General features: G+C 35.5%; 8 protein-coding genes and 2 long non-coding RNA genes across 27 annotated transcripts; 6 read left to right on the top strand and 4 right to left on the bottom strand.

Annotated features, from left to right (window-relative positions):
* Window positions 1–9,328: 9,328 nt before the first annotated feature.
* Window positions 9,329–10,892, top strand: LOC139820141 (putative odorant receptor 85d). The gene is made up of 5 exons (XM_071790164.1): window positions 9,329–9,877; window positions 10,020–10,136; window positions 10,224–10,314; window positions 10,469–10,605; window positions 10,724–10,892. Exons 1-5 carry the CDS (start codon window positions 9,735–9,737, stop codon window positions 10,875–10,877), a joined length of 642 nt encoding a protein of 213 aa, XP_071646265.1. The 5' UTR covers window positions 9,329–9,734; the 3' UTR covers window positions 10,878–10,892.
* A 7,332-nt stretch (window positions 10,893–18,224) lies between these two features.
* Window positions 18,225–23,832, top strand: LOC139820057 (odorant receptor 4-like). The gene is made up of 9 exons (XM_071789988.1): window positions 18,225–18,561; window positions 20,730–20,849; window positions 20,917–21,034; window positions 21,572–21,836; window positions 21,904–22,026; window positions 22,477–22,567; window positions 22,984–23,120; window positions 23,248–23,380; window positions 23,456–23,832. The coding sequence occupies exons 1-9, from the start codon at window positions 18,406–18,408 to the stop codon at window positions 23,504–23,506; spliced, it is 1,194 nt and encodes a 397-aa protein (XP_071646089.1). The 5' UTR covers window positions 18,225–18,405; the 3' UTR covers window positions 23,507–23,832.
* LOC139820064 (uncharacterized) lies at window positions 23,267–37,213 on the bottom strand. Its single transcript, XR_011733891.1, has 3 exons — window positions 36,662–37,213; window positions 23,872–23,930; window positions 23,267–23,387 (listed from the first exon to the last, which is right to left on the bottom strand). It is a non-coding gene; the product is annotated as an uncharacterized lncRNA (long non-coding RNA).
* LOC139820055 (odorant receptor 9a-like) lies at window positions 23,872–37,367 on the top strand. Of its 8 annotated transcripts, none has more exons than XM_071789981.1 (10): window positions 23,872–24,012; window positions 24,115–24,291; window positions 25,247–25,366; window positions 25,892–26,009; window positions 26,217–26,490; window positions 26,648–26,764; window positions 26,850–26,940; window positions 27,118–27,254; window positions 27,386–27,518; window positions 37,231–37,367. In XM_071789981.1, exons 1-10 carry the CDS (start codon window positions 23,974–23,976, stop codon window positions 37,270–37,272), a joined length of 1,248 nt encoding a protein of 415 aa, XP_071646082.1. In that variant the 5' UTR covers window positions 23,872–23,973; the 3' UTR covers window positions 37,273–37,367. The 8 variants fall into 8 exon arrangements, with proteins under 8 accessions (XP_071646082.1, XP_071646086.1, XP_071646083.1 ...); XM_071789985.1 differs by lacking the exon at window positions 37,231–37,367 and adding an exon at window positions 27,589–28,157 and having other exon boundaries at window positions 27,211–27,254; XM_071789982.1 differs by lacking the exon at window positions 37,231–37,367 and adding an exon at window positions 27,589–28,147 and having other exon boundaries at window positions 25,913–26,009.
* Window positions 37,368–37,372: 5 nt separating this feature from the next.
* LOC139820058 (odorant receptor 67a-like) lies at window positions 37,373–46,052 on the top strand. 5 transcript variants are annotated; one of them, XR_011733885.1, is made up of 10 exons: window positions 37,373–37,528; window positions 40,842–40,961; window positions 41,050–41,167; window positions 42,080–42,350; window positions 42,563–42,679; window positions 42,759–42,849; window positions 42,923–43,059; window positions 43,284–43,416; window positions 44,502–44,657; window positions 45,913–46,051. XR_011733885.1 is itself a non-coding variant. In XM_071789991.1 (9 exons), exons 1-9 carry the CDS (start codon window positions 37,373–37,375, stop codon window positions 45,925–45,927), a joined length of 1,158 nt encoding a protein of 385 aa, XP_071646092.1. In that variant the 3' UTR covers window positions 45,928–46,052. The 5 variants fall into 5 exon arrangements, 2 of the variants coding, with proteins under 2 accessions (XP_071646092.1, XP_071646091.1); XR_011733884.1 differs by having other exon boundaries at window positions 44,502–44,688; window positions 45,913–46,049; XR_011733886.1 differs by lacking the exons at window positions 44,502–44,657; window positions 45,913–46,051 and adding an exon at window positions 43,486–43,498 and having other exon boundaries at window positions 42,923–43,016.
* Window positions 42,881–48,935, bottom strand: LOC139820059 (odorant receptor 13a). Of its 2 annotated transcripts, XR_011733887.1 has the most exons (10): window positions 48,631–48,935; window positions 48,057–48,182; window positions 47,858–47,978; window positions 47,294–47,555; window positions 46,684–46,806; window positions 46,289–46,379; window positions 45,963–46,099; window positions 44,633–44,765; window positions 44,396–44,562; window positions 42,881–43,032 (listed from the first exon to the last, which is right to left on the bottom strand). XR_011733887.1 is itself a non-coding variant. In XM_071789992.1 (9 exons), the coding sequence occupies exons 1-9, from the start codon at window positions 48,772–48,774 to the stop codon at window positions 44,512–44,514; spliced, it is 1,188 nt and encodes a 395-aa protein (XP_071646093.1). In that variant the 5' UTR covers window positions 48,775–48,935; the 3' UTR covers window positions 43,685–44,511. The 2 variants fall into 2 exon arrangements, 1 of the variants encoding a protein (XP_071646093.1); XM_071789992.1 differs by lacking the exon at window positions 42,881–43,032 and having other exon boundaries at window positions 43,685–44,562.
* A 5,156-nt stretch (window positions 48,936–54,091) lies between these two features.
* Window positions 54,092–58,533, bottom strand: LOC139820063 (uncharacterized). 3 transcript variants are annotated; one of them, XR_011733890.1, is made up of 5 exons: window positions 58,324–58,533; window positions 58,011–58,123; window positions 56,659–56,901; window positions 55,293–55,448; window positions 54,092–54,963 (listed from the first exon to the last, which is right to left on the bottom strand). It is a non-coding gene; the product is annotated as an uncharacterized lncRNA (long non-coding RNA). The 3 variants fall into 3 exon arrangements; XR_011733888.1 differs by having other exon boundaries at window positions 58,011–58,530; XR_011733889.1 differs by lacking the exons at window positions 58,011–58,123; window positions 58,324–58,533 and adding an exon at window positions 56,971–57,033.
* Window positions 58,534–77,294: 18,761 nt separating this feature from the next.
* LOC139820060 (odorant receptor 13a-like) lies at window positions 77,295–80,734 on the bottom strand. Of its 2 annotated transcripts, XM_071789993.1 has the most exons (9): window positions 80,453–80,734; window positions 80,171–80,290; window positions 79,832–79,949; window positions 79,498–79,747; window positions 79,296–79,418; window positions 79,022–79,112; window positions 78,254–78,390; window positions 77,814–77,946; window positions 77,295–77,598 (listed from the first exon to the last, which is right to left on the bottom strand). In XM_071789993.1, exons 1-9 carry the CDS (start codon window positions 80,594–80,596, stop codon window positions 77,548–77,550), a joined length of 1,167 nt encoding a protein of 388 aa, XP_071646094.1. In that variant the 5' UTR covers window positions 80,597–80,734; the 3' UTR covers window positions 77,295–77,547. The 2 variants fall into 2 exon arrangements, with proteins under 2 accessions (XP_071646094.1, XP_071646095.1); XM_071789994.1 differs by lacking the exons at window positions 77,295–77,598; window positions 77,814–77,946 and adding an exon at window positions 78,648–78,711.
* On the top strand, window positions 77,482–89,119 carry LOC139820061 (uncharacterized). 3 transcript variants are annotated; one of them, XM_071789997.1, is made up of 7 exons: window positions 77,491–77,621; window positions 77,700–77,760; window positions 83,886–84,214; window positions 84,424–84,568; window positions 85,266–85,601; window positions 85,690–85,894; window positions 86,127–89,109. In XM_071789997.1, exons 4-7 carry the CDS (start codon window positions 84,504–84,506, stop codon window positions 86,403–86,405), a joined length of 885 nt encoding a protein of 294 aa, XP_071646098.1. In that variant the 5' UTR covers window positions 77,491–77,621; window positions 77,700–77,760; window positions 83,886–84,214; window positions 84,424–84,503; the 3' UTR covers window positions 86,406–89,109. The 3 variants fall into 3 exon arrangements, with proteins under 3 accessions (XP_071646096.1, XP_071646098.1, XP_071646097.1); XM_071789996.1 differs by lacking the exons at window positions 77,491–77,621; window positions 77,700–77,760 and adding exons at window positions 81,159–81,289; window positions 81,453–81,609 and having other exon boundaries at window positions 85,266–85,609; window positions 86,127–89,119; XM_071789995.1 differs by lacking the exon at window positions 77,700–77,760 and having other exon boundaries at window positions 77,482–77,621; window positions 85,266–85,609; window positions 86,127–89,119.
* Window positions 89,120–129,422: 40,303 nt separating this feature from the next.
* Window positions 129,423–131,302, top strand: LOC139820765 (uncharacterized). Its single transcript, XM_071791274.1, has one exon. The coding sequence runs from the start codon at window positions 129,754–129,756 to the stop codon at window positions 130,747–130,749; it is 996 nt and encodes a 331-aa protein (XP_071647375.1). The 5' UTR covers window positions 129,423–129,753; the 3' UTR covers window positions 130,750–131,302.
* The last annotated feature ends 6,313 nt before the right edge of the window (window positions 131,303–137,615 follow it).

Genomic DNA, 137,615 nt, shown 5'->3' with positions numbered 1-137,615 from the left:
TTTATGGAACGCCGTTTTACTTTTTAATAGCATAAATAATATTCTACATAATATAAAGTTTCAAAAAATAATGTCTTGAGAAAAATAGCTATTTGTACTAATGAATTAAATTTATGTCAACATAATAAAAATTGGATAAATTAAAATTATGTCAGGACATAATAAAAATTCGGAATTATTTTTATGTCCTGACATAATTTTAATTTCACGAAATAAAATTATGTCTGGACATATATAAAATATAATTTAATTTCAAATTTTTATCACGTTCCGACATAATTTTATACATCCAATTTTTATTATGTTTGACATAATTTTAATTTGATGAATTAAATTATGTCGAGACATAATAAAAATTGAATGAATTAAATTATGTTGAGACATCATAAAAATTGTATGAATTAAAATTATGTCGACATCATAAAAATTGTATGAATTAAATTATGTCGATACGTAAAAATAATTCCGAATTTTTTATGATGTGTCGACAAAATTTTAATTCATTCAATTTTTTATGATGTCTTGACATAATTTTAATTCATTCAATTTTTATGATGTTTCAATTTTTATGACATCTCGACATAATTTTAATTCATTCAATTTTTATGATGTCTCGACATAATTTTAATTCATTCAATTTTTATGATGTCGACATCATTTTAATTCATATAATTTTTATGATGTCGACATAATTTTAATTCATACAATTTTTATGATGTCTCGACATAATTTTAATTCATTCAATTTTTATGATGTCTGAATTTTTATGATGTCTGAATTTTTATGATGTCTGAATTTTTATGATGTCTCAATTTTTATGATGTCTCAATTTTTATGGTGTCCGAATTTTTATGATGTTTGAATTTTTATGATGTCTCAATTTTTTATGATGTCTCAATTTTATGATGTCTGAATTTTTATGATGTCTCAATTTTATGATGTCGCGACATAATTTTAATTTCGGAGCTGGTGATTTTCATCCCACAATATTGGCAGCATTGTGTAAGTAGTGCCAACAGTTCTTACAGCTTGAAATCGATGTCTACGTGTCCCAGGTCGGCGATGACGACGTCCAGATAGTGCGCTGCGTAGTTTTCGGTATCTAGGTGTATTAATTACCTTGAATTCGATGTCTGCGTGTCCCAGGTTGCCGACGACGAGGTCCAGATAGTGCGTTCCGTAGTTTTCGGTGTCTAGGTGTATTAATACCTTGAATTCGATGTCTACGTGTCCCAGGTTGCCGACGACGAGGTCCAGATAGTGCGCTCCGTAGTTTTCGGTGTCTAGGTGTATTCATACTTTAAATTCGATGTCTACGTGTCCAAGGTTTTCGATGACGACGTCCAGATAATGCGCTCCGTAGTTCTCGGTGTCTAGGTGTATTAATACCTTGAATTCGATGTCTACGTGTCCCAGGTTGCCGATGACGACGTCCAGATAATGCGCTCCGTAGTTTTCGGTGTCTAGGTGTATTCATACTTTGAATTCGATGTCTACGTGTTCTAGGTTGCCGATGACAAGGTCTAGATAGTGCGCTCCGTAGTTTTCTAGGATGTAGGTGTCTCTGTAGGTGTCTAAGTGTATTAATAACTTTGAATCCAAATCTAGGACACGTAGATATCGAATTCAAGGAATTGTTTTAACAACTAGACACCGGAAACTACGGAGCGCACTGCCTAGGTTCCGTCATCGACCTGGAATACATAGATATTACGTATAAAAATAATTAATTAAAATAAAATAAATAAATTTTTCTTGTAAAAAAACTTGGCGCTGCTTTTTGACTCCCGTTGCATACTTCCCTAAATTATTTTTTTATTTAATCAAAATTTTGGGCTTTATTAAATTCAATCCAAATTTTAATACTTATTAAATTTCAAGGTCTAGCAGCGCCAAGTTTTTTTAAATAAAAATTATTTATTTTATTTTAATTAAATATTTTTATTTTGTACTGTTATCTTTTTAATTCTTTGTGATTAAAATAATTTTTTGTAATATTATAATTTTGTTAAATATAATGTACATAAAGTTAAAAATATATATATCTATGTCTTATAATCGCAATCGAAAGCTTGTATTCACATAATATAATAAAAGTGCCGTTAGATTTGTTTCTGATTAATTAAAAAGCACCATTAACTAAAAACTTACAATTAGAGTTAAATATATATAATTTTCCTATATCTATGTATTGCAGGTCGATGACGGAACCTAGGCAGTGCGCTCCGTAGTTTTCGGTGTCTAGTTGTTAAAACAAATCCTCGAATTCGATACCTACGTGTCCTAGATTTGAATTCAAAGTTATTAATACACCTAGACACCGAAAACTACGGAGCGCATTATCTGGACGTTGTCATCGGCAACCTGGGACACGTAGACATCGAATTCAAGGTATTAATACACCTAGACACCGAAAACTACGAAGCGCATTATCTAGACCTCGTCGTCGGCAACCTGGGACACGTAGACATCAAATTCAAGGTATTAATACACCTAGACACCGAAAACTACGGAGCGCATTATCTGGACGCCGTCATCGGCAACCTGGGACACGTGACATCGAATTCAAGGTATTAATACACCTAGACACCGAAAACTACGGAGCGCACTATCTGGACCTCGTCGTCGACAACCTGGGACACGTAAACATCGAATTCAAGGTATTAATACACTTAGACACCGAAAACTACGGAGCGCATTATCTGGACGTCGTAATCGGCGACCTGGGACACGTAGACATCGAATTCAAGCTGTGAGAACTGTTGACGCTACTTACACAATGCTGCCAATATTGTGGGATGAAAATCACCAGCTCCGGAATTAAAATTATGTCGCGACATCATAAAATTGAGACATCATAAAAATGAGACATCATAAAAATTGAGACATAAAAATTGAGACATCATAAAATTCAGACATCATAAAAATTGAGACATCATAAAAATTCAGACATCATAAAATTCAGACATCATAAAAATTCAGACATCATAAAAATTGAGACATCATAAAAATTCAGACATCATAAAAATTCAGACATCATAAAAATTCGGACATCATAAAAATTGAGACATTATAAAAATTGAATGAATTAAAATTTTGTCGAGACATCATAAAAATTGTATGAATTAAAATTATGTCGACATCATAAAAATTATATGAATTAAAATGATGTCGACATCATAAAAATTGAATGAATTAAAATTATGTCGAGACATCATAAAAATTGAATGAATTAAAATTATGTCGAGATGTCATAAAAATTGAAACATCATAAAAATTGAATAAATTAAAATTATGTCGAGACATCATAAAAATTGTATGAATTAAAATTATGTCGACACATCATAAAAATTCGGAATTATTTTTACGTAGCGACATAATTTTAATTTATTCAATTTTTATGATGTCGACATAATTTTAATTCATACAATTTTTATGATGTCTCGACATAATTTTAATTCATACAATTTTTATTATGTCTCGACATAATTTTAATTCATTCAATTTTTATGATGTCGACATCATTTTAATTCGTACAATTTTTATGATGTCTCGACATAATTTTAATTCATCTAATTTTTATGATGTCCAGACATAATTTTAATTCGTGAAATTAAAATTATGTTAGGACATAAAATAATTCCGAATTTTTATTATGTCCCGACATAATTTTAATTTATGCAATTTTTATTATGTTTGACATAAATTTAATTCATTAGTAAAAATAGCTATTTTTCTCAAGACAATTATTTTTTGAAACTTTTATATTGTATAGATTATTATTTATGCTATTGAAAAGTAAAACGGTGTGCCATGCAATTTTTATTATGTATATCAAATTTTAATTCGTTGAATTAAAATTATGTCGTGACATCATAAAAATTGGTTGAATTAAAATGATATCGACACGTAAAAATAATTCCGAATTTTTATGATGTCTTGACATAATTTTAATTCATTGTAATTTTTTTTAAGACTATTATTTTTTGATCTTTTATATTGAATGGAATATTTATTATGCTATTAAAAAGTAAAACGGCTTGCCGTACAATTTTTATTATGTTCCGATATAATTTTAATTGGATGAATTACTATGATGTCGGAACATAATAAAAATTCGGAATTATTTTTATGTCCCGACATAATTTTAATTCGTCCAATTTTTATTATGTTCGACATAATTTAAAATCATTAGTAAGAATCGCTATTTTTCTTAGAACAATTATTTTTGGAAACTTTTATATTGTGTAGAATATTATTGATGCCATTAAAAAGTAAAACGGCGTGCCATAAATAAGGGTGGACCACTATCAGTCGAGGAGTTGCAGCAAGCGGAGCAGACGATCGTCAAAATGACGTAACGAGAGGCGTTCCATGAAGAGATAGAGAATTTACAAAAGGAGCGCGAAATATCACGAAAGAGCAAGTTACGGGGGTTAGACCCATTCCTGGTCGGCGATGGATTGATTCGAGTAGGAGGAAGGCTCCGGCATGTAAGTCTGTCAATGGAGTGAAAGCATCCGATGGTTTTACCTACAAAACATGTAATAACGGGATCCATTATCGGTGAGGAGCACGTCAGACTGCATCATTGTCCGCAAGAACAGCTGCTTAGCGCGGTGCGACATCGTTTTTGGCCGATTAGTGGTCAAAGAGAAGTCAGGAAAGTAATTAAAAATTGCTTAAACTGCTACCGATTCAAACCGGCAATCCTAGACATCAAGATGAGTGACTTGCCTAAGGAGCGTGTCAGTGCTTACGCCAGGCCATTTATTTGCACAAGAATAGACTACGCAGGCCTTCTGCAAGTGCGAGAGAGCAGGCGTTGAGGAAGAGTCAATGTATCGAAAGGTTACGTGGCCGTATTCACGTGCCTCAGCACAAAGGCAGTACATTGGAGCTGGTATTTGACCTTACCACAGAAGCCTCTTTAGCGGCGATGAGTTGTTTTACAGCAAGACAAGGACTGTGTTCTCAAATTTTCTCTGACAATGAAACGAACTTCGTGGGAGCAGCCCGCGAACTGAAGGAGATTTTCGCCTTTTTAGAAAAGAAAAAGCGCGAGATCGAGACAAGCCTAGCTCAACAGCGCATCGTATGAAACTTTAACCTTCCGCGAGCACCTCACTTTGGAGGCATTTGGGAGGCGGCCGTTAAGATAACCCTTACGAAAAAGTAGTACTAGCAATCAGTACTCAGTACTGAGTGATCAGTACTCGTAGTATTAAGAGTATTAGTATGTTAATACTCATGAATACTGCAGAATGGTCAGTACTGTGTCTGTAAGTGCTTACAGTACTGGCAGTACTACAAGCAATAATACTCATTAGTACTTCAAAGTATTGAAGTGGTCAGTACTTTATCAGATTAATATTCGGAGTACTATCATGATAGTACTGCCAGTACTGTAAGAACTAATAGGCACAGTACTGACCATTCTGCAATATTTACGAGTATTAACATACTAATACTGTCAATACTACGAGTACTGATCACTTAGTACTGAGTACTAATTGCTATTACTACTTTTTCGTAACGTATCTTAGAAATACTAAATTAATAAAGAACTAATAGGCACAATACTGACCATTCTGCAATATTTATGAGTATTAACATACTAATACTGTCAATACTACAAGTGCTGATCACTCAGTACTGAGTACTAATTGCTATTACTACTTTTTCGTAACGTATCTTAGAAATACTAAATTAATAAAATACTAAATTAACACACTAAACTATCAATATCATCTTTGTGGCGGTCACGCCACCAGTGATACACGCCCGCGCGGAAACACTAGTAAAATGGGCAGTTTGCATCGACGCCGCTAAGCGTGGCCTCGCCCAAGCATTCTCTCGAGTTCAAGATTCTGCACCGACTTGTATAAGAGGAGACCCCCTACGGGACCAAATCAGATATTTTCGGGCGCTAGTCGCCTAAGGCAAGAGTTCCTAAACTCTAAGCCTACAATTACACTTTTTGTTCTATTTGGATAGTACTGCGCAAGTACTGCGCCTGTGCCACACGTTAGTATCCCACGAGTATTCAAGAAGTACTAAAAGAGTACTAGAGGAAGTATTGGAGGGAGTACTGGGGGGAGTACTGGGAGAGTACTGAGGGAGTACTGGAGAAAGTGCTGGAGGGAATACTGGGGGGAGTACTAAAAAAAGTACTGAAGGGAGTACTGAATGAGTATTGGATGAGTACTGGATGAGTACTGGGAAGGAGTACTGACGAAGTCAGTATGGTCGAATTTAGTAGTACTTTGAGTACTTATGTTTTCACCAATACTTTTTCCAGTATTAAAACCAGTACTACTTTTTCATAAGGGAACTAAGCGGCATTTGTACACAGTTACACAAGGCAAGGTGCTTACTTTCGAGGAATATTGTACTTTGCTGACAGAAATTGTAGTAATCCTCAACTCGAGGCCCCTTACTCCCTTATCCAAAGATCCCAATAATTTTGACGTATTAACCCATTGGCTGTGTAAGAGAATTTTACTATTTGGGCCAAAAGTGTTGAAAAAAAAGTTTATCGGATTATTATAAAACTTGATACCCTTATGTTTTTTGGGTCTCTGAATCCGAATATGATGTCAGATTTTCAAAATTCTAAATGGCGGATCCAATATGGCGGATCAAAATTACAAAAAATGGTTTGATTTTCATGAAATTTGGTGGTACCCTTATGTTTTTTGGGTCTCTGAATCCGAATATAATGTCAGATTTTCAAAATTCAAAATGACGGATCTAATATGGCGGATCAAAATTACAAAAAATGGTCTGATTTTCATGAAATTTGGTACCCTTATATTCTAGGTAATGTCTAAATTTTACCACCGCACGGCTCTGACACGACACAAACATCTAACGAAGTATGCCGTTTAACGAATATTTTATATTGTATCGTTTGATACCGACGCACAAATATTTTTTAGATTCGGCGTAGTTAGGGCATTATGCCTGACTAATATATTTGTGAGAGGTGTATTTGCGCTTGAAAAGGACCGGATCCACGGTCGAAACGTAGCGTTTTAGATCAATAAAATTTGGCTAGTTGGGTCGCTTACAATATCTCTGTTACTTTTTATTCTAGGTAAGTTGTAAATTTTGGAATTTTTATATTATATTAAGATCTGCAATCTAAAATACTTAAAGAATCCAAGTTTAATAGATATCAATACATTTTTTATAATTTTAAAGCGCCATATTGCATCCGCCATTTTTTAATTTTGATGACATATTTGGATTCAGAGACCCAAAAAACATAAGGGTACCAAATTTCATAAAAATCAGACCATTTTTTGTAATTTTGATGCGCCATATTGGATCCGCCATTTAAAATTTTGAAAATTTGACATCATATTTGAATTCAGAGACCCAAAAGACATAAGGCTACACAATTTCATGTAAATCTACCAACTTTTTTATTTTTGATCCGTCATATTGAATCCGCCATTTTGAATTTTGAAAATCTGACTTTATATTCAGATTCAGAAATCCAAAAAATATAAAAATACCAAATTTCATGAAAGTCAAACCTTTTTGTGTAATTTTGATCCGCCATATTGGATCCGCCATTTTGAATTTTGTACATCTGACTTCGGATTCGTAATCAGCGACCCCAGAAACTCCCGAGTAACAAGTTTCAAGCAAATTCAAAAAGTTTTACTTTGTTTTTTCTACGTTGCGGCTATAGCCATCATACACACTCTTGGCCACTTTTGTTTTTGCGGCTATAGCCGTCATACACAGTCAACGGGTTAACCCCGTCCCACTTCCTGGTATGCGATTCACTAGTACAACTGGTCGAGAATAATTATTTAGAAACACCAGATAACCGATTGTCTCGGTGAAAACACATATGCAAGGTGCGACAGCAGTTCTGGAGCCGATGGAAGTCAGAATACCTGCAAGAACTTCAAAAGCGAAACAAGTGGACCGAGTCCGGCGAGAACATCAAGATGAACACTATCGTGTTGTTGAAGGAAGACCATGTGCCCTCCTTTCAATGGTTGATGAGTAGAGTTACTAATTGTAAGCTATATTCTGGTAAAGACGGAGTAGTGCGAGTGGTCGCGGTAAAAACTAAAAACGGAGAGTTTAAAAGAGCGGTGAGAAAACTGTGCCCGATTCCGGTAGAAGATTCTACTATCGATTAAATAACGCGAGAAAGTGTAATCCGAAAGATTAAAAGACTGAAAAGATTGTTTGCGCAGTTTAGATCATTATAGGTTTAAGACATTATACGTTTAAGAATAAGTAAAGCTCAGTTTCACATATTTTATTCTGTTCATTTATCGTGAGGCGAAAGACAGATTGCTTAATTGTTCTGTAGCCTAAAAAGAAGTTTATTTGAGTTCTAAAATTAATATGTTTCAATTTTGAGTTGAATTTTTGTACTGTATTTACAAGATTGTATTTTGAAAGGTAATCCTTCCAAGGGAGGCGGCATGTTAGCGCTCTCGATCCCTCTATCGATAGATAGGAGCGCGCAAGCTATCGACTCGCGAATCGAAGTGTAGTTGAGTCGAGTAAGAGAGGTGAAGTTGATGTAATGTAAGAAACTTAGTATGGAAACTTAGTATGTCATTACTGACACCCAAACAAAGAGATTAAAATTTTTTGCAGCTTTGTCCTAATTAGTCGATTTATTTGTTATTTTTAACGACGTGCCGACTGGACATTATACTTTGGAAAACATTATTTTGTATATCTATATCATCGCAGCAGTGTTGAGTGAACCTTGCGTTGTATTGCTGGCAAAGATATGTCTTGCGAATGTCATGATTTTGCTTCGCCAAATGCCTGCTTATTGTATTAGCAACTCAATCCTTAATTAGCTTATATTAACATATATAAACCTTAGCACCCAAAGCATGTACTTACGAGTTAGCCTTACCATTATGCGCTGCCTAGCGGCGTCGTTGCAAACTAGCACGGAAAGGTGCATCTTAATTAAAAATATTTTATAATATTTCAAAAATATTTAAAAAAAAAAGATTATAAAACCAATAATAAATAAATTTAAAATATTTTTTTAAACATTTTGAAACGAGATTATAAAACAATAAATATGTAGATATAAATTAATATTTCAAAAATATATTTCGAATATTTAAGAAAATATTGTCTGGGTGATAAAGAAGAACATTTTTAAAAATATTTTAAAAAAATTCTTAAAATATTTTTAAAAATGTTACCACAAAAATTTTTTAAACCGTTTTAAAATATTCCTAAAATCACTTAAAAATGTTTTTTGCAATATTTTTACAGAAATGTTTAGAAATACTTTTTGAAAACATTTTGTGCTGTATAGGCTGATTATATGGTCTCTAGACAAGTATATATACGTGATAAATTTTCAAAATTGTTTATTTCGAAAATAAAGCTTTTTACGAAAAAAATTATCCTACAATTTCGATTTGTTTTGGCATGAGGAATCATCTCGTCGCTTGTACTACGATTTCGCACTCACCCTGTATATTACAGTAGCTTTAAAAAATGTTTGAAAACGTTTGACGCTTTTTAAAATATTAAAATATTATGTAATTTTTTAACGGCAATAACTGTCAATTATGTAACAATTATTCTGTAAATTAGGTTTCTTACTAGGTCACAGTGTCCTTTATATACTTTCGACATTACTGACAAGAATTTTATACACGGAATCCGAGAAGACTAAGACATTAAGTAAAGTGCAAATAGGACTACCTCATCGTGTTAATTATATGGTTGATCTAGACACATATTACGTTCCAATTTTTATACACAGCGCCATATGCGATTTTTCTTACACAGTCTTACTAGTAGTATTCGATGTTCTGTATCTAACACTTGTCGAATACTGCTGCGGTTTGTTCGCGGCTTTGAGGTGAGTCTAATAAACGATCATGGTTTAAGTGCATGGATTCTATAAAGATGCCACGCGAATAATGGGATAGTTTATTTGTTGCGGAAATACTTTTATTCCAAGAGGCGTCATTAAAAAATTTTTTTGATAATATTGAGCTTAGATACCGGTTGGAAACCGCGTTAGTCCTCAAAAACGACAGATTGACGATGACGACTGCAAAAGATAAATCTTATGCGAATATCGCGTACAGTATTCGCAGACACACGGAAACGATGCAGTGAGTATACGGTTGAACGCTTGGCATTAATTATCTTTGTACAAGCAACAAAGTAACAAAATGATATGTTTGTGTATATTATATTAGATTTGTTGCCGTCATAGAATCAGTATATAGCTTACCTCTCTTTATACATATTGGACTGACCGTACTTATTTTAAGTGTCCTGGGATATCAGGTATATCTGATGAAAATTCTCACAAAATTTTAATAGTTTTTGGATGTGCTTTTACATCGCATGTATAAATTAATAAAATATTTAGTAAAGCTAATTTATTTAACTATATTTACTATATTTCATTAATTATATATCTTGTCTTTTTGTCGTGTAGGTGATAACCAACACAGAAAATATTAATCGCCTTTTAAAACCCACTGCTTATCTAAACGGACTTTTAATTAACGTTTTCTTCGAAAACTGGCAGGGTCAGAAAATCATAGATTCCAGCGAGAAAGTGTTTAAATCTGCGTACGTTTTGTATAATATAAGCAGTAGTTTGCTAAATCATATAATCCATGAAAGCATAACAAAATAGCAAGCGGATAAATAAATAATGAAATTTTAAAATTTCTTCCAAAAATTGTAGGTATAATTCAGAGTGGTACAATATGCCAATAGCAGCGAGGAAGCTTCTTATAATGATGATGATAAGAAGTGAGAGGCCATCAATACTAAGAATGGGTAAAATCATTGTACTGTCATATGTAACTTTCAATACGGTAAGTGTAATTGTTTTATAGAATTTATATGTGCAATTACCATAGACGTATATAATAGACTGAGCATTCCTATTGGAGAGCTGTAGAGAAGATATCAAAAACATAGATATGTTTGCTGAGACGCTTTTCTTGTCTAATTGTGTAGTTGGTGTGAAGAAGGTAAGGTGGATGTTGTGTGAGCGTGTTAACATGTGCGCGCGTCCCCATAGGTAGCGCGCATTACCTAGCTGCGCAGTCCGATGCGCAGACGTCTTGATGCGGGGCGACACGCGAGTCGCCAGGGAGCATTGTGCAAGCAACCGTGCCACGTATTACACGTACAATATAAAGTGTTCTAAAAGAAGATGTAGTGTACATTCATTACCCGCTTTTCCTTACCATTTACTGGATCCACACCAGTACATGTGCGGCTTGCCTCTGAAAGGCGGCACATACACAACAATTGGCGACGAGGACGGTCTAATTCAGCGATCAAAAAGTGTCTCAAGATTGCAATTTTCCAGTACCGCGACAATTACGCGCGGTTATTTTGGGAGACACACGTGGCACGAACGCAAATTCTCGTACGTTCAAGAAGTGAAGAACGTACTGAAAACTTTCGCGAAAGATAAGTACAATGGCACATGCACCGAATACGTTTACAATCGAGCCTTTCGATCCTACGGTAGGACAGTTTTCGAAGTGGCAAATGCGTTTGGAAGGTGCATTCAAGATTTTCACTATCGCGAACGCAGATCGCGTACCGTATCTCCTGCATTATGTAGGCCCTACAGCATTCGGAATGCTAGCGGACAGATTGAGTCCAAACAATCCGTATACGACGGATTATGAAGACATTATAAAAACATTAAAAGATTTTTACGAACCAACCCCACTCGAGATCGGGGAAGTGTACAAGTTTTACCAGAGAAAACAAGAAGAGGGGGAGACTGCTCTCGAATTTTCGGCAGCGCTACATAAAATTGCGCTCAAGTGCAATTTTGGCGAGCACATTAAAGTCGCCATAAAAAACCAGTTCGTCTGTGGGCTCAGGAATCGACGGGTTCAAGGCAGATTGCTCGAAACCAGGGATCTGGATTTGGAACGGGCGGTCCAAACAGCGGCTACTATCGAGTTGTCCGAGAAGAGGACAAAGCAGCTACAGGGGGAGACGGAAGTTACCCAGGTACATGCAGCCAAGAAGGCAACGGGCAGCAGCAACGGCAGTTTCAATAAAGATAAGCCAAAAAATTTTAACAAGAAAAATGTTAAGCCGCGTTTTCAAAATTTGAGTAAAATTACTTGTTACCGGTGCGGTAAGAATCACCTTGCATCTCAGTGTTCGCTAGATAAAGCAACGAAATGTAATGCGTGCGGTAAAGCCGGGCATTTGCGTGTGGTTTGTCGTACTAACATAAGAAATGTAAATAAAGTAGATTGTTTACCCGTAGAGCACGTGCAATTTAGAGATAAGTTTTTCACAACGTTATTAGTTAATAATAAGAGTATTAAGTTCGAGGTCGACAGCGGTGCGGCCGTTACTTTAATTTCTCAGTCCCTTGTGAATAGATTATTTCCAAAAAATAAAATTCACGAATCGGATATACAATTATTTTCATATTGTAAGCAATTAAAGTTTTCTCGTGAATTAAATTTGTACGTTTCAATGCAAGAATGCAAGCCATTGCTGGGTCGAGAATGGATCTTGCAAATAAAAAATAATAAAGTAATGCATCAATTTCGGGGACAATTACATACATTGCACACAGTTGATGACGCGAAAGTTACAAAAAGTTATTGAAAGAATTTCTAATTTACATCCGTGGAATATGCAAGCAAGGCTTACAAAAGATGGTAAGCAAAGCCTGTGTTTATTAAAGCGCGCCAAGTTCCTTTTCGTTTACGTTCTTTGGTGGAGGAGGAATTAGATAGATTAGTTTCTGAAGGAATATTAGAAAAAGTCGATCATTCCGAATGGGCTACACCCATAGTTCCGGTTATTAAAAAAAGCGGACAAGTACGTATCTGCGGGGATTTCAGCGTAACACTGAATCCACAGTTATTGATCGACGAACATCCGTTACCTACGGCGGATGAATTACTGATTTCCATGGCCGGTGATACAGTTTTTTCTAAAATAGATTTGCTACAGGCCTATTTACAATTAGAGGTTCGGCCGGAAGACCGTTCCCTGTTAACTTTGAGCACGCACAAGGGTCTCTATAGATTTACGCGTTTAATGTATGGTGTCGCAGCAGCGCCAGCGATATGGCAACGCACCATTGAAAATATATTAAAAGATATTCTGGGAGTAGTAGTTTTTCTCGATGACATACGCGTCGCAGGCATTGATACGAAAGATCATCTACAAAAGTTGCGTTAGTTTTAAGTCGTTTGGAAAAATACAATATTCGCGTAAATATGGAAAAGAGTGAATTTTTCATGCCGCAAATTTCGTACTGCGGATACATATTAATAAAGACGGATTACATAAAGATCCGGTAAAAATAGAAGCGATAAATCTCATGAAGAGATCTTCCAATGTTTCGGAAGTTCGTAGTTTCTTGGGGATGATTAATTATTGTGGGAGATTCATCCCTAAATTGAGTTCAATCTTATACCCATTAAATAATTTGCTTCGTAAAGATACTAAATTTCAATGGACTTCTCAATGCGAGAAGAGTTTTCAAGATGCAAAGAATGCGTTTATTAGTCCTAAATGTTTAGTACATTTTGATCCACGGTTGCCAGTAACGGTAGCTACAGACGCGAGTTCTTACGGGGTAGGTGCGGTTTTATCGCACATCTATCCAGACGGCTCAGAGAGAGCTATACAGTACGCCTCACAGACACTTTCGCCTACTCAGAGACGATACTCACAAATTGATAAAGAAGCATATGCAATTATTTATGGGGTTAAGAAGTTCCACCAGTATTTACAGGGTGCTAAATTTATTTTGATTACTGATCATCGTCCACTTACACAGATTTTTTCGCCAACAAAAAGTCTTCCGATTTTTACAGCATTACGTATGCAGCATTATGCATTATTTTTACAAAATTTCAATTACGAAATTAAATACAGAAAATCGGAGTTACATGCAAACGCGGATTGTTTATCTAGATTACCCATTCCACAGGAAACAAATGAAGTTGATTCGGTAGATAGTTTTCAGTCAGGTACATTTGATTCATTGCCAGTAAAAGCGTCAGAGGTAGCTACAGCTACAGAAAAGGATAAGGAATTATCCACAGTTCTACAATTTTTGAAAACGGGAAAAATTACAGGGAAAGAAAGAACTTTCCATTCGATTAACTTGAACGAATTTACATTACAGGACGGGGTTATTTTCCGGGAATCTAGGGTGGTTATTCCATTTAATTTACAAAAGAAAATTCTGCAGGAACTGCATACAGGTCATTTCGGCATCGTCCGGATGAAACACTTAGCTAGAAGATATGTCTGGTGGCAGAAAATTGATAAAGATATCGAGAAATTAGTTGCAAACTGTAAAGATTGCAATGCGTTTCAAAACAATCCTTCAAAGGATGTTTCGCATATATGGGAACCCGTCTACAACGCCGTTCGAGCGTGTACATGTCGATTTTGCAGGACCATTTTTAGGTCAATATTTTTACATTCTGGTCGATTCTTTTCAAAATGGCCGGAAATACATATTGTTAAAGATTTAACGTCACGTACGACGATAAATCTTACTCGGGAAATTTTTGCAATGCACGGTTTACCTAGATATTTTTGTTTCAGATAATGCTAAGACTTTTACGTCTAAAGAATTCAAAGATTTCTTGTTATCCAATGGGATTGCACAGAAGTTAATAGCCCCCTACCATCCTGCGACCAATGGCCAAGCGGAGCGTTACGTACAAACGCTTAAAAATTCATTAAAGCGAATGCGATGTACTTCAGCGAATGTACATGTAGAATTGCAAAAATTGTTGTTACAATATAGAAATACGCCTCATGCGACAACAAATACTTCGCCGGCGGAAATGTTATTTTCGCGGAAATTACGTACTAGGTTAGATTTATTGCGACCTTTCGAAGAAAAAAGTTAAGTATAATACGAGTAGTACGCCTGTAAATTTTGAGGAAGGGAGAAGGGTCAGTTGTCGAGATTATAGAGGTAAAGATAAATGGGTTTTTGGTACAATCGCGCAGCGTTTAGGAACGCTTAATTATAGTGTTAGGTTAGACGATGGACGTACGTGGAAACGTCATGTTAACCAGCTGCGGAAAAATCGGTAAAGACACACTGGTTAAAGAGAAAGAGTACGACTCTTCTTTTGCTGATAGTACAACGGAAATGACGGATACAAACTGGGAGCCGTCCAAGGTTTCAAATTCAAGTCAGGTTGCGTCTGACGAAACCGTTAAAGATCAGAATGTGTCTAATAGTATAGTTAGTGATTCGAGTACGATTAAGGCTCCTCCGTATTCACCCCTTACGGGTTTAGAAAGAGCAGATTCGAGCTCTGATTCGTTCGCGACGCCTCCAAGCGTGATAGCAGCGTCTACGCCTATACAGGCACCTGCAAGGATTGTAAGTGGGACTGTTGATAATAAAAACAACATTACGCCAGTTCAGCCTTCACGTGTACCACGTAACCGAAAGCTTCCGTTATACCTGCGTGATTACTTCGTCCTGACCAGGCATAGTTCACCATCTTTGGGTCCCAACGTGTACGCTCTGGGTGCGCCTCTTCTCGCGATGAGAACGAGACGCCCCGGGAGTGCGGAGCCGCATCGCGACGCGGCCCATCCTCCCTCGGTCGACAACCAGGGACGACCTTCACTTTCATTACGCCTTTAGGTGTCTCGCTCAAGTCCCAATGACTCGCGTACATGTTAGACTCCTTGGTCCGTGTTCCTCTCGGGTATTCCGTAATAGATTAAGATTCGTAAATCACACAAACACCCCGTACATTGTATTCATAAGCAAGGGGAGTGTTGTGTGAGCGTTCACATGTGCGCGCGTCCCCATAGGTAGCGCGCATTACCTAGCTGCGCAGTCCGATGCGCAGACGTCTTGATGCGGGCGACACGCGAGTCGCCAGGGAACATTGTGCAAGCAACCGTGCCACGTATTACACGTACAATATATAGTGTTCTAAAAGAAGACGCAGTGTACATTCATTACCCGCTTTCCTTACCATTTACTGGATCCACACCAGTACATGTGCGGCTTGCCTCTGAAAGGCGGCACATACACAACAATGGAGAAACAAAGAAACAATCTCAGGGTTCATTGGTTGATACTGCGATAAAGCGTGTTTTAGCGTGTACAGAATTGAGTCTCAGCAAGCATCTCTGTCCTTTAGATTTTGCCTATAGCTCTCCAATTGTAATGTTCAGTCTATCCATATACGTCTATGGCAGTTACTTTGTAAAAATAAAATTTTGTTTAAGGTGTGGTTGCGTACATCATCGTCATACTTCATGTTGCTACGGTCTTTGTAATGAAAATTTTAGAATGTAACTAAGAATATCTACATTTATCTATTATCATTTATCACACGCTAGTAACAGATAAAAATAAAATCTTGTAAGATCGCACATTTGTAAGCTAACTTTCTTTCAGTGCCTTTTCTGTAGATAATTAAATAAAGCTATAAAAACCCATTAACTTCTAAAGTAAAGAAAATTCCTTTTCTTATGAGGAATCCACGATCCTCTGTCAAAAAACTATCATACAAAATATTTATCAATATAAAGAAAACATTTTTTTTTACATTTTTATTATTAAAGAACTACGCGCACGCACACGCACGCACGCACGCACGCACGCACGCACGCACGCACGCACACGCACACGCACACGCACACGCACACGCACACGCACACGCACACGCACACCGCACACGCACACGCACACACACACGCACACACACACACACACGCACACACACGCACACACACACACACACACGGACACACACGGACATTTTTTTAAACGCAATTTTTTGACGTATTAGAACATTCTGAACATATTGGCATCAAAAACTCAAAAAACAATATTTTCTTTGGTTTTTTTCTACTCCTATTTTATAAGTATATAATTCTTTTAAATTCGGTTAATTAAACCCAACTTTACATACGCAATCAAAGGTTCATGTACAAAGTTTACGAAAACAAAGCTTTCTCTATAAGGAAGCAAAATAAGCCTTTGCATGACATTGTGACAATTATGAATTATACGATATTAAAATAATTTTATTCATATTTTCTTTATTAATTTACAAATTTATTAATGTAATTTAAAAATACCTTATTTGATAAGAAAATCATTAGATTGCATTTTATATAATTATTAAATTTAATTCCATGTGCTAAATAATTTTAAACCGTTATGTCACGCAGATTATCACTCAATTACTATATTTATTTATCGTGTACTAGTTGGGGCAAAAAGTAATGGATCATAACGATCGCGTGTTGACATTGACGTAGTTAAAACATACAACTACTGCCCAATAATTTAATACAAATTGAACAAATATTTTACACAAAATTAAATTATCTCCTTTGTAAGAAATGTTTGACATACATAATAATACAGTTCCGTTTGTACAAGTTAAGAAAACGAATCAATTCTAAATAATTTTTTAAAAAACATATAATAATACTGAAGAGCACTTACCTTGTACGTGTTGAAAAAAGTATGATAAAAGCTCTTTCTAGTTTGAGTACAATAAGACTTGTCATAATTTCCTTTATATGATCATTTCCTATTGATACTTTGAGTAATTTTACTTTCCTTTTCTAAGTTGTACGTGCATCTGTTCCGTATTTCACAGTCTTACGATTTGTACGCTAATACAGAATTTTCGAAATTTTTCTTCTAAAAAATGTAAAATTATTATTAATATAAAAATAATGTAGATATATACTATTTAAATAATAGCAGAGCGTTGTCTATATTTACGCGAGAAAATAATTAAATATAATAAGAATATCAGTACTCATGCTTGAACTTTTATCTTATTGATAAAACATCTTTTATGTCTATCTTTAATTTTAAAAACAAGAAAAATCTTTAATAATGAAAATATGTAATACAATAGACACATAGACCTTTGATAAGTTCATACGTCATAACTATTATTTTCTAATGTAACCAATTTCAAAGCTTTTCGTAACAATCCTGTCTTAGATCGACCTCTACTTGCAATAAAATTTTCATACCTCTTTTGTCTGCGTCGAATCCACGAAGACGATATTTTCAGCATGACTGTTTCTCTTCTCTATAATTGCGTAATTTCCATAAGATAATCTTGCGACTTTACAATGTGCCGTTTTGGTTTCTGCGGCATAAACACGTTAGCGACAAATATGCATTTTAGATTTTACGACAATCAAACATTAAATGGAATTCTCAAGAGACCGACAATCTATACCCTATAATAAGTAAATTTCGCTTTTGTAATAGTAGCAGCAGGAGGTAAGAGACAGAATGAGTGATATCGAACAGTTCTACCGAATTTTTTATTAGACTGAAAGTTGTTAGAGGCGATATTGGAGCAGTGCAGTAGTCAAAACCGAGTGTTGAAGATGGATACATCTAAGGATATCTTTCAGTCTCGATTATATAAACTCAATCGTACGCTACTTTCGTTGCTGGGGCAATGGCCCTTTCAAAAGAACAAAGACAGGCGGGTTATCTTTGTGACGGTGTCGGTTATCGGTCTAACACAAGTCATCGCGCAGGTATGTTTTCTACATTGTGATTCTATTAACCCGGGAACGGTCATTTGGAGTGATTTTTGCACTCTTGTGTCCAAAATAAAGCTCACGTCACAGTAATTTTAATGCTTCTTTCGATTTTTAAATATTTTTTTGTTTTTTTCTTTTTCAGAAAATATTGATATTATTACATATACTGTCCACAAATACTAATAAATTATAGAACAATTAAAAATATGCAATATGTAATTAATAACAGTGACTTTTGATTAGGGTCTAAAAATCATCCCCAGGTGACCGTTTATGCAAAAAAAAAAAAAAAAAAATAAGATGACATGGTTTCCAAGTTAATCATCAATCGATCAATATTTTTAAAAAGATCATCTTCTATTTTAATAACATCGGAAATAAAACTTAAAAAAAAGAGATATGAAAAGACACATAAATACTAGAAATTCGAAGTTAAAAATATTTGAAATTATCAGTGTAGGTCGAACATCTATATATATATATATATATATATATATATATAAGTCACGTCTGTCTGTCTGTCTGTACGCGAACTACTCATTCGTTAATGGACCAAATTTTTACCAAAAGTATATGAAATAAGGGTAGAATTTACCGGGGATGAACCGATCTTTTTGGAAACCGGTTCCAAAATTTTTCAAAATTTACGAGAATTAATTGACCAAATCTTAAAAAATTGTATATGAAGTAAGGGTAGAATATATATGTCCCAGAGAGTGCCATAAAGTGTACAATTTTTCGTTACCAATCTTTTTGGAAACCGGTTACAAAATTTTACCAACTTTTCGGGAATTAATTGACCGAATCGTAAAGAATTGTATATGAAGTAGGTGTAGAATTTCCCGAGAATTGCCATAAAGTGTATAATTTTTCGTTACCGATCTTTTTGGAAACCGGTTCCAAAATTTTTCCAATTTTTCTGGAAATAATTGACCGAATCTCAAAGAATTGTATATGCTGATTTTTTTGAAACCGCGAGTTTAATTTTTCATTAATGTGCTGATTTTCTTGAAACGTTTCCGATTTTTGTTTAAAAAAATCTGTGTGATTTTTTAAAAAATGTACGTTAGAAGACGATCAGGATGATCTATTGCTAAGAGCAGCACTAAATTATGAAATAAAGGAAGCTGTAAAGGCCAAAAAAAAAATAAATCTTTTTTTTATAATAATTTTCGGGAATTAAATTGTTTATAGGTCGATTAGTTTTAAATGAAATATGTTGTATGTAGGATTTGTTACCGATTTTCTGGAAACCGGTTTTTCCAATTTTTCGGGAAATAATTGACCGAATTTCAAAGAGTTATATATGAAACAGGGGTAGAATTTTCCGGGGAGTGCTATAAGTGTATAAATTTTTGTTACCGATCTTTTTGGAAGCCGATATCAGAAATTTTTTAAATTTTTAGGAATTAACCAGTTACTTCAATTCGTGACTGTCGCGAGCGATTAAGACCGGTTTTTGGAAACCGGTTACGAAATTTTTCCAATTTCTCGGAAAATAACAAGTAGTTCGCGGTCAGACTGACAGACATACAGACGTCAGGTACTTATATATATAGATAGGGGTAGAAAGAACTAAAGAATGTAATAGAATTAGAAAAATTGTTAATAGAAAAGTGGTTTACAATTTCTGTTAAAAAAAATATATACGTGATTGCTCCAATTTCCGCAAACTTTGAGATATCAAGCTGAATTTTTTTTATGGATAATTGTTTTAATGGATAATTTTTATGGATAATTTTTTGTTACCAATTTTTAGAAACCGGTTTGGAAATTATTAAAATTTTGAGAAATAATAAGTATTAATTGACCGATTTTTTTTAAACCAGTGCCAAAATTTTTTAAATTTTTGGAGGATAAGTTTAATTTTTTATTAATAAATAATTTTTTATTAATGGATCGATTTTCTTGAAACCGGTGCCAAAATTTTTCTAATTTTTTGTTGATGATTTTGATGAAATTGGTACCAAAAGATTACTAATTTTATGGAGATGGCTACTATGGGATTGAAAATTGGGTTTTATGGGGTTCTATTGGTGCTCCTAATTAATGAGTGAGTTTGGGGAGAGGGGAATAGATTTTGAGAAAAAACCTAGTACTTTTATATTTTGCGAAACGTATTTTTCGATCTCATTATTTTGCCGGGGAATGTTGGATTCAAGGTACTCGCTTTAGTGACATTACGCGGCGATCTTGATGCAACCATCGAATGTATACCACCACTCATAATAGATGGTGTGTGCATCGTTAAGCTGACGAACCTGGTGTGCAATATAGAAAAGGTATGCAGAAAATCACGATATTAAGTGAAATCACATTTATTTAAAAAATATGAATTTCAAGTTGTAGATCAAGATACTTCTTATACACATGCAAAGGGATTGGCAATCGTGGACCATCCAAAGCGAATTTGAAATTTTGCATAGGTTTGCGGAGAGTGGAAGAAGCATTACTATCGGCTATGCTAGTAAGAAATTAATAGAAATTAATCACTATTATATTATGCGTTAAAACTGATAGTATATATACAATCATAAATAAATAGTATATTGTACAACTAATGGGAAAAGTGGTCGCTTTTGAATGAGTGTGAAGTTGGTCGCACGAGCGAAGCGAGTGCGACCATCACACTCATTTGGGCTCGACCACTCTTCCCACGAGTTGTTCATACTATTTTTCCTAACAAGAGCGTGAAACAGGCCGCTTTTCGCGCTTGTTTTACAATTTTATTTCTCCACTAGTTAAGAAATGGCTCTATTTCTCAACGCTTACGTCATCGATTGCGAAATGGATCGTTTTGCTCACTCAAAACAAGCGCGAAAAGCGGCCCATTTCACGCTCGCGTTAGGAAAAATTATTAGCTAATAATTTGTAATAACAATTAATTTTATGCTTGCTTGATGTGATTTCTAATTAAGATATTATTAAAAATTAATTTATATATAACTCGAAAATAATCTATTTAACGAAAGAATCATTAGCAGATCGCATTTTTCGCATCTAGGTGGTATGTATGCATTTGGCAGCCTTTTTCCTTTTCTCGCGATAATTCCGAAAATAATCGGCAAAAATGTAACATCCGACTATCCAACGCGGCCAGTGGGATTTCCATATCACGTGGAATATTATATAGATCTCGAAAAGTACTACTATCCCGTGCTGATTCATAATTACTTAACTACTGCTATTCGTCTTAATACCATAGTCGCGTCTGACACCTACGTGACTATTCTGGTACAACATTGTTGCGCACTATTTTCAATCGTCAGGTATGTATTAAATAATTTGAATGACTAAAAAAAATACTTTGAGATATTTGGCCGTTTTCTTTCTCAGATATCGGCTAGAGTGTATAAGAAAAACCATCGAGCAAGATAAGGAGCTCGCTTCGCTCGAGGAAGATAATAAATTTTACAAAAATTTCGTATATTGTATACAAAAACATAGAGATGCTCTACGGTTAGTGTGTATCCTTGCATAATTGTAAGAGATATAGAAATTTTCTATTTATGTACTTTAAGAAAAGACTTAACCCCTTCGTTGGGAGAGAGAATTCGACAAAAAGTGCCCAAAATGGCAGGAAAATTTTTCATCCTAAAAATTTGTACCCTGGGGTTTTTGAGGGCCCCTGATTACGAATCTGAACTTAAAATTCGAAAATTCAAAATGGCAAATTTCATCTCAATCAAGTAATTTTTTGCATTTTTATCCGCCATTTTGGATCCGCCATTTTGAATTTGCAAATTTTGAATTCAGATTCGTAATCAGCGACCCCAAAAACCCCCGTGTAAGACTTGGATGCCAAATCGGAGCAAGTTATAGGGAAAAAAAGATTGACGCACTATTGCGTCAATGCCAACGAAGAGGTTAATATAAGAAATAATTATAGATTTTTTTTTATTAAACAAGATTTGCGAGGTGCTTAGAGACTGTCTACACAAATGCGTTTTTCGTGGAAGTTGGCTTAATTATATTGGCTATGAGTATGTCGGCTCTACAGGTTTGTGATTGATACATCGCAATAATATATTGAATGAATATAATGATATTAATATATATATATATATATATATATATAGATATTATTTATATATTCATTATATAATATATAAATAATATCAATATATATATGTATATATATGGAGAGGTAAAAACCACAGTGATGTAAATCAAATTTTTAAAAGCATAGATGCAATCTGTATGTACAATATATAAATTGCATCTATGCACACAAGAAAATATTTTTAAAAATTTGACTTGCACTATTGTGGTTTTTACCCCTCCATATATATTGATATTATTTATATATTCATTAAATATATATTATTGCGATTATATATATGATATAAAATATATTACGCGACTTTGTGAAATATAAACCGGTATTGAAATCCACGGCTTTCGGAACATTTTTAGGCAACTAATGGCACCCTCACTCCACATCTTGCAATTCGGCATTCCGCGTATATTATCGCTCAATTATTGCATTTATACATGGCCTGTTGGTTCGGGCAACAAGTAATCGATCACAGCGATCACGTTTATACATCGACGTGAGTCAAAGAATACAACTACTTCCTAGTAATACAAGTCATGCAAATGTCCTACACAAAGTAAAATTACTTCTCTCTAACAAATTTTTATTTGAGATACAAATAATAATAAAGTTGTCAATATAAGTTACCGAGGTGAATGGTATGAAGCATCACCCAAATCCAGGAAGCTCTTGAACATGATAATGCTGAGAAGCACTTCACCTTGTACGTTGACCGTTGGAAAAATCATGATTCTTTCTCTTCCCAGTTTCAGCGCAGTAAGACCTGTTATAATTTCCTTTATATGATTATTTTCCTATTGACATTTTTAGTAATTTTACTTTTTTTTCTAGGTCGTACGTGCATCTGTTTCGTATTTCACAGTCTTACGATCTGTACGGTAATACAGAATTTTCGAACTTTCTCTTCTAAAAAATGTAAAATTATTCTGAATATAAAAATAATGTAGATATCTTACTATTTTAATAATGCAGAGCATTGTCTATATTTACGAGAAAATAATTAAATACAAGAATATTAATATTTAAGCTTGCACTTTTATCTTATAAAACATCTTTTACGTCTATCTTTAATTTAAAAAAAATCTTTAATAATGGCAATATGTAGTACAATAGATCTTTGATAAGTTTATGTTTATACCTCACAAGACTATCATTTTATAATGTAACCGATTTCAAAGGATGGAGCTATACCTTTTCGTAATAGTCTGGTCTTAAATCGACTGTACTTGCGAATAAAATTTTCATACCTCTTTTGTCTGTATCGAATCCACGAAGACGATATTCCCAGCATGACTGTTCGCTTTTTCTATAATTATGCAATTTCCATAAGATAATCTTGCGACTTTACAATGTGCCGTTTTGGTTTTTGCGGCATAAACACTTTAGCGGTAAATATGCATTTTAGATTTTACGACAATCAAACATAAAATGGAATTCTCAAGAGACGATCTATACCCTATGATAAGTGAATTTTGCTCTTGTAATAGTAGCAACAGGAGATAAGAGACAGAATGGGCGATATCGAACAGTTCTTTCGGGATTCGCATTATAACATCATTCGAATACTATTAAGTATCAGTGGCCTATGGCCTTTTCATACGCAATACAGGCGCTACGCGATATATCTCGCTATGTTACTGATACTTGGATCTGGATTTATATTCGAGGTAAGTTTAAGAAAACGTATATTATTTTAAAATACTATTGCATGTATGTACTATTATAGCTTCCATTATTGCGTTCTTCCAAAAAGATGTGTGGTAATTAAATCTTTCTTCTTATATCATTTCGTCAAGATATCTATGCGTACAAAAATCCATATTTACTTTTAAGTGTATTTAATATAATTAATGTAATTTGCGATCGGGTGCACATGGGCCAGGATAGCAGTAAAATTGGTCAAACTGTTGGAATCGATTTTGGAGATGCGATAGGACAAATATATTATTGTCATTTTAATAAGTTAGACTAATTATTTTTAAAATTTCATTGACAATAACTTAAACGTTTTGAAAATTATGTATGCATGACTTTACTTTTTATATATTTCATTAGTATTGTTGTATTAAAAAATATTCTATTGCTTTTTATCCATTGTTATACTCGGACAAATCACTGTAATAGTGCAAAGTGCAAAAGACAAAAATAGTAGAACGTTGCGTACTTATATATGTATTATTGAATTTCAATGTGATCATACTTTGGAAACATATTGCGTCCTAAAGTGTTACTATAATACTTATCATAACGAGTGAAGTCTCATTGGATACCTTAAGCGGACTACACACACAGAGAGATATGTATCAATAAAAGGTATCATATACCGTCTCTCATCGTGTGTAAGTACGTCTCCGAAGGTTTCATGCGGTATCAATAAGTATATCGATACATGAATCTAGTTTCCCGCTGTATTAAATCCGTCATTTTTAATTTCAAAAATTTTACATCAAAAATGGAATCAGCGACATTAAAAACCTTGTATAGGTACTTTTTTATTAGGCATTTATTAGGCCATATGTTAAATGAGATATTGAATTTTGGCCACTTTTACTGCTCTAAAGCGGTTCAATTTAAATCATTTGTTATATGACATGTCTACAATGTAATTAACGAAAAATGTAGATGTTGGGTGTAATTGAAATCAAGCATGACTCCTTCGAAGTGATTGATGCCCTACCGTTGCTTTGTTTCGCGATAGTGACTATAAGTAAAACGTTTTGCGCGGTATATACATTACCACAGGTGCGTAAATATAAAAATGATATTGTATATAGTAAACTAAACGATTAACTAATAATAAAAATAAGGTAATTATTTAGTTTAGGGGAGCAACCTCCTGCGACTTTGACTTTGACATATATTATAGAGAGCACTCTCCTGAGAGCACTAACCTTCTAAAGGTTTCAGCTGCTCGTTATTAATTAAAAAGTTATTAACAAAAAGTTTGAGAAATATAACAGTTTGTGTCAGTACTAAGGGAAGTAATTTGCGTGTATAGACAGTACATATGTAGGCGAAGGAGGGGCTACGCCCCTACCCTGCTTCAGGTGTTATATGTTATATAATAACTTTTTAATAAATAACGAATGATGGCTAAAACCTTTAGAAGGTTACTCACAATCAGGAGATGCTCTCTATAATATATGTGTCAAAGTCAAGATCGCAGGAAGTTGCTTCCCTAAACTAAATAATTACAAAAAAACAGTAGCAATAAGTTCGAAAAATAAAATTAAATCTTATCACATTTAAATCTTTATCGAGTAATAGATAAAAGTGCTTCTTATAAAGATGCAAGAGTACTGTCTTTCCCCAAAATCGGATGAGGAAACTAAGATACAGATTTCGCACGCGCAATATGGGCAAAAGTTAGGCTACACTTATACGGGTGATTTTAATAGTATAATCGGTTTAACAATAATTTAGTGCAGTAAAAAAATTTCAAACACATTAATATAACAATTTTATTTTTTAAACGATTTTCAAATATACTATACATACGTTTGAAGACGTTTGACGCTTTTTAAAATGTCGAAGTATTATACATAACTTTTTGGCAATAATTGTAAATTATAATAATTATTCTGCAAATTAGGTTTAATACTAGGTCACAGCATTATTTATATACTTTCGACATTACTGACAAGATTTTTCCATACGGAATCCAAGGAGATTAATGAGACATCAAGTAAAGTGCAAATAGGACTCCCTCATCGCGTTAATTATATGGTTGATTTAGACACGTACTACGTTCCAATTTTTATACACAGCGCCATATGCGATTTTTCTTACACAGTCTTACTAGTTATATTTGATGTTCTATACCTAACACTGGTCGAATACTGCTGCGGTTTGTTCGCGGCTTTGAGGTGAGTCTAATCAGTCTAATGAACAATCATGATTTAAGTACATGGATTCTATAAAAATGCGAGCTCAACGCAAATAATGGGAGTTTATTTCTTGCGAAAATACTTTTATTTCAAAAAGGCGTTTTTTTTTTTAATTTTATGATAATATTGAACTTAGATACCGGTTAGAAACCGCGTTAGTCTTCGAAAACGACAGATTGACGATGACAACTACGAAAAATATATCTTATGCGAATATCGCGTATAGTATTCGCAGACACACGGAAACGATGCAGTGAGTATACGTTCAGACATTTAGTATTAACTATCTTCGTGTGAGCAATAGTAATAAAATAATATGTTTGTGTATGTTGTATTAGATTTGTTGCCATCATAGAGTCAATATACAGCATACCTCTCTGTATACATATTGGACTAACTGTACTTATTTTAAGTGTCCAGGGATATCAGGTATATCTGATGAAAATTTTCACATAATCGTAATAGTTCTTGGATGTGCTTTTGCATCGCATATATAAATTACTTAATAAAGTATTTAATAAAATTAACTACTTAAATCAACTGTATTTATCATACTTTATTAATTATATTTCTCGTATATTAATTATACTTCTTTTGGTTGTACAGGTGATAAATAACACGGAAGACATTAATCGTCTTTTAAAACTCAGTGCTTATCTAAACGGAGTTTTAATTAACGTTTTCTTCCAAAATTGGCAGGGTCAGAAAATCATAGATTCCAGTGAGAAAGTGTTTGAATCCGCGTACGTATAATATAAATATAAGCAGTAGCACTTTTGCAAAATCTTGAGTCATATAACTCATGAAAAACGTAACAAAATTGCAAGCGGATAAATACATAATATAATTTCGAAATGTCTTGCAAAATTTCTAGATATAATTCAGAGTGGTATAGTATGCCGATAGCAGCGAGAAAGCTTCTTATAATGATAATGATGAGATGTGAGAAACCATCAATACTAAAAATGGGTGAAATCGTTGTATTGTCATATGTAACTTTCAATACGGTAAGTATGTAATTATTTTATAGGATGTATATGCGTGCAATTATATATACTCTGTAAAAATATGTTCAAGGTGTTGCGTACATCATCGTCATACTTTATGCTACTACGGTCTTTGTAATGAAAATTTAGAACGTAACTAAGAATGTCTACGTTTATGTAGATATTATCTCATTACATGCTAGTAACAGACAAAAATGAGATCTTGTAAGATCGCACGTTTATGAGCTAACTTTCCTTCCAATGCTTTTTCTGTAGATAATTAAATAAAGCTGTGAAAAACCTATTAATTTCTTAAGTAAAGAAGATTCCTTTTCTTGTGAGAAATCCACGTTACTCTATTAAAAACTGTCATATAAAATATTTATCGATATAAAGAAAACATTTTATTTCAAATTTGTTATTATTACGAAACTTTTCATGTGCTAAACTCTTGATAAATAATTATCGCTGGTATTCAGAGTCGGATCTTATTTCAAGACCGTTTTGGCTACGTCCAAAAATTTTATTCGGGTGCACACCGCATCGTTCTATCTTTGCTACTTACTAAAAATTGAACAAGAACAGAATGGCGCTTGTGCACCCGAGTAAAGTTTTCGAACGCAGCCCTTAACCCGTTCGGTACGGAGAGTGACTATAGTCTTTTACTACTTTTACGTGAGCATTACTTCTGTAGTAACTTACGATAATTTCTTTGCGTAAACGGAATTTTGTAGTAACTTACGATAATTTACTCCGCGTAAACGAGTGAATTATCGTAAGTTACTACAGAAGTAACGCTCGCGTAAACGTAGTAACTGTCCATTATACTGTTCGCTGCGGCCGAGCAGTAACTATATATAGTCAATTTACTGTCACATACTGCTTATACTGCGGCCGAGCAACTTGAAATGTTAACTTAAAATATTTCTACTGCGTTAATAAATTTTTTAAATGTTTTTGTCATTGAGTTTTATTACATATAATAATTGAAGGCGTTAAACGTCGAGTGCCTAGCTCTCTCCGCCAAATCGCGTATATCGGCAGATCGACGCTTCGGCCATTAGAGGGCCGTTCGCATCCCAGTCGCTTCGTACCAAAAGGGTTAAGTAATGTTTTAAGATGCCAATACAGCTTCGTAATTGCTTCATGACATCTGAAGATCGTACTTAAGACGTACTTAAGGCTTAAATACACCCAGATAGCAACGTGTCTGTATTGTTGCTGGCATGTTGCCGACAACATAGTATGTGTTGCTAGCAGAATTGTAGCAACTGAGTCTGCATTTGTCGGCAAGTTGATGCCTTCACGAGACAACAATTTTGTATAGCAACTTGCCAGCAACTTGTTGGCAACTTATGCTGCGGTCTAAAATCGTCTGATTCAAAATTCGAGCTGTTGCTGTCATGTTGCAGTAATAATTCATAGGATCACACAATGCTGTCATATTGTTAGCAACGCGAAATAAATTTGATGCTGCTTTCTTGCCGACAAATTGCTGGCAATAGATATATCCAATGTTGTCTGCGTGTTACTTCAAATCAAGAGACACACGGCAATGTCTCGCGCCAAGTACACGCGGAGCGAGACCGACCATGACTCTTTTACGCGACGCGACGGGTTGCGAGTACCCGAGATGTTGAGATCTCGATAACGAGTGAACGGATCAAGTTCTAAGTAGGTTTGATTGATAGCTTGGGGTCGAATTAGGGGGGGGGGGGTTTCTCTTATAATATTCCGCTACATGTCCTACGAGCGGAGATATTGCGACGCAAAGTCCAAATGTGAACAATTTTATTTAAGATACTTCTTCTCCTCCTCCTTCTCCTAACGCCGCGGCGCCGACGTCTCAATATTATTATGATTATTATGCTAGGTCTACAATGCAAGTTGTAAAGTCGTGAGTCGTAAGAATTGACCAATCACAATCGAATTTGAGGAGAATAATCGAATTTGAGGAGAATAATCGATTGTGATTGGTCAATTCTTGCGACTCACGACTTTACGACTCGCATTATAGACCTAGCATTAGAGAAATGTCACTTTCACTTTTTCGACGCTGGCGGCGCAGGTATTGCCAGTTTCAATATCGCGCGCGTATTTCGAAATTTGGTCGATAGACTTATCGGTCAGGAGGAGGATTTCTATTTAGGTAAATTAGGTATATATATAATATATATTGAGTCAATTGCTTCATGTTTATCTGGAGAGATTTCGTATCCTTACATTGTATTGCCACCGCTGCCGGAAAAGAAGGTTCTCTACGCTTGGCAGAAAATGCCGCTAGGGAATTTTTAAGTCGATTCTTATGAATCAAGCTTGAATTCAATGTCTAGGTATCCCAGGTTGCCGATGACGAGGTCCAGATAGTGCGCTTCGTAGTTTTCGGTGTCTATGTGTATTAATATCTTGAAATTGATGTCTAGGGGTTCCAAATTGCTGATGACGAGGTCCAGATAGCGCGCTCCGTAGTTTTCGGTGTCTAGGTGTAATAATACCTCGAATTTGATGTCTACGTGTCCCAGGTTGCCGATGACGAGGTCCACATAGTGCGTTTCGTAGTTTTTGGTGTCTAAGTGTATTAATAATTTTAAATCTGAATGTAGGACACGTAGATATCGAATTTGAGGTATTAATTTGAGGTATTACACCTGGACACCGAAAACTATGGAGCGCACTATCTGGAACCCGTTATCGGCAACCTGGAACACGTGGACATCAAATTCAAGGTATTAATACACCTGGACACCGAAAACTATGGAGCGCACTATGTGGACCTCGTCATCGGCAACCTGGGACACCTAGACATCGAATTCAAGCTTGATTCATAAGAATCGACTTAAAAATTCCCTAGCGGCAGAATTAAAATTATGTCATGACATAATAAAAATTCGCTGAATTAAAATTATATCTAGACATAATAAAAATTGGACGAATTAAAATTATGTCTAGACATAATAAAAATTGGATGAATTAAAATTATGTCTTGACATAATAAAAATTGGATGAATTAAAATTATGTCTGACATAAAAATAATTCCGCATTTTTATTATGTGTATACACATAATTTTAATTCATACAATTTTTATTATGTGTACACATAATTTGTTTTCGAATAAACGTAAAACGTATTTGTTATAATATTGAATATCCATTATTGAAAATCGATATGCGCGACAAAAGCTCTTGTATATCATTAATTATGTTATTATTTATTATATATATTTTTATCCATATATTTTCAGTATTATTGTTACATTAGAAAAATTATTGGCATTTAGGATACAAATCTTTTTCCGTTAGTTTGTAAGTTTCATGATTAAAAAGATCATGTCGTATTATTAACATATACCTAAGATTTATAGAATCGTTTTAATTTTATTATATATATCTCAATTGCGCGAATCTCAAATATGTTTTGTAAAAATTATGCATAATATTTCTATGCAAGGATACTTGTTTAATTATTTCTTCCTATTGCATTTAAGTATAGAAAAATATACAATTTCTATGTGTTTGCACTTTATATTTAATGAGCAGGCAATTAAATATATATGATTCAATTTGCGTCTATGTCTCTTTATTGACTGACATAGTTATATACTTTTAAATCTTTTTCTTTTCTAAAATTCAATCAATTAAATAGCAAAAACTACGTTATCATATTATATATTTTTGGTACGTAGTGTGCAAATGTATTTTGAAATGAAGATTATATATTTTCTACTGAATTATTTACACACACGTGCAGTTTCAGAGAATCATTTTTCGCCAACTCAAATATGTTCCTACTCAACTGTCAAAATATGAAAGATAATTTTATCTAGTTGTGACATTCGCTCAAATTCCCGAAATAATTTTTAAGGATGTGAGTACAAATATATATATATATATATATATATATATATATCGTACTATTTAATATTTATAATTAATAGAAAATTATAAACAATGCGTTATGTATGAGAAATTTAACAAAATTGCTTTTATCAAATAGAATTAATTTGCGATTAGTTGAAGGGAATAAAAGAATAAACCAATCAGGTAAATTTCAGACACGTGTTACGGGTGTCCATCTGTAATTATCAAAAATATCAATACCTGAAGATATCGGTACATATACAGTTGCGAACAACATTCAGTAAGACACGCGAATAAAAATAAATAAAAAATTTTACAGTTAACGACTTATTAACATTAATCATGCTATATTGCGATTATGTTTTATGTTGAAATTGAAAAATATATACAAAGTGTACAACTAAAAGGGTTACAGATTATTATTTTTAAAAAACTAAGCAAAATATTAAATTGTTGTTTTCTTTAGAAATAATAGTCCGTAACACTTTTAGCTTCATACCTTGTATATACTGTTTATAAGATTATAAGATATATTGTTTATAAGATTAAGATGCGTAACACTACAAAAAGGCGTGATATCCGTACAAAATTACCTTTTTAAAAAAAAGGTAAAAAAAGGCGCTAAGTACACGCATAGTAGTGTATATGTATTATGTTGTTACCCTGTTATGATGTTACCTCGAAAAAAACAAAGTGGTAGTATTATACCTCCAAATAGCTTTACTCTGTACATACTGTTTATAAAATGCGTAATACTACAAACAGGCGTGATATCCGTACAAAATTACCTTTTTTAAAAAAATGGTAAAAAAAGGCGCTAAGTACACGCATAGTAGTGATATGTTGTTACCTCGAAAAAAAAAGAATGTGCTGGTATTATACCTCGAAAAAACCTAAGTAACAAGTGGTAGATGTAATCTTTATATCTCGAAAAATCTCGAAAAAATCTAAGCAGTAGTATCTTTATTTCCGAAAAATTATAACCCAAGTGATACACATCACAAAATTATGTTACCTTATCAAAAAGAAGAGTCGCGCTTCAAGTGCTCTATTACAATATTACAAAAAAAAATGATATCTCTTTAAATTACAGTGCCAATTACAGAGAGAACATATATATTGCCTCAAGAAATAATTGTTGCTACTTTGAAAAATCTTTACATTGTGTCAATTAGAAAAGAATGTATGATAACAATTTTATAAAATTAAAAATTTTTATTTAAATTTAACAAGGGAATACAAGATATTTAAATACAAAGTTTACATGTGTATTTTTTAGTGGTCACAAAGAATTACAGAGGTAACAGTGCAAAAAAAAAATATTTTATTAAAATATTTAATCCAACGAGGGAATACAATTTGTATTTAAATACAAAGTTTATATATGTATTTTTCAATAGAATAAAAGATTTAATCACAAAGAATTACAGAGGTAACAGTACAAAATAAAAATATTTTATTAAAATACATAAATTTTTCTTGTAAAAAAACTTGGCGCTGCTAGACCTCGAAATTTTAAATAAATAAGGACAACAATAAATAAAAATAATTCAGAGAAAAATGCGATGAGAGTAATATTAAATGATTATCAGCGTGGAAGTGCGAGTGAGTGATATGGGTGTGCGTGACGACGCGGACGGCGGCTTATAATTAAAAGTATAGGATAAGTTTATTTATTTATTTAAAATTTTGACACTGATAATAACACAGTTCTTTTCATATATAAATTACAAAAATGAATCATACCCAATTCCAAGTAGTTTTTAAATGTAATAAGGCTGAGGAACATTTCACCTTGTACGTTGACCGTTGAAAAAATCACAATTCTTTCTCTTTCGAATTTTAGCGCAGTTAAGGGCTGCGCACAATGAAAGGAATAGGGAACAGGGAACAGGGAATAGAGAACAGTTCAATATTAATATATGAATTTCATTAACATATGTGATTTATTAACACAGAATAGACGAACAGAGGAATAGTGCTAAGGAACAGTAATGAAATTTTATTCTATATTTTATATGCCATGTACCTACCTAGATACACAATGCATATATTAAGAGGGTAGTACAGTCTGGCGGCCGAAAATGAGGGTCAATTTCAGGATTTATTTGTGACAAAGTGTTAGGCCAATCAGGTTCATGGTGTATACGATATTGAAGTACATGTTTAGGTGCATTTACAGTATTTTTTATATGGAAAAATATTAAGAAATGTAGGAGTTATGAGTCATCTCTTCGCGCGCGCGCGCTCGATTACGGTGTGCATAGTAGCTCCTGTACGGCGTGCCTGAAATGAAAAACGCAAAAAGGGTATTAAATTTAAATGTAGGTATTCCCCACAGAGTGACGTTCGAAAATTGTAAAAATGTTAAAAATTGTAAAAGTTATAGCATTGCACTTAACAAAAAGAAGTTCATTTTATGCCAATGAACTTCTTTTTGTTAAGTGTTATAATTTTCACAATTTTTAACATTTTTACAATTTTCGAACGTCACTCTGTGGGGAATACATTTAAATTTAATACCCTTTTTGCATTTTTTATTTCAGGCACGCTGTACAGGAGCTACCATGCACACCGTAGTCGAGCGCGCGCGCGAAGAGATGACTCATAACTCCTACATTTCTTAATATTTTTCCATATAAAAAAAACTCTAAATGCACCTAAACATGTACTTCAATATCGTATACACCATGAACCTGATTGGCCTAACACTTTGTCACAAATAAATCCTGAAATTGACCCTCATTTTCGGCCGCCAGACTGTACTACCCCCTTAATATTAAGCTGTTCCTCTATTCCCTGTTCCCTGTTCCCTATTTCTTTTCTTGTGTGCAGCCCTTAAGGCCCCTGGATACTCTCGGAAAATACAGCGGTCGAGTGGCACGATACCTACTACTGGAGGAAGCTTTGTAGCTTGATACAGAGCTGGTAGTTTTAAGCCGCGAGTCACTCGAGAGTCGTCTGGTGGGGGAAACGCACACAAGAGAAAGCACGTACTTGTGCACGCAGATACGTTCTTTCTCTTGTGTGCGTGTGCCCCACCAGTTGACTCTCGAGTGGCTCGCGGCGGAAAACAGTGGACAATTGTCTTGCGGAAGATCTCATTGGTAAAATAACTTATTAATTGTACTAAAAATTGTGCATTATTGAGGTTCAGTTTGTCAATGTTATGTCAATGTGCTGTCCATTGCCTTAAATAATAATCCAATAAAGTGCCATAAACCATTTTCCAGAACAGTGCTACACCGCATAAGCTGTCAATTTTTCATTACATTGTTACTACACTTTCTATATTATAGGACCAGCAAATTAATGAGCTAAACATACAATATGTTTTTATCTTTCATTTGAGCGCTTATATTTAATCGTACGGTGACTCCTTCTTATTTAAGATCTTCCGTAAGAATTGTCCATATTTCGTCTCTCGATTCAAGATGGCTGACATGGATATCCAAGGCCCTTAAAAGTATCAAGGTAAAGTCATCGAAAAATGAATCCTTTATGAGATATTTTATATTTTATAAAATAGAATATGACAAAATTTTTGAAATATCTCAGAAAATTCTTGACGAAAGAGAGCTTTATTATAGCGTTTCAATATCAGCTTCAATATCAGCTACAAGAATACGTGATAAAGAATAGGGGATTCTATTTGGAAAAATAAAGTCTACCTTGAAATAGTGCTTTAACCTTGACCCAAGGTCAAACAAAGGTCATTTTCAAATAATCCTCACAACACTGAACAACTCTTGTCTAAAAAGTTTCCTTCTTAAACTTACGATTTTTGAAATTTGAGTGAATTAATTAAAATGAACTATTTTATATATATTGTTACACATATAACAATACAGCTATTTCTTACATGATAATATTGAGGCAAACTTTGGTATATTTAAGCGATACATAAGGAGCACAACCATTTCAATTACCAACTTTCTTTGTTAGTAACATTTTCATTATTATTCTGGAACATGACCTTTACAACACATTCAAATATATATATATATGGAGCATTTCCACGCCAATTCGCGAGGGGTCGAACCTCGACTTTTTTATTTTTGATGGCGGCTTGTTTTTTAGCAGGTCTTTACGAGTACTATACCCATGTAAGAGCGTTTCTATAATGAATGTAGCGTTTCCGAAATAGAGCCTGCGCAAAATGAGGACTGCAAGATTTTCAATAAATTTTTTCGCCTATTAGACAACGTCTAAGAAAAAAATTTATTCAACATAAAATAACGCTATTTTGATCATATTAAAAAAAAAAATTACTCAAAATTTTTATAATAATATTGTTAAACAAATAGAGTAAAAAAATTTGAATATCTCAAAAATCCCATTTTCTATTTTTTTGAAATTTATAAGGAATATTCTGGGGAGTATTAGAAAAATTTTAAGACCGGTCCGCGAAGTTGCGCTATTTCATGTTAAAGTAGACGTAGGGCTACGTCAACTTTTGCTGAATAATAGTGACAACTCAAGAGGGTGATCTTGACAACATACTAAAATATCAAGGTCATCCAAGGTGACCCCCTCCATGTGCACAATTACCAAATTAATCAAACATATTTTATATTTTAATGTAATAGATATTAATATTTTTTATTATGGTAGGTATTAATCAGAATAGCTTGCATAAAATTCTTGGTGGTACATGTTGTCTCACAACTACCATAATTTCAGGGTAAATTTTAAGAGAAAATTCTCTCCGTGCATGGTACCTCTGTCTGCCTTACAAAAATATTTATAAAAAATTCCCAAATTTTCTGCGCAACTTCGGACCGGTCTTAAAATTTTTCTAATACTTCCCAGAATATTCCTTATAAATTTCAAAAAATAGAAAATGGGATTTTTGAGATATTCAAATTTTTTTGTGTTTTTTTACTCTATTTGTTTAACAATATTATTATAAAAATTTTGAGTAATTTTTTTAAAAAATATGATCAAAATAGCGTTATTTTATGTTGAATGAATTTTCTTTAGACGTTGTCTAATAGGCGAAAAAATTCATTAAAAATCTTGCAGTCCTTATTTTGCGCAGGCTCTATTATTATAATATGCTGTTACATGTTGCACAGAATGCAACAATAGATTTAATTCATATACTAATTACAAATTTTTTTCATTGTCCTAATAGTGTACTATGCTGTTACACCAAGGGCAAATGTTCATGGTGGAATCAACCAATAGAACCTATTTGTTTAGCAGAAACCCCGCTATCGCACATTAGGAGCTTATCTCATAATAAAGGACTTTTCTCTACTGGCAATGAATATCGGAATGTAGTATATATAGTGTTACTTACAATTAGTGTGACATTGTATGTTGGACTCTGATGGTTCTTCCCCACAAGCGCGTGGATTATGATCGTTTTTCCCTCAGCACGGTACATCTCTCGGTCTTATTTCCAATAAATTGTAACTATTCTTAATTAAAACAGATAAGAATTATGAAAGTTATTTAAAAATGTTATAAGATTGCATGATCAGATCAATTTCGACAAAAAGTGGACTTTGGTAGTTTCTCTCCTGTACCCTTCACGTATAACATATATTAATTTATGTTATATATATATATATATATATATATATATATATATATATATATATAAACTAAATGTATGAGCAGATAGTTTTTATCTCCTTGGCATTAACACTGGGACGAGTATTGACAATTTCCATGCCATACCAATATATAAAGCAAATCAATAAGAGTTCTTTTACTGGTATTACCAAGAAGAGAACTATCGTCTTTCGATGTATACTCTTTTGACAAAACCCGCAAGAAAGGCAATATTTTCAATCGTATAGACGTGCAGTTTTACAATCTCAATTTCGCAATCGATCACAAATGACAGCGTTAGTGGTTTCGTAGAAATTGACAGCGCGTGCAGTTACACATGGCGATCAATGTTAAACGGAATTTTCTATGAGAGAATAAACAACGTGATCTATATCTCTCATGAGTCGAATGTGAATTTCATTCGCACAAAGTAGCATCGGCGATCGGGGAAAAGATGCATCATGTCGACCAGTTCTTTCGGAAGTCGTGCTATAGCAATATTCGCATTCTGTTGCTCGCGTGTGGTATATGGCCCTTCCAAGCGTTAAGCAAACGTTACGCGTTGTACATCTGGTTCACGCTGCTCTTTGGATCCGGAATTTCGTTCGAGGTACTTATAAGAAAGACAAAAAAATAGAGGGCGAAGGGAAAGTGTTCCCTGACAGCACCGTACGTAGCAAGCACGTCGCTATCACTATGACATGCAAACTCGTCGCACGTAACGTTATAGCGACGTCTCAACTAGGGTTCGAAACGTGATTAACATGTCGCTGTCACGTTACTAACAGCCAAATTCCTGGTGACAGACATGTCGCAGTAACGTATAGTATTTGTGACTTTATGCGACGTGTTGAGTACTTACTGGTTGACCGGTTTTGAAAACTGGTTTTACTATCCCAGATAGCCAAGCATTCCTTGGCATAAAAAGGAAATAGTGTTTGGCATAAGTTTCCCTTCAGTTGTCATCATATTGCTGTCACCGGACAACAGTAATTTCGTTTAGAGCAACTGCGGAAAGCTCGTAGCATACTTATTGCCATAAAAGTTGCCACAATCTGTTGGCAACCGTTTTGGTGACAATAAAAGTCGGCAATCCAATAGGCAAAATCGGAAGCCGCTTTCCTCAATATTGAAGGCAACTTAGCAGAGAAGTTTTAAGCAAATTGACAGCAACCTGTGGGTAACTTGCTATCTGGGATATTATGCATGTACATAAAATACTTGAGAGACAAAATGCATTAGATGTACCTGATTGTAGCAAAAATTAAAACAAACAAGCATACGTCAAAGTAACGTCAAAATTTGGTTATAAATGATCAAAAATGACCAATGTAGATAACCAAAAATGACAGACTGTCTCATAGACTGACTCATAGACTCATACACTGACTCATAGACTGACATTTCAAGATGTTAAAAAAAAAGTGATTTTATGATTTTTGGGCCTTTTAGTGACGTTTTAATGACATATTAATAACGTAGAGGATTGTGAAAATCAAAATTATATACAAAATTAATTAATTACGGGATTTATTGTAAAATATATATTTATTTGTTTATCTATTTACTAGTTTTATGCTTTGTGCTTATTTAATTATTATCAGTCTTTAAAAATAAAAGTACCATTAACTAAAATAAGGTTACATTAATCCAAAAGTGTGCCACACATTATTATAAAAGTGGACTCAACGATACAACTGGGCTGCGTTTCAAAATTCACTCTAGTTAACTGAAATGCTATAGTGTACGTGACGTAAACTATAGATTTTAGTTACCTAGAGTGAATTTTGGAAAGCAACCTGATATAAGTCCCGTCATTTATATATCGTTCTTATACCATTGTTTGATCGCCATATGTTAAATACGAGAAACGGATCCCATCGGATGCCATCTATCGGATGACCCAACATTTATATGTAATCAGTAAATATTAATACAATACAATTTATATATATATATATATATATATATAGATATTTATGAAAAGTTAATTTTGTAATACTTTATAATGTTCTATAACAACTGTTAATATTCTCATATTTTTTTCAATTATATTACAAAAAAATTATTTATAAAAATGATTTAAAAATTGTTATATTATAACGTTTTTGTATAACGTTAAGATATCACAAAAGACGTTTTAACCCTCAGGGTACAGACTATAAAAAAGTTACGTTCCGTACGGACATGGGTTAGCCTAACCCGGCGACTTTGATTGACTGTATATTGGACTGTAATTTGTCAATTAAAACAAATTTTTTTTTCTTTGGATCGGAAATTTTCTCAATAATACAATGGCGTTGATAGATTTATTACATTACTTGTTTAAATAAAGATACATTTAAAAATGTAAACCATTCTCAAAAAATTTTCATAAAAATTCACTTTTTCTTTTAAATTGCATAACTTTATGAAAAAAAAGATATCGACATTTTTTAAGTCGCGTTTGAAAGCTAAAAAGTTGTTCTTTGAAATGGCTGAATTCGTTTTTTGATCCATTCCAAAAAGTATTTTTTTTTTTTTGAACTATGAAAATACCCGTTTTTTTGCGATAGCGATATAACGTTACTTGCTTGATTTATCGTAATAACGCAAAAAAAAATATATATTTTAAAGTAAAAATAGTTCTTTTGGATGTTGTTGATTAGTATAATATAAATAAATAACAAAAATTGAAATAATATTAACATGCATGCACGGATACGTTATGCTGGTATGCTACAGAGCATCATTTTGAGGTTAGAATGCACAAAAATATATTAAAAATAGTAAATTATACATACTAGAATAAAAAAAAACACTTTACTGCAGCAAATACTCGAAAAACACAATTTTTTTTAAACACGGATTTTGTAACGTTCTGTACGGACTGGGTGTAGACTACCCGAGTTCAATTTTTAAAATCGTATAACTTGAGCACCAAGCGTAGACTGACGCTGCCCCTTGGCGCTCACATACTGTAGCTACCTCAAAGATTCCCCCCCCCCCGGTACGGACCCCCACCATTCACTTCCTTTGAAATGGCGCTACTTTCAAAATTCGCTTGGGTTACGCTAACCCAGTACCCTGAGGGTTAAAGTAGGTATTATTTGGTCATCTTGACATCATTGGACCAGTAATCACCAGTTTTTTAATTTTTGCTACAACCAAGTGTAATAATGCATCTTAATTTGTCAGTAAGTATTTTATCTAAATAATATAAAAAAACCAGTCTTTTTATAATTTAAAAAAAATTTTTAATTATATTTATAGAAAATTGGTTATTACTGTATCATGTACGTTGAATAATTAAACTTATTGTATTATGTACGTTGTACCAATCTTCTACATTTGTACTTAACTTGTTATATAACCGGATTTAACTAATGTTTATTTATATAATATAACATGTACAACAGTGTAAACATAACTGAAATATCAGTATCATCAACTATAAAACATTATTCTATGCAACGTCTGCAACGCAACAGTTACGTGTAAAATTTAAATTTATAATAAGAAACAAAATATTATTTATTTCCGAAATATCAATTATAAAACCGCAACAGACAGCTAATTAAAATCTGATTATTTCAGTTGTATGTTACGTCGCTGTGACGTGCAAAAGACGTATAATAAATTCTGCGACTTTGCGACCAAAATAATACGTTTCTCTCACGTAATAGTGCTGTCAGGGTTAATTATTCCAAGAAACTAATGTGTACAGATTTGTAAAAAAAAATATGCGTTGCGGTCCTCCTGGTTCTGGATTAATCTCCGTGTCTCGTTCCCGAACGATTATACGGCATATCTTCCTTTTTTTTTCTTTTTTCCAGCAAAGGAAAAGCAAAGATTTGTCTAAAAAGATCGCAACACATAATTTTTTTACATTTTATACATATTTTTATAAAATTTACTAATTTACTAATCTACTGCAAATACAGATGCTGTGTATGATCAAAGTTTGGCCAGATTTTTTCGAGGTATTTGATTGCTTGTCGATGCTATTTTTCGCCATAGCGTCAACGATTAAATTAATCTACACGGTGTATAAATTACCTAAGGTGCGTAAATAAAAGTGATCAAATACCATCATAATTAAAACACAAAGTAGTTAATATGACAGAGTGTTAAAAACGAAGATGTTCACAGATCAAAATGCTTCTCATGGATATACAGGAACACTGGTGTTCTCCTAAGTCGAATCAAGAGGCTAAAATCTTGCGCTCGTATGTATTGTTTGCGCGAAGATTCGGCTACGTTTATTCGAGTAAGTTATCGATTCGTACAGTAATAATATAGAACTATCGCAACACAGAACTTTTTCTAGAATTGTAGGAGATTTGGGGCCGTAAGGCCAGTATTGATAAGGGATCGGAGAAATTAGCGTAGTAGTGGAGCAGTCGTGGGGTAGCAGCCTAAGTGCTAGGCGTGTGAGCGAAGGATCCCGAGTTCGAGTCCCGGTAGCTCCGTTAATTTTTCTCTGCGCTTACAGAATGTTTTATTTTTAGTACGAACTATGTAGCATATAGCGTATTTTTTATTTTAATTGAATTATTAATGTAAATACCTTCAAGAATTAGCCGAATAATATATGTAACTTTACATTTAGAGAATAATACTTGCTCAAGAAAATTTCTGTCTAATACATCTTACATAAAGAAGAAAGATTTGCTCGTACAGCAAGTATGTAATTACTGCAGCAAAATTTATTAGATATTATATAGACAACAAAAGAAGACCAATTTTATTTGCTGAAATAATTTTCTTAGTAGAGTAAATTATTGTGCTCCAATTTTGTTGTAATAGCAAAATGTATTTGCGACGGATTAGACTGTTCGTTTTAACAGCAAATAAACATGAACTCTACTCACATTTTATTAACATAAAATTTACTCACAATTCGAATTTTTTTATTTTGTCAGCAAAATAGATCTTACCATAGCAAAAAGTAATTAATTATGATTATTGCAAAATATGTTTGCTTTCATATCAAGTATACAGTAGCAGCAATGATTTTGCTACGATAGCTAAGTTATTTTTCTCCGTGTGCATTTGATGCATTATTAATTTTGGAATATTAAATCTAAATATAATTTATATATTTTAATATCCTTTTTTGTAATCGTACGTATTATAATTATGTATTTACTAATGCCTATAAACCTGATACTTTCGTTAGCTATTATACTTGGCCACGCCGTGCTTTTCGCGTTCACACCTTTGATGACCAGATTTTCCTACAATAAGGAGGACACGTCAAATAAGACGCAGGACGCACAAACAGAATCGGCTCATCACATCAATTACATGCTTGATTTGCAAATGCAATACATTCCTCTTCTCATACAGGGCGGCCTATGTGAATTCTTTTATACGTTGATATTGACTTCGTTCAATATCCTGTATTTAACGTGTGTTCAGCATTGTTGCGGTTTGTTTGAAGCTCTGAAGTAAGTTCGGCGAATACATGAAAATTAAATATTTTAAGTTTAATCTTTAACCTTTACAGTTTTAAAAAATTTATATTAAGTACACCTGTCTCAAATTATTCATTCAGCATTTAATCAAAATATAATATACATAATTAGACATAGATATATGTATGTATCAATAGCATAAGATATTCTTGTTCAATAGATACTATTATAATATCGAACTTTAGATACCATTTGGAAAACGCATTTAAACTTGAAAATAATGACGACGACATAATGACCATGCAAAATAAATATTATTTAAATATCGCATATAGTGTTCGAAGGCACACAGAGGCAATACAGTTAGTATATGATTCCACAATAATGTTCATAAATAATATAATCAATAATAAATTAATGTCTTCGTGCATATTATGTCAGATTTGCTACAGCCATAGAATCGCTGTATAGGCTACCATTTTTTATGCAGATGACAGTTAACGTGTCCCTGTTAAGCATTGTAGGATTTCAGGTAAATTACTTAATAATTATATGCAGTGAGCTTAAGTATAATCACATTTATATATCAATGACAAATTTTTTAGGTTATAACAAATACGGAAAACATCAATCGCCTTATGCCGTACGGAACTTATCTGAGCGGGCTTCTGCTTAACACGTTCTTTGAAAACTGGCAAGGTCAGAATATCATAGACTGCAACGAAAAGGTGTATGACTCCGCGTATGTTTTACAAAATATCCACAAAACGTTTAACAGCAATTATGAATTTTTCGTAATGGGCGCTATATAAATATCATGAATTTACAAACAAATCGCTTGAATTAACTTAATTCTTTTTGCCGGTAGTCATCTCGAAAATTAGTTTATTTTTTTAACCGAATTAAGATTAAAATTACTTTTCAGAATAGATATACATATAAAGAGTGTAATAATCGTATTTGCAGGTACAAAATAAAATGGTACAAGATGCCGATAATGTCGCAAAAACTTCTAATAATGATCATGATGAGAAGTAGAAAACCACTGACAATAACTGCGGGGAAAGTTCTTGTTCTGTCCTATGTGACTTATAACATGGTAAGTGTACTTAATGATACAGTAAGGCAAGCACAATGCCACTGTCAATAACGTGAAATTTTATTTAAGGCAATGCGTACAGGCTTCTCGTACTTAATGCTTCTACGGTCCATGCAATAAAAACTTGAATGTAATAGGAGCAATTTCAGAGATATGTAATGGCCCTCGGGATTTAGTAACAAATAACTCATTCATTGACTAGAAGATACGTATCTCCTTATATAATAAAGCTTTGTATCTTCCATCCAAATTTTGGTGAATGTGTATAAAAAGGTCACCGATTTTTATCGCTATATTAAAAATGTTATAGGGGAGGTCTTTCTGAGTAATTCTAACCAAGAAAAAAGTGGGGGACGGTATTAGTTTAGATTGTTTAGAAGATACAACAAATTGAAGTTCAACATTAAAGTTTGTATATGCTGTAATAATATATTTTTTCAGTACTAAGGGAAGTAATTTGCTGATGTGTGTATACTGTCCCTCCCCCACAAGCAGGAGTGAGTGGACTTCGGTTCGCGAAGTTATGGATATTTTGTCCACAATCGAATTGACCGACTTATTTTATTATTATTAACGAGGTTGAGAAATTCGTGTAGTTGCATGGTGAAAGCTTCTAACGAATTGTGCAAAATTGGTCAATTCAATTGTTGACAAAATACCCATGATTTTCTACGCGAACTAAACTAAACTAAACTAAAAAAAGTTAAAATTGTAAAACTTCAATTTGCTATTTTTTTTAAATCAATGCCGTCCCCCACTTCTTTCTTGTGTAGAATTATTCAGAAAGAACCCCTACAAACATATTTAAGTAGCGATATAAAATCGGTGAGGTTTGACCTTTTATACACATTTACCCACATTTTTTATGTAGCTAAATAAAATTAGGAAAAAATCGCAATTGCTGTATCAAAGTGTTTTTAACTCTTTTTCTCGCAAATATTTTAATGACGCCTTATAGAATATTTTATATCAATTTTACCAAGTCATCTATCATCGTCACTGTAACTCACAAGTCATCATAAAAAGGGTGGTAAAGGCTCAGTTACTTGTAGCTGTTATCATCAATAATTGCTTTTGAATTGCAGCGAGCCTCACTCATTGCACAGAGCAAAGGACAGTGAAGTAAGAAAACGACGTGCGTAGGACCTTAAAATGATGATATATCAATCTTTACGGCAATACGATATTAGATGTCATTTTGGAAAAAAAGTCTTACAGCAGAAAAATTTGCTAGGTTTAAGGTGTATAGATTGCCCGCAGTTATTTTAACTGGCACGTAACTCCTCATCAGCATAATGCTGATCACTTTTCTCACTCTCAGCGAAGACTGATACCATTGTCCATTAGTTCTAAAAGATAGATGTGTCGGATTAATTTTTTTAGTTAAAAACCCTGGTGAAAAAATATCTCAGAATTTTTTTCAATATTAGTCATAATTAGTCAAAATTTCTTTAAAATTTTTAAGGATGTATCACTGGTACAATCTTAGACAAAAGTGCATGAAATTTGAAATACTTGAATATCTACGCCTAACGCATAGTAAATCTAGATGTAAGATACTCAAATGATAGTAGGAGTCTTATTTTTACTCCTACAAAGGTATTTTTTACTTTACAAATGTTTTTTCCAGTATTATTTGCGATTTTTGTAATTTATGAGCCTAAACTTTTGGCAGTAAAAATGCCCTGATTTCAACTTTATAACGTCAAATTATTAATAAAATTAATAATTAATTATTAATTATTAATTAATAATTAATTATCATTAATTATTAATTTATTTCTTTAAAACGGTGTAGTGAAGACAATTGAAACTTGACAGATAGTTTCATCTATTCGTATACTAGATGTACAAAAAAATTCAAAATATTGGTAGCGCTCCTTCAACATTTTTTTAGCTGTTTTATCCGTCAAAATCGTCTCTTCCCATAAAAATACGTGTAAAATCAGTGAAAATTAAAATCGTTATATCTCAGCAACCGTTTAGTGGATTCGTTTCTACTTTTTTTGTAGCACATCAAGAAGACTAAAAGAACATTCTCACAAATTTTTATCCACTTGGTAGCGCTTTGAAAATAGGTGCAAAATTTTTCAGATTATTTATACAAATAAAAACGTTTTTCAGAAAGGCTCAGACAAAATAATAATGACATATTTCAGATTTTTCCTGCCAACATTTTATAGAAATCTGAATAAATATGAGAAAATTCGCGCAATTTATCAGAAATGTTCATACATAGGTACTAAAATATCCCAAAAATTTTCATCCAATTATTTCTCAAAGTATCTGAAAAATTTTATATATATTTTTCAGAATTTTTTATAAATCTAAAACATAAAGGATTCTTAGAAAATTTCTGAAAATGAGTAATTTTTTCACCAGAGAATCACCTATTTATATACAATTATTCCTGGCAAATGTGTGTTTATAAAGCGGTTGCATAAACCAGATGTGTGAATATCTGAACAGCTGTTATTGGACATTAATCGTTTTTAGAAATTGGCTATATGAGCTGCAGCAAAATGCTTCCACTACGAGATACTTACGTGTACGCGAAAATTTTGTCAGCATAATCTGATAACTGCTGACCCGGCCAGGTTTCGAGGAAAAGAACGGAAAGCAGAGTCATCGTGAACGATGCATATCGCAAAGCTTCGTTTGGATCGCTCAACTTTACCACTGCCTAATTCGTAAATATAAGTTTATTTTGTCATACTCTCACATGTATAATTACAAGTGTGTTTAAAAAATATTTTTTAATCTTAAGCATGACATCATAAAGAAAACAAAACTTTTAATAGACATAAAGTTTATCAGTGATAATAATTATAGTCGCATGTGTGTTTTTATAATATTTGTATTCAGCACTAACCTGGAATATTGTAAACGTCATGCCCATCATATTGCAACCTAGTTGAAAAAAATACGATGTCGTATTCGCAACCTCAATACGCCTAGCATATCTTTATGTCCGAAAAAAGTTAATAAAGTTAATAAAGATATATATATATATATATATATATATATATATATATATATGCTAAAATAAATATTCCAGAAAATATATTTTAATCCTGGGCGGAGGGGTCGACATAAAGAAATTAAATTATTAAATAAAGTACATAATGCAAATAAATATACATAAATTGAATAGAATATGTACACACATAAAAAATATCAATTGACATAATTTACATTAAAAACGCTATAATGCACATGAAATTATCAACAACAAAGGATATAATGTAGTTATTCAGAGATACTAACTCTATTATGTGATTGTGCATGATTACACAATTCTTAACATGTTTGTACGATGCAGCCTCCTCTTTATCTGAATGCAAATTTATGTCTAAAGTATCTGCGTCAACAATCCGTGCTAGCCGATATCTAAAAAATACTCATTGATAAATGTATCTTAAACATAAGTCGGATCCAAGGATGTTGAAATTCGATCGAGTGATGTAGATGAAATACGTTAATATTTAAACTTAATATCGTTGTCTCTACCTTGGGTAATCATATATCGTTCTATCTTCACGACGTGGTGTATGAAACGAATTCGGGTAACGTACGCATTAATAAGACACTCAATGACCAATGACAAATATTTATTCCATAGTCACTCTTTCTCTCCCGCTCAATAATACTCGATTTACACAACAAAAAATGTATATATATTTCTATGTATCAAAGATTTAATAAAACGTGTAAGAAATATATAACAGTATGAAATAGTTTAGTACGAGATGAGATAAACACCGATCAGATTTCTTGCAAGTAACATATGTAGACGCGGGTATACCAAACACACGAGAATGCGTTTTGAATGAAAAATGTTGTTCAGTCTTACAAAGTGCCATTATTGCGGAGTTACCCTAGGATCTCGCACATCCCACATTCATGTTGAACGTGAAACACCAGCATCGTGTCGATCGCCACAACGATCGTGACGAATCCGAGGGTGCCAATGTACGAGTGCACCAGCAACGGGTAGTAATACTTCTCGGAGTCTATAAAGTATTCCGTGCGGAACATCAGGGGTCTACCCTCGGAAATGTTGTACAACCCCATGTAGCCGGCTGTGTTTATTATAACCGGTACCGCCAGAAAGGGGGCCATTGAGCCATATAGGGAGACTGTAAATAATAATGTATCAATCAATAGTCGAACCTGGCTTGTAACTATTCAGCTTAACGTACGGGAGATATTTTAGCTTCATTTAAAAAGTATCTATATCCTGTATAAATTTCAATTTAATTATAATTATACATATAAATTTAAATATCACATATATTGTACATAAATTATATATATGTATAATATATATATGTATATGTATATATGTATATATTTATATGTATATATGTATATATGTATATGTATATGTTTAAAATTTGTACAATTTACAAAGCCTTTAAACTTTCGATATAATTTTTACCTGCGTAAGCAAGCGTGACTTTTCTACCCATCGCGTAATTCCTACAAAGAATATGATACTCGTGACTAAGCTTTGAATAGATATTCCAATCGTCCGCCATTGTGAGGGCGAGCTTCTTCATCTACGTTTAATATGACGAATAACTACGATTAGTATCAGAAAATCGATTATTCTCGCATCTTCAAGAAAAAGGACATACCTGCTCATGATTGTACGTATAATTAATATGTTTACAGACGCACATTAAACTAATTACAAAAGGCGACAAACCCTCCATAAACGCGTCGATGTCATCCGCAAACCAAGCAGTAATCATGCCGCCACCCTGCAAAATTTCTCAAAATGCATGACCACATCTAATTTAAGATATCATATAGTTAAATCAATATTCTCCGAAAAAAGAATATAAACTTGCAAAAATATAATACACATGTCTTCTTGCAATTTCAAACTGGTTTAAAAATGTATAATCTTATATTACGCTGTCGTCCTGACACGTTAACAATTCTAATTTAAAATTGAGAATGTTAAGTATTGTTATTTTAATAGTATATTATTTGTTATATAATTATAAATGTGACTTGTCATTCATCAAAAAGATAAAAATATAATTTCTAATTTAATAGTCTAATTTAGTAATTTACTTCCATCTTGATCACCGTTGATCTTTTATATATACGCACAATTAATTATTAGCTTGTTCTTTGTTTCACGATTAATTTATAAAAACTTATCTTTTGCGTTATTTAAGGGACATTCAAAGAGGAGTTTACCTGAACAACTGCCTGAGCGAAAACCGCGGGCACGAAGACGAATTGGATGAGAAACTTTTCCCAACTCTCCTGGTACGGCCACTGACCGATGAGGCACATCAGGATATGATTGATACGCATATATTGACTTTGAACACTGTCCATCTTGACGGTTTCGTGGCGGGTATAGCACTGACGCTTGCCAAACCTTACCAAGCGGAAAACATCCACGCGTGGGGAGGAATTTATTGGCTTCGTCAAGCATTCCGTTTGGACGGCGCGTAATTGAGAAAAATTGCACCGCGGAAGGAAATCAAATCGATATGATGTAGCACGCACAAGGTGCACGATACGTGTGCACGAAGCAGCTAAAAGAAAGAGATAAATTCTCTGTGCAGTGTCTTTTTCGTGACTGCGCAATGCGAGGGGTTGAGTTAAGCGTCGAGTATTGCGAAAAGTTAAAAGTGTAGACGCAACGTTTCGCTTAAACCTCCTAGTTGTTTCTTATACAGAAGGAAGAGATCGGCGTGAATTTCACTTCAATTCACTTCCTTCCGTTGTAATATATCGTTCGCAGAGCCTACTCTACTTTCTTTTCATACTTTCCGAGGTAATACGCTTTACACGACAATACTTCTATAGTACCTGTTAGATATCCCGATAACGCTGTGCGTGTAATGTTAAAAGAGTTATTTTTAATTTGACCACGCGGAAGTCAGAGACAGTCTGAGAGAGATGGAGATATACCATCTATAAAAATCAAATTGTACGCGTTGCTTTCGAAAAAGACATCTGATACAAGACTAATCATTTCGATATATTACTTAATATATCGAATACTTAATAGTAATGGCACTATATAGAATATGTATATATATATTATATATATATATATATATATATATATATATGATATTGATATTAAATATATAGTTCGCATCCGTTTAGTAACTTCGATATAAGATACAATTTTAGTAATTATAGCGATTGCTTTCAATTTCAGATCAAAATTTCTAGTCAACCAATGCTAGTCGGGGCTAGATCTAACTAATGGATTGTTGTTGCCTCTTGATATCATGATTGCATCAAGACTCGGAAAGCTGTGCCCATCAATGTGCGCCGAGCGTAAGAAAGTAAAATATAACACAGCAGTCTTCAAAATCTTGAAGAAGAACGGACAACATTGTAAGTATAGTATTTAAATGTAAAATTAATACATTTGCGATTGGCAACATAATGAAGAAATGTGTTATATAGATATGTACATACATACAAACAGTCATATAGATATGTATTTTAATTGAGGCATGCGACACGATACATTTTTTCCATGTAAACCGACATACCCTTTTTATTCCCCTATAAGTTCAGAGCAAATTATCTTACCGTGGCGAATGTTTCCATGCACAAAACGAACATACCGCCAGCCGTTAATACGCAAGGCGGCTGTGTTTTCATCATCATAAAAAGGACAAGTTTTTTCATTTTGGGCGACGCATCGTACTAGTTCAAAGGACCACGCACTAATTATATGAAAAAAGTGGCCACCGTTAAAATCGACGAAAACTACGGAAAACTGTAGTTTGTGTGATGCCGATGAAAAGTTCAAATCCGCACAACCCTCAAAATATATTAGTTTTTAAGCTACGAGCCTATAAAGATAATATTAGTGGTATAAAACGTACACATAGTATACCCACTCTTAGCGTTACCCAAGATCAACCAGCGTGGAGGTGGTGAGTGTCTGATCTCCTTTCTTGTTCTTGTTTTTATTTTTTTAATATTTTTTATTTATTATTTAATATTTTTTTATTATTTTATATTTTTTGTTTTTTTTTCTTTTTATCTCATAGTGTTTTTCTATTGTCTCAAACTCCTTGATTTGCCAATTGTCAAAATATGCTATAATTGATAGTTTTTTATACCACGATTATTACCTTTATTAGGCTCGTGGTATAAAAAACTATCAATTATAGCATATTTTGACAATTGACAAATCAAGGTGTTTGAGACAATAGAAAAACCATTATGAGATAAAAAAAAAAAAAAAAAAAATATTAAATATTGAAAAAATTAAAAATATTAAAAAAATAAAAGATATTAAAAAAATAAAAACAAGAACAAAAAAGGAGATCAGACACTCACCACCTCCACGCTGGTTGATCTTGGGTAACGCTAAGAGTGGGTGTACTATGTATAATATGTGTACGTTTTATACCATCAATATTACCTTTATAGGCTCGTAGCTTAAAAACTAGCATATTTTGAGGGTTGTGCGGATTTGAACTTTTCATCGGCATCACACATACTACAGTTTTCCGTAGTTTTCGTCGATTTTAACGGTGGCCATTTTTTTCATATAATTAGTGCGTGGTCCTTTATTCTGCAATTATAGACATGAAATTGCTCGCGTTTTGCTATGTTTCTTTTATATTCATATCCCAGTGAACACAATATCTTAAATTGGACATGAGACATTTTAAAGACACCATATCATAAGACGTCTTAAAGATGTTTTAATGACGTCTTGAAGACGTCTTTAAGGTGGTCCTTTCGCGGACCCAGCTAGTCAAGTAACAGTCCGTCATGAGGTAATTGAAAACCGACATATTGACAAGCATTACACAACATCCCAATAATTATAATAATATAATATGATTTTACACGCACGATTTAATCGTATTTAATTATTTACTAATTAAAAAAATATCACAATAGTAGTGCGGTTGGACTCGATTTAGGTTAGGTCAGGCATGACAGTACGAGTAAAGCAATATGCGATTGGACCACTACTTATTTAACCTCATATATCAGAGCAAAACATTCGGCAAGCCTTTATTTTCAAGGTATGTACGAAATCCGGAAACTTCAGGGAATATTTTAAGACATGAATAATGTATTCATCTGATCGCTAAGTACATGTATTATTCGTTGAAAACCTCGGACGTGGCGATTTGCATCATTCTATCTTTCTCGTTCATTAGATATATGTAAACAAGGATAGAATGACAATCGGCACGCTCCGCGAACGCACATTTAAAATGACTTATTTCTTGTAAAGTGTCGGTAACCTCACTTGATTTTTCGTACACATGCCCCTTATTACTGTATATTTAACATATATCAAATTTAGGTACCTATCTAATACTTGTTCTCACGAAAGGACCACCTTAAGATGTCATATGTTCCGATTTGAGACATGCGTGTTGACTGGGATAGTTCATTGATTATTAAATTAATTGTTATGTTCAACTATTAAATTATAATTGTTATGTTTATATATGATGTACTTCTAACAATAATAATATTAATTATCTTCCCATACAGGGTTTTACAATCGGCCCAGTATTGGGCCAGTACTGGGTTGTGGTAGTTTAGGTACTGGCGCTGTACTGGCAACATTACTGGCGCGGTACTGCCGCAGCGCCGGATGATAACTTTAGCCCAATACTGACCGACAGTACTGGCCCAGCCGTTGTCTATTGGTACTGCCCCAGTATAGGTATTACTATCGGCCCAGTACTGCGCCAGTACTGGTTGCCAGATTCAGACTGGTTGATAATTAATTAAGAAACGAGTTTTGTTATAAAATATATGCGTTACCCACTCGGCATGTCATGTTGCTGAAATATTGAAATATTCGGAAATAGTACAGAAATATTTCGTTAACATTTCATTTGTAACTATGCATCTGAAATATTTCAGAAATGTACCTGCATCATGTTTTTTATAATATTGCATTAACAATATTTCTGAAATCTTTCAGAAAGTTGTTTACAATATTTGTAAGTGTCTGTAATATTGCAAAAAAATGTAGCAGATGCAATATTTCAGAAATATTTCTGAAACTTTATAAAAGTAATATTACGTTTGCATTGCACAAATAATATTTCTGTAACATATCAAACGCAACATTGCATTTAAAATATTTCTGAAAAATTTCTGAAGGATTGCGTAGGTAATGAAAAATTGAATTGCAGGCAGTGAATTTCTACAATATTGCAGAAGAAATATTGCAGATGTAACGGTTTAGAAACATTTCTGATACATGATAAAACTATTATTTACATTTAAATTGCACGCGTTATATTTTTGAATGTTTCACATACAACATTGCATTTGTAATATTTCCGAAAAGTTGATGACAGACTTTAGAACTTATAAAAAATTAAATTTATTATTATATAATTATTACATTTTATTGCATTTTTTCTCTTTTATAATATTAAGAATTTTCTGATATTGTCATATGGCATTTTTAATATAAAATATAAAATACTTAATAATATTTAATATAAATTAATATTCGACGTTGACTGGCAAAAAAGATTTATTCGTATATCTGTATTGTTAATATTGTTATGCGATAGCTTTATGGTCACCAAAATAAGCAAGTATAAGAAAAAAAAAAGCGTCAGAGTCAGAAGATCACCACTACCCTGTTCGATCATCGATGTCAAGCAACAAGGCGCCGGTATACTACTTGGATGGGTGACCGGCTGAGAGAGCGGATTTCTTTGGACAAATGCGCGGCGGCTATACGCACATGGCTTAATATATTTTTTTTGTTCCGGTAACAAAATATTTCATTTTTCACATATCAACAAATAGTTTTTACGTCAGTAACAAAATTTTGTTTGCTAATAAAAAACATTTTTCTCAGTGTAAAATGTATTCGAAATATCTCCGAAGTGTTTCTGCAATATTTCGTAGATATATTTCAAAAATATTTCAGTAATATTACCGAAATATTGCCGAAATCTTTCAGCAAAGTTGCATTTGAAATAATTGTGCCGATTGAAACATTGCAGAAATGTTGCAGAAACGGTCGTGAAATATTTCTGAAATATTGATGAAAAGTGTAATATTTCAAATGGAATTTTGCAGAAATGTTTCTGAAATATTACATGCCGAGTGGGTATATATATATACCCAGTAAGCAAAAAATCATTATTACAATGTTATTGCAACGATATTCTATAACTTGTAATGTTGTTAAATATGTAGTTCTTAATGTTGTATAGAACATCATTATGAACATACTTTGACCACGATTCCGAAATTTCAGTAATGTTGAAATGGGAGTGCCATAACGTTGCAAATAACATTGCGCTAAGGTTTTTCTATCATTCCTGTAATGTTTTTGACATAAAAATTTAAACGTACTATCAACTTTATTACAATATTATATTAAGATTACCGTAATATTAATTCTAACATTTATTTAAAGTTCTTATTGATGTTTTATTTCTATTACAGGCAACATGTTTTCAATAAATATGCAATAGTAATAAAATATCTCAATATTTATTGTCTAATTAATATTTAGATTGCTTTTATAGATCAGGCTGGGACAACTTTGAGCTCCAGAACCACGACACTTCTTTTCTATCTACGGAAAGTAGGGGAGTGTCGTGACTCCGGAGTTCGAAGTTGCCCAGGCCTGTTATATACTAATCTGTATTAGGGAATAATTCACTAATTATCATAAAAAAAGTTTTATTTATATAAAAATAATATATACCATATATTACAGTTTTCAGTTTATCACAATAATATCTTTGGTGAAGATCACTGATCCTAGCGGAAGGTTTTGGGATAAAACTCATCTTTCAAATAAAAAAATCAGATTTCTGTCTCAAATCCAGGAAAAAATGCATTTTAAGGCAAGATCAGATGTGGTTCCACATCTTCGTCGTTGATCCTTGAATACAAACTAAACGTAATATTGAGAAAAATGTCAAACCAAATAATTTTATCAAAATCTTCCTTTTTTATTTGAAATGTGTCCCCTCGAATGAGGGTGTTAGTGCCTTCGACCTTATCCTTTTAGATCATATAGCACAAATCACTATTTCTAATGTATAAAAATTTTCTTTTTACTATTGCCTAGACCTATGTATTTTTTTTCATTCTACAAACTTTCTAAAACGGATTATTAAACCACATACAGGTCTTTCAATCCTTAAACCATTTACTTCCTCTTAATCAACCCCTTACAGGGAAACAAGTTAAACGAGGACTGTATATGCGGGATGCAGACTGAGTCGAGATCAAACCTAAGACCCTTTTGTTACTATAATAATCACTCGCGCGGAGCCACGCAAGTAAGATAATATTTTATCACTTCCTGAAAAATAAAAGTAGAATTAAATTAGTGAAAAAGCTACTTATAAATTATAACGCGGCAAACTATAATAATTTTATTTTATAGAGAGTATATACCAAAATACATTACATTACCTTTTTAATGTTTTTTTCTTTCCTTACGGACGTTTGCGAATCTGAACCACTCCATTACAAAGTGTTCAAAATCTTTTCTGTATTCCGAGGGAATAATTGCTCTAAAAGCTTCTGGAATAAGAAAAATTCAATACAGTTTATTGTTAGATGAAAGAAATAAATAATGTTAATTTAACGGCAATTAAAACTTATGATAATTATTGAAATAACACAAAAGTTTCCGGAATAGTTTACATATATACTAAATCGATCAAAAGTATTAGTTTATGAATATATATATTTTTCTTTTATTTTGTAAGAATTTTTAACGTGTATGTGTGTCCTGCTTTTTAACGATGATTGCCACAAAAAAATAGGAGACAATTTTAATAAATTCTGAGACATAAAACATAGCATTTAATACTGCAAGTAATATATACATCTCTTAAAAAATTACTTACTTTTAATGCTCAGAATTGCGTATCTCCAATTTTATAATTATTTTTTTGGCCAGTCCATAAACACATGGAGGCTAAGTCATCAGAAAATGTAGCACTCAAACTTCTTCTAATAAAATCCTTTTCATGTTTCCCTCCAATTAACATAACCTTGTTCACCTGAAAAATTTATACTTGTAATTCTATATAATGCAGTTTATTATTATAAATTGCAAGGAAAATAATTCAGAAGACTTTTAAAATATAATAACACATATTATGGGATATTATAGAACACATTAAAGGACATATATTATAGATACAAGTTTGTAAAAAGAGTCAGAGTAACCATTTTTGGTTTTAGACCCATTGGGTGCTCCTCTTCAAGATTCTATTTGATCGTTTTATACATAAAACATACAGTTGAATACATTATAGAGATTAATACAAATACATTTTGATTTTTGAAGGATATTTGAAAACTTTACCGACAAAATTCTACCTTCTTTTAGAAAATTTACATATATCGCATTGGTTGCATAGAATTACAAATGCTTGTACATAATAAAAATAGGTGTAAATCAATTAGAGCATTTGCTCAATATATCACAAAAATGATTAAAAAATTTCAAAGTAAAGATCTCGAGCTGTCAATGTAAATATTTATCTGTTACAAAAATTGTACAACTTTTATATATTATCAGTATGTTTGGTCCGTTAAAGAAAATTGTAAAAAAATATTACTGTACCATTTCCATTAAATTTAAAAGCTTAAAAATATACGAAAAGTTTGCAAGAAGATTTTTATATATAAATACTTAATCTTTCTGCTAAATATGGTAAAACAAAGCAACACACATTTATATATAGAATATCTATATGCATAAAAGACTTGAACAATGTAGTGTGAATGCGTTAGTACTTATTTGATATGACGTTTGGATGATTTTGTCTGTATGTTACTGACACTTTTAGAGTTTTCATCTATTTTTTCATCTAATAAATTGTGTCATAAACAAAAAATATTCGCATATGTTACGCCACAATCAAAATCACTATAAACATAGTAGATACAGATAATGCGCAATTACTATCTTTGCTATAGGCACTACATTTAAAATAATACCAAAAAATCGATAAAAATTACAAGTCCTGGTGATCTCTTTGTCGACTCTAAATTGCAAATATTATATTTACTACTCTTGGAGAAAGGGAGAAAGAGGGAGAGAGAGGAGATATCTCTTACAGTCTTTTCTTAATTCTTAAATTTTTAAAGTCTGATTTTATTGTGTAAATTTATATCTACTACGATTATGTAACTACTAACCCGAAATGTTATTTGTAAATGTTTATAGAATTAATTATAATTGTGATAAGCAGCTTTACTTACAACTTGCATGAAAGCTTCTGGATCAGTTTTTAGCATATCTTCAAATTGTCAATGGAAGATAAGGGGAGATATTGTCCAATCTTTGTATCTTGTATAATACTTTCCTCAGAATATTGTTCAGCCTCGCGGTCCGAGTACATCAAAAATATGTTCGATCCTTTTAATACTTTGGTATATTTCTTTTCTTCTGCAAATCTCTCTCTTATATATAGGTCGAAAAATAGATCTTGAATCACCAGCTACCTATTTACAGCACATATAGATAATTGAGTTCTTATCATTAATATGCAAGTTTTAGAATATAATAATTACCCATATAAAAATGTTGTATACAATTAAAAGTGCTCGACAGCACAAGCACAAACGTATACGTATCCCAGCAAACGCAAAAGGATTAAAAGATATTGAAATTTTTTAATACTTTTGAATCCCTTTTTTGGCGGAATTAGATGAAATTAGATGGGATTCGAAATGAGATGGTCCAATCCCATGGAATCCAAAAAAGAAAAATTTCAATTCCATCCAATCCTATAGAATCCGTAAAGGTTATAAAATTGCATGGCATTAGATGGTTTAGAAAACGTCTCGCGCCTCCGTTGGGCGACCAAGCGCCATTGTTCGTCGGTGAGCTTTTGTGTATGTCTAAGGGCATTACACGCACTACTGCCGACGGGCAATTAGCCCGAAAATGAGATTTGTAAGATCTGTCAGGCACCGTAAGGGGTCCCTTTACATAGCGGTCGAGACGAAACTTTGAACTCGAGAAGATGCCCCGGCGATGCGACGCCTAGCGGCGTCGACGCGAACTGCCGGTAATGCAGATACCGCGCGGGCGTGTACTATTGGTGGCGCGTACCGCCACAGAGTTCAACACGGACACTTTTCAATCCCTATCCTGGCATTCAATGGTATTCATTTTATTGTCAGAATAGACGGAATTCAATGGAATTCAATACGGAAATTTTTAATTCCTATTTGGCATTCAATGGTATTCATTTCATTAACGGAATCAATGGTATTCAATGGAATTCATCACGAAACTTTCCAATCCCTAACCTGGCATTCAGTGGTATTCATTTCGTTAACGGAATCAATGGTATTCAATGGAATTCATCACGAAACTTTCCAATCCCTAACCTGGCATTCAGTGGTATAATATTTTTGTGTCGGAATTGGATGGGATTCAAAAAAGACAAATTCTTTCCAAAATAAGGAATTCCATGATATTGAAACTATTTCAATCCCTTTTTTGGACAGAATGGAATTCGGAAAGTCCTTAATTGAATTCCTGGCAATCCCGTTTTAATTCTTTTCAATCTTTTTTCGTTTGCTGGGATATATGACACACTCACGCATCATACGTATATGTAAGATAATGCGACTACAGTCTCCAGAACTATTACTGCTTCCGATTGGCTGTTGCGACAAGCGTGCGTCTGCTCATGATCTCGACGCGCTCAAACAGCTGAAAATAATCGGCAGTAAATTGCAAGAAAATAGCAAATAATTCCACTATATAGCTTCTACCGATACCCAAAGAACGTTATTTGTAGTTAACCTAAATTATAGGTTATAGATCATCATATCAGCTACTATTCATAGCACGTATGGTTAATTGAGTTCTTATTATTAATATACAACTTTTAGAATATAATAGTTACTTACTTATATATAAATATACTGTAAATAAAGAGCACTCCGCACTGCTCGATCCACACGCGTGTATACGCACTCACGCATCGTACGTAGGATAATGTACGCATCATGGCTGTTGTCTGTCGCGATGAGCGTTGCGCACAATATGAAACAATAACATTCTAACAACAGAAAATTAATATACTACCAACGTTATTTCCAAGTCCAAATTACAAGGAATTTTGAACTGTTGCATTGATCTCAAATAAATGTCAGAGTAACATTTGAAAAATATTTTCTGTAACGTTTTTAAAATATTTTAACAACATTCAGAAAAATCATATTACGAAATAATATTTTTCAAATATGTGTATAATATTATTAAAAAACGTTTAAAAAATACACATAAAGTCAATATTTCTAAACGTAAATTTAATGTTCCTTGCTTACTGGGTATACATATATATATATATATATATATATATATATATAGGGCATTCTCCGTGAAATCAGACACCCCCCCTGTCCAAAAATTGGGGTCACCTAAAAAATTCTTTCGGGGCTTATTTTATAGCTACACTAATGTAGTTTTAGTTGAGCTGTGGCCTTTTGAAAAATCAACATGGCGGAACCCAATATGGTGGCCGAAGTCTGCGAGTAACGAGGTACGACAGATGAAATCGTTACTTGGAAGTTATAGACTGTCATAGAAAAATGTGTTAATGTGTTTATTTAGTAGTTAGCATTGAATCCATGGAAAAAATAAATTTTTAGTTTGTCCAAAACTAATATGGCGGCCAAATTATCCGTGAAATGCTAAAAAATAACTATTTCGTTCTTTAAAACATACAAACTGCGTTTAATTTTCATGAAAATTTATATCATGATACATTGTAAGATGTTGATAAATTAACAATTGGGACGTCGTATTTGAATATAACAAAACCCAATATGGCGGCTGTATATTCGAAAAATGCTAAAAATAATGACGTCAATATTCAAATCATACAGACTCGTTCTAATTATTATTAATTTGAGTGTTACGGTATTTTTAATTGCTTTTTTTATTTACTTTTTCAAATTTTTATGAATTTTCATTATTTTTTTATTTTTGACTATAATTTCGTTATTGCGGTGACAAAATTTGAACGTGGTTGATCAAATATGATTTTTTCAGTGAATACAGAATAATTTTTGAATAAGTAAGTGAAGGCAAGACAGGTAGTCTTTCGAGCCAGTGAAGGCAAGAGAGACAGATTGTCCGGCCAGTGAAGGCAAGAGAGACAAACTGTCCAGCCAGTGAAGGCAGGAGAGACAGACTGTCCGGCCAGTGAAGGCAAGAGAGACAGACTGTCCGGCCAGTGAAGGCAAGAGAAACAGACTGTCCAGCCAGTGAAGGCAAAAGAGACAGACTGTCCGGCCAGTGAAGGCAAGAGAAACAGATTGTCCGGCCAGTGAAGGCAAGAGAGACAGATTGTCCGGCCAGTGAAGGCAAGAGAGACAAACTGTCCAGCCAGTGAAGGCAGGAGAGACAGACTGTCCGGCCAGTGAAGGCAAGAGAGACAGACTGTCCGGCCAGTGAAGGCAAGAGAGACAGACTGTCCAGCCAGTGAAGGCAAAAGAGACAGACTGTCCGGCCAGTGAAGGCAAGAGAGACAGATTGTCCGGCCAGTGAAGGCAAGAGAGACAGATTGTCCGGCCAGTAAATACAGAATAATTTTTTTTCGCTAGCTGGATAGTCTGTCTCTCTTGCCTTCACTGGCCGGACAATCTGTCTCTCTTGTCTTCACTGGCTCGAAAGATTACCTGTCTTGCCTTCACTTACTTATTCAAAAATTATTCTGTATTTACTGGAAAAATCATATTTGATCAACCACGTTCAAATTTTGTCACCGCAATAACGAAATCATAGTCAAAAATAAAAAAATAATAAAATTTCATAAAAATTTGAAAAAGTAAATTAAAAAAAGCAATTAAAAAATACCGTAACACTCAAATTAATAATAATTAAAACGAGTCTGTATGATTTGATATCGACGTCATTATTTTTTAGCATTTTTCGAATATACAGCCGCCATATTGGGTTTCGTTATATTCAAATACGACGTCCCAATTGTTAATTTATGATCAACATCTTAAAATGTATCATGATATAAATTTTCGTGAAAATTGAACGCAGTTTGTATGTTTTAAAGAACGAAATAGTTATTTTTTAGCATTTCACGGATAATTTGGCCGCCATATTGGTTTTGGACAAACTTAAAATTTATTTTTTTCATGGATTCAATGCTAACTACTAAATAAACACATTAACACATTCTTCTATGACAGTCTATAACTTCCAAGTAACGATTTCATCTGTCGTACCTCGTTACCCGCAGACTTCGGCCACCATATTAAGGTCCACCATGTTGATTTTTCAAAAGGCCACAGCTCAACTAAAACTACATATGTGTAGCTATAAAATGAGCCCCAAAAGAATTTTTTAGGTGACCCCAATTTTTGGACAGGGGGGTGTCTGATTTCACGGAGAATGCCCCATATATATATATATATATATACTGATAATAATTAAATAAACAAAACATATATATATATATATATATATATATATATATATATGTTTTGTTTATTTAATTATTATCAGTCTTCAAAAATAAGGTTACATTAACGTTAACATCAATTCAAAAGTGTGTCACATTTTATTATAAAAGTGGACTCCACGATACAACTGTATAAGTTGTGCAATTCTGTCATTTATACATCGTTCTTATAGCATCGTTGGTCGTATTTTAAATAAGAGAAACGGATCCTATCAAATGCCATCTATCGGATGATTCGACATTTGCATAGTCATTTGCCAGTGATGGTTCAGTACTGTCTGACAGAACATTGGCCGATGTGCGGGTGCCAACCATTGGCCAAGCGTTGGTTTTCGTCGTAATGCTGGATTATTCTTTATAGGTTATGCGCCAGTCATTTGCCAGTGATGGCCCAGTACTGTCTGACAAAATGTCGGGCGATGTGCGGCTGCCAACATTGGCCAAGTGTTGGCTTTATCGTAACGCCGAATTATTCTTTATAGATCAGGTTTTAGGTAGACAGCCAGTGTTGGCCCAGCATTGGCTGACAAAACCTTGGCCGATAATCGAATGCCGTAGCATTGGCCAAGTGTTGGTTGTATTGTAACCTCCGGCGACCGTATATGGGTTGTTTTTAATACTTACGCGAGATACGTAACATACGTACAGATTAGTATGAAAATATCCACTATTATCTATCAATCTCTGAGCATTAATACATTCGAAGCATAGATGAAATGATAACGCACACGTTACCGCTACTATTATAGTCTAATAGCGCTTTTCACTGGGAGAACTAGTGCGCACTGAGTGCGCACTCACCGCAGGCAACGTGTTTCACTGGGCGTTTCGGTGTTATAATCACGTTTACGCAATTGTAGCATAGCTTAAGACGTTTTTTACTATGCTTGTTTTCCTAAAATGAAATTTTCATCAACATTTTTTTTGAACATGTGCACTGGAATAATCATAAACTCAGACAGATCGTTCGATTTTGACACAGCCTAAACGACATTACATTGATTACATTAATTGTGGCCGGATAATAATTAATCAATATTTTAATTGTAGGAGAACGACTATACACATATTATTTTGTAAATTTGGATTACACAGTAGACTTTTTTCATCCCTCCCCCCCCCAAATATTTCTATTTATATAATTGCGATAAAAATGTATATCTTTCAACAAATCTTTTTTTAGAGGGGGGATTCCACATACGGCAAAACACCACTATAAAATCAAAATTCAAATTTGCTTGTTACATTGCGAAATACAAACATTTAAACAAGGAGAAAATTCCAAGAAGCAGACTAGCATCTTGAAATTTTGTCACAGATATATGACAATCCTAAAAGCATTCAATCAAACATACAATATTAGTAATAGGTATATTTACATATCCTTCCAACATATTTGAAAATTCTTTATTCTAAACAAAATAACGGATGTTTAAAACTGACGTATCAATGTTATTTATATCACTGATTATGTAATTATAGACGAATATATAAAATAAAAAACTTGACGCTAAGAGCATTTTAATGTGTAGAATAAATATGTGAAATTTCAGATATATCGATGTAATATCTTTTCGATTTTAAAGACAGATTCAAAAGAAACCGCATTTAAAGTAATGTTTAAATAACTGATTGAACGATCGAGTGTTTTATGCAGATTGATTTAATGATTTACTCTTAGAGTGCAGTGCTATTAAGGAGTGCTATTAAGTTCACCTACTATTCTGAAATCAAAAATGGGATTAAATAATAATGTCATTACAGAGCGATCCCGAATTATATGCAATATTAGTATAATGAATTGTGGATGCTAGTTATGTGCTATATTTTTCATAAATTATTAGTGTATAAAATTTTAACAAATATATGCCGAAGTATGAAAGCGACTCTTGAATCGTTGTCAAATACTTATTATCCAACATTATGAAGTAAAAGAAAAATCACAAATAATTTATAAAAACCTATATGAACAATTGTCAAAGAATACTAAAGACTTAAAATGATTAATACATTGATGATTGCGTGTCGTGAATTCATGATTAGTGGTTAAACACTTGTTTGTGAAGTTGGATTCGCATCAGCTGTTGCGTTGCCAATGTAGCCCAGTAGCTAGGTAAGTTTACCCTGCAAAAGGTCGGGTAGTTTTGATTTTTGGATATATTTTATACTTTGGGGTCCTAATGAAAAATCCAAGTTTTCGATCTTGGCGCACTTTCGCTCGCGCAGCCATCTTGAAAAAATGGAGCACAAAACCGGTTTTTTTGGAATATCTCTTCACCAGTAGGTATTTGGACAAAAAAAATTATTATCAATTTTGTAGAAGATATAATTCCCTACAACTTTTGTCTGAAACATTTTTTCGTATATCTAATAGGTAGCAAGCTACAGCACTGTAAAGTGGAGCAAATTATTAAAAATATCACAAAAGGCTCCGTTTTAAACATATTCGTAGGCTGAAAATATTTTACATATATTTATTCTATTTAATTATAAATAAATAATAATTAATTTATATATTTAAGTTGGCGCGCAGTATTTATTGGAAATATAGTATTAAAAATTCACACGAAAAATTATTTCGCGAAAAAAATCATCACATGCCTCGGTGATCGAATTGGTGAGACGCCCGCACGGTATGAGGGAGGTCCAGGTTCGAATCCTGGCTGAGGTGATATTTTTCGCAATAAATTCTTTACAGTAATATTTGGGGGGAGGAGATGTTAGGTACGATGCGTATCAGCATCAAAAATTAAATCAATTATCGATTCAAAAATATGTAAATTTACTGTTCCTACAAGCATGCTGTGTTTCAAGACCGACAATTCAGTTGGCGCGCAGTATTTGTTGGAAATAGTATCTACTAAAAATTCACACGAAAAATTATTTTGTTACTTAGATCCAAAAGCTCGGAGGCATTCTCTTCTCTAGACGGCATTCTCTTCTCACATTATAGCGATTTTAAATCTTAGAGTTTTATTACTATTGTTTATAATAATAATAATTAATTTATATTAATATAAATTAATAAACAATAATTATAATAAAATATGCTTAAAAAGGAGTCTTTTGTAAAATTTTTAATAATTTGTTCCACTTTACAGCGCTGTAGCTCGCTATCTATTACATATACGAAAAAATATTTCAGACAAAAGTTATAGGGAATTATATCTTCTATAAAATTGATAATAACTATTTTTGCCTAAATACCTACTGGTAAAAAGATATTCCGAAAAAACTGGTTTTGTGCTTCATTTTTTCAAGATGGCGGCGCGAGCGAAAGTGCGCCAAGGTCGAAAACTTGGATTTTTCATTAGGACCCCACAATATAGAACATATCCAAAAATCAGAACTACCCGACCTTTTGTAGGGCAAAACCTATTTTTTTCCCTCTGCTACTGGGCTAATGGCAACGTCTGTCATTACTAATTCGATCCACGAGGTAAAAGTAAACTTTGTGATAATAAAGCTTTAAATCCACACGGTAAAATTCTATTTTTAAAGTTTTTATGCAATCCTTGAAGTTTTGTCTGTCAAATGCTAGTTTTTCAAAGTCCTAAGTTGGCTAACAAGGGAACGGTCGGAAGTGTCCCTACCCGATTTGGATGCGCTTTGGATATGTTGTTGAGCATCAAAAAATATTAGACTCGTATCTTTTTTGCTGCGTATCTCGGCGTTTAGGGGTTGAAACAAAAAAAATTGTTATATTTGGCAAAAATAATAGGTGGGGGTGTGGGGTTAAATTAAAAAATGTGACAAATTTGAAAAATGATTACGCCATTGTAAAGAGCACAAAAGCCATAAACATTTCGTACAAATGTTTTGTCGTTACGCCTTATATTTTCGAAGATATTCGCTAAAAACTATAAAATCCGTTATTTTCAAAGGGTTGTTTTAACCCCTAAACGTCAAGATACGCAGCTAAAAAAAATCCGTGTCTAATGTTTTTTGATGCTCGACAACATATCCAAAGCGCATCCAAATCGGTCGTTATTTTTAAGGGATTGTACCCCTAAACGTCGAGATACGCAGCAAAAAAAATACAAGTCTAATATTTTTTTATGTTTAACAACATATCCAAAGCGCATCCAAATCGGGTAGAGACACTTCCGACCGTTCCCTTGTAAGTGTGAACAAAATCAGTGATCATTTACCTCAGAGCGATCGTTTCTCTAGGCTCAAAGTGGTCAACTTCTGAATAATATTGTCCTCTTCTAAAAAGGAGATGTGAAGTTTATTGTTGTCGCTTTTCCGCGATGCCGATTGGTTCTCTTGCTGCGCTTACTTCATTTGCAGCTGTCATTGTATATTTTGACAGTTGTGTGTATCAAGGAGTTAATAGTGTAATAGTAATAGCATAATGTTAAAGCTAAATAGCGCGCGCAAAGCGCGCGTCTGTAGTGTCTAGTATTACAAAAAACTATACGGTCAATATTGCTCAACTTTTGAGATTATTTGTGTAAAGTGTTTATGTAAATCATATAAAAAAATTAAGACTCTAAGTTGACTTTCGACTAATAGGCGAACCTCGTTAAAGATGTATGTCGCTATAACTATATATATGTAGTATAATTTTGTTTTCTTGATTAAACAGTGTAGAGCTAATCTCAGAAATTATTCATAAATAACATGGTATCATTGGGACAGAAAAAGCGTAAAAATTGCAATTTTGTCTATTTTTGTACTTGATATTGTTTAAATAAATCATTAAAAAATTGAAAAAATATATATAAACAGAAAATCTTAAAAAACCGTAATTGCAATTCTCGATGTCATGGAAGTGTACCATAAAAATTTTATTCATTTTTACCGTACATGAGCAGAGATACATATTATGATATTTACATGGAAAGTATATCTATATATATACAATTTCTGTAACTTTTGAAGCAAATATCTTAGAAACGGGTCGGACAATCGATCGCAAATTTAACACAGGTTTTTGGGATATATAAGTGCACAATCTCTGTAAATTTCAGCTTTATCCCTTTATTTTGACATAAGCGACATACATCTTTAAGCACAGAACGGAACTGGAACAGACCGCTCAATTCTCGTGAGAAATCCGATCCGTCATTCCGATCCGTGCTTAAGACTGCACCCTTAGACCGTACAATCAACTTTCAGCACTGAAAAATAAGAACATCAAAGGTTAAAAAAATATGAAGATTTAAGAATCAATTTTCTTTCCTATAGGTATAAGGTAGACCGAGGCGAATTGGATCAATTTTTCTTTCTCGGTAAAAGAGTACCTATAATCGGTAAAAGATACCTAATCAAAAACAAATTTTGTTATTTAATTTTATTATAGATTCTTAATCTTTATAACTTTTGGCTTAGGTTTCATATAATAAAATAATACATAAACATAATATTTCTTATTGCACAACAAAAAAATAAAAAGAAGAGGATTATTCGATTCGCCTCGAAATTGAAGGCGAAGCGAATCACTAGTTTAGGTCTAAAAGAAATAAAAATAAATCAACAAATTGTTTGAAATAAACTACTTACATTAAACAAAAATAATTTACAAAAAAAATTAATTTGTCCGCCAGTGATTACAAACCAAGATATTTTATTTATTCGACTAACTGGCATGGCAATAGAGAAAAACAATTCACGACGTTTCGAGCCTTGGTTTGGGTCCTTTTCAAGTGAAAATCTGTAACGCAGATATAAAATTTGTACAAATTGAAGATAGAACAAAATAATTTATTTAACACAGAATTCAGAAGTAAATGGACCTTTTTTTACCTTTTCTATTAGTACAGTTCTCGTGACACCATTCTTCACATTTGTTGCACTGAATTCAGTATTTGATCGGTTCATATTCATATAGTCAGATCTTAAGAGCGTCTTAAGCACAATCTTAAGATGTTGTATCACTGTGCCGTATTAGCATCTTAAGACATTACTTAAAATATTACTTAAGCTCTTGAAATAAAAATGGACTGTGAATACGGGCTTTCGACAGATACATGGACAGACGAATTTTTCATTGCAATTGATGTAATGCCAGTCCCCGAAACCTTACAGCAATCAACAACTCGACGCAAAGTCATTTTTTCAGACTTTACTTTCTGCATAGTCTCGTTCATTGTATCTTGAGATCATTAGTTGATTTGCAAACTATTTAGGAATCGAAAAAGAACACACTTTTTTTGTAATAGCTATAAAATGTTGAAAAAATGTATGATCCAAATTACCCCGAAAAAGATGATCCAATTAATCCCATACGTCGATTTCATAAAGTACATTCGTTTTCTCTAAACTATCATAATAATATTATTTAAACTACTTATTAAAATGATTTAGCAAACTATATACACTGTATAAAAATCATTTGCATAAGTTTCAATACATTTTTTCATTACAAAGTCACAAAGTTGAGATCGTGATTATACATTAGCGCCAAAATTTCTTTGTTTACTCACGATCTCTAACGCTTCTATCGTCGATTGACACTAAATTACATGCAATATAAAGCTGTTGTCTATTGTTTCCGGTGCGGGGAAAACGCACGGAGGTAATTGGTACGATAAAACAGCTCATTTGAAACAATCCGATTCGCCCTGTGATCCGATTTGCCTCAGTCTACCCTATGTACTCTTTAACTCTGATACAATTTCTGGAAGCTAATAACATCAAATGTACTTCGAAGAAACTATGATTTTTGTCAACATTTTGATTAGGTCGTATGTTCTTTAATTAAAAATAATGAAGCTGGCGCAGAGTTATGCGTATAAAGATGCAAGAGTACTGTCTTTCCCCAAAATTGGACGAAAAAATTAAGATACAGATTTTGCTCGTGCAATATAAGCGAAAGTTATTAGGCTACGCTTATACGGCCAATTGGATCCCATTAGTTTGAATTAGTTGGATAGGAATTATTTAGATTTAATAAAGGTTCGTGTGGTTCGTTTGGATCACCAACACAAATGCGATCGGTAGAAAAGAACGGCGGCGGGACACTTTGCACCCGGGCGTTTACAAGTCATTAAAACGGCCCTGCATATGTGTTTTTTAAATATTTGTATTCTGCACTAACTTGGAATTTTATGAACGTCATGCCCATTACATTAAAACCTATAGTTGAAAAAAATACGATGTCGTATTCGCAATCGTAATGTCGATATGCCTAGCATATCTTCATGTCCGAAAAAAGTTAATAAAGTTAATAAAGAGATACATATGTCAAAACAGATATTTCAGAAAATATATTCTAATACAGAGCGAGGGTCGTCATATATAAAAAAACTAAATTATTAAATAAAGTATATAATGCAAATAGATATACATAAATATAATAATAAAGGCTTACAAGATTAGAAATCAATCGAAGAAAATGGAGCGTTGAGCCGTAACAAGGTGTTGGTGTTCATATATTCTATGTTTAAATAATATAATAAATATTATTTAATAAATTTTTTACAGTTTTTTAAAATAATTAAATTGTGTCGATTTAAGGTATTCCTTTCATGACACCAAAGTCTTAAGAATTAACTGATTTTTTGGTACGAGAAAGTTAAAATGCATATCTTTACGCCAGAAAAAAATTATACCACGTTACCGAACATATAAAGAAGAATTATGACTGAAAATTCGATATTTTATATGTGACGTTATCGAAAAAGTCTATTTTCCACATTTCAATGTAATAATTTGTTTATCAAATACCTTAAGATATTAAATATTAACTGCGCTACATATTCGCTAAACTACTCTATACTTTCGATAGTGCCGATAAAAATACAGAATCACCCAATATTTAAACAAAATATTTATGTTAAAAGTTGACTTGAAATGTGGTTTATAGATGAATATTTTTAATGGCGACTTTCAAGGAATTTGGCAACGCTGCAAGCTGTGCGCTCATGTCACACTTCAGTTCATCACGTACAGTTTATTATGAACTTTTATTTTCACAAATTGTTCCTTATTTTTGCCCACATTACTCTTCACTTTATGTTTCTTATCACTCATTATTATTATTATAAAATCTCTCTTTGATAAAAAGAAAATGTCACAATATTCTTTGATTAATGAAATTGACACTTACATTGACACTTTTGTGATCAACTTCACATTTTACAATTGGCGCCCTGAAAACCGCAACGTTGCTATATTGTTCTGACAGTAAAATTTACCGAAAAATGAAAATTTTCTAAATACACATAATATTTTCACTTTTTTCTTATAATTAAACATAATAATCAATTATAACTTGATTTTATATAAATTTAATGCAATATACAAGAGTTTGCTGAGGCCTTGCTTAAGCGCCTACAAAATACGCTCCTCCGCGCGTGAAAGGAATACCTTAAATCCGGGGAGGGAAGGGTATTAATGTTCCAACGATAGCTGTGTTTCAAGTCCGACAAATAATCGGCGCCCAGTCTATTAAGTTGAAATATATGTATATATGTATATTATTATGTACATTTCTTTACTTAAATATAGAATATATGAACACCAACACCTTGTTGCGGCTCAATGCTCTATTTTCTTCGATAGATATACATGAATTGAATGGAATATGTACACACATAAAAAATATTAATTGCCATAATTTACATAAAAAACGGCTATATAATGCACACAAAATTATTAGCAACAAAAGATATAATGTAATTATTCAGAGATACTAACTCTATTATGTGATTGTGCACGATCACACAATTTTTATCACATCTATACGCAGCCTCCTTCTTATTCCCTAACAGCAATAATATATCCGATATCTGTATATCTATAAAATATACTAAAAATGTACTTAATATACTGAGAACATCATCATAAAATCTTATACTTTACAATATTCTCTGAACATTCTTAGAATATACATTTGCTGTTAGGGTTTGGAAACAAATTTATGTCTAAAGTTAATCTGCGTTAACAATCCGTGCTAGCCGATTTATCTAAAAAATGCTCATTAATAAACGTATCTTAAACATAAATCGGATCCAAGGATGTTGAAATTCGATCGAGTGAAGTAGATGAACATTAATATTAAATTAAATTTAATTTAAATTTAATATCACTATCTCTACCTTCTGACCATATATTGTCCTATTTTTACGGCGTGATGTATGGATAAAACGAATTATTATTGTCATAACGTACGCATTATTAAGACACTCAGTGACTAATGAAAAATATTTATTCCATCACATTTGCCTCTCCTTTCCCTCTCGCTCAACAATAATCGATTTACACAACAAAAATATATATATATACTTCTACGTATCAAAGATTTAATAAAATGTGTAAGAAACGTGTGACAATATGAGATAGGATAAACTCAGTATGAGATGAGATAAACACTGATCAGATTTCTCGCAAGCAACATGTAGACGCGAATATACCAATTAAACGCACGAGGATGCGTTTCGAATGAAAATATTGTTCAGTCTTACAAAGTGCCATTATTGCGGAGTTATCCCAAGATCTCGCACATCTCACATTCATGTGGGATGTGCGAGATCCTGGGGTAACTCCGTAATAATAGCACTTTGTAAGACACATGAACGTGAAACACCAACATCGAGTCGATCGCCACGATGATTGTGACGAATCCGAAGGTGCCAATGTACGAGTGCACCAGCAACGGGTAGTAATACTTCTCGGAGTTTATAAAATATTCCGTGCGGAACATCAGGGGTTTACCCTCGGAAATGTTATATACAACCCCGTGTAGCCGGCTGTGTTTAGTACAATCGGTACCGTTATATACGGAGTCATATAGGGAGACATAAATAATATATCAATCAAAAGTCGAGCCTACGGCTTGTATTAACTGTTCAGCTTAATATACGCGAGATATTTTAGTTTTATTTGAAAAATATCTATATTTTGTATATGTCACTTAACCCCTGACCTTGCGCGCGTATTTTTTTTATTTTCAGGGATCAGACACTATCCGGCTGTTAACCCCGTTTTTTCGAAAACTACAGTTTTCAAGGATTTTTATATAAAAAGGATAAAGATATATACTTTATTTACCCCAAGGAGCCTTAAAGAGCGTTTTTTAAAGGGACGTACCCAACCCTATCCAACTCATCCATTATCATTACCATTTCCTTTGGACCAACGGTTTAAGGTGGTCCTTTCGTGAGAACAAGTATTAGATAGGTACCTAAATTTGATATATGTTAAATATACAGTAATAAGGGGCATGTGTACGAAAAATCAAGTGAGGTTACCGACACTTTACAAGAAATAAGTCATTCTAAATGTGCGTTCGCGGAGCGTGCCATTGTCATTCTATCCTTGTTTACATCAAATGAACGAGAAAGATAGAATGATGCAAATCGCCACGTCCGAGGTTTTCAACAAATAATACATGTACTTAGCGATCAAATGAATACATTATTCATGTCTTAAAATATTCCCTGAAGCTTCCGGATTTCGTACATACCTTGAAAATAAAGGCTTGCCGAATGTTTTGCTCTGATATATGAGGTTAAATAAGTAGTGGTCCAATCGCATATTGCTTTACTCGTACTGTCATGCCTGACCTAACCTAAATCGAGTCCAACCGCACTACTATTGTGATATTTTTTTAATTAGTAAATAATTAAATACGATTAAATCGTGCGTGTAAAATCATATTATATTATTATAATTATTGGGATGTTGTGTAATGTTTGTCAATATGTCTGTTTTCAATTACCTCATGACGGACTGTTACTTGACTAGCTGGGTCCGCGAAAGGACCACCTTAACGTCTCTTTCCGAAAGACGGAGCCCAGTTTTTCCATCTAGGGTTACCTCTCTCCGCTAGATGGGGGGGGGGCAGCGTTTTTGCTGAGAAATTCTCAGTGGCCTAGCGAAATTCGAACCCGGTTCTCCGGATTACGAATCTGACGCTCTACCCACTAGACCAGCCGTCACCCTAAGGATTTTTATATACATAATATATAAAAATACGATACATGCAAGTGAAGTTTGTGTATAACAGCAAGTGCATTCATTTCTGTGCAAAACACACGTATCATGTTCATCCTTTACAGAAAAACCTATACGAATCTGGGGGTATATTGAAATTAATGAGCGGTAGTGTATATATACACACTATACACAGAGTGTCACCAAATTCGCGCCCACTATTTACACTATTCCTCATTAAAAATTGAGTCAAAAAGTCCTAAACCATTTTTTTTATATAATGCTTAGTAAAATAGTAATTATTAAGCAAAGTCAATCCACTCAGCGCCGTCTTTTAGCTGGCCGTACGTCAGTGAGCCGCGTGCCTGATAGTGTGTGCTCACTCATACTATCAAACGCACGCTTCACTGACGTACAGCCGGCTAAAAGACGGCGCTGAGGGCCAATTTCTCCAACTACGGTTAGCTTAACCGACGATTAAAGTTAACAGGATTGACCAATAGAAATGAATCCACCCTGCTAACTTTAACCGTCGATTAAGCTAACCGTGGTTGGTGAAATTGGCTCTTGAGTGGATTGACTTTGCTCAATAATTACTATTTTACTAACATAAGCATTATAGAAAAAAATGGTTCTGGACTTTTCGACTCAATTTTCAATAAGGAATATTGCTGTGTAAATAGTGAGCGCAAATTTGATGACACTCTATATATATAAACTAGGCAACAAAATTATCGCAATAAAAATTTACGTCAAAAATTTGCCCAACTTCAAATAAACATAACTCCGCAAAAAATTGTCATATCTGAAAGTGGTTTTTTTTTTCATTTTAAAGGGTGAAGTCTGTACTTTAAGGAACCATAGTCAGATTTTGAATTTAGCCTCCCCCCTCTCGCCGTTTTTCCAAAAGTAAGGACGTGTTACGTCTCCAAAAAATTGCACACTTTGACACATTCTACGGAGTAGAATGAATTTTTTCGTAAGTATCATGGCAACCATCGTAAAATATGGACTTTTCCCTGCAAAAAAAAATAAGTCCGTACGATTTTTTTTCGCCGAGTTATGGCTTATCAAAGTTACTTATGCATTTTTGTGCATTCAACCACCGCCAACATTAGCATTACCCGATGGACACCACGGGGAGGTTGCTAGTCGGATTTTTCCCATCGTGTATGGGTGTGAGTGTGTGTGTGTATGTGTTAGCAGAGATTTGCACAAACTAATTTTTATTCAAACGAGGCATTGTTACAATTTTGTCTTTTGTTTTCCGAATGAACAATACAATACAGTGATTACAATACTGTGAAGTTACTTACAGAAGTAATGTACTGTGAAGTTACTTACTTCAGTATTACAAAACTTCACAGTATTGCAGTCACTGTATTGTATTGCTCATTCGGAAAACAAAATCGTAACAATGCCTCGTTTGAATAAAAATTAGTTTGTGTAAATCTCTGCTAACACACACACAACACACACACACACACACACACACACACACACACGATGGGCAAAATCCGACCAGCAACCTCCTCATGGTGTCCATCGGGTAATGCTAATGTTGGCGGTGATTGAATGCACAAAAATGCATAGGTAACTTTGATAAGCCATAACTCGGCGAAAAAAAATCGTACGGACTTATTTTTTTTTGCAGGGAAAAGTCCATATTTTACGATGGTTGCCATGATAGTTACGAAAAAATTCATTCTACTCCGTAGAATGTGTCAAAGTGTGCAATTTTTTGGAGACGTAACACGTCCTTACTTTTGGAAGAACGGCGGGAAGGGGGAAGGCTAAATTCAAAATCTGACTATGGTTCCTTAAAGTACAGACTTCACCCTTTAAAATAAAAAAAAAATCTTTTAGATATGACAATTGTTCGCGGAGTTATGCTTATTTGAAGTTGGGCAAATTTTTGACGTAAATTTTTGTTGCGATAATTTTGTTGCCCAGTGTATATATATATATATATATATATATATATATATATATATAAATTTAGATATTACATATATTTTACATAGAATATAACTGCGGGAAATATGGTACTCGTTATGTATAATAAACCTACGGCTAAAAGCGCTTCTGTAAATACCATGAAATTGTTCATAGTTCTATATCTGACGTTTTGCTTAAGTTTTGTTTATTTCTTGGTAATACTATAGTTGTCGTTCTATTAGTATTGGTTAGGATGAAAGTACTCAGTACGTCGCTGATTTGTTTTATTGACAGCCGTATTGTACTGGCTCATTACAATATAAAAACTGTCTCTTGGGAGAATATGGTAATACATAGGTAGGGGTAAAATGCCAGTACTGTTTACAGCTTTCTACTGCTAATAGATTAGGAAGTTGTAAACTGTATAAACAAATATTTTTGCGTATAAATGTTAAAAATAAATAGACCTAAATATAATATTTCATGCGCTATAAATAAGCTACGTACTTTAATATTTTGCAAAATTGTATTCTAGATAATTTAAACTACTTGTAGTAACTAGTACCGGGGCGAAGTCGTCACTATTTTTACGGTGCTGATTTTTAACAACAAAATAAATAATTTTATTAAAATGTGGTGTACCCCGTTGTAAAGAGTAAACCCTTGGCTACAAAAATAAGGGCATTTTTGGTCTACGTCGCTTTGTTCAACCGGTATAGGGTAAAAACGACAAAAGTTCAAAAATTGAAATGTCAAAATTGCCGGGGCGGAGTTGTCATACCATTCTCGGGCTGGATTTTGAATTAAAATACATAATTCCGATCATAAAAAATAATAGGATACATTTTATTAATTATTTTTTAATAGAAAAATGGAAAAATTTATTAATTAAAAACACGATGACATAAAATAATTACAAGAAAAGCGCACGCACTTGTGTGCCCTATGCTCGCATGAAATGCACTGTTTCTCGTCAGCTTTGTTCTTTGTCATCTCTAAGCACACGCAGCACATATTATCCAAGTCCTCATCGGAATCCGACCACTGCTGCTTCCTTGACTTTGATTTTTGCCCTTTGATTTTATAAGCTTCCATAATATCGTACGGCCACGTCATCCAAGTGTACTATTTCATCATTATTCTTCTTCGGCCAGTCGTTCAACGTAGTTCTCGGGACTCCAAATTGTTTGCGGCTACTTTTGTCTTAATTTTATCTGTTTGATTATTTTTATCTTTTTTTACCGCAAGAATTACCTTTCTGAGTTGCTTCTTGTCGACGGGAGTCGTTTTGTGATGGTACGTACGTACCATTTTCTTGCAATTGACAAATATAATGACGCATTTGCAAAGAAAAATAGAGTGAAACCACCTAAAGTCGTCACAGTGACGAGTCCGCCTTGGTGGCTTGGTAATGGTGCATAACGACTTCGCCCCGGACACAGATTTTGATCGCTCATAAAATATTAGAAATTAACGAAAATAAAAAAAACTTTACTGGATTCGTGTTCAGCATGCATTACTCTTCAGAATCACTTATCTCGATATTCGGAGAGAAAATAATATTTAAAATATTAAAAATTTTTGATGCGCAAAAAATTTCACTTTTGACCTCCAAAAACACGTTTGCCGTAATAAAAATCACAACATGGAACATAATTTTACCAAACTCCGTTGGTCACATGGGCACCATAAGTAGCGTTTACTATATTAATGGCGAATTTACTTTACACAATATACAGGTTTCGAGATAACTGTAGTGACGACTCCGCCCCGGTGATGACTTTGCCCCGGTCTCCCCTACACAACACTATTGAGGTACAAAAAAGTAATAAAAACATTTTTTTACATGTTCTAAACAAGAATGCTTCGAATGTGTACAAAAAACAAAAAAATGTAGCTGAAAAAATTATAAAATTTTAAAGCTTATGAGATTTTAAAGTTTTTAAGATTTATTTTCTATTTTAATTTCAAATGTTGCAATTCAATATTACAATAATATTGATATTACAATTTTTCAAAATTTTATTTTTTATTTTAAAAGCTATTTATACTGACTTATTTTAAGGACTATTTGTATTGTTTTTATGAATAAAGTAACTTTGGATGTTAAATTACTACATGTTTGTACGTGGTATATTAATTACCCTATACTATGCGACACATGGTTGAGTAATATGTCAATTTGCAACACTGTATTTCTTTCTTTTTAATAGTAAAAACAATCAGAATATTGATAATTATTCACTTTAAAGGAAGCACTTCCGATGACCTTGACCTTGACATATGTTGTCAAGGACATGATTCTGAGTAATTTTTCCTTATAACTTAATCGTCGCTCATTGCTTGTTTAAAAGTTATGAACAAAAAAAGTTAGAGAAATATAACAGTTATTTTGAGTATTGAAAGGCACAAACGACTAATATGTATGTAGAAACAAAAAAGTTTGAGAAATATAACAGTTTGTGTCAGTATTAAGGGAAGTAATTTACTGATATATGTATGTATAGACAGTACACATGTAGGCGGAGGTGGGTGGAGATGGACCTCGATTCACGTAGAAAGTTGAAAACCCTAACTGTAAAATAATAAACCTCGTTTCACCTTATAAACAGGGTTGGTGTGGGGTGGGGTGGACCTCGCTTTGCGTGGAAAGTACAATACTGTTTAGAGAAACATTCACGAGAAACGAGGTCCACCCTACCTCATCCTACCCCAACCCTGCTTATAAGATGAAACGAAGTTTATCATTGTACGGTTCAAGTTTTCAACTTTCCATGTAAACCAAGGTCCATCCCCACCCACCCCTGCCTGTGGGAGAGAGACGGCAGCCCCTCTCCCGCCTACATGTGTACTATTTATATACACATGTCAGCAAATTACTTCCCTTAGTATTGACACAAACTAGCTGTTATATTTTTCAAACTTTTTTGTTCATAACTTTTAAATAAGTTATAAGCGACGGTTAAGTTATAAGGAAAAGTTACCTAGGGTTATGTCCTTGACAACATATGTCAAGGTTAAGGTCTTCGAAGATGCTTCCCTTAAAGTAAATAATTACCAAAATATTTTATTAAAATTATATACTAATAACAGATAAAAGAAGGAAACAGAAGCCTAGTAGGTATGCAAAAATATTTCAAACAGAAAAAAGAATAGAAAAAAATCAAATTTTTGTTAAGTGTGAATATTTCTCCCAGTTACTCTAATATAATGTATACCTATAATGTATATACCTATGTATATACAGGGTGGGGCACTTATATAACTTACACACCTCGAAAAACTTGTAAATTATAAGTTATACGAAAAATTGTTATATATACATATAAAAATGTTGCATGATTTCGAGAGGGTCATTACATGGTGTATACATTTTTTATAAGTGAAAGCGTTCAAAAATTTTCAAAAACAACTTTGTTTTTTTTTTTTAAATTAAAGACAGTTCGAGAGAGATGGAGATACACTATCTACAAAAACCAAATTATAATTATACGTTGCTTTTGAACAGATAACATTCGATACAAGACTAATCATTTCGATATATAATACTTACTTACTTATTAATAGTAATGGCACTTTATAGAATATTATATATATATTATATATATATACACACACATATATATAACATTGATATTAAATATATAGTTCGCATTCATTTAGTAACTTTGATGTAAGATACAATTTTAGTAACTGTAGCGATTGTTTTCAATTTCAGATCAAAATTTCTAGGTAACCGATGCTAGTCAGTGCTAGATCTAACTAGTGGATTGTTGTTGCTTCTTGTTGTTATCATGATCGCATCAATTATCTCGGAAAGCTGTGTCCATCAATGCGCCGAGCGTAAGAAAGTAAAATATGACACAGCAGTCTTCAAAATCTTGAAGAAGAACGGATAACATTGTAAGGACAGTATTTAAGTGTAAACATAATATAATTGCGATTGACAACATAATGAAGAAATGTGTTTCATTCATATAGATAAGATATGTACTTCAATTGAGGCATACGACACGATACATTTTTTTCACGTAAACGTTAGGTATGTCGACGTACCCTTTTCATCCCCTTATAGGTTCAGAGAAATTATCTTACCGTGGCGAATGTTTCCATGCACAAAACGAACATACCGCCGGCCGTTAATACGCAAGGCGGCTGTGTTTTCATCATCATAAAAAGGACAAGCTTTTTTGTTCTGAGCGACGCATCGTACCAGTTTAAATTTATTCTGCAATTATAGACATGAGATTGCTCGCGTTTTGCTACGTTTCTAAATTTATATTCATATCCCAGTGAATACAATCCCAGTGAATACTCCCAAATTGGACACAAGACATCTTAAAGACATCATTATAAGACGTCTTGAAGATGTCTTAATGACGTCTTTAAGACGTCATATGTTCCGATTTAAGACATGCGTGTTGACTAGGCTAGTTCATTGTATCTATTAAATTAATTGTTATGTTCATATACTTCTAACAATAATATTAATTATCTTGTTTTTAATGCTTACGCGAGATACGTAACATACGTACAGATTAGTATGAAGATATCCACTATTATCTATCAATCTCTGAGCATTAATACATTCGAAGCATAGATGAAATGATAACGCACACGTTACCGCTACTAGTCTAAGAAGCTCAGACAGATCGTCCGATTTTGACACAGCCTAAACGACATTACATTAATTGTAGGCGGATAATTAATCAATATTTTAATTGTACGAGAGCGACTATACACATATTATTTTTTAATTTAGATTACACAATGGACTTTCTCCACCTTTCGAATATTTCTATTCATGTAATTGTAATAAAAATGTATATTTTTCAACAAATCTTTTTTTAGAGGGGGGATTCCACATACTGCAAAATACCATTATAAAATCAAAATTCAAATTTGCTTGTTACATTGCGAAATACAAACATTTAAGAAAGAAGAAAATTCCAAGAAGCAAATTAGCATCTTGAGTCACAGATATATGACAATCCTAGAATTAAACATCCAATCAAATATATAATAAATTTAGTAATAATATGATTAAAAGAGTAATAAAGAGTGCCTATTCTTTGTGTAAATCAATGTAAGATCCCAGACAGCACGCGTGTCTAAAATCGGGACATAAGACGTCTTATGTTCCGATTTTAGGCACGATGCTGTCTAACAAAGATATAAAATAACTTTAGATTTACGAAATTACTTATCTCTGCGATCGTTCATCTGCCGGTACATTATTAAATTAGTTGACAATCCTCGATACTATCGCAATTAGCATAATAATATGTACAAAACGCACATACCCCAACGCTCGTAACGCTCATAGCTATCATATTCAGCCCGGAATGAAACAGAAAGTGCTTGGAGTACACAATTTCCATGAGATTAACAAACCTTGATTCAAATATATTTCAATAAAAATGAATGAACACGTCGTGATACCGGGAAAATTAGACAATTAATTAAATCATATATTTGTATAAGACTACATAAACTTCTATTTTTATTTCAAAACAATCAGTGTTTAGATATCTCTACGGTCAGATTAAAATAATCGAGGTGTAAAACGACACAAACCTTATAGCCGCTCTGTGATCGTGAATGCATTGTATCATATTTCGATATGCCGTATCTTTCGTAATTGGGGGATTGACATTTCCGGTCAGGTATGCCTCTTGTATCGCTTGTTCTATTCGTGAGCTTCAAGGATAACGACATAAAATTGAGAAAAAAGAGGGCCCCCTTGTTAAATTTTCTCCCGTGAGACGCTGTTACTCACCCAGTTATGATAAATAGCCCGCAAGCGTGTTGCACAAATATGATAAATATCGCATCAGTTGCGACGATGGACGTAACGCAAATTATAGCGGTAAAATATCCGTGAATCAAAATTGGAAAATAAAACTGATCCATGTCGACGTAATATTCGACTCTGTGCAACATGGGCCGAGTCGTGGCGTTGGCGACACGAAGGATTAACGGTTGGAAAGGCATAAACATAAATACTACCGTTAGCGAATATAGCACACCTAAATAAAAGTTATTTGAAGATATATAGGCCTAATAAGTTAATTAAACGAATATGAAAATTTCGTTCTCGGACTAATACTCACAAACGTAAATAGTCGAAGATTTTTTGCCACTATCCGCGTATTTTTTAAGAATCTTTGTATTATTGGAATTTTTCAACGAATAAAAATCATCTCGTATTCGATCGAGTAATGCCCTGATCTATAAATTTATTTACATAAATTATTTAAGTATACGTTCAAAGTACACCAATACGTTGCTTGAGGTTTTATGTTTTGTTGGAGTTAAATGTTTGGCGGTACGCTTCGTAAATTGACACATTGAAACAATTCGCGAGCAGAAAAACATTTTTATTACGTCAGGATGAATGAAGTTAATTACTCAGATATAATACATTTCACAGAGAAAATGATCCTACATACCTCATTCACGCACAGTGTGGAATTCATTATTTTTGTCATACCCGATACATCAACCATTATCGGAATAAGACACTCGATCACGATGTCCATATCGTAAATGTAGGGGAACATACCACATAGCTTAAAAGAATTAATTATTATCATAGTTATGCGAAAAAAATTAAATCCACGATTACGACTCGTCTTTTTAATATAAAGTTTATTCTACGCCATGAAGGAGAAGCGTGAGTTGAATGAATTTATTTCTTCGAAATAACGCAATGGAGTAGGTAGTCGTCGTACCTTAGTGAGAATTTGCAAGCAAACTATAGTTACTATGACAAAGACTATTGCGTGGCTCGTCCTGGACGATTGGTAAGGCCATTGGCCGATTGCCGACAATAGAATTTTGTTGACTCTGTAGTTGTACCCGTCGAAGAAATCCATTTTACTTATGTTAGTGGCGCACTAAGGGCATCACGGGTCTTTTCGATCCTTACCATATCGTCCAGTCATACGCAATACCTCGCAATATTAACTATTCTTTGTGTAACACAACTCTTGAAACAATTGTTCCTATTAGGACTTATAGCTGATGCCAAATGATTGCTGAAAGGTATACATCTAATTCTGCGGCTTGATGTTCGTTGCAAAAGCGACGTATCGTAATTACAGGACGCAATTTGCTTTGTATTATCTGTCATTTTGAAGGTATGAATTTTCAAGACGCTTCTCTGAATTTTCCATCTCGCAACGACTTTCTGTCCTATCAAGTCCTTTCTGTTTATTTTATCACGAATCGGTAATAGAGTGCCGAGTAAGAATAGAAATGAGGAAGTATATTATCGATGTTTCTAACATCGCGTATCTACGATATTTTCGATCTGATCTTGCAACCCTGTTGCAAAGATTTTCGGAAAGTGAACGCTTAATAAATAGTGTCATTTTAAACGCTATGAAATGGATATGGAATATTGCAACTCGGTACACATAATTGGTTATCGCGCACATATTTACAGAAATAGAGATATTTTTTTGTTAAATTAAATGAACTTATACATATATCTAATAATTGTTACGTCAGTATGTTACGTTTTGCATACGTTCTTCCGATATTAATACGTTACACATATCGATTGGGTATGTGCATATATTTTAATTATATAAAATTATTTCATTTTTCTGAAATATATCTTGAAACGTACATGTAATACGATTTTGAGCGTCATAAGAAAAATTAGAGGATGCGTCGAGGATTTCGCTACACGCTTGCGATGCCATATGGCTCTCGGATACGTTTCAGATTCGTTTCCAAAAACGGCGGAGTGTCGAAACTGCAAACAGCAATAGTCGATCTATCATACGCTCGTCACGCGCTCCATCCCTCGAATGGAGTTTCTAATTGGATGTGGATGGAATTGAATATGAGCTGACGAAAAGTTAATTATTATATGACAAGGGTACGTTCTCAATCATGACCATAGTCAAATGTATCCAAAGTCAGAAAAAATTTGTTGCTATAGAATATTCACCAATATATCTCTATAGTTACCATAAATAGCTTAAAATCTTTTCTCATTGTTGTTAGAGCCTATAGCATATATTGATCATCCTATGCTATTGGCGCCTATAAGCGCTCGGCAATTATTTTATCAAAGATTGCTTAGCAACTAAATATTGTTAATAATTTTAAAACAATTCAGCAACAGCTTCAACGATTGTTATAAAGAACATGCGCTGGCAAAAATTTATACTCTGGCCGTTCACAACGTCGTTCATTGTTGAGCGTCTATCATATACAGTGCACGTTTTATGCCAAAGTTTCCCGCAGCAAAAAGATTATATCGAAATTAAACATTAACGGGACATAATTGTTTACATCGAACGCATTTAAATGTCCACTCGGCAGTATCTATCGATTAAACTACTCACCCGGTTGCGCAAGGTGTCGTTCCTCCCGAGTGCACTCTTCTCCTCGGCTGCTATCACGAGATCTCCCGCCTTCAATCACCAACACCTTTCTCCCCACTGTATCGCGATTCTTAATACAAGGTTATTAAAAGTTCCTTATCAACGGCATCGGTTCACGAGAGAGATAGAATTAACCTTCACCCAACGCCATTTCACTTTTATTTCATTTTTAACAAGGAAATCGAAAGACAGCTGCACGCCACTTTTAGCAAAACATTCAATTTTCTCAAATTTTAGTATTTCATCGCAAATTTACAAATTTTGGATTAACATTTTGTTTATTATTTTTCACATTTTCCATTATATAGTCTAAATAATTCACACTTTAGTAATTATTACAAATATTTGTCGTTATTATACCATTGTTCATCTCTCGTACGAATAAAAAGAGAGAAAGTGTTTTATTATCTCGAAAATAATTGTAAAGCCTCGTCGCCATAACGTCACACTTTAGCTCGCGTCGCGCTTTAGCGTCTTTTAAAGTTCTGGCACTGTTGACAACATTAACACACACGGTTCAACGTTACGGTAGGGTACCGAACGGCGGGAATTTCGACTCGGGCGCAATCACTCTCGAAGGCTTCCTTCCTTCCGGCGCCGCGCGCGTCTTTATCCTGAGATCTCCCGCCCTCGGCTGGCCGACACCTTGCGGCACTTCTCGTTATACGCTCGTAGACGAATGCCACGCGCGCCGAGTCTGGGCCCGTACCGTTCCGTTCCGTACGAGGGGTAGAACCCCACAGGAGATGGATATCGCTAATTGTCTTAAGGCGAAGGGGTCCGCAGTGGTAGTAGCACGCGACCGTTGTATTTTACTACCTTCCCTCACTTCCCTTTCGCGGTCGGCATTCGTATCAACCTTCGTCGGCGCGTACGATTCATCCACAGAGTGTCCATGACTCGGTCACAAATCGATCAATATTACGTGAATATTGTTCGAACCATTTCAACGGTGCGCTAAAAAAAATCGTAAAAGACTAAAATTGATACGACTTTGATAGACACGATTCCCAGACAGCACGCATGTGTTGTCTAAAATTAGGACATAAGACGTTTTATGATATAATGTTTAAAAGACGTTTTAATGACGTCTTTAAGATATCTTTATGTCCCGATTTTGGACATTATGCTATCTGGGTTCTTATTAAGCTCGAACTTTGCGACAAATTGAATGTACCTTGCACCTCAAAAATCACACACATATATGGAATTATAAATAATACAACCTATAGGTGCGATCTATATTTTCTGTCAAATGTAACATCCTAAACAATCATGTTTCCTACACAACTATGTTCCCTCTCCCTCAGTTGTACACGTTATCTTGATGATTTATTCCAGAGTTTAAAAGCCGCTCGATTCTATCAACGCATTCTTTCCTTTCTCACTCAACGTCTTTCTAATCCTAATCCGGTTGGGCAATAAGAACCTGACAAAATATCGGTGACTTTAAAGAATTTGATTTTATTTGATATGATAATAATATAAAGATACAAAAAGTAGCAAAACGGCACCAATCCTTGTTTTTAAAATGATTTTAATCATGTCTAATTGCTATAAAATTAATCATACGAAAACGCACGGAATTATTATTTTGTGTGTAATTACTTCAATATATATTTCTTAAAATAATAAAGAAATTCACACATGTCGAAGAAAAATGCAACATCTGGTAATTTAAATACGACATTTAAAAAAAAATTGTCAGTCTTATCTTACAATTAAATTTGAAACTACTAATTGCACGCCTTTATTTCGTTTTTAGATTATAGACGACGGAAAACCGCATTCACGAGAATCATAAATGCTTGGTTTCCTCTCTCCGTCGCGTTACGTCTTCGTTGTTCTTTTGATGCTACCTATACAAAAATGCGACGATATAACATGGTTATTACACGTGGAGTGGCTTCTATTGTGAAAGCATCTGTCGTTCTGCCGTCAGTCATTGTGACGATCCGAGCACTAAGCAGGAAGAAAGACGGGAAATCGGAAATTGGAAATTAATTTCTGCATGTCACCGCCACCGCCACCGCCGCCACGGTTAATTCGTCGTCTGATCAGCGCCGCAAAATTTAAAAACATCATCGCGATATTGTAATGGACACCGCATGAGTTTTCAATGAATTCATAATAGCACTCAATAAATCAGCATAGACAAAATTCGGTTTCAAACAATTTCTTATCAAGACAATATATAGAAATAAGACTTTCAATTTTAGAATTTTTTGTTTATTATTCCGCTGATTACAATAGAAAAGTGAACTCTTGCTTCGCAAAGAACATCCGCAAGCTCTTTTTTTCAGGCCGCAGCGCCGGTCATTTCTCAGCGGGTCGCGGAGCGGAGGTAGGATGGCCTCGCGGCGCGGGCGTGCCTGCGGAGCGGATGTCGAAGAACCTGAGGAGAAGAGGGGTAGATACAGAAGGAGCCCGAATGAGCCACTGCCAGGTGTACGTATCGCCCAGAGGGATAGGTAGAAAACAAGGTGGGAACCATATGTTGATCTGCTGACGGGCGCTCTGGCACGCGCCAGGCGCACTCAAACTCGAGCCTTTACACCGCGAGGATCAGGATTGTGGTGTCCACCTTGGCGTCCTTCCGCCGACTTGATCGAATGCCTGACAGTTCGGTCTCGATGTTCCTTTCTCGGCCTCACGGCCCACGCGTACAAGAATTTCGATACGAGGAACGCAGTGAACAAGACACTATCAGCAAAGTACGCGCGAGAATTCAATCGGGTTGATTTCGCGTAGGTGATGTGTCGAATGGTACATGCGGTATTCCTGACGCACAAGAAGTGCGTCTCTCAATGTTATATCGGATATACTTTATTAGATGCGATAAAATTGTTTAATGCGGTGTGTATTAAGCAATAGCATAAGAATAAGTCGCCTAAAAGCCATTACTTAGCTGTGTTGACAAACTCAATAGAATGTGAATCAACGCTGACGAACCTGGTGCTTCAGCCCTTTCTTCTGTGTGACGTCGGGACAATTTGACAAAGATCATAGAGATGTAAAAAATTCGCTTACACAAGAATCTCGAACTTGTATATAAAAAAAAATTACTTTAGCTACATTTTACCTTGATGTGACACAACTCTGATGAAGCTCCATATGTGTTACGCATAGAGATATATTCTTGTAGTGCCAAGTCAATCGAATACTTTTCCAATCCAATCATGGCCCTGCTATCGAACCATCACTGCAACTATCAGAACACGCAATCCGACATGTTAACACCCGCATACCCGAACTCGGCGAGGAGCTACGACCCCCTGTATCCGTCGCCGTACAACTCCCCGAACTACGAGTCCACGAGAATCGCGTATCAAGACAATTGCACGCACGAGAGCGAGCTCACGCCACGAAGAGACATCGAGATGCTGGACTACGCCAAGGACATGGTGTCAGAATACACGAAGACTCCGGAGGGATACGATCGAGGACCTTACGGCGTCCTGACGCCCGTCACTCCGCAAAGGTAAAAACGTAAGGTGCTAAGGATTTCACCGAGAGTCTTATCGACAAGATTAGATTACCGACTTCGGGGTATCCTTGCAAATTTACAGATACGAACAGCCGCACTCGATGGATCAGACCACGTCACCGCGATCGACATTGTACGAGGAAAGCTCAATGGATTATCAGCCGCCGTCATATTGCTACGAGACGTCTCCTCAAGAACCGAGATATCAACCCCTGGAGAACAGCAAGCCGATCCTCACGATTGTCGAACCTCGCGCCAATTGTTGGGAGCCCATCATCTCGACGAAGGTAAATATATACTCGACTTTTTCGCGTTAAGAATTGATTCAAATTGCAATTTAAGCTCGACCGAGTGAATAAAGCTAGTAATTAAATTCTAATATAGATGATATATATTTAATCTAATTGTTAATAATTAATAACAATAATAATAATTGAAATAATAATAATAATTGAAAGTGCACCGAGTGCGATTCGTCTCCGATCGAGCTGCAATTTTTATTTTTTTTATTTTTTTCAGAGAATGCCGACGACGCCGCCGGTGAGTCCGCGGAAGGGCAGACGGAGATCTCGCGACGTGCCGCCGTCACCGACGGTACTCAAGCGTCGGCGTCTCGCCGCGAACGCGCGCGAACGACGTCGCATGAACGGTCTGAACGACGCCTTCGACAAGCTGCGCGAAGTCGTGCCGAGTCTCGGGACCGACCACAAACTCAGCAAGTTCGAAACCCTGCAAATGGCACAAAGCTACATAGCTGCCTTGTGTGATCTTCTACAAAGACACGACAGCAAGAGATAGATCTCGAAGTCGAAAACGCAAGTATCATATGCACAGTATCACCCTAACACTGTTACCTTGAAGACGCATTTACCTAATCCAGTTTTCGGCAAATCCTGGGGTCGCAACAATGACCTCTATAATCATAATTTTTCCTTTTTTTTTAAATTAATCCAAATAAATTATTGATTTCAAAATTAATTTTCCCAGATTTTAATAAGTCAAACCATTGTTGTACTGAACTCTTAAATTTAGAATGTTGAGAAATCATCAATTATTAAAGTTTAATGTGTTGGAACTGCGATACTTGTGTATTATGAGTAAAATTAACTGAAAAAAGGACGAATAATTGTTAGTCAAAATTATTTATCATATGATCTTAAGATATAAAATTAATAACAAAACGCACAGATAATATTCCAATACGTATCTAAAGCGTAACAAGATATTTATAATGGTTGTTGTAAAAATGTAAAGACTGAACTGCACAGACGGTACAGAAGGCCTTCTCAGTACCCAAGTAGCAAAGTGACGTCAAATGACGTCTTAATAACGTCTTAATGACGTCCATGACGTCAATAAGACGTCTTTAAACGTCATCTTTGCTACTTGGGTACTATCATATATAATTTAATCTAAATAATTATAATATCCGACTAAAACCTAATATTATGTCTTTATAAGAATTAAAAATTTTTGCTGATAATTATTTCTATTGTTATTATGCGAAAAATTATTTTAAATGGCAATAAGTTATATAATTACGATTTTAATACGTATATGATACTGATAATTTTTTCAAATATATATATTTTTTATATTATTTGAAATATTTTTAATAAATTTTCGCTTTAAATTAAGACATCGAGAATAATGTTAACTAATATCTTTTTACTTAAGTGTGCATCGCAAATGCAATAGGGAACACGCGTGTCTGTGTATTTTTTATATATTTTAGTATAAGAAGAAAAAAGAAACAGCTAAAGATCCAAAGACTAAGCGCGATAGTATATAGCAAAAGAAGCCTATTGTGTTTATGCTTATGCGTTTGCATGTGTATGTGATAGTTTTTTAAATATATTTTGTAAACGTATTGTAAGACACACAACGAATATATTATATTATATATCATTTTTAGCATGGCTGAGATTTAATTATTTACTATTTCTATCGAACGAAATGAAACTATTATCATTGTACATTATTTTATTAGTCGTAAAATAGCTTTCTTTTTCCTGTAGCTAGTGAAAGTGGACTTAAATTTAAGATTGATACTGTTCTTTAGCGAATCATAAAACTGAATCCTCATTAATTGTGAATTTGTAATTACTGTCATCGTATCTAGTCAAGATTACAATTATCAACTTTGATCATTTTTAAGTGAAAAAGCGCCAAAAATCTGAAGAACATTGTAAAGAACAATAATGAATAAGTCGCGTGTTCGCGGAGTGTATAATCGGCCAAAGATTTTTATAAATAAGAAGCGTTATGTAAAACAAGTATAATATTCATCATTAGTTTGTAAGTTCCGACTAATTCATTATATGTTGCAAATAATAGTAATATCAATTGTACTAAATAATATAATCTTGTACACTATTGTAAGTAAAGAACAATGTTTGTAAAAAAGAGAAATAAATAAAAAATGCGATGTATTGTTAATAATGACACTTTTTATAAAGAACAGAATACTAGAAGAAAGATTCCATAAATAGTCACATTCCTATAGGTATAGAGGAGACCGGGGCAAACTTGGCATCAGGGCAAATTTGACACTAGGCTTTTTGCCAATTTAAATCTATTGTAGAAACTTGCCTTTTTTATTGTAAATGCGTCTTTATGTGTTAGCGCTGTCAATGGAATTTTGTGACATTCAGAGTTATGGTGTAATTTCTAATGCGACATAAGCGTTTTCAATAGCGAAAAGTAATTTTTTTGATCTCTCGAAAATTGCTACTCTTTCATCGAGCTTTACTCTTACGAATCTACAGACAAGTGATTTTGATGGGAAATTCGATGCTCTATACGAATCCGACAATCGTTTTTGCATATTTTCAAAATTTTTATGTTTTTGGAGTGACAAAAGTGAAAAACGACATCCGGGGCAAAGTCGACACCACGTCGTTTCGTCGGCTCCCAATAACAAACGATGCTTGTCATGCAGCCGTATGGCTCATGAAAAATGTGTGCGCACGCGTCCGATCGCGAGTTTACCTGCATTAATTGTTTTTCAGACATGAGTTTAGATGAAAATAATTGTTAAAATTCAACATTTTTTTTATTATTATTTCCAATGATTCTTTTACTTCATTCCGAATTTTTGTACTTTCTAAATGCACGATAAACAATATATTTTTATTTTCAGACAATAAAAAATAAGTTTTAGATCAAATTGTGTCGATCAAGCAAAGTGTCGAGTTTGCTCCAGCATTTTTTAATTTGAAAATTGGTTTTTGCGTCACTTTTCCTTTCCTGGGGGGCAAAACTAAGCGACGTACAGCAAAACTTTCTTAAGCAATTTTGTATCTGAAAGAACACTTTAAATGTGTACCATTGAATTCGCTTGAAAATTTTAATTAATTGTTAAAAATTGCCTTTAAAAAAATCGTGTCGAGTTTACCCCGGTCTCCCCTACGTTATGCATGAAATTAATTGCAAAAGAAGGCAAAGATTAACAATATTTTTCATAATAAATTGAAACATTTAAAAATACTTACTTCCATAAATAATTCCAAACGATTTTTTGTGCCACAATATAAAAATCTCACAGAAGTTTGTTTTGTGTCACTAATTAGGATATAAGTAAATACTGTTAAATGCTCTGCTTGTATAACAAAATAATAAATTTAAAAAAATGTTTGCAAATTGTTCGCCAATTTGATACGATCAGTTTTCTGTGATGTAGATTTACGTTTAAAATTAAAGAAAAGAAAAGACAGATGATTTTACTTTGTTTCTTGAACTATTTCGAGCCGTATCAGCTGTGTAGATTGGGTATGATTAAGCAGAAAGAATCGCTACGCCGCGATGCACGATGTCATACCGCATTCTTCCGGTCATCTCGTGCATAAACGCCGATTTTCCGATTCTGCACGTGAGCGCGTGACCGGCACACGCACTTGTTGCCCACTTTTCCGTTTCTCCGTAGACGGTTCTTCCCTCTCCCTTCGGAACCTCTTCCGGATACAAGTTTCTAATTCACGTGTGTCTTCCTCCGACGGCGTCGTCATTATTTTCGGTTTTGTCATACACCGTCATACACACACTCTCTCTCTCTCTCTCTCTCTCTCTCTCTCTCTCTCTCTCTTGCGATTGTACAAGTCGCGTGATATGTGTATTTGTGTATTTATTGCAAAATATCTTTTTGATGCCGTGAGAATGCCTTACTGCGCATAGACGCCGCTCCGTAATTTCGCTCTAATTACTCACGTCGCGTTTGTCTTCTGTCCAGTTGTTTCTCAGTCGTGCTTCTTTCTTTCACTGCCGAAACGACCGGACGAACACAAATTAGTATAGCGTTACGCATATGACAACCAGCAGCTGTTGCTGATACTATGCTTTGTTCGCAGCATGCAATATATTGAAATGCATACTGTTTATTTACAAGCGTTTAAAACAACTATGTTGTAACTATATACATAGATACATATATGAATATATTGTATATGTATATAAATAAAGTTGTTTATTATATATGATGTACCATAGCACAGAATCCAGCGGAGCTACACAAATCCGATTATTTTATACAGATGTGCGAACTATTCAAATTCGAATTTCTATGATTTGAATCCGAATTATTCGAAAATTTTGAATCTAGAGCGAATACAAATCATATTACATTGTCAAATTTATAAAATTATATTTCCCGTTAATAAGCAAAAATATAACGATCATGTTAATACGTGCATGGTGCATTCAGTGAGTGTGTATTCAGTATTATAACCGCTCATTGAGCGGTTAAATAGCAATCAAAAAGTTTATTTCTAATTTTTAACATATACTTGTTATTCTATCAAATTGCAAGTAAAAGTTTAAATATGCGTAAAAAAATAGTAAGCTACGAGTACTATTAATAATAAAATAATATATTTTATTTTAATTTCTATGTATGTAATTGAATAATATTAATCGATAGTATCGATACTATATTAGAGTATTTTAATAATTTATTTGATTTTTCACCTAATTGTTTCAGTTACTGCGAATTAAATAAAAAATACTTTATTAGTTTTTATATTAAATATGTAGATATATATATATCCAGCTTAGATGTATCTTAATTCGACCCAACTGGCCAACTTTATTAAATAGCACGCTACGTTTCGACCTCGGGTTTAGGTCCTTATCAAGCGTTACAAGTACAAACTATTAATTAGTTAGGCATAATATAGATATATATATATTTTTTAAAAATAATTTATATTATATAAACAATATTATTTTTTAAATTTTTTTACATTGAAATATTCTCCTATTATCCGCATATTAAAATCCAGTCTAATAATTATTATATTGTTAATTAAAAATTACATTTCAATGATTCGATTCGAAATCACTCGATTCACTTCGATTCAAATGAAATTTTGTCAATTCATTCGATTCGATTCGACATCAAAAATACTTGATTCGCACATCTCCACTATTTTATCAAAATGGATACAATTATGCAGATAGAATCGAAGAATTCTTAATACGAATAATTTGTAAGAAACTTTGTTTGTAAATTAGAAAATCATATTTTTTAAATGTATAAGTATTAAATAGATTCAAAGATAACTACTATTTTTTAGTAGTTATTACTATATTTTTACTCCCAATTTAATAATCAAATAATTATGAACAATTACTTTATAGTGACATTCTTCGTGTTCCGATATTCACTGTCAGTATTAAAAATCTATATTTTTCTATATTTTACGTTATATATATGTATACTAAAGATTTTCAGTACTGACAGAATTGCTAACAGTAAATATCAAGGACGCTAGAAAAATATCGATACTCTCTTTTTTTTTTTAATAGTTGTCTATCATGTTATACGTCAAAGTTGAGGAAAAAGAAAAATGTCGCTCGTGCTTGAGGTATACTTGTTGGACAACGTCAGAAGCAAACGAACAACATTCCATCGACGATCTCGACGATGGCCTTAAAAAGGCGATAAGATCTGTTGAAGACAGCACACGAGAGGAGAACATGATCGCGAAACGACACGACAAGTAAGACATCAGATCAGAGCGACGTGCACGCGTGAGAATATGACACGGCGTCCTTAAAAGATGCCCACATACGGGTGCACCTTGATCGATCCAGCGAAATGGTCAATTAACGCACGTCGAATTGTTCTCGGCGGATCCGTTACCGCGCTGATCGTCCCGACACGTACCTATCCTATCTACGAATTCTCGATCTTAGCCGTGACTCCTCCGTGGATCGTGGATCCATAGTTCTTACTCGTCAAAAAGTTGATGGACATGCGAGGGACCTGTAAAAAAAGATCCCGAGGATGAAAAGCAGGTAACGTAACTAGATGTTTAGACAAACGTCGCGACGAGAGAACGGAGATCTTTTCCTCTCGGGGAACTACAGAAAAACATAGAAAATAATCCAATGTTAAAAAAATATTTATAGGATGGAAGTTTCGTTTCTGCAATGTGTCCCTGGCGGAAATATTTCTACAAAATTTAAAAAACTATAAAATATAATTGCCAGAATCTATTAAATTCTACATGAATTTAAGAAGTACTACAAAATTCTACATGAAAATGCTAGAATTGGAACACTTTTGTAAATTTTTGTAGTATTCTACAAGTAAGCAGATGTTTTAATTTTTTAAGATTTTGTTTCTTCTTAAATTTTTAAAATTTGTAGATCTTTGTACTATTTTTTAAAAATTGTAGTTTTTCATAAAATACTACTTGCAATAATTTCTTGATTTGAGAACATTGTAATTTGTGGTACTATTTCATAGATATTTCTACAAAAAAATAACCATTTCTACAAAAAATTAAATATTTCAACAAAAATGTACAAATTTCTATTTCTAGTTAAATTTTGTAGTTATTCATAGAAATTTTTTCCGCCAGGGGTGTGTCACAACAATTCTATTACAAAATAACAATTAACAAGGTGTGAGATTGCAGTCATGTGTCAAGGTTTAATATGAAAAATGAAGATTGAGCGAGTTGTCAAAACCAATTCCCGGAAAGAGGCAAGATGACGAACAAATGGACAAAATACGGATAGCGGTTTTGATCGAGTTCCCTCCTTCCGTTAAATTAGCAAGATCGGGAGAAGGAAAAAAGAATCCGTCACATTTCAAGATACGTAGGCGGACAGCGGCACGTGCCCCACAATAGAGCTCGTTAGCGATTTCGTATGATTTCCTTTTTCGTTTCTTTTTCTAGATGGACGTCCACCTTCCTGTCGTAAATAAGGATCCCTTCCAGCACCAGATGTCCGGTAATTAGCGATCATTAATTACCTGAATGGACGGACCAGTGTTCGGCGCTTGCTGTTATGAGAGAAGATTCCCGATCTCATGCAATATATCTGCTAAACGGTAATATACTTTAAATGAGATTGTCGTCCTTGAGGCAAATTACATACCTATATAATTAAGCATAAGAACATATTCTGCGATGATTTGACGTGTTTTTTTCCCCATATAAGATCTGACATCACAGATTTTATTGCGAGTGAATTCGAAGAAACAGTTTTAAATATGGGTACCAGATATAGATGCAAAATTTTATTTCGCGTTTATTATAACATTTTTATTCGTGTTACCAAGTTAATATATAGATATTTAAAAATTCTAATTAATTAGATAAGATATCATCAATAATAACAACCTCATGATCTTTCGATATCTAATATTTCGATAAACTAATATAAACTGTATAAAATAATATACAGGATGTCTGGTAATTATCAGACCATTTCTCGTAGGCTTAAACTGAATAGAGAAGTCCTTTACGGTTTTGCAAATTTTTCAATAAAAAATAAGAAATTAATTAATAATGATCCGCGAATCAGCGTGAGTTCGCGTTCAGCGAGAAGAGATAGCGCAGCGATTATCGTTGCTTGGTGCACGGAAGTCCAGCTTTATTCGAACATAGCCGGGTGTGTCAAACAGAGCACTCCTCTTAAGCTGTCTCTTCTTACCGGACGTACGCTGATTTGCGAATCTTTAATAATTACTCAGACAACACCCAATGTTCAAAATTGACAGAAGACGTCTTAAAGACGTCATTAAAACGTCTTTTAGACAGCATATCATAAGACATCTTTTGTCCCAATTTTGAATATGCGTGCTGTCTGGATAAGTTCTCATCATTTATTGAAAAACGTAAAAAACCGTAAAGAACTTTTTTATTCAGTTTAACCCGCTCTACTTGCCCACGAGAGTTAATAATTTTAAGTAATTATTAAACACCCTGTATATCACTATATATATATATATATATATATATATATATATATATATATAAATCATAAAAATCATAATGATATATTCACGCCTTTAGATTTAGCTTTTAGTACTAAGCCAGTGCAAGTTAGAAGAAAAACATAGCTAATATCCCGTTAGAAAGAAGGGCGGAGAATGGATTTCCCAAAGAAAACGAAGAGACAGCGGGAAACTGAGACAGATTTTGACCGAGTGGTCACTTGGCTGTAGGGCGTGACCAGAAGTGGTCAAGCATCGAAAGGATCGCTGAAAATCGATTTCAGGCACAATTTGCGTCAAACGCATTACTCTGTGCCCTTTCGACTGGGAAAACAAATTGGCCCAAGAGATTCGATTATCCTTTTTCCATTTTCTTCGTGCTGTTCTTCGTATGTATTGATATTTAGTGAACTGTATGATTTTGAGTTCTTACATTTCACGTATCCATAGTTTGTTATTATGTTACTTGTGTGAGCTAATTAATTTATTAGTTTACTAGTTAATGTATTAATAAATTAAAAATTATTTGCACGATGATATAAAGTCTCTATCAATACCGAATACTATACTAAATGTTTTAATTATCATAATAAACTCCGTTTTCTTCTTCGATTTGATTATCTGTCTGTTAAAATTCTATTACAATTATTAGTATCAGAAATTTTATAAAATCCTATAAAAGAATATTATGTAATTAGACAATTTTATATTAGACCTAGACATGAATTTAGATATGACTACATTAAAAGTGTCAAGATTCGATCAAAATCAAATTTAGATCGTAACTTTTCTTCTGCCGCGTCCCGTGGGAGAAGTGATTCGTTCCAGGCTGCAGGTACAACGAGAAAGCGATCTAGAAACCGAAAATTTCGAGACACCTTTCGCTACCCTTATGGTGTCAAAGTCAGCACCCCGGACGAAGATCAATTTTATAGCCATCTGACTCCGTGTCGAGCGGATTTTTCCCTCGCCTCGACGTTCGACCCAGTCGAAAACTCGTTAATCCGGGGCAATCGTTGAATAACAAGAAGATGCGCGGAACCAATTATCAAAATCAACCTAATTCGTTTGCGGGAAAACGTTCGTACTGTCAAAATGCGTCTTACGTTTCTCTAGCGTCGCGTCGCTGCAATTCGTCTCCAAAATTTTCTTGGCACTGCCTTAAATTTCCTCGGAAAAATAGCCTTTTTACAAGAAACAAACACTGATACATTTCATAATATAGGTAATTTATAATTTTATCTATTAACTGCCAAACCATAAGTTTTTAATCGGTTTCTAACTGATTTAAAAATAATTATAAATTTTACATAATTGCACATCCCTTTAGAACTATCTGTTACATCGACAAACGTTAAAAATGCAAACGTAACGACAAACTAATTTGCAATCTATAGTTTTCGTATCGATCTGCTTAGTCATTTAATTTCACGCTTTCCATTAGAAGAAAGCGTGCCGGAAAATAAACAAACGCTTTGACACGCCGCCTGATTAGTCTTGCTTGCTGGTTATTAAATTAATCCTCAGGAAAACTTGTTAAAAAGTGATCAAGCGTTTTCGCTGGTATGCGTAAAGCGAAGCGAAACCATAACATCAAATTATATCAAAAATATTTATCGGGATGTGCTAATTAATGAGCTTAATCGACATCGCGCGCACGTAACCAATGTTCATCGAAGAACCGAAAGAAAGGAAAAAAAAGAATGTCCTCGAGCGAGAGCAATCCGATAAATCATAAGTGCCGCTATAACTGCCGATCGTTATGATATAATAATCTGAGTTCTCGGTAAGGATGTCCCCGGAGGACGTGCGCGCGTTCAAAGAAACTCGTTGCTCATCCAGAAACTGCACCACGCATGAGATAGCCGGTTTTCGATCGCTACTCGGCCTAAGGTCGAGCTTGATCATCAAATGTATTCTTTATACCTGTAAGGATCCTACACTCTTAAGCATGTGTCGCCAAAAATTGGAGGTACATGTTAAAATTTTGTCCCTACGTAATTACGAGGGACATAAGTCACTCTTAAGCATGTGTCGCCAAAAATTGGAGGTACATGGTACCTCGAAGTTAGGAAGTACGTTATGGGCAACGAATATTCACCCGACAAAAAAAATTATTTATTTCGAAATTTTATTATTATTTTTTAACTAAATTTGTTTCTTAAGATGCAGTCTATGATTATAAATATTTTTTTGTATTTGAAAAACACACTTACCTTGGTGGGATTTGAACTCGGGACCTCTGCATCGTGAGCCAACTGCCTTACGTGGTCGACTACTTCTTAATTTGAAGTAAACGTTATATATAGTCTACATATGTCATACCAGCGCAAATATATAATTTTTCAAAAATTATCTTAAGAAACAAATTCAGTTTAAAAAGAGTAATAAAGTTTCGAATTGGATATATGATATAATATTGCCCGCTGCTATTCGCGAATGTCTTTCGTTCAACAAATGTCGCGATCATGCCATGGTTGGCTACGTATACGAGGTATACGTATGTAGGAGGTATATACGGAAAGCCCCCTAAAAAACTGTACCTCCTAAAACTGTACCTCCTATGACACGTTCGTGCACGCGTCCGCGTCGAGTGCTTCGCGAATGTCTTTTGTACGAGGTACATATGTAGGAGGTACACATTTGTACGAGGTACATATGTACGTACGAGGTACGTATGTACGGGGTACATACGGGAAGCCCCCTAAAAAACTGTACCTCCTAAAACTGTATCTCCTAAAAAATTGTACCGTGAATTTATAAGTGCGGTACCTTCAATCGGTACCTCCTCCTTTATCAGTACCTCGTGTATTCCGTACCTCGTGCTACTGTACCGGGAAAAGTATCTCCTAGCAGCATGTAACTCCAAATGTCATTTCCATTTAGAAATTAGTACCTCGAATTTGGAGATACTACGCGGTACATGCTTAAGAGTGTATCGTTGAAAATTGTACAACAAAATCTCGTTCTTATAGATTAGGTAATAAATTTCGCAGAAACTAACTTTTCTTTTTCGTTGATCTAACTTATATCCCTACATTATCTAAGCAGAACAGAAAGTTAAATTGACATTATTTTGACTTTTTTGTTCTCTTTGGGCATGTATACAAATGATATACATATATATTTGTATATACGCATTATCCGGATAAAATCCCTTTTTCTAAATTCTTTCATTTCTTTCTTGTATAGCTTATCGTTATTTGTAGAAAAATACATTTTTTTATTTTAATTTATTTTCTGGTAAATTCGTATCTAATTAGAGATTAAAGGCTGTATAAGATTATTGTTATAATTCGCGGACGAGCGCTTTGTGAGAAAAAACACGGGGCGCATCAGCATTGTATTAAGAGGTCGACGTTTTCGGCTAGACGTACATTTCTACACGCGTGGCATAAATGCGACCCCATAAATAGCTTGCATGGGAGTGTGTAACGTCGCGCGGCGATAGAAAGAAGTTACTCAAGACGATAGAAAAATGACGCGGCGAAAAGAAAGAGGAATTACGCCGCAGATAAGTTTGCGTCACGCAGATCCGCTAGAAATAATGGAAATAACATAATGGCGCGCGGTGTGCGCGCAAGTGAAAAGTAAAAGGCGCAAAAAGGGAGTTAAGGAGAAACCACGTTACTAAAGTTTACGAGCTATTCAACGCCCGACCGACCGCTCTATACATTAAATTAGGTAAACCTCGTCATCTTATTATTACTTTTTACTGTCGACTAGACGTCAGTTGTATGGAATAAAATATAATTAATAGGTCAAATGCACGAGGAGCTATATTACAGCTATATCGCCGCTCTAATTAAGTCTAAATCGCTTCTTATATACTATATAGGAATCGAATGTATAGGTATTAAAATTAACACAACTTTCAAAGTAGCAATATTCGTGTTGATATCTTAATAATTATTAAAAAATGTAATATGGAATAGTAATGATAATAAATTGATCCCGACCCCATATCTCTTCCGATTATTCAAAATACATGTCTTCACATCAAATAGCTGCAATTGTAATTATTTAATATTTGCAAACGATATTTTTCGACGATTTAAGATATTGAAAAATATATCTATTCAATTCTTTGCAAAATAACATAAAAAATAAAATAAAAGGGAATGCTGTAAGTTCTTCTGAAAAATTATTTGTTGTAAATCTACAAAAATATCCCAGTAATTGTGGACATATTAAAATCCTGTCTCAGATCGGTTTATTTCATCCCTGATTTTCGCAGGCACCGCTAACACTCGGAGGGTTTTTTCGCGGTTCTAATCGTCGCGACAAGCCGCGGAATGAACAATGCCATATGTCATTTGCGATATTCACATCTCGATCGGTATAAATTATTACCTTGGAATCAGCGCCCTAGCATTACAGCGTCCACCGCGGTCTCTGAATTCGTGTCATTCTCTACACGGCCGCGACTCCCTAAATTATTGCGTTCGCGGACGCCATATTATCGGCACGCGGCACGCGCCCTGTCCAAAATATGGCGCACAGATGACCACTATGATGAATACACTTCGCGGTATTCACGACTTGAAAACCGATTGGCACACGCTGCCGATCACCTTTGTCAGGACAGATTGGCGGAAGGACATCGGCAAGGGGACTCGTGGTGAGTCCAATCGCGTCGGTCGAATAGTGAATAGTCGTCAGGAATATTCTCGAGCCATTGCAGTTCGCCAACTCTGTTTCTTAACAAATAGAATTTAGTTGAATAAATTTAATTGAATGGAATTTAGTTAAATAAAACTGATATTATTGAATAAAACTAATAAATCTTAGGGAAATCGAGAGGTAAGATTACTTTAGTCAAAAGCATATTTAAAAATCGAGGAGAACGATATATACTAATAAGATAGCGTCGATATATGTGTACCTATATTAAAATTGAAGATGTTTTCTTTAGCAATGAGATTAAGTACCTTACAAGTAGATTCGAATCTGTTGGCGTAGCTTCAAACTCTCTATGATTAGTCCGAAACTTTTAAGTAGACTGACTCGAACCTAAACGAAATAATTTTGGACCCTCTATGAATACCTCGAAAAATAAAAATACCTATTACTGCCAAATAGACTGTCAAACCTGGATCAAATATATTTGAATCTTTTATAGGGTAGATTGAGGCGAATCGAATCAGTATATAAGCTTTAAGCAGTTTTCGTTAGTGTTTTGTTTCAAACAAGCTGTTTTATCGTACCAGTTACTTCTGTGCGTTTTCTCCGCACCGGAAACAATAGACAACTTTGTATTACGTGTAATTTAGTGTCAACAATAGAAGCGTATAGAGATCGCGAGTGTACGAAGTGGCGCTAATATAAAATCACGATCTTAATTTTGTGACTTTGTAACGAAAAGGTAAATTAAAACTTATGCAAAGATTTTTACAGTATATAGTCTGCTAAATCAGTCTAGTAAGTAGTTTAAATAATATTATTAAAATAATTTTGAGAAAACAAATGTACTTTATGAAGTCGACATACGGGGCTAATTGAATCATCTTTTTCGGGGTGATTCAGATCATGAAATGTTTCGACATTTTATAGCTATTACAATAAAAGTGTCCTCTTTTTCGATTCCTAGACGGTTTGCACGTACAATCGTAAATCAACTAATAAGTCATGGTTTCGAACGAAACTATGCAGAAAGTAAAGTCTGGAAAAATGACTTTGCGTCGAGCTGTTGATTGCTATAAAGTTTCAGGGACTAACATTGCATCTATTGCAATAAAAAATTCGTTCATCCACCTGTCGAAGGACTATATTCAGAGTCCGTTTTAAGACCTTATTTCAAGACCGTTTTAAGTAATGTCTTAAGATGTTAATACGGCACAGTGATTGGTTTATAACATCCTAAGGTTGTGTTTAAAACGGCCTTAAATATAAGATCTGACTATGAATCCCGGCCGAAGATTGGATTCAGTGCAACAAATGTGAAAAGCACGAGAACTACATATGCTAATAAAAAAGACGAAAAAGAACCATTTACTTCTGAATTCTGTGTTAAATAAATTATTTTTGTCTAATGTAAATAATTTATTTCAAAGAGATTGTTAATTTTTAAAAGGGGGTTTTTTTTAATTTCAATGCAAGTAATTTATTTCAAAGAGCTTATTGATTTGTTTCTATCTCTTTTGGATCTAAACTAGTGATTTAGAGCTTTGTCCTCAATTTCGGAGCAAATCGGATAATTCTCTTCTTTTTATTTTTTTGTTGTGCAATAAGAAATATTATGTTTATGTATTATTTTATTATATAAAACCAATATAAGCCAAAAGTTATAAAGATTAAGAATCTATAATAAAATTAAATAACAAAATTTGTTTTTTATTACTTTTTTACCGAGAAAGAAAAATTGATCCGATTTGCCTCGGTCTACCCTAAGTACTTTATTATAGAAATGTTATGTTTTTTTAAATCATAATATTTGTATAAAGCAGCAATTATTTTAATATGTTATTTTTTTTATAATTACAAATATTAGATTTTATTCATCGTTGAAATTAAATAATACTATTTGTAAAAGATTCGATTCTTTACGATTGAAACTACTTACTTACAAATATATACATTTCGAATTCTGCAAATACTTATCATAAAATTCGAAACTAACTAGTCGGGATCGATTATTTAAGCAAGTACAATATAAAGAATATTATTTCTTATAAATATTACTCGAATCTTAGAAAATAAAACTTGATTATTGGAGTTGACTCGGATTTTCAAGTATGTATTGAACTTGATCCCATCTCTAGTTTTGTTAATTTGTTAATATGTATTATATATTATATACATATATAACTCATGACAGCATAGTAAGAAATCACATTAAAGCCACCTTGAGTGTCTTTGACAGTCGTTTAACAACAGACCTCCTATAGACCTTCCTTGTTGCCAACTGATTCTCTTATAATTGCATATCTAAGGTCATCGACTGTTAGTTAGGCATAATACTTCAAAGCAGCCTGTTTGGCATTGAACGTGTTTATTCTAACTGTAAACGTTGTATTACGTGGCGAATCGACGGTAAATCGATGGAAATCTAAACTCTATTACAGGACAGAATACGCAAAAAAAAACAATAATAATGCAAAGTCGATGACAAATGAGTACTGTCCATCTAATCGAACGGTCTTTCAACATTATCTCTTTTTGTCTTCTATATGCGCGTCTTTATAGTGGCTTCCTCATAATGGGTAATAGTTCCTGTGTCAAGCTCGCGTATAAGTATTGTCGTGTATCAAAATTAATGTTTCCAGACAAGAAAATGTGTTTTAACAAAGATGCGTTCCCGTATAAGGACCTCGGACCTCTGCAGAGCCTCTATGCAGAGCGGGAAATAAACGACGAGCGTACGATAGGCACGAAATAATTGAAGACAAATGTATCCTGTCTATCCATGACGTGGTCTCTCGGCACTTCTTCTCACGCTCGTTCGCTCGCAATTGCGTTTTACATCTCAGCTTTTTTTTTCTCAGAGCTACTTCTCTCTATGTCGAGCTACACCGGTGAGGGGTCTTACGCGCTTTTCGACCGCAGACTTTTCAATAAGTCCGATAAAAATCGATCGGTCCGTATCTATCGAGATCGGACTAACCTGTCATTAAATGATTGTTAGAGGGCACTCGTTGTTAACGGGCCCGACAATTAGGGGATAGTTATCCCCGTGCGCGCACCCTCGTTTACGGTGGCCGACCACCGCCGACACTGCTGCAGTCACGCTCTGCCGGTCAGGATGTAACCGATGCAACAGATGACACCAACTTCTCGATTGCGCGCCACGCTATCCTGACTATCATGACGGGCCCAGGCACGAGAGTCCCCATTTATCGCTCCCCGGTTGACCGGTCGGCTCGTGCCATGTGGTGATCCCCCTCGTCTACGTAGAAACGATCGCCCCGACGACGACGTGTCATCGGTACACCTAATTTACGATCGCGCCGTTCCGTTTCGACCTGGCTTACCTTAATAGACCGAGTATTCTCGTATATGTTTTTTAGCCTTGGTCAAACGTTGGACCTATGTATTTAAGCCTTTGAGTCCTAGACAAATTTTAGCGTGCTCCATTTTCATTTTTTAACTCTTATTTAAAGAAATAGATATAACTTTTTTTTAAATAATTGCTTTAGTAAAGCTATAGCTTAATTGTTATGCAAACCATACGTTTATAATTAAGTAGATTTTATAGTTTAGCAAAAATTTTATAGCTAAAAGTAATTGTCGATGTGTTAAAACAACTAATTCCTTCATACAAGAAATCTTTAAGTTTTTATTGATATATTAGTAAAAGCACGTTTTATCTCAATAAATATATTTGATTAGAGATTTCAAGTTATACTTTATTTAATAAAAAATTATCCTTATTGCGCCAAATCAATCTGTTGAGCTGTAATATCAAGTTTTATTAGTTATAATCAGCGATTTTATGCAACTAAGATTTAGTTGCACTATAATAGAAACCTAGTTGTCCGTACATTCTAACAAAGAATATTTAAGGTAGTAGGTAGTAGGTTAATCTTAGATAAGAAGGAAGATTAGAATGGATTTTATATTGTAAATATAGCAATTGTTAGAAAAAAGAGAAATAGAATAATAAAAAAAAAATGTATAATAGAGGAAACGAAATATTTTTTATGTAACTCAAATAAGATTAGTTTTAAGTGTCGTTATAGATATGTAGCAATGGGCAAAAACTCGACAACTGCGCAATAACACAAAAGAAAATGATAAAGCAATGTTCGTATACATATATTAGTGCATATATTTTTCACCTGCTAAGGGCTTTACAACAAAAACTCTTGCCCATTTTATTAAGTGATTTTGGATCATAAACACACACACTTGACTTCTATATTTGTAGAGAAGGTTGATAGAAATAATAATAACGTAGTCTCAAGTTTAAAAAATATGGGGAAAAATACTTCAGTGCGAAGTAATTTTCGCATATTACCATATGTAATATTAGTTAATTGGCACTAAAAACTTTGCACTATTTAACTGAAATATTGTAATATCATTAATTTTATATAAAATAATATATTTTATAATATCGTCCATAATTCCTTGCGCTAAGAGCACCTTCCCGTAGTGGCAGCGGTAACAAACGAACTTATTAATTTGTTCAGTTAAGTCAGGCCTGCGGCCGATTTGCACTTTTCGGCCGAAAGACAAAAAACATTTAAACGCAAGAATTAAGCTGCCATCAGAGCATATTGAAAATGTTTTTACATTATTTTCTGACAGTTCTGACAGTGAAGATAACAATGAATAGGTATTAAGACTGGGTAACTAAACCGGTCATAACTTTTTCCACCCATCGTCTCTAAACTTTTTTTTCCACGCAGAAAAAAAGAAGTATTAAAATAACACTGACATAGTTATATATACGCAAGAATATATAATCTTCTTAGAATTTCAACTTTTTATTTCAACTTTTTTTCTTGATTGAACCATATAAAACTTCGTTTAATTATATAAATGACTTCATTCAAGCCAGTTTTCTTCATTTAACGCAATATAATCTCATTTTAAGATTATATATTCTTGCGTATATACAAGTATATCAGTGTTGACTTGACACTTCTTTTTTTTCTGTGTAGTGATATACACAACAATACCTACAAAATAGCATACGATTCAATGTTGTGCGCCAATAGCCCATTTTGGGCGAGCTTCTTTCTTATTTTCCTGTTATTAGGGAAAAGTTTCTCTTACGATTGTTGGATTTTTTAAATCTATTTATCTTATTTCCCTGAAAAGTAAATCTCTTTCTTTCTTGACTTTCGACAATAGAGAAGCTTAGCGCTCTTAAGCCTTTCACCTGTTAAATCTTTGCCTCATGTAAATATAAAAATTTTTAAAGAAGAAATTATGTTATTTTAGCATGGATTTCTTCAAAGGGAAAAGGCACATTCCAAAAGAAATTTTTTGAATCGTCAATGGTCAATACTGTCGGTGTTATCTTAAGTTTCTGTAAAATCGCGCGCTAGCGTGACAGTTGTCTAACCGTTGCATTTTGTCAATCGTCACACGTAAGATCATTAACGAACTGTTAGGTCGGAAATTTATGATCACAAAGATTCGTTCCCTTTCTTCTTTTTTTGGCCGTTGGTTGCGACTGTTGTTACGAAAGATTACTATGACGATAGATAGCCTCTTGTCTCTATCTCGTTGCTTTCCAACAAGGGTCGATCGTTTTGACGAGTAATCTGCAGTCAGTCGCGCCGATCATAAAATACTCGAACAGGCGCCGACAGACGACTTAGACTAAGCGAAGTGCTGTGTTAAGCCACTCAGTGTTACCGTAGAACAGTCGCATTTATACCTGTCCCCTGTTGTTTCATAGGCTGCAAGATCGGAATCGATAATTATCCATGACTGTTTGCAATATACGATTATTGCTTTCTGCCCTTCGGCGCTACTTGAACCGTCGATAAATTTAACCGCGGACGGTTATGATATCACTTTAAAAATTATAATCCTTCGAGACAAACATAAACTATCATCTTTTTTTATTCTTCCACCTATATTCTTATTCTCGGCCTAATCTTTTTCTTCAAAGTTATCCGGTTCGCTTTTTCGACAACAACTTTCTGTTCCACGTAAGCTTTCCCTGATTGACTGGCGATATCCGACGCAACTCCGTTACGCCGTGGTGCATGCGAAATGCAAGGTACACCAATGCAACATGCCGTCGGTGGAAAAGGGGTGGCCGGCCGGTCTCGACCCCTTTCCTTCCTCTCCCCTCCCCCCCCCCAGGGCGTGACTCTTCTCCTACAATTACACTCCACGTGCCGGTCGTGTGGCTCGCCGTCGTTCGTGCGGTGTCGAACGTCAGGCATGTTCTTCCGTTCGTGTGGTTTTAATACCGCGCGCATAATGTCGTAATGTCGTATTTCGGTGAGTCATGTGCGAGAAATCGCCGTTGCGCCACGTCGGACGCGACGGAGCGCGACGACGATTCTCTCCTCCTTTCCGTCTCGTCGTCGGCATTTACCCTGCTCTTCTTTGCGCTTCTTTGCACTTCTTTGTGACGACGCACCTTCCTTACCGTTCCTGCGACCGAGCATGTCGAATGCATTTTGTCCGATGCGGCCCGAAGACTTGACGGATTTCTGGCTAATGTCCTTTGATCGGAATTAATTTCCTCCGTGACGTTAGAGATTCGAGACGCTCGTTATCGTCCACGAGAGATCTTTATATTATAATTCTAAGCAATATAATCTGTTGATTTCTATTACGCGCAAATGATGAAAGTCAAATTTCGGAAATTATTACAACTCGACATTCTTTCACAGTCGTAACTTTTTTGTTTTATTATTAATATATGATAAAACTACAACTTTATACAGGCGTTTAGGTGCGCAAGAAATAAAGTACAGTCGATTATTGTAATACTTAATTGTGTCGTTAGTCTTTATTATATCAGTAACCGTCATGGATGGCATGGATGACAAAGAAACAGTGAAAAAGAAAAGACGCATAAGCATGAATTTACTTCTAATGTCATCTAGTGACTAAAAGGAACCAAATAGTCTGCCAATCAGAATCAATTTTAACCAACCAATAAAATGTCAAGCTAAATCTGTAACACTCCTCCTCATTTTATTGAGTTAAATTGACCATCGCTCTTAGTTTTTCCAATCTCCGAGTGCTCAAAGGCTTCGTCATCATGTCTGCAATCATCTCCTCGGTTGGACAGTACTCGCAGAGTATGATTTCTTGATCCACATAGTCCTTGACGAACTCCACCTTTGTATCAATGTGTTTACTCAGATTTGATAGCCTCTCAGTCTCAATAAATTTAAGACAACTCTGATTGTCTTCATATATCCTTGATGGACCCTCTACAACCTGGTGCATGTCCTTCAGCAGTCGCCTCAACCAAGATGCTTCTCTACACGCCTCCGACAGTGCAATAAACTCCGCCTCCATAGTTGATAGCGCAACCACACTTTGTTTGCGGCACCCCCAGCTGACTAGACCACCGTTGACGAAGAAAACATAGCCACTGTTAGACTTTCTATTTGCTCTGTTCTCTGCCCAGTTTGCATCCGAGTATCCGTACAATAATTCATTTGTATCATTGCTATTTCCCAGTGCCAATTTCATGTGCATTGTTCCTTTTAAGTATTTCAGCACTCTCTTCAATTCATTCCAATCTTCTTGGTGCGGTTGACTGACCTTTTGTGCTAAAATGGATATACTTGCTGAAATGTCTGGTCGTGTGTTTACTGAAATGTACAGTAAACATCCAACAAGTTTCTGGTAATCCTTATTCGATAGTAATAGATCTCTGTCCGAAGTTTGACTCGCCTTTAGATATCCAACGTTCATTGGGACGCTTGAGACTTTTGCATCTTGAAGACCAAATTCAGCTATTACCCTTCGAATGTAATTAGATTGACATAGATGATATATTCCGTATTCATCTTTGGCAATTTCAATACCAAGATAATGTTTTGCTTCACCTAGATCCTGGATTTCAAAAAACAAACTAATATCAGTCTTCATTCTGTCTATAGTCTTGTTTGATCTTGCTGCAATAATTATGTCGTCAACGTGAACAATAAGAAAACACCATTCATCATTCTCATCCTTCTTGACATAAAGACATGGATCAGCGTTACTTTGTGTAAAATTAGCTCTAGTTAAAGTCTTCTTGAGTTCATCATACCAAGATCTCGCTGCTTGTTTCAGGCCGTACAAACTTCTCAGCAACAAACAAACTAATTTTTCATTTCCATTATTCACGAATCCTGGTGGCTGACTCATGTATATCTTCTCTTTCAGTTTTCCATTTAAAAATGCTGTCTTGAAGTCGAGGTGTCGTACAGTGTACCCTTTCTTCGAAGCAACTGCTAATAATGTTCTAAATGTTGCTTGCCGTGCAACTGGAGCAAAGGCCTGGTCGTAATCAGTGCCATATTTTTGGGAAAACCCTTGTGCAACTAATCGTGCCTTGAAACGAATTGTATTTCCTTTAGCATCTGTTTTTACCTTGTAGATCCACTTGCATCCGATTGCTGTACGACCTTCTGGCAATTCACATAGTTTCCATGTTTCGTTCTTCTTTAGTGAATCCATCTCTTCTTCCATCGCTTGAATCCACCGTGCTTTGTTTTTGCTCGATAAAGCCTCAGATAATGTTTTAGGATCACTTATTTCATTAGTTATAGCTTTCACCGTATCTTGCATTAGCCGTTGTGGTGGTATACCCTTAGTTGATCGCTTTGAAATTCTTCTTGTAGATTGCGGTGCCTCCTCCTGAAGATGATCCTCTTCATTTGCTTGAGCTGCATTACTTTCGCCTTGACCTTTTTCATCTTCGCTACTGTCATGCGTACTATCAATGAATGATTGAAACTCCGCATCTGAATTACTTTCTTGAGTGACCGTTGACTCAGATGATTGGTCCAAACCATCTTCAATTTCATCATTGCCCGTTTTATCCGTAGTACCAAGTTCCTTTCTTTGACTCAAAATTACTGATGAATCCACTTCTACTTCACTTCCTTGGTCGCTCATTCTCGAATTTGTAAAACGAACATCACAGCTTACAATTATTTTTCTTTGAATCGGATCATAGCATCGGTATGCTTTAGAGTTTTCATCGTAACCAATGAAAATCATCGGTTTTGCTACATCGTCCAACTTTCGTCGCCTTTGCTCTGAAACATGAACAAAACATTTTAAGAATATGTTTCATTCATTCTCTCATTCCAGCATTGTTAAAATAACTTGAAAAGGACCCAAATTAGTGGTCGAAACGTCGTGATATACTTAATAAAACTTGCCAGTCAGGCCGTTTAACTATACCGAATTAATATGTTTTACCTTTGCTTTTTCTCTATTCCCGAATATCTGAATATGTTTTACCTTTGCTTTTTCTCTATTCCACTTTTGATATGGTGTTATTTCAATGGCTCTAATAGGTAAACGGTTTTGAAGATAATTTGCCGTGTTTACTGCCTCCGCCCAGAATGTATAGGGTAAATCTGCATCCAAGAGCATACATCTTGCCATCTCGATAAGGGAATGGTTCTTTCTTTCAGCAACACCATTTTGCTGAGGTGTGTATGGCGCTGTGTACTGTATCTGAATACCTTGACTTTTTAAATATTTAGCAACTCCTTTACTGGTGTACTCTCTTCCTCGATCCGATCTTATAACTTTTGGCCGCTTAGAAAATTTATTCTTTACCATTTCTACATACTCCTTAATTTTTACTTCCACCTCTGATTTTTCTCGAAGAAAATAAATAACTGTACGTATATCTAGAGAAGTCATCAATGAATGTGAGCACGTATCGTTTGCCGCCCGGTGAGGTAGTCTGCATTGGCCCGCAGACATCTGAATGAATTAAATCGAGTACAGACGTTGACTTGCTTGATGATCGCTTTGGAAATATGGCAAGCGTGTCATTTTTGCTTGAAGACACACTTCGCATTGGACTTTAATTCCACAATGGCAAATCTTCAGTTCGTTGACCATGCCTTTTGAATACATTTCCTTTATTGCATCTGGATCCCGATGACCAAAGACTCGATGCCAGTGATGTATGCAATTTGATATATGTTCGGTGGAATGTTTGATTGCATAAACTTCATGTGGACGACACAATTTATACAAATTTCCGTTTGCTTCGACAATTGCTATCTGTCTTTCGCCTTCTTTAATTTTGCAAAATTTGCTTGAAAAGTTAACTGTAAAGCCTTTGTCAACTAACCTTTTCACCGATAACAGATTTCCGTTGATCTGAGGTGCGTACAATACATCAGTTATAGTTCCGCATGTTATCTCGCCATTCGAGTTTATAAGTTTGATTTTGCATGTGCCCTTGCCTCGCACACACACCTTCTCGCCGTTTGCCACATTCAGACTGCTGCTGTCCGTATGTTAAAATGAGGTTAAACAATTTTTGTCGCTTGTAACGTGACTCGTCGCACCCAAATCTATGATCCAATCTCCAAAGCCGTGTGATGAAACCATAAACATAAATTCATTATTGTGCTCGACTTTATTTGCTTTATCGCTAACTACCGTTTTTGCTGTGACTGTCTTATTTTCTTTGTCTTTCTTTTCTTTCCATGACTTATACTTATGGCAATCCTTTTTTATGTGACCATTCTTTTTACAGAAAAAACAAGACAATTTACCTTGAGTTGTTTTCAAAACTGAACCGTTTTGAGTGCTGTTACTGCTCGATTTCCTTACGACGATTATGTTCATCAATTAATTTTGACTTTACCAATGACATCGTTAAATCTGCTTCCGATCTTGCTTCAAGCGCCGTAACCAACGAATCGTAGCTCCTGGGTAGACTGCTCAAGATCATTGCCACCGTCCACTTTTCTGACAATTGTTGCTCACCAAGATCAACTAACTTTTGAAATAAATTTGTTAGTTCAGAAATATGATTTTCCATACTGTCTCCTTCACCCATTTTGGAGCTGCAGATTTTCCGCATAAGACTGACTTTATTGCCCAACGAATCCTTTTTATGATATTCCTTCAATGCTAACCATGTAGCGCTTGCTGTTGTCTTTGTCCGAATAAGGCTTAATTGGCTATCTTCTACTAACAAACCTATCATCGAGCGAGCCTGGTCATCCCGTCTTTGCCAGTTTGCTATGTCATTTCTATTCGAGCCGTCGGCAGTTAATTCCGGTTTTACTTCATTGAGGACGCTCCACAGATTTTCCTTGATCAACAGTAGCTCCATTTTATACTTCCAGGTAAAATAGTTCTCACCATTCAGTTTTGCAATTGTGATCTTTGATAGGTCCGCCATTTTTCCGTACGCCTTCACAACACACCGTCTCCGTACTTTTTCTCGAGCAAAAATTTTCAAAAAAAGGATACTTTTTAACCTTTATCTGCGACACCTTTTATTCTGGGCCCATAATCTGATAAAACTATAACTTTATACAGGCGTTCAGGTGCGCAAGAAATAAAGTACACTCGATTATTGTAATACTTAATTGTGTCGTTAGTCTTTATTATATCAGTAACCGTCACGGATAGCATGGATGACAAAGAAACAGTGAAAAAGAAACGCATAAGCATGAATTTACTTCTAATGTCATCTAGTGACTAAAAGGAACCAAATAGTCTACCAATCAGAATCAATTTTAACCGACCAATAAAATGTCAAGCTAAATCTGTAACAATATATCATATACGCTTTCTTTATTTGTTAGAAACAATTTAATTTCAAACAAAATATATAGATATAATTTGGACTAACAATCTGCTTTGACATCCCCTTTTTAGTTAAAATCATATAAATCCCAGAACTTTTCTTTACATTAACCGTTTAATCAATCAAACTAAACGTCAAAGGATTTCACTGAGATCTTCACGATCTTTTTCTTTACGAAGATCGGGAAGTTATGGCTATCCGTTCGTTAGAGCGTATTTCGAGAGAAAATTTTCTCGGTTAACGTACGCCATGGCAACGTGACTTGACGAAATTACGTAGTTGTTCTACGTTTAGAATTTATCATAGATAACGGGAAGATGATGACCGTACGATTATCGTAAGTATCATCCATCCTCTCTCTCTCTCTTTCTCTTTCTCTCTCTCTCTCTTCTCTCTTTCTCTCTCTCTCTTCTCTCTCTCTTCTCTCTTTCTATGCATGCGCGATGCTCATCTCGCGACCGAGGTATTGTTAGTGCACAATTTACATTCTTACACCCACGCTAATGTCACGTATACAAACATGGATTCGACGCTAATCGTTCAGACAACGAGTCAACGCTGATCTTCCCTTACTGTGAATCTCTTCACAGTAAGAGAGATCTCTCCGTTGATAAGGAAAGTCGACACTATTTATTACACGAAATTTCCTCATTTCCGCGAGGTAAAACAGACATTCGGCTCCGATACTGCGGTATAAAGCGCGGCTCGTACAAAAGAATAATTTTATTTGTTGGTACCGTATACATCAGCAACTTAGATAAATGATAATCCTCAATATTTTAGAATCAAGACGCTAACGGGTATAGGAAGATAATTCAGTAAATTACACAAAATAAGCAATTAATTAAATCGTGATTGCAACCGAGTAATCTCGATTTGATATTCGCTTCTGGAAGGAAACAATCGTAATTGAGGTAATCGTAAACGCGTTAAAGACGATGCATTAAACACAATTACGGCGGACATTGCGTCTTGCCGTTCCTATTATACCTGTCTATAAAAGATAACGATCATAAAAGACCGGCGATAACTAAATAGAAATGCTTAATGGCGCTGGCACGGTACTCGAGCACTCGCGCAGGTACCAATACGATGGCCGGCGCAGGTACTCGACCGTACGAGAGCCGATTCCAGGTAACGGTGCTGCCACTTTAATAATATATATATGTTTATACGCGTATCTATCGAAATAATAACGACGTTTTATACATATAGCACAGCATTGTACAGACAACGTCGTCAAGAAGCAGGCAAGAAATTTATTTTACGGTCGCGGCTACAACATTCAATTATTGTCAAGTGCAGTCGCATCGATTTCTACTTTCCGATTTTCCTGATTTACATGATACAAACAGTATGGATAGCCTGAAGATTCAGACACCATCTTTATCTTTAGGAAGAAAGTCTTTCAGGAACACTAAATCCAACTCTGCTTTCTAACTTTGACTGAACTGAGCGCAACTGCAGTTGAGAAGAAATAATTATATGTAGATATCAATTTATATGTTCCAGAATATATATTGCTTTCTAATAGGAGTTTCTTAATTAATTAATTAAGAACCTTGATTAAGAACCTTGAACCTTGATTTTTGAATCACGTGAATCTTGTTTCCCATGTCGAAGGTAGCTCTTCGCAAACTGCTCGATTTATGGCACTTCAAATTTTGTGATGCAGCTGATATATTGCAACATAATCATTAATCATGTAGATTAATAACACTGATGGGGGACACACGGATTTTTTGTCGGGCCAATAGCAACTGATTCTGATAGATTTTTTCCCGTAGAATCCGAATCTGAAAACAAAAATAATGAATTGGCTTTAGTTTTTAAGAAAAACGGAATCAAAAGTGCAAAAAAAACGTGTTTTAGGCCATTTTTGAACATCTGTAAAAAAGTAACAGGAGCTCCTGGAACCTTCTAATTGGGATGAAATAAAAACTTAAACCTTGCCCTTTTAGGCTATAGATCGCAATATTAGGTACCATTAACTTATTGTTAGAGTAGGGGAAAGTGGACGAATAGTGCGCACCTATGGTAAATCTGTTAATACAAAATGGCTCTTATAGTTACAATTAATTTAAATGCAGCTATGGAACCTTTAAACATTTGTCTACAAGTATGTGAACTCATACTTGATAATAATTTTGTTGTTAAATATTTATTGTGCGATATTTAGAACAATGCAAAGTCGGGCAAAAATGAAAGTGGCGGGTAATAGTGCGCAGTTTGAAAATTGCCAAAATTTGTGTCTGCAGCGGATAAATTTCGAACTTTTCTACTTAAATCATTAGTTATAAGTATAATTAATGTGAGTGATGATAAATAATTGCAAATTAAATGCGAAATTTTAAAATAGAGGAATATTAAAAAAAAATTTTTGCGAGTAGAACTGACTCATGGCTTCAAATGGACGATTAATTAGACATAAATATGTATAAATTTAAATATAAATAAACTATATATATATATGGGACATTCTTTCTCAAAATAGCCACCCCTCTGCACATTTTATTTTTGAAGATAAAATGCTTTGCGAGATCTCAAAATTTCCGTCGAAAACTCAATTTTTAGATGCCGTATGGCGATTTTCATTAACATTTAAGGGTGGGGCAGTATGACCAAAATATCGTTCAAACCACCCTAAAAATTAGGAAAGTATGCCAGAATGTATTTTGATAAAATTTACACCCATGATGATCAAAATCAGCCCTTAAAAATCATCCCCTAAAAATGAGGTTGAATTGGATCCAAATACATTCTAGTAGAATTCTATGGCCTGTAGACTTAATAAAAAAGTTTTATGTTTAATTGCCTGTGAATAATTGCCTAGTTGTCTAAATTATGTGTAAGAGATGATTTTTATTGATTGGTTATGATCCTTATGGGGGTGAATTTGATTGAAATATATTCTGAAAAAATTTCACGGCCCGTGAACTCTATTTAAATTTTTTTACTTTATTTGTTTTAGAATAATTGTCAATTTGTCGAAATAATGATTCAGGGGTGGTTTTGAAGGGCTTATTTTGATTATAAGGGGAGGTAACGTCTGAAAATTATTTAATTGGATGTCATAAACCATTTTGTTTCAAAGTTGCATTGAATTTGATAGAAACTGCTAAGATTTTAGATGTTATTTGCATACTTTCCTATTTTTTAGGATGGTTTGAGCGATATTTTGGTCATACTGCCCCACCCTTAAATGTAAATGAAAATCGCCATACGGCATCCAAAAATTGAGTTTTTGACGGAAATTTTGAGATCTCGCAAAGCATTTTATCTTCAAAAATAAAATGTGCAGCGGGGTGGCTATTTTGAGAAAGAATGCCCCATATATAAAAAACGAAGACGTGTGAGTCGGCTTAACTGGCAGTATAATTAGTAATTTATTAATATAACGACGTTTGGACCCTTACTTTGGGTCCTTATCAAGTTAATTTAACAATGGTAGAACATATTGTGCGTCAAATTACAAAAATATGTGAGTCATGGTTAAAGATTGCGTAAAAGGTCGGTGACAGAAATAGAACAGAATATATACTTAGTTGAGAGACATGATCATCTCGTGTAACGCCCGAGAAACAATTATATAATATATATAAAATCGACATAAATAAAAGTCGCGCATTATTCCCCGATTTGTTATTTCGGAACAATTTTGTTAATTACTCGCGAACTACAAATAAAATTATGGGACCAACGCGGCAAAAGGTTCTCAAGGGATCGTATTTCACTATGTTATACCAATTACAGTAGCAAGTGAAAATTGCTTACTTATGAACTTAACTCCTGTTGTTTTAAAAAATGTATATATATTATCTAGAATTGACGTAAGCTTTGAAATTTTTCCACTTACGTATAGTCAGCTATCGTCACAGTCTCAAACTTGAGGTGCGCACTATTACCTACTGCGTCGTATTCCTCTACTTTCCCCTACTCAGTATAGTTATTTGTGTAACAAGTGCTGTAAGATGAAAATTCTCGGGTGCGGAGTTTACGCACAAGCCGAAGGCGAGTTTACGCACGGCTTGCACACCCTATTTTATGTTGCAAGTGCCCGGAAAGTGGTCTATCACGCACGCGTAGCGTGCGTAATGGGCCACTTTCCATGCACGTGTTGCATAAACAATTTTTTATACGAGCGCGCACCGATTCCGCCACATACTTTCCTGGCCGCGCGCACACAATACTTTTTAATGCTTTGTTCGTTTAATTTTCTGAAAAAAAATTAAAAATTGTTGCACACTGTTAGCTAACATGCTTTAATTTCCAGTTTCCATGTATCTTTCCTATTATGCTTTCTAAGAGGAAGCTTTATCGCGAAAACTATAGAGCTAATCTAATAAAACATATAACAAATTTAGAATCAACAACAGTAAATCTCTCAAATTAACTTAATACCAATGATAAAATAGCTAGAAAGCGGAGAAAACAGTGCGCGCGGCCAGAAAAGCATGTAGCGAAATTGGTGCGCGCTCGTATAAAAAACTGTTACTCCAAGTTAATGGCACCTAATATTTCGATCTATAGCCTTTAAAGGGCAAGGTTTAAACTTTTATTTCATCCCAATTCCAGGTTCCAGGAGCTTTCGTTGTTTTTCTACAGGTGTTCAAAAATGGCCAAAAACACGTTTTTTGGCACTTTTGATCCCGTTTATTTAAAAAACCAGAGACAATTTAGTATTTTTGAGGCCAGATTTTTGTTAAGCGCAACCAAATTAGTAAAAAATACCTATTCCCTTAAAAACAATCTAAAAACGTTAAGATTATTTTGTTGACTAGTATAATTATATCTGCTTCAGTTATTGTATAAGCGACTCTTAATACATATCTAAATACATTTTGACAAAATATTAGAGTAAAAACTCAGCAAAAAATTTGTAAAATATATATAAAATTGATATTAAAAAGAATAAGATAAAAGGTTAGGTTAGGTTAGGTATTTTATTCTTTAGGTATATTCTCTTATTCATGTTTTTAAACGTTTAAGATTGGATATATTACAGCATTAAACGACTAATATCGTTCCAACGATGTTACAAATGTAACAAAAAAAGTTAGAAGATTTAATGAAACTTTTTCTCAAGATTAATTTTGACTACAAAAAAATTAAATATTGTATTGATTTTTTAAATGGTGAATGCCGCGTCGTTGACGCGCGACGAACGTTTATAAATAACAATGCAATTTAGCCGCTCTTTGATTCATCGCGATCGCGGTGTAGTCGTGGGCAACGAGCCATGGAAACACGAAAAAGAAGAGGGTACCCGATGGAAGCGCCCTGTTTACAGTCTGCCCATGTAGATTCCAACTTCCAACGAACCTCATGCATTTCGACCGTTGCAGCCTGGAATAGCTGTATTTTTAGTGGATAGTTATCTACAAAATCTCCCGCCAAAAAGGTGTGCGGCGAGTCGCCAAGCATGAAGGCGATCTCAACGAAAAAAGATCGGCACAACATAGTAACGGCTTAATGTCGCTATCTCTACTAAAAATATCGACGAGAACGTTTGTAGTCTCCCTATTAATTGTCACATTCGTTTTTAAGATACTACTGTAGATATTTGCATAAGAAAATAACTTTTCGTTATCTACCTTCCATTCGTGAAATAAATTAGATACATGTAAGAAAATATAGTCGAGTTTTTTTAGATATATAATTGTCCTAATAAATAATACTCGCTATGGTGTGAGAACTGTGAGGCGCGAGTAACATCTACATTAAATTGAATATAACGAGTTGGCAATTTATCGAGTGATTTAACGAGTGATCTAACGGTGAGATTCAAGTGATCAGGCAGAAATTATAATACATAATGTGCACGGAACAATACATCAAGCTTCTTACATCCGTAGTTCAGAAATACATTTAAGGACAACGACTTCGGAGATTCCGTTCGCGAAACTCCGTTAACTTCGCGATAAATCGTTAATCTTGAAACAGGCGTAACTATAACGTCGCTATTAGACGCAAAGTCATATACCCAAGTGTAAATTACCGTTATTTTTAAACTCATTACTTTACTTGATATTTCTTTACGTATATTAATTAGAAAAGAAAGAAAATATATTGCAAAATAGTTTCTTTCCCCAATATTTTCATAAAATGTATTCCCTCTGTGCCGTTGATTGAGCCGTGTTAATGGTAGACCACGGTGTATGACGCTGCATTACCGCACGCGACGACGACGTACAAAATCGGCTATTGTTTCAGGGAGCAAAACTGCTATTTCCGCGATTTACCTTTCGCGCTTTAACGACGAGCGGCGTGCTAAATCGAGCCGTATTAAATTGGCTATCATAGCCTATCCGTGGCGCGTGGCCCGACCGGCAGAAATTAGTTACGCAGAAATTAGACACGCATCCCGCGCACCGGGAGAAGTCGTTAAGGTGGACGAGAGAAACAAAGAAAAAAAAAGAGAGAGGCAGCTCCCGGCGGTCAATGTCGGGGGAGCGATCGCGTCAACCAGGGCCACTCGAGGTGGATCGATTTCAATATGGTACTCGGCCATGTTTAATGACTCGTAAATTGGTTCGGCCCACTGCGAACAGGGATACCCTCACCGGGGCTCGTCATCATTCAATTTTCCGTAACACGAGTGGCTAGGGGGTGTTATACTTTTTTCCCCGTAGTGGACCGCGCGACGATTATTGAAAAATAATCCCTGATCAAGATCACGATCGGATGGGCGAGCCGCAATTTGAGGAGCTCCGAATAATTTCATAGAAATACGCGCATGAAAGTTAATGAGCGACGCCGAGATCTTCGATTTCACGGATTTTTTCAGAATCTCGATCGCGACGGTAACAGCAATTTTTTTCGCTCAAGACAAAAATTTCTCGTGTCAATTAAATTCAATTGCGTTCAGGCAAGATTGTCATAATGAGTGGAATATTGTAGCACTGAATCACAAAAATGTTGATAATATTTACACAATATATACTTACGTGCGGTTTTACTTGTTATGCGACGTCATAGCTACACGTTAATCAGCAATCGACCTAAGCCCTAATTTAATCAGAAAGACTATCTTCACGCATACGTGCGCCCACCTTGCGACTAATTACGCCGCACGAGCTAATTTTAAATTACATCCGAGCTTAATGCCTCTTCCTGTGTACGTTTCTGTATATAAAAACACACACACACACACACGTGGATGCTACTTCAATAATCCATAAAAAGATAAAAAATTCCTTACATTAGTAGTAAGTCAGATATTCGTTAATAAAATTATTTTATTTTGTAAGTAATGACCGTTCACGACATTCGGCAGCTAATAAGTAAATCAGCATTGACGATCGTCGATTCGAGGCCATGAACTATCAATCAAAGACGCGATGCTCGATCGAAATGACTACAAACGAGACACAAATTGGAGCCGCGTCCTCTCCTCGCGGACTCTATTCGTTTCTTTCCGCCAATGGCAGCGGCAGAATGACGTGGCAGGTGTCAGAACGCGCGCGGCTACTTCCTTGGTGGGGATGTTGTCGACAACATCTGGCCAGCCGTTATCCACGGACCGGGATAACGTTGTTGGACCTATGATTCTCCGATTAACGCCAGTGCTCTGTGTCTCCCTCCCGCCGCTTTCCGCGTCCTATTCCTCTTTCTCTCCGTGCGCGGAGATGATACCACTGCGATTGCGGCGCCGGTTTCTATCCGTGAAACGCGATGCGCCTAATCGACGCTGACTTGCAATTAATCCGCGTTTCGCGTTGCACCCGTAGAAAGTTTAATTTAACAAATTACGCCGGCACAGTAATGCGTTTCGCGAAATATCGAAGTGTGACGATAATGACGATACCAGATCTCTTCTTGCTTTGACTTCCCATGTTCGTTGCAACTGATTAACGAGTATATTTCTCTCCCAAAATAACGAAAGCATAAAAACTGTATTAGGATCCCAGACAGCACACATGTCCAAAAGCGGGACATAAGACGTTTAAAAGACATCTAAAAGACATCTTTTAGACGTTTTACGAAAAAAAGATGGCTAAAAGACGTCTTATGTCCCGATTTTGGACATGCTGCTGTCTGGGATATTATAGTGTAATTCTGTTTGTCAACGTGAAGAAATTCAAGCAAGCGCGGGTAAACGGCGGGAGTAACTATGACTCTCTTAAGAGGGGCGAAAGACTGTATGATCCTCCCGATAGTTATCGGGACAAGAGGAGCAATGCCCAGAGACACTGTTACCTGTCTTCGTGAACTACTAATTAAAGACAGAGGCTCGCTGAGAACGCTAACACTTCAAGCGCTCAGGAGCATAGTGGAACTCTTCCATATGTTTATGGATTACAACGCGCCTTTGCGCCTCAACAGCAGCAATGCTGCAGATTAAAAACTCTTGGCACTAGCTCACTGATGTAATTTTATATACAAACGATGGTCTTGGACCTGATCCACCCAAAATTATTTATTTATTTATTCGGGAGCACTCCCGATTTTAATCTATGCCGGCACTTTTGCCGTTGACATCAGTGATGCGAGTCGCTCGGATGGGCACCGAGCGGCGGCAGAGCCGTGCGACCGAACTGCCCCGGCGCACGAGCGGACGCCTCCACGTAGCTCCCCGCGGTAACGGCAACACTAAGCCGGCCAAGTTCCGCTTCCCCAAACTGGGAACTGTGCTTAAATAATTTTTCCAGCCTGTACGCAGGAATCTCGCGGCAGATCAGTCAGATGGGTTTTTCTCCTGCGGGAGGACTTGCCAAGAGTGCTTGATAGACCTAGTCAATATAAGATAGGACAGAACGAAAGTTATGCTGGATCTCGTATCCTTGTTATTGGGTAACCCGTTGCGCAGATGAGCGATCCATTAGTTAACCCGCAGGATCGCCCGAGCCGGGACCCGTAGTTATCAGGAACCGCACTGCCCTGAAGCGGTAAGACGCGCCGAAAGACGTGAGGAAAATAGCCAAATGCCTCGTCATCTAATTAGTGACGCGCATGAATGGATTAACGAGATTCCCACTGTCCCTATCTACTATCTAGCGAAACCACTGCCAAGGGAACGGGCTTGGAAAAATTAGCGGGGAAAGAAGACCCTGTTGAGCTTGACTCTAGTCTGGCATTGTAAAGAGACATGAGAGGTGTAGCATAAGTGGGAGATGACAACATCGGTAAAAAATCCTAATGCCAAAATGTCGAGGCTGCTACAGTGTTTAAACGGAAAAGGTTTAAAGTTTACTAGTGTGCTTGTCGAAATTTTGTGCATTCACGGACGTTGCATATCAAAACAGCTCTTGCACACTTTACTCAACTCAATAGAAATATTTGAAATTATTATTTACTTTATTTCTTTGTACACTGTTCGCAAGACTGACGAATATCGAGATGGCAATTTGGCAGCCTCGACATTTTGGCATTAGGATTTTTGTCTCCAAACGATCTCAGGAATCTACCCTTAAGAGTTGATCCGGTCTTTACGGTACACCCAGTATATGTATATATATATTTGAAGAAATTTAGAATCGTTTAATTTGAACATTTATTTACTCCATAGATATACTATATCCTTGTTTCTTTTTCTCTCTAATATTTCGTTAGTAATAAATCTTTGTGTGTATGTGTGCGTGCGTGCGTGCGTGCGTGCGTGCGTGCGTGTGTACGTGTGTGTGTGCTGATGTTATAAGAGAGATAACATAATATTATGAAAATAAATTAAAAGATTTGCATTTTTCTCCTGTAGAAAGAACGGTTATTTGGTGAAAATGATCTTTTCGATAGCTAAAGCAAGCAACTCGGAATCAATGAGTCCAATTATACTTCCGCTCGATGTCAACTGGACTGATATAGCCTCCGCTCCGACGTGATCTCGCCTATGCCAGCTTTCACGTCCGATCATTCTCGAAGTCATCTTCCGAGGCTTCTTGAAAACGGATCACTGAGAGGAGGCACTTATCGGTAAGGGTCATTGGGGAGTCACGCGGTCCGGGCCGCTGTTAGCATAAAGGCGACGCCGGAATATATTTACGTAGATCCGGGCATGAATGCGCAAATGTAAATAAACAGAATGAAAAAGCGAAGCGCTGCGGCGCGGCGGCCCATTTGCATGCACCGGCTACCGTTGCCGTAGGTAGCTTTTTGCGAACCGGCCGGTTCGCATGGCCGCGGGGCACGAGAACCGCTGCGCCGCGCAGCCCGTGTTTACGAGGAGGACAAACACGAGGGAGAGAATAGGGATTTAAATTATCAGCGGCCTCGACCTACGTACGCGCGCTACCGCGACCGCGCCGCTTGTGTGCCAATGTAGTAGTCCGCGTACATGCAAAAAAGAATGAGAGAAGACGATGAGTGCAATGGATAAGGCATGTCACACCTGCGGTACTTTCCCCAAGTTGTTAACGCTATAGCTCAAACGACGACGACGATGTATGATAGCAATCCGATTATTACATTAATACGGGCCTCCCATTAAATAATTCTAATCCTAAGAATGCCAGGAAAATGTTATTTTCTCATTAATCACGTAGGATCAGACTTCTGATCATCGATACGCGTCATCAAGGCAACTTAAGCCCCTTGCACAATGCCAGGCAACAGGCAATAGGAACAGGGAATAGAAATCAGAAATCATGTATAAATGCAGAATAAACAGTGACACAGGCAATAGACACAGAGTTTCCGTCACGTTGGAAATTCTGTGCCTATTGCCTATTGCCAACCAATCATAGCATTTGAATTTTTTAGGTTGTAATTAACGATTTTTTGGTTATTTCCTGTTCCTATTGCCTGTTGCCTGGCATTGTGCAAGGGGCTTTACGGTGACACCGTGCGCGATCGTTGGTGGTCTCCGTCGAATTTCTAAAGCTATCGCAAACGCGCGCGCAATGCCGTCATCGGGTTCGTTCTACTGGCTTTTTCGTTTTCTCTCCTAGTTCGGGATTCTTACGGAGTAGAGAATACCCGACTAACGATTCGTCGGCTCCCGCGAAGCTTCGTCATCCTTGCAAACTATCCCACGCACGCACGCACACACCGGCCGACCGATGGTCTTAACGTAGATAAGTCACAGACGCGACGACGGAGAGGCATGTATATCTCGGATTCGCAGAGCTGCGACTGTGCAATATCCTGGTGTACTCTGCGCGACTAGCATCCGCGAATAGCCTAATCTGCAAGCTAATGATCGTGGTTGTCGCCGCTGGAAGCGCTAGAAGAAATTACACCATCGCGTTGACACTGATTATTACAGCGTCGTGATGAGAGGACAAAGCTTCCTAGAAAAGTCATCTCTTCAGCTTTACAATTATTAAAGTGCATTCCACCCATTCATCGGCTATCCTTATCGAGATAGCAAATATACTCGATTATATACTAACTGATAGCAAAATGTGTACGCATGATAATAAGATAAGGAAAGGCAAGGATTCTACGAGATCGACCGGCCCTGCTCTTTGTGCGAATCTAGGCGCATGTGTGCGAGATAAGGCACGTGTTGTGTACGCGAAGGAGCTCATGATTGCTCTGTACATCACACACTGGCGCAAATAATTGTCAATTCACCGTGAATTTGACTTCGACCTCATCTCGATCACCAATAGTCGAGGTTCAGATTGAAAATTGCTGTTCGACGCTATATCGCTAAGATTTAAATCGCTAAGACTTAAACAGAAAACTGATAAATATAAAATTGAACTAAAGTAAATTATGTCTTTTTACAACTTATGTAACAGTGCAATTATATAACGTTGGATATTGCAAAGTAATAAAAAATCTACATTTTATTTATCACTAATATTATTATACTGTTTATTGTACTACTTATTATCATATACTTGAAAACTTTGATCACTACTCCCGTATTAATTAAAATGAGATCTATTAATAAATTGTTATTTTCTTGTCTTCTTTTTCCATTATATTGATATGATATTAAGTTTGATGCAATCTTAATCTTTCAACACTCACGTTATCCGCGGCTTCATAATCTACACTTTCGGCGCGACTATTCGTCAACATTAATCGAAGATTGCTTACATAAGTTGCTTAATCAGTGAGTGATCGTTTATCCATTAATATTGACATCTCATTAGGACGCTGAGATTTCTAATAATTCGCCGCGGTTCCGGCCGGTTGGAAATTAATTCGTTTTGCGACACAAGCGATCGGGAAAGCTGACTCTCGTTCCGTAATTTTACTCGAACTTAAATATAATTTGCCGATTCGAATACATTGCGCACAAGGGTAAGGTACGCGCGCGATAATTCATATTAATGTGCCTATAATTATTATTCAGAAGATTTCACGTGCGAGAGACGCGAGCGGCCTTCTCAAGCACCGCTGGGTCTTCAGAATGGCACTGCCAGTAAATAAGTAATTAGCACTATTACCGGCACGTGTTACGTCGAGTCAACGGTTCGAAGCGCGTTAAGTATCAAAGCATCTATAATGATGCCGCGAAACGCTGGTGGTCCGAGTAAAGCACGTACCGCATTTAAGTGATGATCTAAAACTATATTGTATTCACTATAATATCACCTATTTAATATATTAATAAATCAAAAAATATTTTTTGATCAACGTTAATCTTGAAACCATTAATAACACGTCGGTTTTGGATTTGTATATGATAGCAACTTTTTGACAAACGTGACATAAAAATTAATTTTTTGATATCGTGGATAAATTGTTTTCCAAATAAATTCAATGAAAGCTTCATCGTAGAGGTTCTCGTCGATTTAATGCGACAGCGCGAACGTTTCATAAGTCAATGCCCTTCGACCTTGCACCTGCATAAACTGTGATCAAGGCACTTTACTACCATGACACGCATGTATAATGTTACCTCGTCAATTTTGTACCGATGAATTTAGCAACGTAAGCAATTTGTAAGAGAGGATGCTATTTTGCGATTGTGAACATTAATGGGATCAAACTGGTTTAACGAAAGAATATTATTAATATGATATTTTGTGTAGAGGATCTACTCTGAGCGCTTCATATTTAATTATAATACTTTATCCTTTATCCTCATATCAATTGCGATTACAACGTCTTTGAGGAGAAACGCCATTTTATATCGTCTCATGTACATTTACATGATCGGCAAGCAAACTCATTTTTCTAACAGTTATAATATCTTGTTAACCAGCCAGTAAAATCTAGGGCTTGACACTTGTCGCTTAACTCGGTATCATCTCGCGAAGGATGGAAACACCGCTGTAAATACTCAGAGGATAGTGCTTCGTTTTTAACGCAAACCCTTTCAGTGGCGGTCAAACGTTGAACCTGGATAAACGTGCACAGATGAAGTACATATTATTCGATTTATTCACAGCAAATTTAGTCTTCCCTTATAGTTTTATATATGACATATCTATTATCCAAAGGAATAATAAAATGTATGCCACATTCAGAAATAATGTCCCGACGTTCTTACGTTATATTTTCCGTTAAGAACAGTCGCCAGCAAATCCTAGACATTATTGCTGCACAAACCATCGCTGTCATGATGCGATGGTTTGCGTAGCAATAATAATCTGTTAACCGGTCAATAAAATCGAGAAAACGCAGAAGCGCTTCTTATAATCCACGCTCGTATCTCGGCAGAGTCGCCCATAACGATCTACGGATACGACCTACGTCAACAGGATTTTTGCGGAAGATCGTTTTAACGAGTAAAGTCAGGTCACGAGCGCGCAGGCAGCAGCGACGTACGTGACGCGACGCGATTGAGGAGAAAAGAAGAAGGAAAATTCCGCGGGCTTAATCGATCGTATATTACAGACGGACAGGCGACAGGAAGTGGCGTCGATACTCCGGCGTAAATCATCATTATTTTACAGGACGTTTATCAGCCTAAATCTCATGTACCCGCGTGCTACATCCGCGTGGAAAAATTACCGCGAAGATTTAGAACGTCGAGAGACGCGAATTTTTCGACGTGCCAGACTATGGCATCGCGCATAATTAAAGAGAAATTACTTTCTTGATAGATAGATACATGGACAGGTGTATATAATTTATCTACAATAATTTTCACGTGCATACACACATACGTGCGCGCTCAAGAACTAATAGCAGTTAGGGGCTGCGCACAATGAAAGGAATATAGGAAATAGGGAACAGTTTAATATTAACATATTCATTGTGTATATGGCATACAAAAATAGAATAAAATTTCTCACTGTTCCTTAGCGCTATTCCTCTGTTCGTTTATTCCGTGTTAATAAATTACATGTATTAATAAATTTCATATATTAATATTGAACTGTTCCCTATTCCCTATTCCTTTCATTGTGCGCAGCCCCTTACTGTAAATATCGTAAATATACATACTGAATCTTTTTAACGTATAAATGTGTACGAAATATTTTTTCGTACAAAAAAAACGATAAAGAAGAATAGAGAGTGTAACAGGCATTCTTTGGAAAAACCCCGGTTAATCAGATGTAAATTTGAGAACGTTCACCGCCCATCGATTGCTCGCCCGTTTTTCCTACAATTAACGAGCTGTCGGTAAGCAGCTCGAGCCAGAAATTGGCGCGATTCGCACCGTTTTGCGCCGAGGGCACAGCTTTGAAGAGCCGGGCAAGCGCCACGGTCTAACCTGTAATTAGGACACCTTGGGTGTGATTCTAATTAAGGGTCCCGGTTGATCATAAATCTCCAGCTCGTACGAGGGTCATGTTATTTAGATGAACCCTGAGGAATCGAGACCCTTTGTGTGTTTGGACCGTTTAGAAAATCAAATCATCTCCGGCCATTATGATCGACCAGCTAAACAATGAACAAAACAGAAGCGTCAATGTGAATGAAGATAATGATTAATACGAGCAATATAACCGATCGCGAAACGAATTTCATGAGATAAGGAATAGAAAACATTGATAAAGACGAAGAAACTTGCGTACAAAAACGACATTTACTTATTAAATTAACCAGAGAAACTGCTAGATTACGGGAAGCTATATATAAGGTTGCCACTTCTCCGAGTTTTGAAGGGTTATGTCCGGGTTCCAGATTATTATTTCTTCGGGTTACGTGAAATGTAAAACATCTTACGTAATTTTTAATTAAAAAAAAAATTAATTTGTTGTACAATTCCCTGAGTGAATAGCGTTGGAAAAAAACTGACTCGTGAGAAGGATAAATTGGGATAAATGCCGTTCCAAACTCGGTGTGTATCTTACAATAGCTGCGTACGTTCAGCAGAGAAAGTAGTTCCGTGAGCGCTTAGTGATTATTGTCTGTAACTGCAGAAGTATATTCTTTTAGAATCTTGATAGATCCAGGATGTAACAGTCAAAAGATAATGATTATTATTGATTATTATTAATGATTATTATTTATTTATTATTTATATATATTTTTGTTTGTTAACATCCAGAATTTTTTTTATTTTATTTCTTGATTATTTAGTCATTTTTTATCTTATGACATTTTTTACTTTTTTGTTTTAGCAATTTTTATAATAAAGCACTTGATACATATTAATTTCCCAGACAGCACCGTGTCCAAAATCGGGACATAAGATGTCTTAAAGATGTCTTAAAGATGACGTCTATCAATTCGGACATGCGTGCTGTCTGGGTTATTTCTTCTTTTTTTTTTTGTCTCCGGGTCAAAACGATCGTCTAGGTAGCAACTTTAGCTATACAATGTTTGAATAATAAACACTCTGTAACGATTTTATATATATAGGGGATTTTCCGTCTTCGATGTATGTACATATTCGGTTTTATGGCGCATCGAAAGGATCGAATTATACGTCGCCCTCGGCATGCTCTCGCGCAAACGACGACGGCGTTACGTCGACTTCGAGGTCCGAGAGCGGGGAAAACCGTGTGCATCTTCGGAATCAAGGCTGTACCTTGCGGCCGCAGGCGGGTAACCGTACACATGTAGCTGATGCTGCAAACGCATCAAGCCGCGCGTACGCGCGAATAGTCGCACGAGTAAGCTCGCATCAGTCAAACGCGCGCCATTATGTTGTAAATCATCGGTGATTGTCTGAACTGGAACTTTCTCGCGGCGGCGAGATGCGTTGCCAGCTAGTAATAATCAATTTATGCACTTCATCGGCTGCAATAAATTTGTTATTAGCCGCAGCCGCTGCCGCCACCGCATCAGTTTGTGAGGCGAATCGATCCAGGATCGGATGAGAAAGATGAGAAATCTTTCTGTCCACGAGGAGAAGGAGAAGAGTAGAGGACACTCACTCTGATGTTGTAAAAACAACTGAAAATGATTTTATCCACGCAGCATACATTTCACTCGTGTCGCACACGCAATACCATGCAATTGATCGGTAATGATAAATACGAGTAATTCATCTAAAAAGATAAAACAAGATTTTTCTCGTATCCTCTTTACTCTTTTGGTCCGATCCTGGATCGATCGTATCTATGGTGCAAAGATCTATAAATAGGTTCCTAGATAACACAAGGCTCACACACACTTGCGAGTAACGTCTCCGACGCTTGTATTTGTCGCCTACCTCGCGGGAGACGTAATATCGCGCTGATGGACAACGCGAGATGGTGTCGATAGATCGATCGATTGATGATCCTGCGCCCGGCGCAATCACGCGCGGGTTTGTTGGACGCGAAACCGTCGGAACTCTCATTAGTCTTTGTTATATAATTACATATAATGGCAACTCGATTGCGGGGACCTTACCTTATTGCTAAGAGCCGTCGCCGCGTGAATAGTGAACGTAAGTAGCTGTCGTGCGACTTTGCGGCATATATTATTATTACTTTAGCGTGTCACCACGGTAATGGAAATTGTATCATTTTCGTGACTTACTTCTGGTCGCGTATCAATTTATACCGTCTACTTTTATTCGAAAAATATAACCATTTATATATCAAATAATGATCGATCATGTTAATGATCGCAGGTCGGTCTTGATAGCCAAAGATACAAACCAATTGTCTTCTCGATTTGTGTCGCCTTATTGCGAAGAAATCAGATTATTCGTTAAGTTTTCAATCTTAAAGAATTAAAACAGGATTGGAAGCTAATCTAAAATTTTCCCGAAGATTCACAGACTTGTTGCGCAAGCCGCAAAGAGCGTTTTCGGTAAATTAAAATCCGCCAGTGGGCGTAACCCTTCGAATTCATCGGGATAGGAACGTTCTTTTCCCTCTCTATGGGCCGGTCGAGCGCGATCGGCTTATTTGGTGCGTATTAGTAGAGGATAATGAACTTCTTGAGGCTGCCGCCTTTTGCGAGAATGACTCCAAATTCCCGACAAACGAAGGAAAACGAATAGAGATACGCCCCTACAGGAGCCCCCGCACCCGAGTTTCTCTTTCGAGAAGAGTGGAATAAAGCCTTGTTCTTTCTTCGGAATCGGACGGGTTAAGTCGCATGTTCTCATGCTTATTTATAAACGTAGCCATACAGAGTATAACAAAACTCAAATTTGTCGTTCGTATTATATCACGGTTTTCCAGTAAAGCCTAAATATAAATTTTGGTTACTGACGTACTGCCATTAGCACATGCGTGTCATGTGATTGTTCATTGCATTACGATCCGAGATCGATCTCGCAGTTCTAAATAAAATGTCAAGCACGAGCCCACTATGACTACACACCGATATCGCAAAAATAGATGTTTTGAATAGAAATCGTCAATAGAGATGTTTTTACGGCACTACTTGTGGTACGCGACAGTTTTTCGTTTGACACGGTGCGTTTAACCAATGCGTAAACACGCTAAACTGCACCACAATATAGCCTAATTATATCGATAATTGTGAGATCGAAGTCGTCAAAAGACGTCAATTCATTATGTACTTACTTTATACTATTTATCGAGCACGTATAAGCACACCTTACGAAACGTCTTGCTGCATAGCAAATTAACAGTTTTGTAAACGTTATTCATTTTGTTAATTTTGATTAATGCTAGTAACGATTAAGGCTTCTCTTTCAATGTTTAGCTCCAAATACCAGATAGTAATATATTGGAAATATCTTTACAAATAAAGAATGAGAATATTGCCTGTAGAATAATATTTCACATTTGTCGCTGAAATATTTATAATAAATCAAGAACCACCCGCAGATTTTCGTAAAACTCATTATTCTGGCTTCCGACTTAAAAAGGACTCGTAAGCAGCTTTGGAATATATGGGCTTTGGAAATCTCGTAAAACGATCAGAGTTGTCCACACTTCTCAGCCCTATTGCATTTAAAATCTCATAAAGCACGGCAAGGGGCCTCGCAGAAAAAGTAGGAGCTGACGGCTTCAGGTAAATAAGGAAACACGGAGCCAATTAAAGTTCCGAGAAAATATTTTGCCAACATACCTTCCGATGACACAACGCATTATGTCACGATGTATATTAAGGCCAAGATATTTTACACTCGGCGGTAATATTCAACGTGTTTTAACGCTATTAAAAATTCTAGTTGATGCTCATTAATTTCTGCACAATACCCTTACTTCGCATCACAATACTTCGGTTTTGCGGAATGGTTGCGCTACCAATTAGTGTCAGTTAGACGCATCCATTTTTAGGCGCGTATCTGCGTAATTCAATTTCAAAGAACCCATATCAAGAAAGTTTTACCAGTACCATTTATAAATCATTTCCAGGTGAGTGTTAATAGGTTTTAGACGTGCCAAACGCTTTCCCTGGTTCACGTTTGACATCAGCGACCTGGAAAGTTTCGCAAGGAAATTATATTTTCGCTCCTGTCTTGCGAAACGTATTGTATTCCATATGCGTGCCGCGCATCCATTAATATAACACCTGCGTTCATTGTACATATGATACATTGACAGTTAAACATGTCACGAGGATCATTTTAGCACTACATATTATGCAAGAAAATATACATTTTTTTCCTCATCTTCTTTAATGAATCATTACTATTTTGGCACTACTATTAAAAATAATGATGATTACAGAATTGCGCTTCAGCAAAGATATGTATAACGTACCAATAGGAATAAAAATAATCGATAATGTGAAACGCGCGATATTAAATGAAACATACGCTGCTTTCTCTAGAAGAAATTAGAATGTCACGAGAATATTACGCAAGAATGGGGAGAAATAAAATCTAATTAACGCAAAAAGGGAACGGGGACATGAAATCGTAGCTCGGCGGCCAGCGGCCGAGGATCTCCAATGTCAAGAACGCGGCGCCCGTTCGGTGCGTGCAGCACGATCGGGCTTTTTATTTTTCGTGCCCAGATCGCCTTTGACTTCTTAGAGGGCCCGGAGAGGAGCCCCCAGCGAAGAGAAGACGAAGGAAGACGAGGGGCGTGCCTGGTCGCGCGGCTTCTACAAAGAGATGCCCACTTCCCAGTGGACCCCTTCCACTCTTCAAGAGATCCCCTTCCACGTGGTCCCAGGACTCCGTCTCGCCGCTTTCCCCACCAACGGGCCCCAAGAAAACCGGGCGGCATGGTCCAGACCACGAGATCGGCAGGTAAAGGCAGTTTACGGAACGCTTCCGTACATGAAGCACACTCGGCTTAGATCCTCAGACGATAGCCTGACGGAAAAACTGACGGACGTAACTTCAAACACGTTTCTGACACCATTACACTTTGCATCTTGAATCCGATCTTTAAATCATCGTTGGCAACGTTTGCAACGACATCAATCGATCGGTCAATTATCGTAAAATTCTACAGTGAAGGCAATGACAATTGATTGAGAGCTCTCGCGGCCAGAGGCACGTTATGATATAAGATTGCTGGTAGCCGAGGATCAATCGTCCGACACGTGCACACATGAGGATGACCTCCTACATGGCCTTCCAGCAATACGACCTCCTGGACTCCGAGGGTTACGGATCGGCAAGCAGCCCAGAATCGAATCCGCGTAGCAATTGGCATCATCAAGAGATCTATCCGCAGCCGCCGCGGTCCCGTGGCAGCAGCTGCGGCAGCGTTAGCTCCGTGGATAGTCATCATCAACAGGAATATCAGGAGATCGGCGGCGGTACCCCCAATGGCAGCCTTCATGTGACCGCCGGTTTCAACTTCGGCGATTTTTACGAGGGTTACTATCAGGAAGGTGGCTGCCGCAACGAGCATCAGCCAACGTTGAATGGTGACGGCACTAGGAACGTCACGGATCTTCACGCCAAATTTATCTTTAGGATGAACGAACAGTGTGCGACTTACGATGACGCTGCATCTAGGATGGCCTTCAACGAGGGTATTATGAATAAGCAGGATCTAGCAGGATACGTCCAAAAGACGGACCACCTTTTGGCTGGAGCATACGCAAACTCGAGGACCGACTTCGGTCAGAGTCAGCCTGTCTTTGCCACGAAGGGTTACGCGAAGAGCGGTGCCTATCATCCGCGAAACGAGAATCACCGTTACGCTCAGAGGAATCACCCTTACGTCACTTACACCATGCCGAAAAATGAGTCTGGCCTGCCGAGCGGTCAGCCGAGCAAGTGTGATCAGTCGAGATATCATCAGAGAAACGACAGTCTCCACGTCGTTTTGCCAGTGGAATACGCCAACCAGAAATCTAAAGAGACGGCCGTGCAGAAGATAAAAAGCAGCGCGCCCGGTGTCGAGGTATTGAGGAAGAGAAGACTGGCGGCGAACGCCAGAGAAAGAAGAAGAATGAACAGTCTAAACGACGCCTTTGACAGACTGCGCGACGTTGTGCCCAGTCTAGGCAATGATAGGAAGCTCAGTAAGTTCGAAACACTGCAAATGGCGCAGACTTACATCGCCGCGCTTTACGAGCTGCTGCAACGCAAATAAACATCCGAATCCGAAAACTCGGATCTTCTTCCGAAAAGGAGAACAGCGTTTTGTTCGGCATTGTGTCTTCCTGCATGTTGCTGCGGTGACCTAGAGAAGATCGCGGAACATCGAATAGAAGAGCTAAGAAGCCCGATAAGCAGTCCATCCTGACAATGACGAAAACTTTAAATCTCTTCAAGAGGCTGCGAAATCAACCGAAATTGGAATCAACATCTTCGTCTTTGTGGAGTTCTGAAGGACGTTTCTGAATCCTCGCTTGAACTTCCTCCGACGAGTTTGGAGAGAAGCAGATTGAAAGATTACAGCTTCATTCTTCGGCAAGAAACGACGAGGCGCGTCCTTCCTTCGACAGACTGCGAGACGTCCGTAGGTAATGACGAATTGTCGGGGTACCGAGAACGAGACAGCTCGCTCGCGGGGAGCATGAATTAACGAGCGAACTGGGAATCGAGACTTCATTAACTTGTAAACGAGTCACTCGACCATGGCGGCATCGATCGTGAACGGTATGTAAACGGAAAAATATAGTACCAGAAAGCGTCGTTATCGAATCAAGATCTTATAGACTTATCATTTACTCATAAACTCGATTTAGTTGTTAAAAATTTGGTTAATTCAATGTTTTCGATATCAAATAAATTCAAAATAAATGAATCATATTTCGATTCTTTGATAAAAGGATGATTCATTTGATTGTGTTACTATTTTGCGAAAGTAAATTTTCTGTCTTTGAAATATATATTCGTAAAGCTCTTAAATGTTTGTATTTTTATATAAACTGCCTAAATTAAATTATTTTATCAATTTTCAAAAATATGATTTATCTTCGAGATGTTATAAATAATATACAAATAAATTATCTTTCGGCGTTATCGATACACCATCAGCGATAGCTTACGTTAAAACTAATCGATTAGAAGATCGACGAGAAAAAAGACCGCTTTTAATCGCGCGCGTCAAGCTTTTAACCGAGCGCGTAAATTTAGCGCCGCGCAGTAATTCTTATCCTGGCATCGCGGCGCATCGCAGCGCATTGCTGCAAGATTCCAGGATGTTTTTTTAATCGGTCGTGATAGGATCGGAGCGGAGAGCGAGAAAAAGCGCAACTGGCCAGTCCAGAATCCTCCTGGACGAACAGCTTTGGAGATCGCGACCGATATCTTGCGACATAAAACGCAGATAGGATATTCTGTGTTAACTTGATTCGGTATTTTGAATTAATCAATAAATAATAGGATAAAATGTCGTTGTCTTGAATGGTTCTCGCGTAATCGCAGCGACGAGAAATGTCGCCGACCCGGTACCTACGAGATATCACTACAAGGCAAGTGGGTAGGTCAGGGCGCATAAAATGTGATCGTTGACTGTAATATCATGAGAGTCTCTTTCATCGCTATCGCCGTGCCAAGCTAGAACGGCGGGGGCGTACTCGCCTCGAGTTTAATTGTAAATAGGCACCGTCGTATATTGTCGTCCTCACGAGGCACCGTGTAAATATCTGATTCAAGGCGCGTCTAACTTATTGCGAGGCTGTATAGGTGATTCTGTACATAGGTACGTACACGCATATCTGCATAGTGCGGGGGCAGGGATCCCTCCGTTCACGCGTACGTGTGCACGTGCGTGATCGTTCATTGATGCTTCGAGTCGACGATAGGTATCAATTGAGGAGTTCGCCCTAAAAGGGCGTATGAAAGATAGCTTTGAGAAAGTGGAGGGAGTTTCTAAACATTAATTCATATTTTTAAAGAAAAACTTTGGAAAAGAAGCGAATTTAAAATCTGTAAAAAATGGCTCTTATAAAGCGAAGAGTACTGAAGACGAAAGATGAAAAATTGAATTGCATAATCAGCGCGTCTTTTTCGCGTATTTTCTGCTCTTTGCGGGCGAACTTCACATGATTTTTCACGGGTTTCAGAAAAAAAAAACGCTTAGCATTACGTTTGTCTTGCATTACCTGAGTATTCACCTGTAACTACTGCTCAATGGTAATTATTAAAATAATTGTATGTAATTATATAAATTATCTCGAAAGGGATTGTGGCTCAACTTTTAGTCGTCTTAAATGCAGAGATTACACGTTCAGCGCAACAATGCGTATGTGTTAATTAGACAAGTGAGAAATAAACGAATCGAGAAAATATGAAATCAACTTATCGATATCAATGCTGTTTATATCTGTCGTTAGATCAACTACAGTCATCAGCAACATCATTACGATCTAAAATAGTACTGTGATAAAAACTAATTCTATATATATTTCTCGTTGCGCGGCTAATTACTAGCCGAGCGTTAATATCTTTTAATCCGAAAGACTAGATATCTCCGGATCACAATCAACTCTCGCTTCGATCGACTGTCGCGTCGCGTTTTTTTTTCCGTCTCGTATGCGAGACGACGCGTGACTGGAATAATCTCATTCGACCGCGATTCAACTCGCGACACATCTCTCGCGCAATTAGGGATATGCAAAAATCGCGGGACAAATGGCGGCGGCCACCTCCACTTAGCAGTCAATCACAATTAAATACAATTTTGCGCGGGCCGCGGGGCCCGGTAATGGCGCAAAAAGAGAGCAAATTGAAATCTCCTAGCTGACAGAATGATAGATGATACCGGCCAGACGTGAGAAGACGCGAGAGCAACGGAGAGAGGTGTAAAAGAGAGACGGGAGATAAAGAAGGATGAGAGAAGCAGGGCAAGGAGAATGAAGAGAGAAAAGCGAAGAAACAGTCTTTCTTCTATATCCCGCGATGTGAGAAAGCTCTCCGTTCTGCAAGGAGATCCACGAGAAAGAACGAAAACACAGAGAGAAGTAAGTCGGGAGCTGATGATAGCGCCACTACGAAGCCGATTTTCCTCGCTAATATCGCTAATCCTCTCCATCTGTTGAAGATGAGAACTATGAGGATCTGATCTTTGCACGGAGCAGCGGTAATTTATATCGATCGGAACGGAGAGAAGGAGACGGGGCGAGATGGAAGCTCATTCTCTCTTCTATAACCGCGGTCATTATGGTAGCGCCGTTTAGAGTCGCAGATTAGTTACGCGCGCCTCGAAATAAAGCGCGATGATTATTCGCGATGATAAGCGGCGTTACGATCATTGCAATATTCTATTCTCACCACTCATAAATAAGGGTCGAAAGTAGAGGAGTGAGAAGAATTACGAAGGATATATAGTATGTCAAAGAATATGCTTAATTATCACGCGCGATATATATTCTTCTAAATTTTATCAAAAATATATGGTATCTCATGTACAAGTACACATTTTTCGCCGCCGAGAAAACTTGTCCGTGTCATTATTTTTAAAATGACACGTATTACTATCGCAACGAAAGAAAAATTCAGCGGCAGCATCGCTGTAATGTAATACTTTATAGTTGCCATATTCCGCGTTCCATTACGGGTCCGTACGCGTTGTAATGGCAGTATTATAAAAGAAGACGATAAGTCGCGCTCATCCACCTGCTCGGTAATCAAATCGCGGGATTAAATTGCCCACGATTTCGCGTTCTCGCGCGTCGAAAGAGAACTACTTAGGGGGGAGGGGGGGAGGCAGCGCCGTACGTACCTCTTTCGGGACATTATCATTCAATTGGCGCCGCTACCGTCGCGGATAAATCACGTGTAATTAGCGGCAAAACAACGAACGAACACCAATTAATTTCGTTATAAACAACGGGGCCTTTGTCCACCGTGTGAATGTATTTTCCGCGCCGCGCCGGCTTCCTCAATTAAGACGATAGAGATTTATTCGATTCGCGCGTCGATTGAGCGACGTCGAGGAAAAAGCGAAAGGGGAATGGGTGGGCTAATTATTCACCGACCCATTCACAGCAGTAGGGTCCAACCGGGTGAAACGAAGAACGGTCCGGATGGATAGAGACGAAGAAAGAAAGATAGATAGAGAAAGGGGGAAAAGAAAGACGTCAACGCCGAAGAAGGAAATACTTTAAGTAATATCAAAGCGCGAGGGTTGGATACGCTAATGGCGAACCAGACCCACATGTGTGGGCCTCGGCCTCCATACCAGTGTACGCGATACAACAATATACGCGAACGCTAATTAGTCGACGCGCAATGTCTTCATCTACAGCCAGTCGCGCATCAGCCGCGCGTTTCGTCCCTCTATCAGCACGATTTGTCTTCCGTCGCGGCTTGATGTGACTCCAAGGCCAAGGACAAAGTCCCATAATCGAGCTTGGAGAAGCGGAGAATTCAAGTTGCAACAGAATAAACCGACTTTCATTAGACTAATCTATTTGGTGCCATTCTATAAACTTTTTAAACATTTCGGCGGTTTAAACAGCATGTGATCGCTTCTCGGTGAGAAACGGGTCACTGACGATAATTATATTTCGATTATAGACAATTGAGAGAATAGTTTGAGAATTATGCGAATAGAGCGCATAACGTGATTTCTTTTGCGTTTAATGTGAAGTTTGAGCCACAAGTGATTAATCACACTTGAAATGATAATCGAGCGATAAATATGTAAAAAAATAAACTGCGATCGCGATCTACCTGTTGTACAATGATCTCTTTTATGCCTTCCCTATTATAGGCACGAAAAAAAATAATTTTCCTCTTCACGGCACTCTCGCGCACGAAAGGGAAACTTTTTCGAAGACTGTATTTTGCGTTGTTAGCACTGCCGTCAAGTACCTTTGTAAATAGATTGTTTTTTTTTTACTTAGATACGAGTTAAGACTTAGTTCTAAACGGTCCTTATAAGATTAATGAAATAAATTCCCACCAATAATGTTCCTCGACCAAGACCAAATGTACTTAAGAATGTGCAATGTTAATAAAGAAAAGATTCTTTGGAAAATTTATATAATTTTTTTTCCAACTTCAACAAATATCCTTATCTATCTCATTATTATTTAGCAAGACATTTGCGCAATCATTTCAATTAACTAAATATAAAATTTTAAATTACTATAGAAAAATCTGTCAAGATTTTTTGTCTTCCTAAAATGTTAACCTAAAATGATAAACATATTTTTATTTATACTGTGACCATATAGTTTGAAATCATTTAAATATGTTGCGTATACTGCGTCATATCTTGTCACGAGATACAAAATATCTCGTCAGTCCTCGTCGTCCAGCGGCACGAAAGAAAATTATGCAGATACCGCTCTGCGTTTCGACTGGATCATCGTGGGCAACACTCGTAAGTATAATATCGAGTCTCGGAAATTATCAAAATCGGCCCGATCCTGAGCCTACCATAATTTCTATCTAGTCGCGAGACGTGGAGCCGATCGACGAGACGCGACCAGCCTGACCAGACATCTCGGCAGGATGCATAGGGAGACGCATATTCCGTCTTGATTTCAGGCACCGCGAAAGAGGTAGAACCAGCCTTTAAACTGTTCCTCGAGGCCATCGTCTTTTTCTAGGAAGTCTAGGATATAAATGCCCGTAAATGCGGCTAACGTTTACCACGATTACCGACGGGAGAACTAGGCATTTCGCAAATATCCATGTTGGGGCCAGCGGCCGTTTTCCAAAATTTAGTCAACAGCGATGATCGAATAGTACGACCTCCGTCGTCGTCAGCAAAGAACTCTTTATCGCGCGATAAGAAACTAATATAATCCTTACGTAATGTCGAGCGTCATTGGTCGTGAATAGAGGGGAAAAGGGCGTTAATTGTTTGACTTTCGATTTCCATTTGCGGATCTCTCGATACTGCCGCGAGGATAATTGGTATCTTACGCGGCCGTTGAGGGAATAAATCGATCGCGCGATGGATGTTGTTTAGTTCGATAGAATTCTGGATAGCGGCTCGCACAAAGCGACCTTCGGGACCGGCCGACTGAACCTGCTACGATGCCAGACAAATTGATATCAGACAACGCACTCACTCTCCCTATCTTTTCCGCCAGCGCGCAGGGATACGTATGCCTTACGTGCCTGCAGTAGGTACAGCCGCATAACTTTGAGACCTCGATATGCCGCCAGTGAGAACGGTCAGGGCCGCGGAGAGAGAAAAAAGAGAGAAGGGAGAGAGAGGCGGAGAGAGAGGAGAGAGAGAGGGGGAGAAAGAAAGAGAGCAACGCGAGGAGTAACGCTTATCTCCGTTTAACCGTGTGTATGTCACGCGCATAAAACCATCGGTGAATCTTTCTTTAGGCCCCCCCCCCCCCCTCTGTCGTCTTCAGGACATGATCAACCCGCTGTCACCAGAGATGCTCAGAGACTAAAGACATATTTTGAATTTTATTTAGGGTAACTCCGGTATTTACGCCGCGCGAGGATTTACGCCGCAGAAGTCAGAAAAAATAAAAGGAATAAAGATACTTGCTCGCAATTACACTGTTATGTACCTTTATGCTATATTAGTCTTGTATTGTAATTTCAGTTCCTTACTGTTAATATTAACGAAATCGTCGTGAGTTGAATCGATTTCTCACCGTAGTAAGTAGCGCGATCATATATTACGTAAAATGATTACTGTAGGTAATGTAAAAGGTTTAATAGTTATTTCATGATACATAAGTGTAGAGGGATAGTAAAGGATGGAATATAGCAAAATACAAGTGCATAATTCTTGTATTCTTTGTTTAGCTTGATATCTTGTATATCCTACCTGTTTAGAATATACGGCATTTAACCCTAGAGAGGTAATATGAATTTTCTCATACGTGAAAGGCCAAGCGGGGTAATAAATTACCTCAAACTTGTACCGCGTGTATAATGTTTCTATTTGTTGTTAGACAACTTTTTAATAGATAATTTTGTTTGTTTTTTAATAGGGAAGACGATAGTAGTCATCAATTTGCGGTAGTAAAGAAAAACAGTAAAATAATTTCGAAAAACAAGAAAAAGAACCAAAAATTGGGCTAA

Source organism: Temnothorax longispinosus, chromosome 10, assembly GCF_030848805.1.
Source record: "Temnothorax longispinosus isolate EJ_2023e chromosome 10, Tlon_JGU_v1, whole genome shotgun sequence".
NCBI lineage: Eukaryota > Metazoa > Arthropoda > Insecta > Hymenoptera > Formicidae > Temnothorax > Temnothorax longispinosus.
Note: the sequence above shows the minus strand (reverse complement) of the source record. Positions and strands in the feature narration are given on the sequence as shown.

Bases quoted from the DNA above. Each gene is read 5' to 3' on its own strand.
- LOC139820057 (XM_071789988.1), top strand. From the start codon at position 18,406: ATGGATACATCTAAGGATATCTTTCAGTCTCGATTATATAAACTCAAT. The intron at 21,837-21,903 runs GTATGTATTAAA...TTTCTTTCTCAG, and splicing joins GCACTATTTTCAATCGTCAG to ATATCGGCTAGAGTGTATAA. The intron at 23,381-23,455 runs GTAAGACCTGTT...TTTTTTTTCTAG, and splicing joins CTCTTCCCAGTTTCAGCGCA to GTCGTACGTGCATCTGTTTC.
- LOC139820061 (XM_071789995.1), top strand. From the start codon at position 84,132: ATGTCACCGCCACCGCCACCGCCGCCACGGTTAATTCGTCGTCTGATC. The intron at 85,610-85,689 runs GTAAGGTGCTAA...GCAAATTTACAG, and splicing joins CACTCCGCAAAGGTAAAAAC to ATACGAACAGCCGCACTCGA. The intron at 85,895-86,126 runs GTAAATATATAC...TATTTTTTTCAG, and splicing joins AGCCCATCATCTCGACGAAG to AGAATGCCGACGACGCCGCC.
- LOC139820059 (XM_071789992.1), bottom strand. From the start codon at position 48,774: ATGGACAGTGTTCAAAGTCAATATATGCGTATCAATCATATCCTGATG. The intron at 47,979-48,056 runs GTATGTCCTTTT...TATTAAACGTAG, and splicing joins ATACGTACAATCATGAGCAG to ATGAAGAAGCTCGCCCTCAC. The intron at 44,766-45,962 runs GTAAGTATCTCG...TCTATCTTTTAG, and splicing joins GACAAAATTTTCGCGTACAC to AACTAATGGACAATGGTATC.
- LOC139820765 (XM_071791274.1), top strand. From the start codon at position 129,754: ATGAGGATGACCTCCTACATGGCCTTCCAGCAATACGACCTCCTGGAC.
- LOC139820058 (XM_071789990.1), top strand. From the start codon at position 37,373: ATGCATCATGTCGACCAGTTCTTTCGGAAGTCGTGCTATAGCAATATT. The intron at 40,962-41,049 runs GTGCGTAAATAA...AGATGTTCACAG, and splicing joins CGGTGTATAAATTACCTAAG to ATCAAAATGCTTCTCATGGA. The intron at 43,060-43,283 runs GTATGTTTTACA...TCGTATTTGCAG, and splicing joins GAAAAGGTGTATGACTCCGC to GTACAAAATAAAATGGTACA.
- LOC139820141 (XM_071790164.1), top strand. From the start codon at position 9,735: ATGGTTGATCTAGACACATATTACGTTCCAATTTTTATACACAGCGCC. The intron at 10,137-10,223 runs GTGAGTATACGG...ATATTATATTAG, and splicing joins AGACACACGGAAACGATGCA to ATTTGTTGCCGTCATAGAAT. The intron at 10,606-10,723 runs GTACGTTTTGTA...CAAAAATTGTAG, and splicing joins GAGAAAGTGTTTAAATCTGC to GTATAATTCAGAGTGGTACA.
- LOC139820055 (XM_071789980.1), top strand. From the start codon at position 23,974: ATGTGCCGTTTTGGTTTTTGCGGCATAAACACTTTAGCG. The intron at 26,941-27,117 runs GTATATCTGATG...TTGGTTGTACAG, and splicing joins TAAGTGTCCAGGGATATCAG to GTGATAAATAACACGGAAGA. The intron at 27,519-27,588 runs GTAAGTATGTAA...AATATGTTCAAG, and splicing joins CATATGTAACTTTCAATACG to GTGTTGCGTACATCATCGTC.
- LOC139820060 (XM_071789993.1), bottom strand. From the start codon at position 80,596: ATGGATTTCTTCGACGGGTACAACTACAGAGTCAACAAAATTCTATTG. The intron at 80,291-80,452 runs GTACGACGACTA...AATTCTTTTAAG, and splicing joins GCTTGCAAATTCTCACTAAG to CTATGTGGTATGTTCCCCTA. The intron at 79,113-79,295 runs GTTTGTGTCGTT...ATTTGAATCAAG, and splicing joins GATCACAGAGCGGCTATAAG to GTTTGTTAATCTCATGGAAA.